Source organism: Brassica napus, chromosome C4 (genome assembly GCF_020379485.1).
Source record: "Brassica napus cultivar Da-Ae chromosome C4, Da-Ae, whole genome shotgun sequence".
Taxonomy (NCBI): Eukaryota; Viridiplantae; Streptophyta; class Magnoliopsida; order Brassicales; family Brassicaceae; genus Brassica; species Brassica napus.
In genome coordinates this window covers 22,299,740-22,443,918 of record NC_063447.1, presented here as the reverse complement: position 1 = coordinate 22,443,918, position 144,179 = coordinate 22,299,740, and the positions used below count along the sequence as shown (strand labels likewise).

General features: G+C 38.7%; 6 protein-coding genes and 1 long non-coding RNA gene across 18 annotated transcripts; 5 read left to right on the top strand and 2 right to left on the bottom strand.

The window, feature by feature from the left end:
• Positions 1-62,775: 62,775 nt before the first annotated feature.
• Positions 62,776-68,127, bottom strand: LOC106355036. The gene is made up of 5 exons (XM_048753306.1): positions 67,564-68,127; positions 64,214-67,378; positions 63,943-64,122; positions 63,761-63,860; positions 62,776-63,686 (listed from the first exon to the last, which is right to left on the bottom strand). Exon 2 carries the CDS (start codon positions 66,071-66,073, stop codon positions 64,622-64,624), a length of 1,452 nt encoding a protein of 483 aa, XP_048609263.1. The 5' UTR covers positions 66,074-67,378; positions 67,564-68,127; the 3' UTR covers positions 62,776-63,686; positions 63,761-63,860; positions 63,943-64,122; positions 64,214-64,621.
• Positions 68,128-72,564: 4,437 nt separating this feature from the next.
• Positions 72,565-77,617, top strand: LOC106396437 (mechanosensitive ion channel protein 3, chloroplastic). 4 transcript variants are annotated; one of them, XM_048753305.1, is made up of 14 exons: positions 72,565-72,809; positions 73,094-73,214; positions 73,301-73,360; positions 73,672-73,829; positions 74,058-74,181; positions 74,278-74,375; positions 74,452-74,565; positions 74,833-74,893; positions 75,325-75,474; positions 75,556-75,666; positions 75,816-75,983; positions 76,076-76,189; positions 76,273-76,329; positions 76,704-77,617. In XM_048753305.1, the coding sequence occupies exons 2-14, from the start codon at positions 73,146-73,148 to the stop codon at positions 77,424-77,426; spliced, it is 2,007 nt and encodes a 668-aa protein (XP_048609262.1). In that variant the 5' UTR covers positions 72,565-72,809; positions 73,094-73,145; the 3' UTR covers positions 77,427-77,617. The 4 variants fall into 4 exon arrangements, with proteins under 4 accessions (XP_048609262.1, XP_048609261.1, XP_013692278.2 ...); XM_048753304.1 differs by having other exon boundaries at positions 74,275-74,375; XM_013836824.3 differs by having other exon boundaries at positions 72,598-72,809; positions 73,122-73,214; positions 74,275-74,375.
• Positions 77,618-77,913: 296 nt separating this feature from the next.
• Positions 77,914-81,064, top strand: LOC125585012. 4 transcript variants are annotated; one of them, XM_048753309.1, is made up of 7 exons: positions 77,920-78,346; positions 78,455-78,568; positions 78,688-78,966; positions 79,031-79,121; positions 79,227-79,312; positions 79,385-79,477; positions 79,573-81,064. In XM_048753309.1, exons 3-7 carry the CDS (start codon positions 78,930-78,932, stop codon positions 79,791-79,793), a joined length of 528 nt encoding a protein of 175 aa, XP_048609266.1. In that variant the 5' UTR covers positions 77,920-78,346; positions 78,455-78,568; positions 78,688-78,929; the 3' UTR covers positions 79,794-81,064. The 4 variants fall into 4 exon arrangements, with proteins under 4 accessions (XP_048609264.1, XP_048609265.1, XP_048609266.1 ...); XM_048753310.1 differs by having other exon boundaries at positions 77,921-78,346; positions 79,230-79,312; XM_048753307.1 differs by having other exon boundaries at positions 77,914-78,346; positions 79,385-81,064.
• Positions 81,065-87,998: 6,934 nt separating this feature from the next.
• LOC106396438 lies at positions 87,999-89,667 on the top strand. The gene is made up of 6 exons (XM_022700738.2): positions 87,999-88,275; positions 88,349-88,452; positions 88,531-88,688; positions 88,797-88,911; positions 88,988-89,175; positions 89,244-89,667. Exons 1-6 carry the CDS (start codon positions 88,209-88,211, stop codon positions 89,365-89,367), a joined length of 756 nt encoding a protein of 251 aa, XP_022556459.2. The 5' UTR covers positions 87,999-88,208; the 3' UTR covers positions 89,368-89,667.
• A 2,502-nt stretch (positions 89,668-92,169) lies between these two features.
• On the top strand, positions 92,170-92,553 carry LOC125585896 (ATP-dependent DNA helicase PIF1-like). The gene has a single exon (XM_048755610.1). It carries the CDS (start codon positions 92,170-92,172, stop codon positions 92,551-92,553), a length of 384 nt encoding a protein of 127 aa, XP_048611567.1.
• A 26,389-nt stretch (positions 92,554-118,942) lies between these two features.
• LOC125585895 (cell wall integrity and stress response component 3-like) lies at positions 118,943-119,569 on the bottom strand. The gene has a single exon (XM_048755609.1). The coding sequence runs from the start codon at positions 119,567-119,569 to the stop codon at positions 118,943-118,945; it is 627 nt and encodes a 208-aa protein (XP_048611566.1).
• A 767-nt stretch (positions 119,570-120,336) lies between these two features.
• Positions 120,337-135,542, top strand: LOC106394577. Of its 6 annotated transcripts, none has more exons than XR_007322718.1 (8): positions 120,337-121,883; positions 122,062-122,345; positions 122,444-122,837; positions 123,188-123,298; positions 123,438-132,156; positions 132,255-132,499; positions 132,583-133,281; positions 133,364-135,538. It is a non-coding gene; the product is annotated as an uncharacterized LOC106394577 (long non-coding RNA). The 6 variants fall into 6 exon arrangements; XR_007322714.1 differs by lacking the exon at positions 120,337-121,883 and having other exon boundaries at positions 121,892-122,345; positions 122,444-122,623; positions 122,700-122,837; positions 133,364-135,542; XR_007322716.1 differs by lacking the exon at positions 120,337-121,883 and having other exon boundaries at positions 121,892-122,345; positions 132,255-132,387; positions 132,457-132,499; positions 133,364-135,542.
• The last annotated feature ends 8,637 nt before the right edge of the window (positions 135,543-144,179 follow it).

Genomic DNA, 144,179 nt, shown 5'->3' with positions numbered 1-144,179 from the left:
AATGGCGGGGAATCGTGAAATGGGTTCGCTACGGTCTTCGGGAGATAGCATCGAAGGGTAGACGAGAACGCATGGACTAATGTCGTATCGACGTTTCAGAAGAGCTCAGTCGCTACGTAGCGACCGAGCTCCTGCTCGAGCTCGGTCGCTACGTAGCGACCGAGCGGAATGGACGTTCGGTCGCTACATAGCGACTGAGCCTTGGCTCGAACTCGATCGCTACGTAGCGACCGAGCGGAGCACGTGTTTGGTCGCTGCGTAACGATCCTTTTCGGGCTCTTGTCCGACGACTCGCGTTTCCTCCGCAAAGCTTTTCGTAAAGAAGAATCTATTTCGAAAAAGTATTTGTCGAAGAAATTTTCTACGTTTTTATTCTTCGGGGATTTGGACGTTAACTTCGTCGTAACCGTTTTCGACCCCAACAATCCTTTTCAGAAATCTTGGATCTTGACCCATCTACTCCTCCACTCGATTCATAAAGCCATGGAATCCTCAAGAAATGCAGGCTGAAAGCATAATTTGAAATAAGGCCGAGTGTAGCTCAAACGCACCAAGGCCAAGACCGAAAAATAAAGTCTTAAACATAGAAAAAAAAAGGGAGAAATATGCAGAGGCCGACATGATCAACTAGATTCAAGAGCAGCAGGGGCTGAAGCATAAGCAGTAAGAACATCAGGGACAAAACCTGTAGCATCATCCTCTATGTACATGCTCCCAACCCCTCCATCAAAATTTTAGCTGGCTCTGACTAATCCTCACCATAGGGGAAACATCTTATCGTTACAAACTAGGAGAAAAAGTCTCACATGCTCAGATCTCACACGACAAAGTAGTCATGCCTTTTGACATTTAGTAGTTCCTGAAAATTGGTTTCCTTGATAATCCACTTCTGCATAATCCCTCAACAAGCAATGGTAGTGGTTCCACCCGCAATCAAGTTTTCCTCATCAGCAAAGAAGGCATCATAAGCCTTCGGACCTAGTACCTCTCATGCTAAGAAAGTGCCTTTCCTACTCCAACATTATGACTCCTATGTGCATGTCATTAAATTATTAAAAATACGGAATCACGAGGAATTATGTCATTGACATGATCACAACCTAGTCCATGTGATCATCATCATTCAGATCAAACACATACCTATTGAAGCATGTATGTGATTCTATGTACATTGGTTCAAGTCACGACATATGATATACCATGGATTTTACCAGTTTTTAGCCATGGTATATAAGTGTTTTAGAAGCTATTTATTATGTTTTGGAGTCTTTTTAAAGAATTTACAGGTTCATGAGTGTTTTGGAGATATGTGGTGATTTTAGAGCATTTTGGAGATAAAGCTAGAACAAATTCGTATATGTCCATCGAACCAGTCCAGAGTCGACATCAGAGTCAAACATCGATCGACGGACACCTCTTGTCGTCGATCGACAGTGAAGCGCGCAAGGCCCGACTTGGTTCCCAACCGACTTATAGCCCAAGTTCCACATCGATTACAGAAATATCTCTGGCCGACTTTAACCTACTATGTATGTGCTTTGCCATTGATTTTGGGCAACACACACTTTCATACTTTCATATTTTTCACAGAAAATATATTTAGGGTTTTTAGTAGTTTGGAGAGAAGATTCAAGACTCCTTCAGAGATTTGTATTGGAACTCCAATTTTTCTACCTTAATCTATATATGCATTCTATTCAGATATTTGCTATGTTCTAATTTGTTATGTTTGAGTAATTTCTATTGTTAGATTTAGGGTTTATTTAAGGTTATGAGGGATTAGCCCAAACTACATAACTGCTAAGGTGATATCCTTCAAGGAATTGTTTGTAATGCTTGTGTTTTAGAGTAGCTAACTAGAACCCTGAACTTAGGATTATTAGGCGCACGCGACGACATGGTCTGTTACCTAAATTAATTCCCTTGAACTAGGATGGCTAGAAATAAGAGACAACTGATTTATTTAAGACGAGTAAACCTATCAATTAACTCGTAAAATCTTGCCTAAGGAAACATCGAATCGACGCTAATCTCATAGCTTCGATCGATGTTCGATCCGTATCAACAAGTGACATCGGAGATATTGGACTTAGTCAATAGGATTGATTCGCATGCATAAGCTGGAATACTTTCTCATTGGAATTTGAGTTCTAGGATTGACAACCTAAGCATTTATATCACTATAATCATGATTACATGAAACCCTAGATCTAACTACTTTCTCATAATTGTTTACAACCTCAACCTATCAATCAATCAACTGAACAACTACCTTATTCACCTCTTTTATTTATTTATTTATTTACTCTGTTTGCCTAGCTTAATCATAATCTGATTTGGATCTATTGGGTGCCTTAGCTCCTTAGATTCGATCACTATGTACTACGACTGAACTTCTTATTTGATAGAATAAAAGTCAGTGCTTGGGATAATTTGAGTGATATCAAATTTGGCGCCGTCGCAGGGTAGCTTCGATCGCCATTAGATCTTATTAGTTAGATTTAGTCTAGGTTTTATTGTTACATATTTTTCTCATAAATTTTTTCTTGATCTCTTTTAGATGCATGCCCAACAGTACCGTAAACAACAAGGAAAAGTCACTGTTATTCTCAAATCCCGCATGATTAGAACGCATGATCCACAAAGAGAGATGCGCCACATTGATCGACAACAACTCATACCCGTCGACCGACACTTTTAAGCTACCGCAGATCGACACTTCTACCCGAACATCGATCGACATCCATCCGAAAAACATGGTTGGGACTCTTGTTCAGATGCGAGACGAGAATGGAAACCTGCATGACCAAGAGGGTCATCTGTGTAATGCAGCAGGTTAGTTGCTAGATGGTTAGAGGGCTGTAATCCGTGATCTTGATGCTGATACCACTGCAGCCAATGCTCAGGCTGTACTTGATTATAACGTACATGCTGCCCAACCCGAACGTTGGTTGACTACAACCGTCCAGACCAATGCTACGCCAACAGATCTGCCATTCACCCTCCAGCTATCTAGAGTGTATATTTCTCATGATTGGTTGAAATTGACATGGCTGAAGGGAAGGAAGGGAGAGTGAATCACATACAGCTTTGCCTTGTCATCTCCACGTGTTCAACCTGGAAGGGAGGTAAAAACAATATAACAACTACGTGGAAAGATTGCAGAAATAGCAATCATTGGAGTTCATCTTAGTCATTATTCTAAGACATGGCTGAAGAAAAGTGTGACATTTGTCACTACTTTATAGGTAATGACTAGCTATATAATGGCTGCACCCTCCACTCTCTTCACTTCAATGACCAAAAGAAAAAGAAAAAAAGAAGAAGAGAAGAAGATAAAAGAAAAGAATAATAAAAAATTTAGAAAGCTGCTTAGAGAAGAACACGAGATTTCAGAATCATCACACGGAACTAAGACGAAGGTTTGGAGTGGATAAAAAAAGTTTGGTCAACTTCCGGAACCAGAAAGTTAAGCCACAACGGTTAATCACTGTGAGTCACGGTTAATTGTTTGTTAACGAATTCTTAATGCATGTTCCTGATATTAGAGAGGGCTCCCGAGCTATGAAAGCCGGATCATTCTAGGTATCTGTTTGTGGATCAAAGGCATGAGACGATGTATGGGCTAAGTGGTTAGCAAGACTAGTCTAAGCACTCAGGTTATTGTGATTGTGTCATTATTGTATGTTGTTATGTTATGTACCTCTTGTTGATACTGTTGTGTGAGAACCTCGTGGTCCTTCTAGTATTAGTTTGCAGGTCATTGCTTCCTCAAATGATACAACTAAGACGGTCATGGTCTGGAAAGTGGTGGGCTCGGTTTAACTTGGCTTGATAACCAAGGCCAAGTGTCACACGTGGATGTGACAGCCCCCAACGAGTCCGATAGAGGACATGGGCATGGCGATTCCGATTGAACACTGTGACCAGGCAATTCCCGAGCGCCTACGCCTGTGTGTTGTAATAGTGAGGGGATTGCTAGTGTCCGTTGTGCGGAGGAAGAATGATTCTGTTTTTCCCTAGGATTATATATATATATATATATATATATAAATATTTGACTGATGTGCTGACAGTCATAAAGTGTTTTGATTTATTATGGTTTAATTGTTTACTGCTTAATCATTTAAGCTTTGAATATGGTTGTTGAACTACCCGTCTTGCTTGTGTTTGGGGTTGGGTTTAGAATGACGAATAGTTGTATATGCTAGATAGGGAACCCTGGCTCACAGAGTGAAACTAGTTCACTCACTCCTCACATCCCTTTGCAGGTGACCAATAAAAAGGACCGTAGCACTCACAGAACTGTAGGAGCTGGTGTAGATTGGACATCTTTTGCTAAAGACTGGTTTTTAAGATATATGAATGTATGTTTTACTTTCGGCTGCGTCCATGGACCTTATGTATAATATTTTGGGATTGTGAACTTCATGTTATATATATGAAATAAAGTATATTTTATATTCATGGTGTATTGAATCTGATATTAGGTTAGTCCAATGATACGGTACGGGTTGCAAAGCCTCAGGCCGAATATTAGAAGAAACGGGTTTTAAATGGATATTCCGAGTTACAGAACTATGTTTTGTGATTTGGAAAGTCTATTCTCAATCCGTTGTAACACCTTTGGACTTGGCAGAGGAAGGTCGTTCGGGCATGTTCTTGTTTGATTGTTGCCCTACTGGCTGACCGATTCTAAAATGGTTCGGGGATGTTACAGAGGTGGTATCAGAGCATGGTTTAGATCATGCGGTCAATCACGTATTTGCCGTGTTTTATCAAGTCAAATGAGGACATGATTGAATGCTGGATACAGACAGAGTGTCGGGAAAAAGAGGATTGGGATATGAGTTTCAAGGAAGGGTGCAAACACTGGCAATCTGTTCGAGCACGACCAATCGAGGCACAAGAAGAGCACCTACCACCGAACCGTAGTGTAAGGGAAAGACCAGAGACAAATGATAGTGAATCAAGTGTTCAGGGACTAAGATCAATAAGGAGGGACAACCCGATTGACCCAGAAACTCATAATCAACCACCACAAGGAGTAAGAATGGAGCACACTCTAAAGATGCTTCATGACGTGATAGTGAAGTCACTGCCACAACCTCAAGTGCAACTTCAGCCACTCATGCCACCACAACCTACAGTGGCTACATCGATGTTACCATTGATTACTGCCATGAAGAATATGGAGAAACCGCATTTTGAAGGAGGATCAGATCCTTTTGAAGCCGATCAATGGCTTCGAACCATGAAGGAAAAACTTTGAGACCCTGACATGTTCTAAAGAGTCTAAGAAGAAGACAGTGGTTTATTATTTAGAAAAAGACGCGGCAGAATGGTGGGAGAGTAGGGATCACCAAGTGGGACATCTGGTCACCACTTGGACATCAATTCAAAAAAGAATTTTAATACAAGTACTTCACCCTTGAATCCAAGCGAAGGCTTCAAGGTCAATTTGCTAACCTGGTTCAAGGAGAGAAGACAGTTGTTGGGGTCAAAATCGGTTACAACGGAATCAATGTCGGTAAGTTCCCGGAAAATGACCTCTTTGATAAAGAGAGATAAAATTCAAAAGAAAAGAGAAGTGGAAGAACCAAAATCGAAGCTCGTAACAATTCCGAAAAGGATTCACACGATAAGTCTTCAAGAAAGGTTACTCGAGGCCTTAGATAACAGATCCCGAACAACGAAACAACCATCGTCCAACTCGCCAAACAGGCGAGTTAGACCGAGCAAGCCGTCTAAGTTGCGAGTTGGACTAGTCCAACTCGTCAAACGGGCGAGTTGGACCGACCACGCCGTCCAAATCGCTCATTTGACGAGTTGGACCAACCACGCCGTCCAGCTCGCCTATTTGGCGAGTTGGACTAGTCCGACTCGTAAAATGAGCGAGTTAGACCGACTAAGCTGCCTTCATCCCATCCTCGTAGCTCCCTCTTCTGTGATCGGATCGAACTGACTCTTGTTTCGTCTCGATCGGGGTCACCATCGGAACTTTACAGTTTGGGAAAACGCAAAGAACTTGTTCTCTCGAAGGAAATTCGGATTGATCGTATAAAATGGCTACGGTTAAACTAAAAACCTCGAACTGCCTACGCTATACGAAGAATTTGGATTTTCTTCGGAATCGATGTCGTTTCGAAAACATTCTTTATATAATATCGTAAAAACGCTTAAGTCGGAAAACGGCCCGAAAGGTCCAGAACGCGGCAAAAAGCCCACTTATGACGGTTTATCTTTTTACTATGCAAGAGAAGATAAATGTCAAGTTTGGAAGATAAATGTGAAGTTTCCGAAGATAAACATGAAGATCGAGGGAAAATGGAATATTTCCGCAAAGCGATAAACTCGACCGAGAGCATAAAGGGAAAGAGCAAACCGCCTTTTGGATAATATATAAGGATGTCGAAGTTGAAGGCACAAGGGGACGCAACTTTTCTACTCAAGACAATTCTTTTTACTCATAGAACTCTCTGCACTTAGAAACTTTTAGGCATTATTCTCGAGATGTTCTGTTTCTATGGCCAACGATTATGTAAATGCCACAGTTCTTGAGAAAATCGAAAACCTAGTCGCGACTTTTCGCCACAGAAAGTGCAACGAAACGAGCTCGTGATTTCTTTGTCTAAATATAAAGGGAAACGATAAATTTTATCAAACCCCAAAACATTTGGCTCATGACCGAGCTAAAGAAGTCTCAACGCGTAAGGGTTTTACCAAAAGATGTTTTCCGTAAACTTTTCAGAAAAATAAAACTTGATCTCCCCAAAACCGCGGAAAAACCCTAGGTTAATCAAGGAAAAAGGAAGCACAGCAAATCGGGTACATAACTCACCGATGTACTTCTTCCAAATAACTTTCGGAGAAACGAAGTTGATTTCTATAGAATCACTCGAAACCTAAAACGACTGACAAATTCCGCCAGTTGTCGATGTTTGTAACCGAAATCTTACTTCGGAAAAACTACTCAATACTCCCTCGGATCGATCCTAGGGAAATGAGAAAATTTCCAATGAAGATTGACCGCAATAATAAATCGTCACAGCCAAAGTTTCCGGTATTTGAAAGGACTCTTCTACAGCCGAACTCGAAAACATGTTTACGAAACAGCTAAAACTAAACTCATGACATTTTGCGAAATAACTTTCATAAAATTAAAGCTCGACAACATTTTCCGAAAACAGCTTTCATAAAATTAATATGGAACATCGTTCGCAAAGTGAAACAAGTCTATATGTTACGATACGACCGCATCAACGGACCATCAAAACTCAAATTGGACCGAGTGAATCATCCAACTCGCCGATCGGCGAGTTGGACCGACTGCACCGTCCAGCTCGCCGAACGGGTGAGTTGGACCGAAAGAGTCGTCTAACTCGCCTTTTCATGAGAATTCTCTCAAAAGCCTTTAAAAAACATTCTGCGACTAGATCGTGGCGAAATAAACTTCGTTAACACTCCATGAGTAACCCCAAGCAACTTTGACTAACGATCGAAATCAAAGCAGAAACGTTTCTCGTAAAAACCCGCAGAAACAGCGCGATTTTGACATGTGTATACATATCACCGATTTACAACCTTCGTAAAACCGGCCGCCCATTACTTACGCGAAAAATCCTTCGTACAATCAGATCAAGTCATACGAAGAAACTTTCAAAAGTAAACATAACAGTTTACGAAAAAGTATTTTTCGTATAGAAAATACAAAGTTGTAAGATCTCACTTTGGATGATCAATCTAAAGAGAGATCTCTTCGCATTACGATCTAATAGATCTCATTTTAGCCCTGCGGCTCGCTGGCTTCTGCTTTTCGTTTCCCTCGGTCACATCCGAGCAGGAAATCATCCCGCAACTGACTCCGCACTGGTTCTGTATCAAACCTCCTAGGCTTCGTCTTCCTCAGACAAAACCGAATCAATTTTCATAAGACTATAGGTAACATTATACGGAACATTCGTCGTATAACTGAAACCTAGAGAGGAGAATCGTTTTCTGCGACTATCGGCCATCTTAACACGGATAACCCGACAAACTTGCCCTATCAATCTCGACAAGCGCTCTTTGGCCCTCGGTCAATTACGCCCTCTAGTAAAAGTCTGAACCAGAATTCGGCATCCCCTTTAAGGACAATCGTAAACTAACATAACCTTCATGTTAACACGAAAGTACCACGGTATAATCCTTGACCTACAACGTCCTTGGCTATCTGAGTGAACATATTCTTCACGCCAATCCAAAGTATTTGAGCAACCATTGCTCCATCACTTAACGGCTAAACGACAATCTGCGATTTATCTAAAAACGTCATGTGACTATTAAGAGAACAATTATCGTATAACCCATAGTAGCAAAGCTCCTAAAGCTATACGAAACATCCTCAAAGCACGAAATAGATCTCAGAAGGCCAACACTTCACAAAGCAGTATGAAGGAAAACTCTTCTTCCCATGAACAAATTTACGCGACCCCTCGGTCCTAATTCCTCGATCCCATATCAAATTATTAGCATCCAAACAGCAACAACAGTTTTGGCTGCGAACATCCGCAGACAAACCAAAAATGTTTCTCCAACGTAGAGTTAAGACTAAACTCTTGCAACACCGTGAAACATCTACAACCCCGCAAACATTTCAACCACGAAACGCTGCATGCAAAAAAAAAACCAATCTTCAGTATTGCGAGACGTCGCAGACGCTTGAAGAATAAGTTTTTTCAACAAACACCTTCTTGGAAGACCAAACAGTCATACGCACTAACATCTTCTCAAACACGTATCCTTCGCGAATAGTCAAAAACGGTAATATCTACCAATAAGTTTGTTGCTGATCACAACAAACTCTTAACATCCTAAACAGACTAAGCCATCTCGTAGAGATAGCGCTCGTACACCCGACACAAGGGTAATAGCACTATATAAAAAAATACAAAATTTTGGTCAGCACTTTCGGGAGACTTAAAAATTGTCCCCGAAGAGATGCTCGATTCCTACCATACAAGTCACGTAAGCCGAGAACATATCACAGACTTTAAAGCGGGACGGAATCAGGTTGAAAGTGATACGGGAAACGTAAGTTGAAGTAGCCATTGCACCCCCTAAAGCCATGATTAGCCTAGGTCTTGCCCTAAACCCAGTACACTGTTCTCTAACATCTCTAGGCATAGTATCAAATATCCTGATATGAGATCCAAAAATTTGTCTCTTGGCTAATATTTAAGCGTCTTCAGAAATCCCGCTAGTTTACGAACTGCGGAAAACTCTAGAAACAGATCACAAATATAGCAGTTCACCCAGAGTTAGATTACGAGATGACAACTCGTAATCTTCCCTCAACACCAATATAAAATGCCATTGGCAGCAACATGCCTGATAGCCTCCACACGACACATAACTAGACCATAAAGGTCTGACTGGAAGCTGGAAGACAGGTTCTAAGAATCTCAACTCCAGGACAAACTACGAAAGGCTTGACCCTTCGACAAGGGTACGTAGGCAACCTTCATAAGGCGCAGCCCTAATCTTATCGCACTCCACTTTTAGTAGAGTGAACAGACCACTTCCAACCATTAATTCCGCCTAACTTACCTGACCTGCCTAACCGTTCGCAAGAACATCGCAAAAATTCTAGCGAGCTGGGGGGCTAACTGTTGGGTTCAAAATCGGTCACAACGGAATCAATGTCGGAAAGTTCCCGGAAAAGGTCCTCTTTGATAAAGAGAGATAAAATTTAAAAGAAAAGAGAAGTGGAAGAACCTAAATCAAAGTTCGTAACAATTCAAAAAAGGATTCGCACGATAAGTCTTCAAGAAAGGTTACTCGAGGCCTCAGATAACGGATCCCGGACAACGAAACACCCATCATAAAACTCGCCAAACTGGCAAGTTGGACCGAGCAAGCCGTCCAACTCGTCAAATGAGAGAGTTGGACCGACCACGCCGTCCAGCTCGCCCATTTGGCGAGTTGGACCGACTAAGCTGCCTTCATCCCATCCTCGTAGCTCCCTCTTATGTGATCAGATCAAACTGACTCTTGTTTCGTCTCGATCGGGGTCACCATCGGAACTTTACAGTTTGGGAAACCGCAAAGAACTCGTTCTCTCGAAGGAAATTCAGATTGATCGTATAAAACGGCAACATTTAAACTAAACACCTCGAACTGCCTACGCTATACGAAGAATTTGGATTTTCTTCGGAATCGACGTCGTTTTGAAAATGCTCTTTCTATAATATTGTAAAAATGCTTAAGTCGGAAAACTGCACAAAAGGGCCCAGAACGCGGCAAAAAGCCCACATATGATTTTATGAGAAATCGGGCCCAAATCGTTATGACGGTTTATCTTTTTAATTTGTAGGAGAAGATAAATGTCAAGTTCGGAAGATAAATGTCAAGTTTCCAAAGATAAACATGAAGATCGAGGGAAAATGAAATATTTCTGCGAAGCGATAAACTCGACCGAGGGCAGAAAGGGAAAAAACAAATTGTTGGGGTCAAAATTGGTCACGACGGAATTAATGTCTGAAAGTCCCCGGAAAATAATTCCCGCAATAAAAACAAAAAAAGAAGTCAAGAAAGAACGGAAAAACTATTTAACATCCAAATATCCGTAAAAATCGGCATGAACGCTTTTACGAAAAGTAATCTCCTTAAAGATATCTTTACGAAGAACTTTGCAGTGAAATATTGCACCAATCTCGGTTCATTCATCGAAACTAAACACTCGTAGCCCAAGAAACACGTTCATGGAACATCAGAAAAGGATCCAAACAAGGTCGCGACGTAGCAACCGACCTGCGAACGAGCCGGTCCCTACGTAAAGACCGGCTCGCGAACGAGTCGGTCTACGTAGCGACTGACCAAGCCACTCGGTCAATCGCTACATAGCGACCAACCCACGAATGAGTCGGTTGCTACGACCAAGCCACTTAGTCGGTCGCTACGTAGCAACCGACCAAGCCTTTCATTCGGTCGCTACGTAGCGACCGATCCATCGCAGACCCTGTTGCTACGTAGCGACCAAACTGTCTCGGACATCGGTCAACGGGGACGACCCAAATCTGTGCATTCTCGTCTGTTCCTCAATGCAAGCTCCCATGTACCACGGCAATTTCATTTCTCACTCCCATCGATTGGAGTTATCACTTAAACTTTATGATAAAAATCGTGGAAAGTTTATTTTTATCGATAAAAATCGTAATAAACGTTTTGAATTGAAAGACGGCCCAAATAGGTCTAAAACATGATTAGAAACCCACTTACAGTTTTTAAGGAAAAGCCCATAAATACTATGGTGGTTTATACTTAGTCCGCAAGAAAAGATAAATGTCAAATTTGCGCAGATAAACTTTAAGTTTCCGCAGATAATGGTGAAGATCGAGAAAAATGGAATATCTCCATTTTCGAGTTATGACGGCTTAAGGGTAGAAGAGGAAAGCTCAAACCGACCTTGGAGGGAGTATATAAGGAGTCCTAGGCGAGAGGCACAAAGGGAGAACTTTTTCAGAGCAAACTTAGCACTTAGAGCATCGAGAACATTTGTGACGAAGAAAACTCGAGAATAAATGTAGCATCGAGCACATTAAAGGGAACACTTTCTTCCCGATCGTTGACCAGTTTGTTCCAGAAACTAATGTGTCATGCGAATCCTCTAAAAAAACCAATGAAAGACGTTCTGCGACTAGATCGTAGTAAAATAAACTTCGGTAACACTCCATGAGTAACTCCAAGCAACTTTCACCTAAGATCGAAATCACAGCAGAAACGTTTCTCGTAAAACCCGCAGAAACAACGCTACTTTGACATGTGTATACATATCACCGATTTACAATCTTCGTAAAACCGGTCCCCATTACTTACACAAAAAATCCTTCGTACAATCAGACCAAGTCTTACGAATAAACTTTTGAAAGTAAACATAACTGGTTTTACGAAGAAGTATATTTTGTATAGCAAACACAAAGCTGTAAAATCTGACTTTGGATGACCAATCTAAAGAGAGATGTCTTCGCATTACGATTTAATAGATCTCATATTTTAGCCATGCGTCTCACTGGCTTCTGCGTTTTGTTCCCCTCGGTCACATCCGAGCAGGCAATCGTCCCGCAACTGACTCCGCACTGGTTATGTATCAAACCTCTTAGGCTACGTCTTCCTCAGACAAAAACGAATCAATTTTCATAAGACTATAGGTAACATTATACGAAACTTTAATCGTATAACTGAAACCTAAAGCATATAATCCTTTTCTATCAGCTATCTTAACACAGATAACTCTAGCAAACTTGGCCTATCAATCTCGACAAGCGCTCTTTGGCCCTCGGTCAATTACGCCTTCCAGTAAAGGTCCAAACCAGAATTTGCCATCCCCTTTAAGGACGATCGTAAACTAACATGACCTTAAATGTTAAAGTACCATGGTCTAATCCTTGACCTACAACATCCTTGGCTATCCGAGTGAACACATCTTTCACGCCAAGCCAAACTATTTGAGAAACCATCACTCCATCACTTAACGGCTAAACGACAATCTACGATTTGTCTAAAAACTTCGTGTGACTATTAAGAGAATAATTATCGTATAGCCCACAGTCGGAAATCATATGATAAATTCTTCGTAACGAAACTCAGTCCTAACAACCAAACGGTGAACGGAAAACCAAAACTTGTCGACAATCGACCAAGTTCGATACATTCCACAATTCACTTTAAGTCTGCTATGTTTTACCCATAATACACGGCATGTAAGGAAAAATTTGTAACAAAGCTTCTAGAGCCACCACTTCACAAAGCACTATGAAGGAAAACACTTCTTCCCATGGACAAATTTACGCGACCCCTCAGTCCTAATTCCTCGATCGCAAATCAAATTATAAGCATCCAAACAGGAACAACAATTTTGGCTGCGAACATCTGTAGACAAACCAGAATGTTTCTCAAACGCAGGGCTAAGACTAAACCCTTGCAATATCGCGAAACATCTTCAAGCCCGCGATCATTTCAACCACGAAATGCGGCATACGAAAGAAAAAAATCAATCTTCAGCATTGCGAGACGTCGCAGACGCCTGAAGAACTACTTTTCGACAAAATTACCTTCCTCGATAAAGGCACCTTCTTGGAAGACCAAACAGTCATACATACTAACATCTTCTCAAACACGTATTCTTCGCGAAGACTCAAAAACGGTAATATCTAACAATAAGTTTGTTGCTGATCACAACAAACTCTTAACGTCCTAAACAGACTTAGCCATCTCGTAGAGATAGCTCTCGTACACCCGACACAAGGGTAATAGCGCTATATAAAAAAAAATCAAAATTTTGGTCAACACTTTCGGGAGACTTATAAATTGTCCTCGAAGAGATGCTCGATTCCTACCTTACAAGTCACGTAAACCGAGAATATATCGCGGACTTTAAAGCTGGATGGAATCAGGTCGAAAATGATACGGAAAATGTAAGTCGAAGTAGTCATTGCACCCCCTAAAGCCGTGATTAGACCTAGGTTTTGCCTTAAACCCAGCACACTGGTCTCTAACATCGCTAGGCATAGTATCAAACACCCTGATACGAGATCCCAAAATTTGTCTCTTGGCCAATATTCGAGCGTCTTCAGAAATCCCACAAGTTTACACACTGCGGAAAACTCTCAAAACAGATCACGGAAATATAGCAGTTCACACAGAGTTAGATTACGAGATGACAACTCGTAGTCTTCCTTCTACACCCATATAAAAGGCCATCGGCAGCAACATGCCTGATAACTTCTACATATCAACTATACCGTAAAGGACTCGCTGGAAAACAGGTCATAAGAACCTTAACTCCAAGACGAACTACGAAAGGCTTGATCCCATCAACAAGGGTACGTAGGCAGCCGTCATAAGGCGCAGCCCCAATCTTATCGAGTTCCACTCTTAGAAGAGCGAGAAGACCACTTACCACAGACCTTTTCAACAATTAATTCCGCCTAACTTTCCTAACTTACCTAACTTGCCAAGCCACTCGCTAGAACCTCACGCTAGAAGCTCATGGTTCTAACGAGCTGGGGGCTAACTGTTGGGGTCAAAATCGGTCACGATGGAATCAATGTCTGAAAGTCCCCGAAAAATAATTCCCGCAATAAAAACAAAAAAGAAGTCAAGAAAGAACGGAAAAACTATTTAACATCCAAATATCCGTAAAAATCAGCATGAACGCATTTACGAAAAGTAATCTCCGTAAAGAAATCTTTACGAAGAACTTTGCAGTGAAATATTGCACCAATCTCGGTTCATTCAGCGAAACTAAACACTCGTAGCCCAAGAAACACTTTCATGGAACATCGGAAAAAGATCCCAACAAGGTCGCCACGTAGCGACGACCCGCGACCGACCAAGCCTTTCATTCGGTCGCTACGTAGCGACCGATCCATCGCAGACCCGGTCGCTACGTAGCGACCGAACTGTCTCGGACATCGGTCAACTGGGACGACCCAAATCTGTGCATTTTCTTCTGTTCCTCAATGCAAGCTCCCATGTTCCACTGCCATTTCATTTCTCACTCCCATCGATTGGAGTTATCACTTAAACTTTACGATAAAAATCGCGGAAAGTTTATTTTTATCGATAAATATCGTAATAAACGTTTCGAATTGAAAGACGGCCCAAATAGGTCTAAAACGTGATTAGAAACCCACTTACGGTTTTTAAGGAAAAGCCCATAAATACTATGGCGATTAATACTTAGTCCGCAAGAAAAGATAAATGTCAAATTTTCAAAGAAAAATGTTAAGTTTCCGCAGATAATGATGAAGATCGAGAAAAATGGAATATCTCCATTTTCAAGTTATGACGTCTTAAGGGTAGAAGAGGAAAACTCAAACCGACCTTTGAGGGAGTATATAAGGAGTCCTAGGCAAGAGGCACAAAGGGAAAATTTTTTCAGAGCAAGCTTTGCACTTAGAGCATTTGGGCAACTTTCCGTTTTTTTTATTTCGAGCTGCGACTCAACTAGGTTATGCAGTCTTAGGTTATTAGAAAAAGGGAACTCGCCGACAGCTCTTGTAGCCAAGGCTCCTACCTTGTTGTAAAAGCTCATACGCAAATTCGGAATAATATCTATTTGCTCTCTTTACGATTTCTTATTTCTTTTCGTCTTTACTTTCGTGTTATGATTGCTTGGCGTGTGGTTTAGCAGATATACGGGACCTTTGGGAAATTATGGTTTTCCTAACTTTCCTTATTTAAACGGATGTCGACAGTGCGAATTTCGGTTCCCACACAAACCGCCTCTTGGAGAGTATATAAGGATGTCGAAGTTGAAGGCACAAGGGGGCGCAACTTTTTACTCTTAGAACTCTCTGCACTTTGAAACTTTTAGGCATTATTCTCGACATGTTCTGTTTCTATGACTGACACTCGATTACAGACGAACTCGCCCAGGCAGTTCGATCTCTTGTTCTACTCTTTCAATCAAAATGCGTTCGTCTTGATTCTCGAAAGGGGTACGTAGGCAGCCTTTCATAAGGTTCAGTCCGAAATCAAATCAAAACCTTTTTTGTAACTTTTTCGTCTTATGTTATCGAGCTGCGACTCAACTAGGTTTAAGATTTTAGGTTGCTAGAACTAGGTAATTCACTGACAGCTCTTGCGGCCGAAACTTTTATAATCTCTTGTAATGATTGCAACACTCTTACGCTGATTCGAAATAAGATCTACCTTTTCTACAAATTCGTTTTGTTGTTTTTTTATATTTTCGCATTTATTTGGTCACTTTTCGTTGGCTCTCGGAGAGAATCCGGGACCTCAGGGAAAGTTAGGGTTTCCTGGCTTTCCTCCGATTACGGAAATCGACGGTGCGAATTTCGGTTCCCACAATAGTTAGAGAATATGAATCTGAGTTCATGCGGCTGCGACGACACGTGCTGTGAGGGCAGGATGATGAAGAAACCATGGTATCCAACTTTCTGTTTGATCTAAAACCAGAGTTAGAAAATAGACTGGCAGTTGGGAACTACGAGAGTCTCACTGATTTAGTGGAAAAAGCTGTGAATGAGGAGATTGGATTAGAAGCCGAGAAGGAGGCAAGTAAGAAATCAAAGTAGCATCATAAAGGGAAACATAGTGGAAACCCATGATCATTCAAGGGTAAAGAAAAGGAAAGAGGATCGGGAGGGGAAAGTCGACGATCTCTATTCACATGAAAATGTTTTAACTGTGGCAAGATAGGCCATAAGTCAAGTGAATGCTGTGGGAAGAAACATGGATCATTTCCGTCAAACTCTTACAATCCTACATGCTATACGTGTGGAAAGAAAGGACACATCTCTACCCAGTGCTGCGTCAATCGTCCTATCCCAGCTACGCCAATCACTGTCCATCCTCCTCCAGCTCCACCTGCAATTGCACCAGCGCCAAAAAGGCAACCTATAAGAGGTAGAGTTTACATATTAGAACTAGATGATCCTAAGCCTCCAGGCCCATCCAACGGTCCCATCACAGGTATTTGGGTTCTTTAACCTTGCTTAATTGATTGTATGTTATGTGATTGCTTGTGATGGAATTAGTTGTCATGGGATAAATTTTTGTGTTGTTAATATATATTGATGTTGTGGCAGGAACTTTACATGTTGCGGGACGTCCCACACATGTATTGTTCGACTCTGAGGCAACACATATTTTTGTGACCCCTGAGGTAGCTTCCGAGTTTGTGGGTTCATTTGTGGTTGTCAGGATGGATGTGGCTGTAATGACTACCGGAGACCAAACCCTCCAAGCAAGATAATGCATCAGAAAGATTCCGTTCGTCATTTGTGAGAAGATGTTCATGGCAGATTTGTTGGTAGTGCCCTTAAAAAGATATGAAGTTATCATGGGCATTGATTTGTTATTTGCCTATCGGGCACAATTAGATTGTGGAAAAGATCATATTTTGTTCAAGGAGAACGGGAAACAGCAAATAGTTTTCTACGGAATCAGTCCAAGCAAGTCTCTGTCTTTAGTAGCTGCCTTGAGAGTGGAAGATTTGCTTAAGGATGGAGAAGCGTGTCTAGTAATAGTAACTGCTAGTAAAGGACCTACTAGCAATGGAGTCGGAGTTAAGGATATTGCGGTAGTACAAGAGCTCGAGGATGTATTTGCAGCGTTAAAAGAGTTACCTCCACCTCGAAGTAACCCTTTAATGGAGAAAGGTTTCATAAGAGTTAGCCCTGGAGCGAAGCCTATAGAAAAGGCTCCTTGCCGCATGGCACCTGCAGAGTTAGCAGAATTGAAGAAACAACTTGAAAATTTAATGGAGAAAGGTTTCATAAGACCTAGCTCGTCACCGTGGGGAGCTCCGGTCTTATTTGTCAAGAAGAAGGATGGTAGCATGCGGCTTTGCATTGATTATCGAGGAATCAACAATATCAGCATCAAAGACAAGTATCCTCTTCCGGAGATAGAAGAATTGTTGGATCGGCTAAGGGGAGCAAGTTAGTTTTCAAAAATCAACTTGGCATCGGACTATCATCAGATTCCTATTGTAGAAGGTGATGTCATGAATACTGCATTTAGAACTCGTTAGGGACAATATGAGTTCGTGGTAATACCTTTTGGCCTTACTAATGCACCGGTGGCCTTCTTGAGATTGATGAATGAAGTCTTCCAGGATTATCTCGACAAGTTTGTGATAATTTTTATCGATGAAATTTTAATATATTCCAAGACAAAGGCAGAGCACAAAGCACACTTGAATCTAGTGTTGGAACGGTTAAGGAACCAGAACATGTATGCAAAGTTCAGTAAGTGTTCTTTTTGGAAAAGAGAGACATGATTCTTGGGGAACCGAGTGTATGGAGAAGGATTTTCCGTAGATTCGGAAAAGGTGAAAGCCATTGAAGAATGGCAAAGGCCATCAACGGTAACCGAGGTAAGAAGTTTCTGCGGGTTAGCCAGGTACCATCGAAAGTTCGTCAAGAACTTTTCATTGATCGCGAAGCCCTTGACGAAGTTGACTGGAAAAGGAGTTCCATTCATCTGGGGAAAAGTAACGGAGGGAGCATTTAAGAGACTGAAGAAAGCTTTGACAACAACACCGGTATTGGCATTACCTGAACAAGGTAAACCTTATACTGTGTACGCAGATGCTTGTAGGGTTGGGTTGGGTTGGGTTGTGTGTTGTTGCAGGAAGGCAAAGTCATTGCTTATGCATCAAGGCAACTCTAGAAGCATGAAAAGAACTACCCAACACACGATTTAGAAATGGCGGCAGTGGTGTTTGCGTTAAGGATTTGGATATCTCACTTATATGGAGAAGTCGTGGAAGTATTTATAGATCATAAGAGTCTCAAGTACTTGTTCACACAGCCTGATTTGAATCTCAGACAAAGGCATTTCACTTGGACTGAGTAGGTCGCTACGTAGCGACCAAGCACGTACATGGCTCGGTCGCTACGTAGCAACCGATCTCGAGCCAAAGCTCGGTCGCTATGTAGCGACCGAGCACGCACACGGCTCGGTCGCTACGTAGCGACCGATCTCGAGCCAAAGCTTGGTCGCTATGTAGCGACCGAGCACATACACGGCTCAGTCGCTACGTAGCGATCAAGCATGTACGTGGCTCGATCACTATGTAGTGACTGAACTCTCCCAGAACGTCGATACGACACAAATCCATGCGTTCTCGTCTACTCTTTAATGCTGCCTCCCGTAAGCCATGGCTAAACCATTCTTTGTTTCTCATCACTCGAAGTCATCAGTCAAACTTTACGATAAAACCCGCAGGAAGTTTGTTTTTATCGAAGAAACCGTAATAAACCTTTCAAGTCAAAGACAGCCCAAAGAGACATAAAACGTAACTCGAAGCCCACTTACGATTTCTTAACCAAAGACCCATAAGCCTTATGACGGTTTATGCTTGGTTCGTAAGGCAAGATAAATGTCAAGTTTCCGCGGATAAATGTAAAGTTTCCGAAGATAATCACGAAGATCGGGAAAATTGGAATATCTCTATTTTTGAGCTATGACGGCTTAAGGGCAGAAGGGGAAAGGCACAATCCGACCTAGGAGCAAATATATAAGGAGTCCTAGGCGAGAGGCAAAGGGGGGGTTCGAGACACATCAAAACTTAGCACTTAGAGCAATTTAGGCAATTTTTCGTTTTTGTTATTCGAGCTGCGACTCAATTATGTTAAGCAGCTTTAGGTTTTTAGAACTAGGAATCTTGCCGACAGCCCTCGTAGCCCAGGCTCTTACCTTGTTGTAACGCTCAAACGCGAATTCGGAATAAGATCTACTTTGCTCTCTTTTCGATTTCTTATCTTTTATCGTCTTTATTTCGTGTTTTGATTGCTTGGCGTGTGGTATTAGCAGATATTCGGGAACTCTGGTAAACTAGGGTTCTCCTACTTTCCTTATTTAAACGGAAATTGTCAGTGCGAATTTCGGTTCCCACATCTGACATTCCCCTCTACCAACCCATTTCTTAACAAAAATAAAAGTGCAGGCTTTACTTTGGGAATATCGATCACATGATGCAAGGATGCTCAAACAAGTATCTGGACCTGCAGGTAAACAATAGTTCATTTCCTCTCTATTTACTAATTTTTCCCCTAGTCAAAGTCTGCTTTATTGCAAGATCATTGACCAAGGTTGGACAGGCTTTCATGAATCAGGCTTTAATGGTTTTAACCACCAAATCATGTTCACTTCTTTTTGACCTATATCCTAGGATTCTTTGTGAATCAAGCCTTAATGGTTGTAGCCACCAAGTCATGTTCGAATCTTTTACCTATAGAATTCTTATGAATCAAGCCTTAATGGTTGTAGCCACCAAGTCCTGTTCGAATTCTTTACCTAAATTATTATCTATAATTATATATATACATATATTATTATTATTATTATTATTTTTTTTTTTTTTTTTTTTTTTTTTATAATCTAAATTTCGAAGTAGAGAGAGAGGGTGACATATCTAGACAAGGCTTTACCTTTCAGACTAGTTTCAAGAATCCGATCTCATGTATATCAAGCCCCAAGACAAACAAAGTTGAGCTCAACTAGGTTGGAGGTCAGCTTTGGTTCCTTCAAACATTCTCAGCAAATGTAACATAGTTGACAGGTTGATCCACTTTAGTATCTTTAGTACTATCTGCAATTAGTAAGTCTAGAATGGTGGTAATGAGTGGTTAGATAACAAGCAAAAATCTAATAAGTTCATTATCCCCTTCTTGACTCAATAAAACTCTTTTGAAAACATTTTGATAATACTCATGAACACACTAATATCAATAATCATCCCCCCAGACTTAAATTACACTTTCCCCAGTGTATATCTAGTCAGAGTTATGGTGAGAAATAATCATAAGTACATAATTTAACAAGTAAGAACGATGACCTGCTCAGTGTCGATCGACACAATAAAGTGACAATCGATCGTTGTTGATGAAGTGCTGTTGACTGATAGCGACTTTGTCTCATCGGTCGATGGCTGGAGCAATCATTCGACACAATGAAAGAAAATCGATCGTTGGATATGAAGTGATGTCGATCGATATCGAGCTGGTCTCGTCGGTCGATATGCGGAGGAATTGTCTAATCGGATCTCTTTTTATATATATATATATATATATATATATATATCTAACTAAAACACAATATCAATAGAACCTCACCAGACTTAAACAACACTGTGACTAGTGTTATACAGTCTAAGATGGGTGAGAAAATAAATAATAAAGACAATATTAACAAGGTTTCGCGAGTATACATGCCATTGATGTGAGTATCGATTAACAAAGTTTAGTGGCGATCAATACTCTTGAAGCTCTGTCGATCGATGCTGCGCAGCCATCGTCGATCCTCGTGCAAACTCGTCTTCCTCGGATCTTTTTCATTTTACCTAATAGTAGGTTGCCTCCCACTCAGCGCTTATTTCAGTCATTAGCTTGACTTTTGGAGATCAGATTAAATCCTGGATGAGAATGAAAGCTTGCTACAAAACAAGTCTCAATGCCTACTCTCTGAAGCTTTATCATTCCTGTGCAAAAGGCTCCTCGATAGACTCTTCTCCTTTGTCTATCATCTCAGCAATAAGGAGTGCTTGAAGCTTTGCAAATGGTTGTGAGAAGCATCTGCTGCGCACTGTGGATTTCCTGACACCATCTGAGAAGTGAGGAATAAATGACAGCTGAGAACCTTCTATTGGTCCTTTTCCTCTTCTTCCAATTCCTCCTCTTCTTTCCCCCAGACTTATCTGATCGCGTGGTGGTTTCTCCATCAATACGATTTCCACACACATCGAACTCCTTCTTCTCGGATATGCGCCCAGTGTCGATCGATGGAGAAGTGGTAGTGTCGATCGATACCGGTTTGTTGATGCCGTTTGATATTGCATCTGTGGCGTCGTTCGATGGTATCTGGTCGGTGTCGATCGATGCTGCTTCTGTTGGGCCCTTATCGACTTCATCTCTAAATCGCAACCCTCTCTGAGAAGCTTATGCATGTAGAGGATCATTAAGTACCCCAATGTAAGGACTTAACTGCATACATCTATCTGGTGAGATAGGAAATTCAACTTCGACCACAGCACATGGAATCACAATCTTCACAGGGTCATGTATCCTCTTCACTCTTTTGTGAAACCCAACAGCTTCTTATGCGCATATAAATGGTCTCAGGTGTTTGGAGTCAGCATTGTGTGAGGCCTCAGACTCGTGCACTCTTTCCTCAACTGGTTCCAGCTCAACTATATATCCTGGTAGTTCTTCCAACGATGGGTGTCGATCAACGATCTCGGGTGTGTGTCGATCGATGATGGAGTGTGGGTGTAGATCGATGCTATCTGCTGGTTGTCGATCGATCTCATCAGGTTGGTGTCGATCGATGCTAGCCTTTGGTGAAGTTTCCAGATCTCCTCTCGAAGTATGCTGATCGTCATCAAGCTTCTTCTTCGAATTCTGATCCATATCATCAAGCCATTCCTCCAGCTCTAAGAAGTCTTCCATAGTGACTTCTTTTTCTACATCGTCGATCGACGTTGAGGTTGTACCGTTAGACGTTGAGGTCGTACTGTCGACCGATGTTGAGGTTGTAATGTTGTTAGACGTAGAAGTCGTGCTGTCGATCGACGTTGAGGTCGTGCTATCGATCGACGTTGAGGTCATACTGTCGATCGACGTTGAGGTCGTGCCGTCGGTCGATGTTGAGGTCATGCCGTCGGTCGACGTTGAGGTCGTGCCATCGGTCGACGTTAAGGTCGTGCCATCGGTCGACGTTGAGGTCTTGCCGTCGGTCGACGTTGAGGTCTTGCCGTCGGTCGACGTTGAGGTCTTGCCGTCGGTCGACGTTGAGGTCGTGTCTTCAGTACCATCTTCCTCTACTCTTCTCAGCTCTCCAGACACATGTTGTTCATCCCTTTTTGCTATAATGTCGTCGAGCAGCTGTATTGGAATCATATACTCCTCATCTAACGATGCCAGAACCTGTTTCATTTATCATTTTTCTCTTTTTCTCGAGTTGCTTCGGCATCATCAAGAAATTAGTAAAGGAAGGCTCTTTCAATGTCATCCCAACTAGTTAGAGATCCTGGTTGCAGTTGACTGAACCATCTGAATGCATCCCCAGAGATAGAATAGGGGAAGATCTTGCAGAGCATGTGGTATTCAGACTCTTCATTCTGCTCACTCCTTGACACGAGATCCTCAAGCTCTTCGATGTGGTTTCTAGGATCTTGGTGAGGAAGACCCTGGAAGGGGTCTTGACCTACCTAATCATACCACTGTCGGCTCAGGTCAAAGTCATTCATCTCAGCAACAACAATCACATCAGGGATCACAGCACCCTGAGCATTAATCAATTGTCCTGCGCTGTTGCGAGTGCGACCTTCTTCGTCTCTTAACATCCCATTCTCATCGACCTTAAGTATGAGCATTTCGATCCTCTCTGTCTCCCCGCAAGTGGTGTCATTTTTTCACCGGATGAACAATGTCGGGATGAATAGTATTCAGATGAACAGTGCCCGGATGAACAGTGTCACGGTGAACAGTGTCGATCGACGGAGGATGAACAGTGTCAATCGACGCGGGATGAATAGTGTCCGGATGAACAGTACTGTGGTGAACAGTGTTGTCTGACACAAGCTGAATAGTGTTGGTTCACGCTGTCGATCGATGTTGCTTGGAGGGTGTCGATCGATGCTTCCCTCGTAGACTTACAGATCGTGCGTGAATCAGCAGGCTCCTTCTTTGAAGGACCTAGAAATCCTCTCTCCATTGTTGTTCCCGGTACTAAGATGTATGTACCTGAAACAGAAGAAAATTTTTTTATCAGTTTTTCGAACAATAGTAAAACCTAGACTAAATCTAACCAAACAATATCTAATGGCGATCAAAGCTCCCTGGCAACGGCGCCAAATTTGATATCACTCAAATTTCCAAGGAGTGATTTATACTCTCTCAAATAAGAGGTCGAGTTGTAGTATTTAGGGATTGAATTCACACCGAGCTAGGGAACCAATTAGATCTAACAGTTATATGATTAAGCTAGGCTAATAGTTTTAAAGCAGTAAATAAATATAGCAAAGCAGTAAATAAAGCAGTAAACAAGTTGAACAAGACAATTCTTCAGCTTGGCAAAGAGTTGTTTGATGGAAGGATGGTTGCTAGATCTAGGGTTTCTATTCAGGTAATCAGAATTATAATGATATAGAGGCTAATTGTTGCTTGCAAGATATTACAGAACTCAACTGGGAGTATAAATCTAACAACTTCCGTTGTATAGACAGTCTAATATTCAGATCTTGGATTTCAACTCTCGTTTAGTGATCACAAGAAAGTGTCGATCGATTAAGCTATAAGAATATCGATCGATACACCTTTCACAATATCGATCGATTAATATATTAGATCATCGATCGATATCGCTTCTAGCAAGCTTTACGATCGGGTTGAATATGTGTTCACTGGGGTTCCTAAATCAACTCTCGTATGTTTCTAGCAATCCTAGCTCAATAGAATTCAGTTCAGAGAAAAGACCAAGCGTTCGCAATTGTGCCTAATGATTCTAAGATCAGGGTTCTAGTTCATGACTCTAGAACACAAGCAGTAAGAAAAATCCCATGATGAATATCACAACTTAGCAATTCTATATTTGGGCTAATCTTTCGTAACCTATCTGAACCCTAAACCTAACAGGTGGATCTATTCAGACATGAAGTTTGTCACAGAAAACATAGATAAATATATGAAAAGCATAAATAATATAAAACCAAAACCAATGGAGTTCCAGGAGGATTCTTATGGAGTTCCAGGAGGACTCTTATGGAGTTCTTCACTTCTCTCCTCACTAAGAGAAACAATAGAATAATTCTTAGATAGCGTCTAGACGTCAACAATGGTTTATAAATAACATAAATAGGGTTTCTGGTCGTCCAAGGGCATTGTTGTAATTTGTGGTTACTTTTGGGCTTCAGTCGGTCATAAAATATTCTCAGCCGATATTCTGGCATCACTGTCGACCGATAACAATGCTGTAACGTCGATTGACAGTCCTTCATCTCCTTGACAGCTTTCTCTCGCGAGGCAGACTGACCACTCTTCAGTGAAACGAGCATAACTTCTGCTATAGGATGCTGATTTACCTAAAACCGGTGGCATTGGAAAGCTAAATCAAAGCTATATCGTGTCTAAGAATATGGGCCCAATCTAACTGTGGGAAGGTCTCCATCCATAACTAAACATCTGACGCGTCTGTGCAGCTATGCACATCAAAAGGCTCCAAAAGACACCAAAATCACCACATTCCTCCAAATCGTCCCTAAACCAGTAAATACTCTAAATATACTCTATATAGTAGTAAATATATATTAAAACACTTATAGACCATGACTAAAAGTGGGTAAAATCCATGGTCTATCACATACCACCAGTTATCCGTTTTCAACCATTGGAAGGGCGTTCTAACTTGATTTTCGACCTGATTTCAGATTTGGAGTCCATTTGAGTAGCTGAGGTTCATAAAAACCATTTTTACATATTTCTAAGGTGAGGGCTATTATGTAACATCATGCACTAGTGTAGAACTACTACTATGGTAGCTTAGTTTTGAAATGAATGGAGTCTGTTTGAGTCTTGCGTGATAGTTAGATTATTCATTGTAAACAATAATTAGGGGTCTAGAGGATTCCATCGTTGTTTAGATTCCTTTATGCTAAGTGATGATAGATGATATACATATATATATATATATATGTAGTTATAGTTATAAGTTATGGACTATGTGGTGATTGCGGGGGCTAGAGACGTTTGAGCTAGCGACACAGATGTGATGATTGCGGAGGTCCTGAGACGTGTGAGCTACCGGCACAGTTGTGTGGTGATTACGGGTGAAAAGATGTTTCCATATCGGCGCATGGTGGATGAGTGCGGTGGTCTAGAGACGTCCGTAATATCGACGCATAGCATGATATCATATATTTGTATGAGGAGAATGTGGGATGTATGAGTTAGCTACGTACTATCAGCGTATTTTTGTTTTTTGTGATGCACTAAGCATTTTGTTTGTTCATGTTAGAGCTAAACTTCTATAGTGTAAGTTCTGTTTACTTAGTTAAAAGTTTGCGTGTCTAACGTTACATACCCCAATGAGTGACTCCTCTGTCACCTACCTATCCTTTATTTACTCATTTCAGGTGAGACTAACACATGAATGATTCTTATCACCTCGTGCTTTTGGGTTGTTTTCTTTTTCTTTATTTTCAGACTTTCGGGTTTACTTTATTTATTGAATTTCTGGTGTAAAAATGATTTCTAAGTATCAATAAATATTAGATTTTAGAGATTTTGTTTATTAAATTTTATTATGAAAATATGGGTGTTACAACTAATTTATAAATCAACTATATTAGTGATCAATATAAGTTACAGGCATATCAAAAAGAAAATCACTGGAATCATCTATCTAAATATCGCGGGATATTGCTTTTCTTATAGAAAATCAACTTTTTTTGCAAAGAGTATTTGAAGAGAATCACTACTCTAAAATTCTACTAAAGAAGACAACTAAAGGAAATTGAATTTCAAAAGTTATTATATACTCCCAAGAGACTTCTCATTTTTTTCATATACCTCTAACACCTTTGAAGAGAAAAGTTGTTCCAATTCTTTAACGAAACTCTTTCAACGAATGGACAATATGTCTTTGAAATCGTATAACTTGATCAACGAAAGACAGGGTCCGAAAGGTGACGGCAGATTGCGTAATATAAGCGGGGCCGATTTGAAGTGCGGTACGGTCCAACAGCGATTCATGCGGTTTGCGGAATTAATGCGGTTTTGATTAAAAAGTTGTGCGGTTTTGAAAGAAAAAATATAATTAAATATATTGATATAAATAAAACATTTTTTGTTTAGTGATTATGTTAAAGTATTTTAAAAAATTCAAATATCAAAATTTATTTGAAATAAAATAAAAAATTATATATATATTTTATTTATTTTATAATTTTAAATACTATTTTTGAAATAAAAATTAAAATTTAAATAAATATATCTCAAGTAAAGTATTAAGTAACAAGAAATACAATACAAGAGAAAAGACTATCAAGAACTCTAGTTTTCCCATAAAATATATCTATATTACTTTTTATCAATTTTATAAAATATGTTACTATTAAAATACTTTGGTATAGATATATTGATATAAATTTTGGTTAATTTTACAAATTAGAGTAAATTAATGTAATTTTTTTTATAAAATGTTATATTGAAATAAAAAAGATTAAATATTTAAGTAAATACATTTAATTGATTTAAGTACAATATATGTAATTTTTAAAAGTAATAGTAATAATAATCAGTCACAAAATTCAATAACGCACACAAAACCACACCATATTGGATGCGGGATGCAAGAAGTGTGGTTTTGTTGATAATACGGAACAAACAAAAAACTTTTTTTTTTAGTTTTGGTCAAGTGCGTTATTGACACAAAACCGTCCCGCTAATAAAATTATTTATGTATTAGGTGTACTCCCGGTGTACTTATATAATTACATATGAAATTTTGGCTTCTTAGTCTCCTGCTCTATGTATTAGGTGTACTCCTGGTGTACTTATATAATCACATGAGTTTTCTTTCTAATCCAAAATTGCTAGAAAGATTCAAGACCTAATTATCAGACAGAGGTCATTTCAGTAACGTCTCAAAATCTGGGGTTATTTGCTATATAAATTAAACTTGTGGTGGTGAATCTTCAGTTAACTAGTGAACCAATAGTTGCGCGGCAAGTGTGTTTATGCAAGATAATTGATCATAATCATGATATTTAGGCTGGATATCGATTTTTTTTTAAAAAATATTACTTGCAAAACTAACGGTTCAGAAGAATGATACATGTGATGTCACCAACATCCTCGTATTCAAAATCCCCTTCATTTGAGATATGTTTTCCCCGAAAAGGATATTATGTGCCCGTTATTTGTATAGAATGGACAGAATCAACTGTAAAAGTTGTCCAGTAAATTAAACTTACATAAAAATCCCTAATTAAAACAGTTTTTGAACTAATGTTTTCTTTTTTTTTTTCCCTAGTTCTCACAGTTCTTTTTTATTTTATTTTTGTGAAAAAACACTTAGAATATTTGAAAAAGTAATCTTAAAACCTTAAAGGTTATATATAATCCAAAACTAACAGCAAAACATCACACATCGTAGGTTTTGAAAATTGAAACCGTATATTTGAAGCTTTACCGTTTAAAACTTTATATTTGAAGTTTTGTAATTTTAAATTCTTTACTACTTATCTTTTTTTTTTTGATGACAAAAGCCTATTCTATTACTTAAACTTGAGGTGGTCTGGGTAACTAAACCGGAATATAACAACCAACAAAATGAAGCTTTCTATGGAAAGATCTTGCCGTCTTAGCTAAAGAATCAGAAATCTGATTTTGCTCTCGTGGGATATGAGTAATCTTGAAGTCCAGGAAGCATATCTGCAGAGTCTCTATCCTCTCCAATTCAGTCGCAAAACTTGGCCAAGTTCGTGGCTCCTTAATCATGGCATATAACTAATATTGTTAAATAATCTTGTTAACTTTTATATCTACAATTTTAGACCATGTAATTTTACATCTAAATAATATTTCATATGTAAAAAATACTGATTTCGTTCGTCAATGACATATAACTAACAAATAGATTAATACATTATTTTAAAATTCATTTATGAACCATGTATAGAAAAACAACAATAAATAATTTTATTCAGTAATTTAGTATTTATTTATAGTTTTTCATTTAGTTTAAGTTTTCTAGTTATCATTGATTATAACATAGAGTTTTATTAATCAATTTTGTATCTAATTCTTTTGATGTATTGTTTAGTATTTGTAAAAGTTTTACAGTTTTAATCAATTTTATCAGTATGAGGACTAAATCAGAAAAAATGAATAGTTTTAAGGTCAGATTTAATTTTATAATTGGAGAGGTAAACCTTTAAACCTCAAATTTGAGGTTTATCCAACTTTAAAATAAAATTTTAAGAGTATCTCCATTCCATTCCATAATTTCTTCCGAAAATGGAGTAGGAAATAGAATATGAACAAATAGAATAAGAGTATCTCCATTTTTACATTTTTTTTTCGTTCTTACTCCATTTTCTATTCTATTCTTGGAGTAAATTACGGAGTGAGAATAGAAATTGCGACAATAGCTTCTCTTCCCAGATGTAATGGTTAAAAGATTTAAATTGGGTTACCAATTCATATTATACATTCTTTTAATTATATGGGAAGTTGACAAAAAAGTCATTATGCATTCTTTACTTGCATATTAGTTTGAGTTGAGGGAATATAAGACCTCACACTAAGGAAAGTTTCCCGTGGCCATATAGAAATCAACAAAAACTCAAAAAATGTCAGAAATCAATTGAGGATGGGTATATGAAAGCAACAAAGACCCTAGTCAGCTGGTATAACTCGGAAGGCTTAAACGATGATTATAGGCGAAGAACATATCAATGCTGCAGCTGTCGCTTCAATATCCAACATGAAACAGTCCTTACAGAAATGGTGTCAGCGTCCGTCATCAGATTACGATGTGATGTTGCTCTGTTAGTATGTATGTTATACATGAAAATCTTCATAAGTGATTTATTCTTTAAGTTGATCGATTTCTAGCCATCTTTTTTGTTTATTATAGTAAGAAGTTTTGAGCCGAGTCTTGTAATTGTTTTAGACGAGGGACAAGAGTCGATTGCTAAATTTCTTCCCCCTAGCTGTTGACACTCGAACATAGCACCTCTATCTTCAGAAAACACGTTTTACCTGTAGAACTGCCAGCTCCAGTATCCGTTTCATCTTTTCTCGTCATTTCAGGTTTGATGGTTTTAACTTTTTTTTTTAATCTACAGAGATCAAAGTCACACTGTTTTTTTTTTTGGATTCTTAAATGAAATTTTAAGATTGTTCCTAAGTTATATGATTGCAAGATGACTTATTACTCTAGGTTCACTAACCAACAGGATTGTGTTATTTCATATTCGATATCTTTTAGAAAATGAAACAAAATATTGTCAAATTATATATCTTTTTAAAATTAAAAGGTAAAAAGAAATAAATAAAAAATAATAGTAATTACAAAAAAAAATATTTTTAACGTCATCAGCAAAACATTAAACCCTAAATCCTAATCCCTAAACCCTAAATCCTAAACCCTAAACCCTTGGGTAAATCCTAAACTCTAGGATAAATCTTAAACTCTAGGATAAATCTTAAACTCTAAGTCAAAATCAATAAACAATAAAACACTCAAGGGTTTAGGGTTTAGATTTTTAGAGTTTAGTGTTTTTATTTAGAGTTTAGAATTTACCCAAGGGTTTAGGGTTTACCCAAGGGTTTAGGGTTTAGGATTTAGGATTTAGGGATTAGGATTTAGGGTTTAGTGTTTTGCTGACGACGTTAAAAAGATTTTTTTAATTCTTTTTTTCTATAGCTGATATTTTTTTTTTTTTTTTAAACATAATATAACTTGATAATATTTTATTTCCTTTTTTAAAAGATATCGAATTTGAAATAATGAAATCCTATTGGCTAGTGAACCTTCACCCTAACCCAAGAATAACTCTTGCAACATTAGCAAAATAGATATTTAGTATTCGTCAACTGGAATAACTCTTGTCCCCACGTATTCCATATACTTTGAGTACCTAAAAGTTGTGCTGATTATTTTTTTGCAACGTGGTTGTGCTTATTTTGAAGACAAGATGACAAGACCATTAATTTTAAAATATCTTCTGAATCGAAAACACAATCCGAGAACTTTCAGGTGTGGGATATCGATCTCACGTCAGAATATATTTACCAGAAAGAGATTTGGTGATGTCGGTAAAGCAAAATATAAAGTAGCTTTGGCAATGCAATACATGGTATAGTAGTAATTGACCAAACGATTTTTCCTCTTACTTTATTTAGTGCCATGTCTACTTCACTAGCCTTATAATATACGTGGAAGGTTCATATTATTTACAAACTATAGGATATGATATAGTTTATCAAATTCAAAGACACGTGAAAGAATTTGGCCAATAAAGTCGACCCCGCAAATCATTTTTCCAATTTATCAACTTACAAAAATTTCGAGTAGGAAAAAAAGAACTTTGATTGTAAATTTCTTTTCTTTTCATGTAAATTTTCTCTGGGAAAACCAAGTTCTTGTTTCAGCAAAGACAAAGTTTTCATTGTCAAAATCCAAAAAAAATCTATAAGTGTAACTGATAAAAAAATAACTACAATAAAATATAAATATACAAAAAACGCTGCAATAAAAGCAGCAAAAATCGGATTTGATTGATGAAATATGCTTAGCAAAATGGACGGTGTTGGTTAAAAAACTTTAGCGCCGGCTTCTTGGAAAGTGAAAGAAAAGGTAAAATAACACTCATAAAAGAACAAACAAACCAAATTTCACTAAAGAAGTTCTAGGATTCCGATCCCAAGTCATATCACCACATTTCGGAATAATCAGTCAGAGACCCTATCGACTGGAGTCGCTTAAACGAGACTCAAATGAAACCTTAGTTTGTTGATATATATTGATTTAAGGGTTAATTTATGAAATACAAAAGAAAGGGAAACTAGTTCTGTACAGAGAAGGTAGAGAGAGATTGAAAGAGAAAAATAAGAGAAATGTATGATTTTAGTTAGTTAATGAATTATTGTTTTATAGTTATCTCACCTAATTTTCCTTGATTTAATGTTTATTGTACTTGTTTTTATATAAAATTGATATATACAAAGTAAATATATAGTTGATCTTTTTTGAAAAAGCCTTTAGATTAAAGAAACATAAACATACATAGTATGGTTTATAGCTTGGATTAAAGCCTTTCTGATTCTTTGTGATGTAGTCCTAAGCTGTCAAAGGATTACAAGCACCTTGGATCAAAGTGATGATTGATCCAATAAGAGGGGTGGTTCTTCTAATCGATCTAATCGACTATAAAACAGGCTGGATGGGAGTGATGATGATGATCTCGAACAGAACAGGGTGTTGACTGATTCCACAATCAACCACGAAGAAGAACAGCCTGATTCCACAAGCAGTCTCAATCGTCAATCACTAAGACAAGTGAATCCAGACAAGGCTTGATGATCAAAATAACTCAAAGACACAAAGACTATGGAGAAAAAGAAACTAAGAAGTTTATTATTTCTTGGGTAAAAGATTCTTGCCTTACAATGATATAACTAATGAGCTTATCTAGGCTCAGTACAATGATTTAGAAAGCTAAAGAAAAATGAGAAAACATACTGAAATTAAGAAATCTAGCCGTTAGGCCTTAATGAGAGAATCTGAGCCAAAATGGGAAATGTGTGAAGCTGCTTGAATCTTGACAACTTTGGGAAGATCCTAGGAGCCTTGGGGAGCTTCTGGTTGATGAAACAAATCGCCAAATCACAGCCAAGAGTGTAGAAAACTAGCCGTTGGGATTTAAAGCAAATTGGCTCCAAAAATGGCAAGTTGAGATGGTGAAGAATCTGGTTGATCCAGTGAGGTTTAGTGCATGGTATGAACTCTCCAAGTGGTCTTAGATGTAATGACTGATCTCCTGGCTTCCACACGTGAGTTTGAGTTGCACATTCCTTAAGCAAAGAATTACTTTCCTTAAATAGAACCAGTTCGGATGCAGTGTAGGTCGCCTGACTTGTAAATGGTATATCTCTTAAAGAATTACTCCTTTTGGTATGAAACCAATTCTCCGCGTGCTCTGGTTGAGTTGAGAATCTATAGCAAGTTGTTTCACGGTCAAATTCCTCATGGTTGCAAGGATATCCTTCTTTGAATGCACCTATGTCCTGGTTGGCTTCTTTAGTTTTCCTCATCTTCATGTTCTTCACTGATTTACTCCTGGTTCCTTTCTCCTTTTCTGATGATGACTTGAGGTCCTCATCATTCCCTCCCTCTCCAAAAGGTTTTGTCCTCAAAACCAATTTACCTTGGTATATGGACGGTTTTATAATGCATTGTTCATCTGGTACCTTGCATTACTTGAGCTTTAGTATTTGTCATCCTTTAAAGCATGATCAGCTGGTAATTAAGCCTCTGGACGTGGCTCCTCCTTAACTAGACCTTCATCAACTTTCTTATCAAGTGTTGGACTTGCTTTCGCAGCAAGGTCGAGTTCTTGTTCCTTGATTTCCATGTTAGTACCTGAAATATTTTCAACCTTTTGGGCACTAGACAAGTGTGTTAAAACATTCATGGAATTACTAGAAACAGTATGAGATCTTTCTAATTGATCATCTAAATTTTCAGAAGGTGAAACAATTTTTTGTTTCGTACTTACATGAAGTTTAGAATTAGAGGTTTGCTCTTTAGCATCTAAAAGTTCTTTTTCTTTCATGGATCCGGCCCTAAGCATGTTGATAAGATCATCACAAAGTTTATCCATTCTAGTAAAGGAATCTTCCATTTTAGTAAAGGAATCACTTACCTCATATTTTGGTTCAAGATGTGCGAACTTCAAAAATCTTTTTGTAGGGCAATCTTTTGCTATATGACCAGGGGATTGACACCTATAACAGATGACCTCAGGTGGTTTAGAAGTACTAGAGTACTCACCTTGTGTTCCCTTGACTTGAGGTTTATGCACTGGCCTTGAACTTTGTCTTTGGGGAACAACCTCTCTTTAAGTTGCTGGTTGCAAGACTTGTGGTTTTACTAATCTCCTGGTGGACACCTTTTGAGTGTGTTGTGCTCTTTTCACAAACTCAGTATACATGACCATCTTCACCTCTTTCCAAGTATAGGCTGGGTCATTGAAATAGATCCGATCAGCATCTAGCTGGCTCCACCAAATGTATGCTTCGCCGGTTAAGGTATCCTTGGCATAAGTTGGCTTTAGCTTCTATGGAATTCTCCAAGTCTGAAACCATTGTTCCATGTCGCCCTCCCACCTTAGATATGCACTTGGTCCGTCCTTATGACCAGAAAAATGTATAGATAGTGTATCCAAGGGATTCTGATAAAACTGATCTCCATTGTAGTTCCATGGCTTGCTGTGAACATGTCTTGATAGATTCCCATGATAGGATCTTGCTGGTGCAGCCAGGGTGGTCTTTACTCTCCTTGGACACGTTTGAACATAATATTCCCCATCAGAACTGATGTGCCCCAGTCCGAGGATCAGTCCATGGAATCAGATCAGAACGAGGTTCAGAACGTCCGGAAGAATGCAACTGAGGTTCAGTCCATCGATCGGACAGGAAAGACTGATCGGGCCGTGTACCGACTCGACCCGCACACGTCTGGATTGGAGCTTCAGCATAACCCGCGACCAGATGACCAAATCAACCGTACTGAAGCTCGCCTTTCCCGTCCTGTTCGCCATGCTAAGTCCATCGGTCAAGCCAAAGCTGAAGTTGGTAGAGTAGAATCTGAATCCGACCATGGCCTCTCTCTCTTGAGTCGTTTAGGCCGAGCCGACGATCGTTCTGATGAACTGATCTGACACTTCGATCAGTTCATGAACTTTGAGCAGCCAAATCTTTCTAAGGCAAGACTCTTAAGGCTATCTGATGACATAGCCTCTAATTGGCCCGGAACAGTCCATGAGAATCACCCGTCCGAACATGAAGACCGTACCGGCTGTGTACTGCTCCTTACCGCGGGACGTGCTGTCGGATGCACTGAATCTGGACAAGGGTAGCCGAAGGGTTCAAATCGACCAGTCAACATTATTTTATGTGCTTTGACTAGATCTGGTCTTCTATCTATTTTCTATGTCTCTTTTTCATAAATTTCTCTTTACTATCTTTGACTGCAAGTTGTATAAGTATGAGAACACATCCATGAAATAAAGCAATCGATTTTCCTTATTCCTTTTTGAGTTTTCTCTCTTTGTTATTTGCTTAGAACATCCTTGTTCTCTTGGTGAGGTTATCTCCGAGTGAATCCCTTTCTTTGAGCCGGACTTGTGTGTCAAATCAAGCGGCCATTGAAACTTATGGTAGTATCATCGGGTCTTCCGCAGCCCTTTGTGTCACTAAACAATCCATCAGTTCTCTATCTGTTCAGATCGAGTTCATATCATCAGATCCAGTTGAGTGTTCGTTCCTTAGGGTTCTTCAAGTGGTATCAGAGCCACTCTTCCGGTATCTCTTTTCATTCTATCTTTCTCATCTACCATTTTCTTCATAAAAATTCTTCTTCTATCTATCTTAAATCCGGGCCCCTCTTTACCGTCCATAATTTTATAAAAAAAAAGAAAAAGAAAAGAAAGATCTAATAATAAAAAAAAATATATATATATATATAAAAAAAAAAGATTTTGATTGTGGTTTGGTGGTGGAAGAGTAAGCCTGCTGGCCGAGGAGAAATCCGGCCTTGGAGGTGGTTAATACGGATTTCCCTTGTTAAATCTCTTATCTCTCTATCTTGTTCTTTGGGTGGTTCACTTGGGATTCTCATTTTTGGGTTATCTAGTTTGTTTTCTTAGAACTTTGAGGGAAACTCTTTTGTGTGATTACCAAATTGAGTGAAACACGTGTGCGGGCAAAGGTTAAACACCTGAGAGTGTGAGGTTTTATCTAACTCTCCGTGTTTAAGATTTTCAGGAAAACCATGAGTAGTGGAGAAGAAAAGAACCGTCCCGGAAACTCTATGGCCGGCTTGTCTAACTTGCAAATGAGAGCTTTGAATGATTCTATGACTAACTTGTTGAATACATGTTTGGAACAGATCCATCAGAGACTTGATGAGCTTCAAATCAACCGGTCAACTCGATCTCAAACCAGACCCAGACGCGATCGACCAAGGAGACGCAGCCGATCCGACCATGACATCCAAGAGGAGGAGTCCGAAGATGAGGACGACCGATCCATCAACCGGCCTAGGAGAGGACCTAGAAACCAAAACCAAGGTGATGTCAATCCAATTGCTAGAAATGATCGAGCTGATAATGGTTTGGGTGGATTGAAATTGAAAATTCCAAGTTTTGAGGGCAAGAATGACCCGGATGCTTTTCTAGAATGGGAAAGAAAAATTGAACTTGTTTTCGATTGTCAAAATTTTAATGATCTTAGAAAAGTTAGGCTTGCGGCTTCTGAATTCTCTGGCTATGCTATTAATTGGTATGATCAAGTTGTGACTCACAGGAGGAGAGCAGGTGAAAGACCAGTTGATACTTGGGCCGAGCTCACCATGATCATGAGGAGACGCTTTGTTCCTGATCACTATCACCGCGATCTCCAACACAAATTGAGACGTTTGCTGCAAGGAACCAAGTCAGTTGAGGACTATCACCTAGAGATGGAGATCCTCATGATCAAGGCAGATGCGAATGAACCCCTAGACGCCACCATGGCTAGGTTTCTCACCGGTCTCAACCGTGACATCCAAGATCGTATGGAGCTTCAAGAGTACGACAACATGGAGCAGATGTTACACAAGGCTATTCTGATCGAACAAGAAATGGCATCTCTAAACCGTCCTTTGCTCCCAAACCCTCTTTTACATCCAAAACCAACTATCAAGACAAGGGTAAGTCTTCGACCACAACAAATAATGCTTTTAAGACTAATGTCCCTGCTCATGTTGATAGAGAAAAGAATGAGTAAACTTCAAAACGAACATGAGACATTCAGTGCTTCAGATGTCATGGCCTTGGCCACTATGCTAATCGGTGTCCAAACCAAAAGGTGATGGTTCTTTTGGAGAACGGAGAAGTAGAATCCAAAGATGACAAGGAGGATCTTGGACCAGTCTTTGATAAAGATGAGACACTTGATTACCCAGCTCATGGCCCTCTCCTTGTTGCTAGAAAACCATTGGACGATGCCTATGGCCCCATTTTCGACAAAGAGGTCGATGGCGTGATTGACAAGTTCTGCTCGACCTTTATAGAAGATTCTGGTCCGATCTTTGATGAGGACAGCCTTGAATGTCCGGCTCATGGTCCACTGTTGGTTACTAGAAGATCCTCGAGTGTGCAACCAAAGATCAACGACAAAGAACAAAGAGAGAATCTCTTTCATTCTAGATGTCTCATTTCAGAAAAAGTTTGTTCTTTGATCATAGATGGAGGTAGTTGCACTAATGTGGCTAGTGACACCCTTGTAAAGAAACTTGGGCTTGTTACTCGGCCTCTTTCTCGTCCTTTCAGGTTGGAGTGGCTCAATGAATCTGGAGAAGAGTACGTAAAGGAACAAGTGACCGTCCTCCTTACCATTGGCCGATATGATGACGAGGTCATTTGTAACGTTCTGCCCATGGACGCATGCCACATTCTTTTGGGCCGGCCTTGGCAATTTGATAAGAAGGCTGTGCATGATGGTTTTACAAACCGACACTGTTTTGATCACAAGGGAAAGAAAATCACTTTGGTTCCCTTAACTCCTTTGGAGGTTCATCAAGATCAAGTCCAACTTAAGAATGGTCGAGACCAGGAACCTAAGAAGGACAAGCCTGAAACGTCTACCAGAAACTCTAACTTCTTTATCAAAGAAGGTCAGGTCAGGAAGTCTCTTTGCTCTCAAAAGCCATTTATTTTACTTGTGTATAAAGAATCTCTTATGGTTTCTTCTTCCTCTGACTTTGCACCGGAGATTCCGAGTGAACTTCTAGATGTTTTGCAGGAGTATTCTGATGTGTTTCCAGATGAGAATCCTAAAGGATTGCCACCAGTAAGAGGCATTGAGCATCAGATCGACTTCGTCCCGGGCGCGTCTCTACCTAACCGACCAGCATACCGCACCAATCCGGTCGAGACCAAGGAGCTGCAGAAACAAATTGGTGAACTACTTGGGAAAGGTTATATCAGAGAAAGCCTTAGCCCTTGTGTCATGCCTGTCCTGCTCGTACCAAAGAAGGACGGCTCATGGAGGATGTGTGTGGACTGTCGGGCCATTAATAACATCACGGTAAAGTATCAACATCCTATCCCTCGTCTTGACGATATGCTTGATGAGCTTCATGGTTCTAGAGTCTTTTCTAAAATTGATTTGAAAAGTGGCTACCATCAGATTAGGATGAAAGAAGGTGATGAATGGAAAACCGCTTTTAAAACAAAACTAGGTTTGTATGAGTGGCTTGTTATGCCCTTTGGTCTCACAAATGCACCTAGTACTTTTATGCGTCTAATGAATCATGTCTTAAGGTCGTTCATTGGTCACTTTGTTGTTGTTTACTTTGATGATATTCTTGTTTACAGCAAAAACCTTGATGAACATCAAATGCATCTAAAATCCGTTCTTGAGGTCCTTAGGAAGGAACGCCTATTTGCTAACCCTGGAAAGTGTTCTTTTGGCACAGATCATGTGGTATTTCTAGGTTTTGTTGTAGGTGCAGATGGACTTCGAGTGGACGAGGAAAAGATCAAGGCCATTCGAGACTGGCCGAGTCCAACTACCGTGGGCGAGGTGGGAAGCTTCCATGGCCTGGCCGGGTTTTATAGACGTTTTGTTCCGAACTTCAGTACCATAGCAGCCCCACTCACGGAGGTGATCAAGAAGAACGTTGGCTTCAAATGGGAACAAGTTCAAGAAGAAGCATTTCAGATTCTCAAAGGGAAGTTGACTCAAGCTCCTTTACTTGTACTTCCTGATTTTTCTAAAGCTTTTGAAATTGAATGTGATGCCTCCGGAGTTGGTATTGGTGCTGTGTTGATGCAGGATCAAAGACCCATTACCTATTTCAGTGAAAATCTTGGAGGAGCTACGCTCAACTATCCCACCTATGACCAAGAGCTTTACGCATTGGTGAGGGCTCTTCAAACATGGCAGCACTATCTTTGGCCGAAGGAGTTCATCATCCATACCAACCACCAATCCCTGAAACACCTTAAGGGCCAGCAAAAGCTAAACAAGAGGCATGCTCGTTGGGTGGAGTTCATTGAGGCGTTCCCTTATGTGATCAAATACAAGCAAGGTAAGGAGAATGTCGTGGCTGATGCCTTGTCTAGAAGGTATACTCTTCTCTCGGCCCTTGAAACAAAATTACTTGGTTTTGAGTTTATCAAGGATTTCTATGCATCTGATCAAGATTTCAAAGAGGTTTTTCGAAAATGTTCCAAGGTTGCTTATGGAAAGTATTTTCAAAACTCGGGATTCCTATTCTTTGATAACCGCTGGTGTGTGCCCAAATGTTCTTTGAGGGAATTGTTTCTCAGGGAAGCTCATGGAGGAGGTCTTATGGGACACTTTGGTGTTAAGAAAACTTACAAGGCGGTTCATGATCACTTCTATTGGCCAAGCTTGATGAAAGATATGGAACGGATCTGTGGCCGATGTGTGGTGTGCAAGAAGTCTAAATCCAAAGCTTCAAATCACGGTTTGTATTCTGCACTTCCTATTCCTTCTCATCCTTGGGTAGACATTTCTATGGATTTCGTGTTGGGATTGCCAAGGTCTAAGTCTGGATGAGATTCAATCTTTGTTGTTGTTGACAGATTTTCGAAAATGGCTCATTTTATTCCTTGCCATAAAACTGATGATGCCATACAAGTTGCTGATCTGTTCTTTAGAGAAATTGTTAGATCGCATGGAATGCCTAAGACCATTGTATCTGATCGTGATGCTAAGTTCCTTAGTTATTTCTGGAAAACTTTATGGTCTAAGCTAGGAACGAGATTGATGTTTTCTACAACTTGTCATCCACAAACTGATGGTCAAACTGAAGTTGTTAATCGAACCTTGTCTGCTCTGCTTAGATCTTTGGTTAAAAAGAATCTTAGACTTTGGGAAGAATGCTTACCACATGTTGAATTTGCTTATAATCATGCAATGCATTCTGCTACTAAGTTTTTTTCCTTTTGAAGTTGTTTATGGGTTTAATCCTTTGTGCCCACTTGATCTTTTACCTTTGCCTTTGAGTGAAAGAGTTTGTACAGATGGCGAAAGGAAGGCGGCCACTATCAAGAAACTACATGAACAAGTTCGTGCAAACATTGAGGCCAAGACCGAGATCTATAAAAGATATGCCAATCAGAAAAGAAAGGAGGTTATTTTCAAAGAAGGTGATCTTGTTTGGGTTCACTTGAGAAAGGAGCGATTCCCGGAAGAAAGAAAGTCCAAACTTATGCCTCGGGTCGATGGTCCATTCCAGATCCTTAAAAAGATCAATGACAATGCTTATCAACTTGATCTTCAAGGTAAGTATGACATTTCTTCGAGCTTTAACGTTTCTGATCTTTCCCTGTTTCTTGTAGATGATCCAGATTTATGGTCAAATCCTTTTGAAGAAGGAGAGAATGATGTGCCCCAGTCCGAGGATCAGTCCATGGAATCAGATCAGAACGAGGTTCAGAACGTCCGGAACAATGCAACTGAGGTTCAGTCCATCGATCGGATAGGACAGACTGATCGGGCCATGTACCGACTCGACCCGCACACGTCCGGATTGGAGCTTCAGCATAACCCGCGACCAGATGACCAAATCAACCGTACTGAAGCTTTCCTTTCCCGTCCTGTTCGCCATGCTAAGTCAATCGGTCAAGCCAAAACTGAAGTTGGTAGAGTAGAATCCGAATCCGACCGTGGCCTCTCTCTCTTAAGTCATTTAGGCCGAGCCGGCGATCGTTCTGATGAACTGATCCGGCACTTCGATCAGTTCATGAACTTTGAGCAGCCAAATCTTTCTAAGGCAAGACTCTTAAGGCTATCTGATGACATAGCCTCCAATTGGCGCGGAACAGTCCATGAGAATCACCCGTCTGAACATGAAGACCGTACCGGCTGTGTACTGCTCCTTACCGCGGGACGTGCTGTCGGATGCACTGAATCTGGACAAGGGTAGCCGAAGGGTTCAAATCGACCAGTCAACATTATTTTATGTGCTTTGACTAGATCTGGTCTTCTATCTATTTTCTATGTCTCTTTTTCATACATTTCTATTTAGTATCTTTGACTACAAGTTGTATAAGTATGAGAACACTTCCATGAAATAAAGCAATCGATTTTCCTTATTCTTTTTTGAGTTTTCTCTCTTTGTTCTTTGCTTAGAACATCCTTGTTCTCTTGGTATGGTTATCTCCGAGTGAATCCCTTTCTTTGAGCCGGACTTGTGTGTCAAATCAAGCGGCCATTGAAACTTCTGGTAGTATCATCGGGTCTTCCGCAGCCCTTTGTCTCACTAAACAATCCATCAGTTCTCTATCTATTCAGATCGAGTTCATATCATTAGATCCGGTTGAGTGTTCTTTCCTTAAGGTTCTTCAAGAACTATCCTCATAGATGAGTTGGGATTTGGGACCATAGCAAGTTGAATACCGGTCCATTGATTCTGGTTCCACCTCCTGGTATTCTTGTTCATCGTTTGGGACATACTCCGGAACAGAGTCTACGCACCAATGACCTTCAGTGTGGTCATCTCCATCGTCCCAACAATCCTGGTCAGCTTCTTCTCCCCAATCTACCTCAGACGTGTTGTATTCTTCAGCCTCTTCTTCACTCTCCATGGTTGCAAAGCTTTAGGACAATGCCTCGCAAGAAGAAAATAAATTAATCTGAATCAAAGAATCGTGGTATAAGCAAAGCAAGGAAAGATGAAATAGAAGACTATAAAATTATGAAAGTTTTTTTTCTGATTTTTTTTTAAAGAAAACTAAAGAACTATAACCTTTTTTATTTTAAAACTTTAAAATAATAATTACTGAAACAATTAAAAAAATCTTTTTTTTTTCTTGTGGGGTTTATGAAAATGAAATAACAAAGAAAAGGGAAAGAAAGTTTGCAAGCAAAGTTTTAGGAAAGGAATAAGTTTGGATCGACCAGAATTGGGAAGCTTTTAAAAACTTGACCAAAAAATGGAAATCTCGGATTGCAACTTTACTAACAAGTTTTTATGACTTTTTGAATGAGAATAATGATCGAGAAACAGCTAAACTCGACATGAATAAATCAAAGAACATAATAAAAAACTGTTATGAACCAGATTGCGGATGGCTCATAACCGAGAGATTATTATTTGTAATCTTTCCGTTTATCTATGACGGTGTAATCTGCTATATAAGGAACCTCTATGTTATGAATAAAGATAGACTTTTCCATTACTTTTATAACACGTTATCAACACGAAACTCTAAATCCCTAAGCTAATACCCGAATCGAAAAACCCTAAAACCCTAACCCTAGCCGGCGAACCGATTAACCCTAATCCGATCGCGCCTCTTGATTTCGTGTCTGTTCCAGCTCGCGTCCCCGTCTCAGCTTCAGACGATCTCAATCCGATCTCAGCCTCAGCCCGCATCCCGGACAGCTCGCGTTCCTGACAGACGTCCGCAAGCCGATTGCGATTGGTGCGCAAGCATACCGTTCGCGTTCCCGACGATCAAGGTGTACCCGATCAGCTCGTGTCTAGCTCGCGGATAGCTCGCGTTCATTCCCGTTTGTGTTGCAGCTCGCGGTTCATAATCTTTGGTGGTCCGGTTTCAACAATCATCTAAGTTAAAGGTAATTCAAAACCTAAGAACCTATAATCGAATTTGGATTGATTGATAAAGAATGAAACCCTAAAATCCTAATCTTTATGAAAACCATAGGTTAATAGATCAAAACCCTATTGAGTAAATCGAAGCCCAGAAGTTCGATACACCAAACCCTAAATCGAGATTGATCTATTGATCAATTAAAATCAAAATCATTAATGGTATCAAATTCGAAACCCTAAACCCTAATTTGAAAATCGATTTTGATTGTTTGAATTTGAATCTTCATTGGTTGTTTTGATCACCTAGAACTGTTGCTAAGATTGATTAAACTCGAATCTGAATGAATTGAAATTGCTTTGCTTGTTTTAAAATCTGTAAACCCTACATTACGTGTGCATGGATTGTTTTATTTTATTGATTGAATGTTTCTTTGATGTTTAAATCCGTGTGAGTTAGGATTGATATTTTTTATATCCTGATTGAATGATTTGTAGTTTAATATTGCATGTTAGAATCTGTTATACTATAAAACCCTAATTTCAAATTGAAACCCTAAACCCTAATTTGTGTATCCCTAAAATCAGATTGCTTGATTCCATCTTGCTAATACCAGCCTTGAAACTGATTAATAAAATTGATAGAATCAGCCTTGAAACTGATTGTTTTGGTTTTTCATGATTGAAACCCTATTTTTAGATCGAAACCCTAAATTGTGTAATGCTTGAATCCGTTTGATTATTTTTGATTATTGATCCAATTGCTAGTCTTGATAAAACCTAATTGAATCTGATTGTTAGTCTAGCTAAATCTCATATCTGAAACTGATTGATTAATTGCTAAACCTTGATTGAATGTTTTAATATTACCATTACACATATAGAATCTGATTGCTAAGATTGAGTGCATCATATCTACTTGGCCGTGTGGCCAGTTTGCATCATATATCATCCTGACCAACATGTTTATGTTATGCGCATGATCAGATTAATTGCTGAACCTTGATTGAATGTTTTAATATTACCATTGCACATATAGAATCTGATTGCTAAGATTGAGTGCATCATATCTACTTGGCCGTGTGGCCAGTTTGCATCATATATCATCCTGACCAACATGTTTATGTTATGCGCATAATCTGATTATTATCACCTTTGCACGATTTGATTGTTTTAAATTGAGGTTCCATAATTCCGCTCCTGTACATATAGAATCAGTATGCTAGGTTTGCATTATAACCATATGGCCGCATGAAAACATATAGAAATTGCTTGTTTGGTCGATACCCTTGCTTGATAAATCTGTGTGACTTATTATACATCATATATCGGTTTGTCCGTGTGGCCTTATTGCAATATATCACCTTTGGCCGTGTGGCTTGTTTGCTTATTAGAAATGTATTGACTTGATATCATGTTTTGTTTATGGCCGTATGTTAAATATTTTATGAGATCTAAAATTGATTGATATATGATTTGAGATGTCAAAAATCAACTTGGATTTTGCTGCCCTAAATCTCTCTGGAGATAATTATTTATGATGGGCATTGGATACAAAGATTGTCCTAAAGTCAAAAAGACTTGGTGAATGTATCATAGAAGGCAATAATGCCAATGAGAAGGATTGATACAGGGCAATATTAATTATTAGCCATCATCTTATTAAGAGTCTCAAAGATCAGTATCTGACTATAGACCTTTGGACAAAGTTAAAATTAAGATATGATCACCAAAGAACGGTGCTATTAACAAAGGCCATAATTGATTGGAGGAATCCCAGAATCCAGGACTATAAGTCTGTGGATGAGTATATTGCTAGCTGGGCAAAAATAATGGATTACTGATGAGAAACAGTGAATTGAGACCTCATGGATTAACCCCATTACTTGATACCAATAAGGCCGCAGAAGAAAAAAAAAGAGAGAGGGTAACCACGTCCAGAATGATAGACCACACGGCCATGACCGTGGAGGGTGGAAAGGACGTGGCCATGGGGACTATAACACATTTGGCCATGAGAATCACTATGGCAGAGGCCGTGGGTATCAACCCAATTTGAGCCATGGTCAAGGCAGTGGCCGTGGTATATCCTTTAAACCACAAAGCTCGACCAAATCAGTGTGCCATAGATGTGGAATGGGGAACCATTGGGCTAAGATATGAAGGACTCCCAAACATTTTTGTGACCTCTATCAAAGAGAGTCTGAAAGGGAAGAATCCTGAAACCCACTTGGTCTATAAAGATGGTGAAAATAATCTCGAACATGATCAAGATGATCTTATGGAATATGAGACTTATTATTGCCTAAAAGAATCAAGTTGATAATCTGATTTCGACATCAAACTTGTGTGATTGCTTTGCTTGTATGCTTTCTCTGATTTTTATCTCTTTGAATTTATTTATATTACATTGTCTGCTTAGATTAAATGAATGAATGATTTTTCTATATGAGTACATTGAAAAACACCAATATATGTACTAAAGCAGGTATCGCCAGTTTGAAAGAAGACTATGGCTAGGCTAATATATTATTGCCTAAGGGTATGCATCTAGAAATCAATGATGCCTTATATTCACCCAGCTCTAAGAGCAAGAGCAGCCTATTGAGTTTTAAAGATATAACACTACAAGAAAACACATGCTTAACGACGAAATTTAACGAGGAAAAACAATCCTCGTAAATTTACGTTGAGTTTACGAGGAATTTAAGTGAAAAACTAAAGTCATCGTTATTTCCTCGTAACGTAACGACAAAAGTGTTTCGTCGTAAAGTGGATGTAATTTTACGAGTATTTTACGAGGAAAAACTATTTCCTCGTAAATACGACGTAAACTTTGCGTGTTATTTACGAGGAAATAGTTTACGTGTATTTAGCGAGGAAATTTTTGAACCCACCAACTTTGTAGGTGTTACACGTTTTTTTTGGCCACCTAATTAATTTTCGTCGTAAATTCATAGGAAACTTGCAACTACCAGATTCGAAATTTCCAATAAATATGGATGTTTGAACATCATTTTAAACACACCAACAACAAAAAACGTGAAAGAAAAAAAAAATGGCTGGCTCCGGGACTATTTACGAGTTGCGGAAGTGAATGTATATGCATAGAGATGCTAACGGGAGAGTGACGAAAGAATACCTTGCGGGTCTGGAGACATTTATGCATCAAGCAGATTCAACACCGCTCGCCCAAGAAAGTGGTAAGATGTTCTGTCCTTGTCGGAAATGCAACAATTCGAAACTGGCAAACCGTGAAAATGTTTGGAAGCATTTAATAAATAGAGGTTTCACGCCAAATTACTATATCTGGTTTCAACATGGAGAAGGTTTTAATTATGATCAGAACGAAGCTAGTAGTAGTAATAGCAATTTTCAGGAAAAAGAACCGGTTGATCATCATTTGCTCAATGAACATAGTTACCATCAGGAGGAGATGGTAGATTATGATAGGGTTCATGATATGGTAGTTGATGCATTCGTAGCTCATGATGAAGATGAAGAACCTAATATAGATGCAAAAAAGTTTTACGAAATGTTAAACGCGGCGAATCAACCACTTTACAGTGGTTGTAGAGAAGGTCTCTCTAAATTGTCGTTAGCTGCTAGAATGATGAATATTAAAACTGATCACAATCTACCTGAAAGTTTCATGAACGAATGGGCGGACTTGTTTAAAGAGTTTGTTTTATGAATAAGCAAATGTGGGAATTGTGGTTTGGAATGGAAATAAAGATGGAGTTTGGAATATATGAAGTAGAAAATAAGGAATATGGGGTTTGGGGTTTGGGGTTTCGGATTCTTGGATTTAAACATAACACTCGTTAATTCCACGTAAGCACAAATCGTCGTAAAGTCCTCGTAGGTCAACGAGGACATAACGACGAAATATAAAAATAAAGAACGCGAGACTCGTTAATTCCACGTAGGATGAAATCGTCGTAAATACCACGTAGGATGAAATCGTCGTAAATACCACGTAGGATGAAATCGTCGTAAATACCACGTAGGGTGAAATCGTCGTAAATACCACGTAGGATGAAATCGTCGTACATATCACGTAAGACAACGAGGAAATAACGACGAAACTTAAAAATAAAGATGGGGTTTGGAATATATGAAATAGAAAATAAGGAATATGGGGTTTCGGGTTTGGGGTTTCAGGTTTCGGGTTTCGGGTTTCGGGTTTGGGGTTTCGGGTTTCGGGTTTCGGGTTTCGGGTTTGGGGTTCTAGGGATTTAAACATAACACTCGTTAAAAATAACGACGAAACTTAAAAATAAAGATGGGGGTTGGAATATATGAAGTAGAAAATAAGGAATATGGGGTTTTGGGTTTGGGGTTTCGGGTTTCGGGTTTCGAGTTTGAGGTTTCGGGTTTCGGGTTTCGGGTTTCGGGTTTCGGGTTTTAGGGATTTAAACATAACACTCGTTAAAAATAATGACGAAACTTAAAAATAAAGATGGGGTTTGGAATATATGAAGTAGAAAATAAGGAATATGGGGTTTCAGATTTGGGGTTTCGGGTTTCGGGTTTGGGGTTTGGGGTTTCGGGTTTGGGGTTTCGGGGTTGGGGTTTAGGGGTTTGGGGTTTAGGGTTTCGGGTTGCGGGTTTCGGATTCTAGGGATTTAAACATAACACTCGTTAATTCCACGTAAGCACAAATCATCATAAAGTCCTCGTATGATGAAATCGTCGTAAATACCACGTAGGATGAAATCGTCGTACATACCACGTAAAAGGATTTAAACAAAACACTCGTTAATTCCACGTAAGCAGAAATCATCGTAAACACCACGTAAAAGGATTTAAACATAAAACCCGTTAATTCCACGTAAGTACAAATCGTCGTAAATATCTCGTAGTGTAAAAACAAGAAAAAAAAGGAAAAGGAGAGAAATACCAGATTAACATGTGGCAAGACTTCCAGCAATTATAATACGTAAGTCTCGCCCACATTAATTCTAATATCTTCTCATTTTCCTATTTTTTTCAAATATTTATAATTTGAATAGGATTTTGCTGACGAATGTGATTTGAGATAAGGTGTGATTTGGGAGTTTGTGTGTGGTTTGAGAATGAGAGTTGTGGGTATATTTATAGGAAAGCAAGCCTCGTTAACTCCTCGTAAGCTAAATCGTCGTTAATACCTCGTATAAAAAAACACGGGCCTTTGTGATTCCTCGCAATTTCCTCGTAAAAAAAAACACGGGCCTTTGTAACTGCTCGCGATTTCATCGTAAACTTACGAGGAATTTGCGACGATATGTAATCTTATATATACACCCGAGCGCTCACTCTTTCTTTCCTCTCTACTTCCTCTCTACTTCCTCTCCATTTCGTAGCAATGGTAAGCCTCTCTGATTCCTCTCTAATTTGGTTAGTTTAGGATAGATTAGGTGGTTAGTATAGGGAATTTAGATAGGTTTGCGGATTTTATGTTATTTAGTGTTGATTAGGTGGATAATGTTGGGAAATATATTGTTGATGTTAATTTTAAAAATTTAATTTTTTTTCCCAGGTTCAAAAAGGAAGACTTACTGCCCATTACAGAGAGATCTTCGGTGAGCCGGGTAGTCGTTTAGACCCGGCCTCTTCTTCCGCTCCCGGTTCTTCGGGTCAGGAGACTGTCCCCGAGACTCAGTACACTCAGAGAGTCTCTGGGTCTACTTCTTCTAGTGCACCATCGGCTCCTCATGTGCCTTCCTCGATGGCTCATCCGACGATGCCTCCTCCTGTGCCTCCTCCGATGGCACCTCCGATGGCCGCCGATATTCATCCTGATTTGATGGTGCCTCCGAGTGCTCCTTACTCGTAGTACACTGTAGAGGACATTCTCAGTCTGCCAGGCAGAGAAGGTTTACCAGTCATCGACCCAGACCGACCGGACGGAACTTTGTGGTATGTTGCATTAATTTTTTTTTAATTCGTTTAAATTTCTTTTATAACATTAAAAAATAATTTATATTTTAAATTTGTATTTTCCAAGTGGGGGGTTGACGGATGTCTTGCATCGGACGTAACCGACACGATCAAGGGTTACTTCTCCATGTCACATCCAAACTGGAGTAAGACGCCTCACTACGTCAGAAAGACGTGGTTCAAAATTTACGCTGTAAGTTTCTATTAATTAATTATATATACTTTAATTTTTTCATGATTTATATATATACTTTCTAAAAAACTAATTGTTAATTTATTTTTCCAACAGCAAAAATATAATTGGGCCTTGGGGATCACTGAGAGGGTGAGGAAGAAGTTTAACGCGAAGGCGAAAGCTCGCTTGTTGGACACGGTCTCCAACTGAAAGGGTGACTGGATCGTGAATGGGTATGAGCGTGGCAAACCCGCTGAGCTCACCACGGATGTGTGGGATGGCCTCATCCGTTATTGGCGCCTTCCTGATTCCATTAGAATCGCCCAGGCTTGCTCTAACTCCCGTAACACGGTCGATGAGCACGGAAACGGGCCGATGCTTCACACTACGGGCCAAAAACCCCACGCCAGTGTCCGTTTGGAAATGGTAATTAAATATTTTATTAAATAATTTTTTTAATATATATATTTTATTCTAACTTTCTTAAATGTTTTTTAGGCCAAAGAGACGGGACATCTCCCGTCTCTTATGGAACTTTACGAGAGGACCCACAAGAACAAGGCGGGCGTATTTGTAGATGGCAAGTCCGAGCAAATCTACAACGACGTAGTTGCTCGGGTTGAAGACCGCCAGACTCAGCTGACCCAGCAGTCTACCGACGGATTACCCGTCACCTTATCCACACTTGAAGTGGATAAGATTTACGAGGAGGTAAATTTTCAAAAAATTTAATTTTTATTATTCATTTAATATAACTTTAAATTTTTACTTACAATATTTATTTTTTGTTTTTAAGGTTGTCCCTAAAAAAAAGGGACGGACGTTGGGGATTGGTTCCGTCAACGATGTTCCGAGAGCGACATCGTCTTATGGTCAGCGACGGGATGATGAAGTCACTGAGCTGCGTAGAGAGTCCGTTCAGCTGCGTAACGAGTTGACCGCGACAAAATCTCGTATGGGTGGAGTCGAGGGCTTCTTGGACGTTATTGCGGCCACAAATCCGGAATGGGAGTCCATGTTGAGGAACATGCGACAACAACATCCCATTCAAGGCGAGTCATCCGACGTACATAACAAGGCGGATGTTACGAGGAGGAGTGATGAATTCTACCAGGCGATGAACAACCCTTAGTTTTTTTTTTCGGTTGTTGTATTATATAAATTCAAAACTTATTTATCTATAAAATATTTTCATATTGATTTATTTTTATTTTAAATTTTAATTTATTATTAAATTAAATAATTTTAATTATTTTTTAATTATATTTTTAAATTCTGTAAAATAATAAAAACGAAGTAAATTCGTAGCTAATGTACGACCTCTTTACGTGGAAACCTTACGAAGAAATGACGAGAAATAGTAAACGAGTATTTTACGAGGAAACATTTACGAGAAAATAACGAGGAAAGATAAACGAGTATTGTACGAGGAAATCCTTTCGTGGTTGTTACGTGTATTTTGCGAGGAAACGCTTTCAAGGTATTTACGTGTAGATTACGAGGAACTCGTTTCGACGTATTTACGAGGAAATATAGCGACGTCCTTACGTGGAATATTGACGTGGTCTTTACGACGAAAAGCTCTACTTCGTCTTTACGACGAAATATATTCCTCGCTAAGTTACGACGAATTAGCGAGGAAATATGTGTTACGACAGATGAGTAACGAGCAAACGCGCTTCCTCGCTAATTCGTCGTAAAGCCTCTTTTACGACAAACTAACGAGGAAAACCGCCCTCGTTAAGATTATGTTTTCTTGTAGTGTAAGAATGAATGGTTTCCACATTGAATCAATTGGCGAAGGAAACAAAGAGTTCCTTCAGATATATGTATAAAATCTTCCAAGGCCATAATAAGTCCTAAAGACTATACATGCATTCTCTACTGACCTAGACTATGCATAGATTAGTATGATAGAGGATAAAAGCCTGCGAAAATATACACTTTATGGCACGACCGGATTGGCCATCCTGGTCCAAACATGATGCGAAAATTGATATTCAAAAGACACACATTAAAAGATAAGAAGAGTTATCCCAAAGAATCTCACGTGTGTAGCATGTACACAAGGGAAACTCATTAGGCCATCACCAGTAAAACGGCTACGAGCCCCTTTTTCATAATAAAGACTATATGTCTAGATAATACTGGTGAATACATGTCCCAAGCGTTTAAATGATTATGGTATGTCCATGGGTGTAAGTGTGGACAATTCTGTGATACATGTCCATACCAAGAACGGCTTGGCCGAAATCTTTTAAAACGCAAATAGCTGATTGATAGACCATAACTTATGAGGTCAAAACTCCCATTCACAGCTTGGGCCACACAAAATTTACATGCACCTAAGTTAATACGCATCAGGCCATTTAGTGAGCATATATATCCCCTATCACAATTATTAACGAGTCAAGAGCCAGACATACCCCATCATAAGACATTTAGATGTGCTGTCTATGTACTAATTGCTCCACCTCAGAGAACTAAGATGGGACCTCAAAAGAAGGATGGGGATATATGTTGGATATGATTCTCCCACAATAATAAAGTACCTTGAGCCAACTATGGGTGATTATATTTGAGGCAGGTACACAGATTATTTTAAGACCAGGAGGAGAAAAATAATAAAGCTGGTAAAAGAATGGTAAAAGAAATAGAATGGAATCAACCATCAATGTCTTGGCAAGATTCGCGGACTAAAGAATGTGAAATAGACGTCCAAAGATTATACATTTACAAAGCTAGCTAATCAAATGCCAGACACATTTGCTGACCCGAAAAAGAATGACTAAGTCATATATAAACCAGCTTGTAAAGCACCAACGAATTTGATGTCCAAGATGAGACACAGTCAAGTTGCTCCAGAGTCTAGACAACGTATGAAACGTGGTAGACCAATAGGTTTCAAAAGATAAGAATCCTCAGAAACAAAAGAAATGTGCAGAGAATGATAATCAAAATCCAAATCCAAGGTTACTAAGGAAACCATCCCAAACATGGAGATAAGGCCGGCTGGCTCTAAGGTACAGGTACCAAACAATGTAGCTTGGGACGCCAAGCTGCAAAGTATTAAAGGTCCTGATAATAATGAATCTCAATTGATTATATCATGTCTGGAACATAATGGAACCAATAAGGAATGTTGACATAAGATGATTTATTTGCATACAAGGTAGCACTTGAATTTATGAATATAAGCGAGGATCATGAACCCACGTCATTATAAGAGTGCGCACTCGTAGAACAGATTAGATTGAATGGAAACGTGGGGTTAAATAGTTTAAAGAAGAAATGCGTATTTGGCCATATGATTAAGACGCCTTATGATGTTAAAACTAGTGGATATAAATGGGTCTTGTGAGGAATAGAAATCGTGAGATATAAAGCTGATGTTGCACAAGGATTCTCACAAAGACCAGTAGTATATTATGAAGAGACATACTCCCATGTGATGGATGCAACTACTTTTAGATTTCTCATAAGTCTGGCTATATAAGAGAGAAAATTAGACTTGCAACAAGTTGATGTAGTGACTGCATATTTATATGGTCCACTGGATAATGAAAGTACTAGAGGGTATTGAGCTGAAATTACAGCAAGTTCTCGAGAACAATATTGAAAATCATCAAAGTATATGATCTGAATATCCTAGAAACCTCTGGATACAATTTCCCAAACAGTTGAATATCTCAAGAAAGAGTTTGAGATGAAAAATCTTGGAAAAAAAAGGTTTTGTTTGGGATTACATCTTGAGTACATTAACAATGAAATCCTTGTGTATCAAATAGTATATACAGAAAAGGGTACTCAAGAGATTTAATATGGACCAGTCTCACCCATTATCTAGTACATGAGCGTGAGATCACTTGTTTTGGACACTGATCCATTCAGTCCAAAGGTGGACGATAAAGAAGTCCATTTAGTCCTGAGATAGACGATGCCTAAGTCTTGTTTTAGACACTGATCTGATTGGTCCATAAGAAGGATGATGAAGAAGCCTATGATTTTGGTTTATCTTATACTAACCAGCCCAAAGAGGGGTTATTTGGTTTTGTTGATTTGTTTTCAAACAGGTTATGTTTTACACATGGTGGTACACGCATATCACAGCAACATCATCCAATATTTCGTGTGTGTGTATTTGAGGTCGATGACTCAATATGTTTGATCAAATTGTGGCATGGCCGATGGTAAAGAAGAACCAACTATCATGTTCGAGGACGAAACATATTCTGCCCAAGATCTTCATCACCCACGGATTGCAGAAAATTGGAGAGGTCCAAGGGACCTTCATTAATGTTCAAATCAGGGGGAGTAATGTGTGTTGTACTCTTTTTCCTTCACCATGGTTTTGTCCCAATTAGGTTTTCTCGGTAAGGTTTTAATGAGGCAACATTAAAGCACATTACAAGCTCTAAATGGTTATGGCATCCAAGGGGGAGTGTTATGAACCAGATTGTGGATGGCTCATAACCAAGAGATTATGATTTGTAATCTTTCCATTTATCTATGACGGTGTAATCTCCTATATAAGGAACCTCTATGTTATGAATAAAGATAGACTTTTCCATTACTTTTATAACAAAAACAGACTTTTATGGGTTTTATGATTTATAAAAAAGGACAACTAAATGCAGCAAACGATTTCTTCTTTTGTTTTTATGAAATAGAAACAATATAAACTAGATGCAACAGAAACAAATATGATTTTTATGGGTTATTAAGATTATGCAAACAGAACTAAATGAACAAGATGAACATACGATTTTTATAGGTTTTTGATTTATGAATGCAAAAAAAAAATGAAACTAAAAACGAATGCAAATGAAAAGATACAAGGATAGATAAGACCTGATGCTGAAGGAACTTCAGCTCTGATACCAGAAATGATGTAGTCCTAAGCTGTCAAAGGATTACAAGCACCTTGGATCAAAGTGATGATTGATCCAACAAGAGGGGTGGTCCTTCTAATCAATCTAATCGACTATAAAAACCGGCTGGATGGGAGTGATGATGATGATCTCGAACAGAACAGGGTGTTGACTGATTTCACAATCAACCACGAAGAAGAACAGCCTGATTCCACAAGCAGTCTCAATCGCCAATCACTAAGACAAGTGAATCCACACAAGGCTTGATGATCAAAATAACTCAAAGACACAAAGACTTTGGAGAAAAAGACACTAGAAGTTTATTATTTCTTGGGTAAAAGATTTGTGCCTTACAATGATATAACTAATGAGCTTATCTAGGCTCAGTACAATGGTTTAGAAAGCTAAAGTAAATTGAGAAAACATGCTGAAATTAAGAAATCTAGCCATTAGGCCTTAATGAGAGAATCTGAGCCAAAATGGGAAATGTGTGGAGCTGCTTGTATGACAACTTTGGGAAGATCCTATGAGCCTTGGGGAGCTTCTTTTTGATGAAAAAAAATCACCAAATCACAGCCAAGAGTGTAGAAAACTAGCCGTTGGGATTTAAAGAAAATTGGCTCAAAAAATGGCAAGTTGAGATGGTGAAGAATCTGGCTGGTCCAGTGAGGTTTAGTCAATTGGTGACAGCTTGCACTGTGGGAATGCTGTTAAAGAGTGAGATCTTTGGTTCGAGTAACGCCAAGTGCACCAACAACCTAATTATGGAGTCAAAGAGAACTCATAATGGAGGGGTTGGGGTCGGTGCCCTGTAGGGCTGTGAACCTGGGGCTCACTGGGCGAGTAGTTCCCACGGGCGGGTTGTCATAAAAAAATTCGACTTTTTATGTGACAACTTGTCCCGTGGACCACCCGTCCCGTAGACCCCAGGCTCACAGCGCTGCAGCGCATCGACCCCAACCCCTCCCTTATGAGTTCTCACTAACTCCATAATTAGGTTGTTGGTGCACCTTGAACCCATGACCTCACCCTTTAACAAATCTCCCACAGGACAAGCTGTCACCAATTGACTGTGACACTCGTCACCTCCTTTAAGGAGAACAGCGTGCCACCAACAATATCTCATAACACAATAGCCCATATACACAACTCCACTCACCCCAAGCCCAAATAAAAATATGAATAAAATGCGCAGTAGCACCAATCCGTCCAGATATCATATACTTGTCAGTCTCACCTGAAATGGTGAAGAGGGGTGAGTAACGGGGAAGTCACTCAGTGAGGTATGGGATACTAAAGCCGAAGTCCATGGACCCAGACGGAGCACTCCGAATAAATATAATTTAATCATAACATGTTGCAAACACGATACCTAAAGTACCCATAGATCAAACAATAGTCCTAGCGAGGTGCACACTCGCTGCCCACTAATAGGCCAAAAACACCACCAAATACATTCTCGGTTCATACACACACTGAACATGTGTTGGGTAACACACGCCCGTAGACGATTTATCGACCTCCCTGGGTTACGTGTCAACCGGTCGACTATAGCTGACCGTAACCTCCATACAATCTGGCATACAGGAGTCCGTCTCTGTATCCGTCTCAAAAAATCACATAACTCTTAACAAACAACTATTTTTATTTACCAATTTTAAATGAAACAATCATTGTTGAATCCTCTAACACCATAGTTCTGGTTTAAGCAAAAAACCTAGAAAACTAAACAAGCAATGACATACTCGATTTCACGCAGACGAAACATATTAGAAATAAATTATACTTATTCGAAATCCTAAGCCGTGTAAGCAAAGTTCGGGAAAAGACCCTCACCTTAGCCAAGCTCGGAGATAAAGAAATCAACCAAGAAGCAAAACAGGTTGACTTGTGGAACAAGGAAACGTCTTAGTATAATAATGCCTTCCGTCTTGGCTTGAGAAAGTGGCACCTCCGGACCAATTGGAACATAAAACATTATTATACAAAGGAAAAAGGTGATAAGATTATGGTGTATACATTATAGAACTTGACGTAAGAATCAAGTACTTTGGTACACAACCCTAACCTTTGTTTAGCTTGACCAAAGAGCACGTGTTGAGATCTTTACGTAACGTTAACGTCACATGGTCTTACGTACATCACATGATCATATATACGAGTTGCAACACGAGATGAAACGGACACAGACATGAAGCGCTTGATGGCATTGATGACATGGCTATGACGACGTCAACGGGAAGACCAGACCGGAGCTGATGACTAGAGATCAATCAAAGGTGGAGGAGAATAAGCTTGGTACACAAGAAAGAGTGGGACCATGATCTCACTTGCTCGGATCTCGACAATGATGGCTTGCGATAACTCCATTGACGAGGACATGGCTCTCAGGTGGTGGCTCGTGGCTCATAGCTCATGACGGCACATATCAGTGGTAGACAGTGTTACGGCGGTGGCTCCGGCTAACGACAGTGGCATGGATGGCGAAAGGATCCAGCTCCTAATGATGGCGCAACCCTCTCCGACACCAACGCTAGCATGTGCGTGAAGGAGCACAAATGGAGATGGAGGACGTGCACCAAAGAATAGTGGCGAAGACTAATGACGGCTCATGATTTAGGTATTGGGAACTGCGAGATGATTACGGTTAAAATATATATAAGCCCACGGTTTGGTTAAACCAAATAGAGAAATTGAGATTAGTTGGTTTGATTGATTTCGGTCGACTTACAAACCAAACCGGTATTAGAAATCCAGGTCGTTACAATTCTCCCCCACTAATAAAGAATTTGTCCCGAATTCAAATTCTAAGTCGGTTGTCCATTACCATACTAAAAGAGCTCTCAATCGTCCAACAAACTTCGACCAACAAATTTTGACCATCATGGTCATCATTCCCTGAACCTTTTTTTAGGTGCATAGATTTTTTTTTTATCGAGATCACTTGGTGGATGATGCAAAATGAGCTCTGGCCATCTCACGATATCTCTCAAAACTCACACATGGAATATGTCATGAAAGTCTGACAGCTCTGCTGGTAACTGCAATCTAAAAGCTACTGCTCAAATCCGCTCCACAAAAGGGTAGGGTCCCGTATATCTCGGTTTAAGCTTTTTTAGCTTATGAGTCTTAGATACTTCCTGAAATGCCCTCATTTGAAGTACACTAAATTATCCAATTTAACTTCCAAATCTCTCCAGCATTAACTGTGTGTTTTTTTTTCTAAGGTTGTTCTTGAGAATTTATATTTGCTTCAACGTCCCTTAAACCATTGGTTGCCATACATCAGAGTGCTTCCCCACTTCGGTCCATCATAGCATGTGCGAATGATCTTCCATAAAGAGCTTCATAAAGTGATATCTAAATGTTCGAGTAATAATTGTTATTGTACACGAACTATTTCAGCGGTAGATACTTCTTCAAATTTATTTTTTTCCTCGTGAGCTAAGCACAAGTCCTGGGCATAATTAACCTCCAATGTCTAAATAGTTCTCTCTCACTACCCATATGTTTGCAGATGATAAGTTGTCCTCATGTGAATCTCTGTCCCAAGCGCCTTCTGAAAGGCTCTCCAAAATGAAGACTTGAATTTTGCATCCTGATTCGATACAATGCTGACAGGGACTCCATGCAACCTCACAATCTCTCTGATGTAAATAAGCGCCAATCAGCTCTATTTGTTTCTTAATCGCTAGGAAATGAACAGACTGAGTATATCCAAAATTATTCAAATGACATTATTCCCACCTGAAGTCGTCGGTAATCCAGTCACAACATCCATAATCACCATGTCCCATTTTTACTCTCGCAATGAAAAGTTCTACAATAATTCGCTAGGTATATGATGTTCAACCTTAACCATCTAACATGTCTGACACTGCGATACAAATGTCATCAGATCTTTCTTCATACCAACCAAGGATAACAATGCTTCAAATCTTTGTACTTCTTAGGTGTCGGCCACTCTGAAAATGTATTAATCTTCTCCAGATCTACTGCAATTCCTGCCTCTGAAACCATGTGACCCAAAAATCCAATATTCCTCTGCCAAAACTATACTTACTCAGCTTAGCAACATCCGATGCTCTCCAAGCTTTCCTAACACAATCCGCAAATGATCAGCATGCTCCTCTTTACTCTGAGAATAAATCAGGATGTTGTCGATGAAGACAATCTCGCACTTATCCAACTCATAATATCCATAATATGGAAGGTTGTCTTCTATCGCAATTTGGTGGTTTCGTGATGCCAAGTCGACCTTCAAGAACCATGAACCTCCTGTAGGTAATCCAACAACTCATCAATACACGGATACCATGTTCAAGTCTATGTAGTCGATAGGAAGACTGAAATTTTCATCTATACTTACTCAACTTAGCAACATCCGATGCTCTCCAAGCTTTCCTAACACAATCCGCAAATGATCAGCATGCTCCTCTCTACTCTGAGAATAAATCAGGATGTGGTCGATGAAGACAATCTCGCACTTATCCAAGTGCTCACGAATGACATCATTCATAAGTTTCATGAATGCTACTGGTGTGCTTGTCAACCCAAATTATATCATCACAAACTCATAATATCCATAATATGGAAGGTTGTCTTCTATCGCAATCTGGTGGTATCGTGATGCCAAGTCGACCTTCAAGAACCATGAACCTCCTGTAGGTAATCCAACAACTCATCAATACACGGATACCATGTTCAAGTCTATGTAGTCGATACGAAGATTGAAATTTTCATCTTCCTTCTTTACAAAAATAATGATGCTCCCCACGGCGAAGTACTCAGTCTGATAAAACCCATGTCTGATGAATCTTCCATATGCTCTTTCAGCTCGGTCATCTCTGCTGCCGCTAATTGGTATAGAACTCGTGAAACCAGTGTTGTCCTTGGTTCCAACTCAATCGTAAGAATGTCTCTTGTGTCTGGTGGTGGTCATTCCAAAGACCACAATTACATCATCATACTCTGCAATAACTGGAAGATCCTACAACTCATACTGCCCAACATTCTTAACCATCGAAATGGTCGCCAAAAATCCCCCTACTCCTCTATCCAATAACTCCTTAGCATGTAGCATACATGCAATAAAAACTCGCATCTGCTCTTATATCCAATAACTCCTCAGCATGTAGCATGCATGCAATAAAAACTCTCATCAGCTCCAGCAATATCAACTCTTGCCCTCAGGCAATCCAACACTACTCGATGTCGTGACATCCAATCCATCCCAAGGATGACATCGTAAAAACGTAGCTCCATCTCTGACGAGGCCCCAAACAAATCAGTCCTCCGAGCCTAAATTGTACACTGCGATGAATATAAATAGCTCCCACGTCTCATGCTAGTTGTTTGAACTGACACATCTCTGAAACGATCAACAATGCCAAAAACTAGCAAACAAGACCAAGCGTAACTCCAATATCAATACAACGCAAGCTGCCGAACTCCCAATCCAAAAGTGATCCCCACGAGTTTACTAACTGAACATACTTCCAAAATAGTCAACATACTCGTACACAAAAACAACACATGCCAACCAATGGTTCACACCTCATCACGTAATCTCCAGTAACAAAAACTCGTGGAACGATTGCTTGAAGTAGGGTGGAAGCAGAAACGTCACATAACCACTCCTGGATAATCTCGGAATCATGACCGAAGAAACTAATAACTCCTGAGAAAACTGACGAATTGAGATATCACACATCTGCTGCTGAACATCTGGCTAGAACCCTGTTAGTCAAAGGATGAATGACGATGATTTTACTTATCGTCATATAATGAGACAATTGAGTTAGTAATTACTAGACAAAATGGTACTAAAAGAACTTCGCAAACATTTTTTAATTATATATATATATATATATATATATATAAATCATTTTATACTTTTTTTTTAAACTTAGAAAACCGAATCCCCTAATCGCCATCCCAGGTCGAGGCCTGGACGGAACCCCGCTCGGATACCAAATTGTGACACCCCTCACCTCCTATCTGGAGAACAGCGTGCCACCAACAGTATCTCATAACACAATAGCCCATATACACAACTCCACTCACCCTAAGCCCAAATAAAAATACGAATAAAAAGCCCAGTAGCACAAATCCGTCCAAATATCATATACTCGTCAGTTTCACCTGAAATGGTGAAGAAAGAGAGGTGAGTAATGGGGAAATCACTCAGTGAGGTATGTGATACTAAACCTGAAGTCCATGGACCCGGACGGAGCACTCCGAATAAATATAATTTAATCCTAACACGTTGCAAACACAGTACCTAAAGTACCCAGAGATCAAACAATAGTCCTATCGAGGTGCACACTCGCTGCCCACTAACAGGCCAAAAACACCACCGAATACGTGCTCGGTTCATACACACACCAAACATGTGCTCGGTAACACACGCCCGTAGACGATTTATCAACCTCTCTGGGTTACGCGTCAACCGGTCGACTATAGCTGACGTAACCTCCATACAATCCCGCATACAGAAGTTCGTCTCTGTATCCGTCTTAAACAATCACATAACTCTTAATAAAACAACTATTTTTATTTACCAATTTTAAATGAAACAATCATTGTTGAATCCTCTAACACCCTAATTCCGGTTTAAGCAAAGAACCCAAAAAACTAAACAAGCAATGATAGACTCGATTTCACGCAGACGGAACATATTAGAAATAAATTATACTTATTCGAAGTCCTAAGCCGTGTAAGCGAAGTTCGGGAAAAGACCCTCACCTTAGCCAAGCTCGGAGATAAAGAAATCAACCAAGAAGCAAAACAGGTTGACTTGTGGAACAAGGAAACGTCTTAGTATAATAATGTCTTCCGTCTTGGCTTGAGAAAGTGGCACCTCCGGACCAATTGGAACATAAAACATTATTATACAAAGGAAAAAGGTGATTAGATTATGGTTTATACTTTGTAGAACTTGACGTAAGAATCAAGTACTTACACAACCCTAACCTTGGTTTAGCTTGACCAAAGAGCATGCGTTGAGATCTTTTTGCGTAACGTGAACGTCACATGGTCTTACGTACATCACATGATCATATATACGAGTTGCAACACGAGATGAAACGGACACAGACATGAAGCGCTTGATGGCATTGATGACATGGCTATGACGACGTCAACGGGAAGACCAGACCGGAGCTGATGACTAGAGATCAATCAAGGGTGGAGGAGAATAAGCTTGGTACACAAGAAAGAGTGGGACCATGATCTCACTTGCTCGGATCTCGGCAATGATGGCTTGCGATAACTCTATTGACGAGGACATGGCTCTCAGGTGGTGGCTCGTGGCTCATGGTTCATGACGGCACATATCAGTGGTAGACAGTGTTGCGGCAATGTGATATCAATTCCAGTATAAAGGCCTCGTAACACCTGATCTCTACAGATTTAATTAATGACAATAAAAACGTACATAGTTAGAAAGGAACGATATTTTCATGTCATAATTAAGTATTCAAATGCAGCACAAGTGAAGATATAGTGAGGTATACAAAATCTACAATACCCAAGTGAGGATTCAGATACTTTTAGAGTGCATAAAGGAAACCCAAATCCTACACATCTCGGTTAATAGATGAGAAACTGATTAAACTTCGTCTGAGAAGAAAGCGGTTTCCCACGCCCCATTGTGTACACTCGCGTCCCATCAGGCTTTCTCGGGACGGACAATATCTTTTAGACCTCCACCGGATGTTGATGGAGATTATATTTGATGGAAAAGTGATGAGCTTGATGGTAAGTTTCCACGTCCTGTGGAAAAGATATGAGAAAAAGAATGGGCCTCAAAATTTCATTACCACTCACTACAAGAAAACAAGTAGATACCGACTGAAGAATCGGTAGGGAAACAGTCGCAAATTACGTATTACCACTGAATAGCGACTAAACGTTATGGTCGTCAATCATCGTGTCGGTAATTAGAGCGGTCGGGAATCGGTCGCTAAATTACGACTACCTTACGACTAAATTACAACTAATTAAATCAGTCGGCAACTAGTCGGGCAACAGTCATACTATATTACAACTACACTACGTCTAATCTACAACTACTTTCTTGGCAAGTATTTCGTTTAAATGCAGTAGTTAATCAGTCGGATATTTGAAGTCGTTAATCAATCAGGTTCTTGTAGTCGTTAATCGGTCAGTTATGTGCAGTCGTAAGTTAGTCGGTATTTTTTAGTCATAAATCAGTCGGTAATCTTAGTCGTAAATTAGTCAATATATTTCTGACTGATTAGCGACTACAGTTATTTTATGAGTCGCTATTTAGTCGTAAAATATTTCTATTTTGCTGACTGTTTTACGACTACGTTCAGACTTCTTTTTTGTTATTTTAATTCTTAATTTTATTATTTGTGCTTTCTTGTTTGTGATGCTATTATATAACAAAACAATATTTATTAAACAAATTGTGAATTTGAAAACACTAGTTAATTTTAAACCTGAAAATGTGAACCACCGAGAGTTTACAAAAAATGTTACCTACCACCGAGAGTTTACAAAAGATGTTGACAAACAACTAAACAAAAGTCAAGTTTCATGTCCAAGAGACATAAACAAGAAAGCATGATCAGGTGGTGGAATTAGTAGATACGAACTAATCAAATCTATGATCAGTTGCAGACAGAAACTTCTTCACTACAGCAAACTCATTGATCTGCTTTGCTTGCTCTGCAATAGTAGCACCCTGCTCTGCAATAGTAGCACCTTGCTCTGCAATAGTAGAGCCCTGCTCAGCAATAGTAGTAGCCTGTGCTGCATTAGAAGCAGCCTGCTCTTCTATTTTGCGGTGAGCTTCTTCAAGCTGCTTATTCATGTCAAGGAATGCAGAAGAAGAGACCTCACTGTACTTCCGTTTACCATTGACGAGAGTTTGCTGGAGGCTTCCAATGCCATAGTAATGTCCTCTTTCATCTGTGAAAGTAGACTACAACAAAAAAATAAAATTGTTACTATAAAGCAGAAGAAAAGAGTATGAAGTATAAAGAGAAATTTTTTTTTGAAAGAAACAGCTTACCAAAAGGAATATCTCGGTATCCTCCTCTATGGAGAGCTGTCGATCATTGGAAGCACCATCTGAACTCTGTGAGTTTTCAGCCTCAAGGGCAGTCAACTTGGCTTCTTTGTTCTTCTTATTTATCTCTGCAACCTGCTCAGCTTTCAAATCAACATAGGTCCCATCCTTTTTTGTATGTGTCTTGATGTAAACTTCACCAAGAGAAACTGGTCTGCCCAATTCCTCAACCAAAAATGGTAAAAAAAAAAGCAAAGGTTAATGATACAGATTGTTTAACTTTTATGAAAGGAGCAAAAACAGCTTACCATTTCATATTCGATTTGTTGGAAAGACTTTTGGCCAGTGTTGTGCTTGTGTGGACCAAGTCCGTTCCGTTCAGACAAACGAGCCACTGATGCAGTTTCACTTTTTTTTTTTGCTGCAGGAGTGTCCCAATACGCTGTCATTTATTCCCACAGAGTATCATGGATCCAGATTGGTTGCTTTCGTTTCCTCCTACAAATGCTAACCATGTCTTTCATACGTAGCTGACATATGCTCTCAAATTTTTCCTGGATAAGACCAGTGTGTATTTGACTCCAAGTGTGAGTTTTCTACAAAAAAAACACAGAGAAAGTTGATGTTAAAAGTCAAATTAAACAAAAGTTGAGATTTAATATAGAAGATAAAAGACTTAACTGCAAATTCTATAACTATTGTCTCTTGTTTGTCCTGAGGCACAACAGTCCAACTGTAATAAGCAGCATCAAACTTTTTTCTGAAAGTCTTTGAGATCCTCCGGGTCAGTTTCCCTTTGTCACGACCAAACCTCAAAACACAGAAACAAAATAATGAATTTATTAGATCGGAACAGAAGTAATAAACCAGTGACTAAGCCAACCAAAGCAAGCCACTTAACAATATCAAAACACGTTATTAAAAAGCAGCTAACATAACATTATTTTCACATTATAGAAAAAAAATAACATAAGTTTAGGGATATGAATTACAATTTATTGTAAAATATTTTAGTATGGTGTTTTTCCATCTTCACCATCATCATCATCATCATCAGAAGATTTATTACATTGGAATTCATCTTCCGATTCTTCATCTTCGACATCAATATCGAGATTTATCGGTTCTCTTCGAACATGCGACAAATGGTCGACTGCTAGATCTTCAATTGTAGTCATCAATACAGCATCATCATTGTCTTGTTGTAACAGTGTCGATTCTTTGTCTTCGTATTCTCCTGAAATAATTCCCCTCGGGTTCACTTTTAAGACATTGTACCACGACTGTTTTGGTTTTTTTACATACGGATACGGGATGTAACAAACTTGATGTGCTTGAGATGCTGTTATCAAATAATAAAAAGTTAATAATATATTTATGGACATTAATTAATATGTATAAATAATAAATACCTAGAATAAATGGTTCGTATTTATAGTATTTCCTCGATGAAAGAATGTCTACGATGCCACCGTTGCTCCGCCGAGTGCCTCTGCCAATTTTAGGGTCATACCATTTACACTTGAAAAGTGTGATTTTCAAATCCACCGCCCCCTCGTACTCAATTTGAATGATATCAGTTAAGATTCCGTAGTAATCAGCTTCATCTGATGCATTTGTATAACTCTCTCCTTTAACACATATCCCATAGTTACAAGTCTTTCGTCCCTCACCATGTTTCTGCGTATGAAAATAAGAAACCTCTGCTGAAGTAGATGGGCCAGCTTTTGGCCTTATTCACAGGTCCACTCGCGATATCTTTGACCCACACAGGAAACTTATGTGTATTACTACAGTAACTAACCTGCATATATATAAAATATTAATATATATAATTATAGACACAATAATTCCACTAATATTATTGCTGAAACATACATAATCTTTCACCCATATATGATATTCGTCAGCTCTCTTTGCGGAGAGTTCTTTCTCGGAGAGGTCTAGATATTTTGTAGATAGATAATCTTCAAACATCCTATATGAGTTCACCACCACAAATTAGTATAGTTAATTATTGTGATATATTGTAATAGAAGAGGATAATTACCAAATAATACCTCTCAAATGGCTGAAAATAATCACAATTTCGCAATACATATGAATGTGCGCAATTATAATCTTTCTCGGAAAGCCATATTTCTTGCATTTCCCCACTTGGACGACCAACATGCGTAAATATATCAGGTACTCCGGAAACATGATATACATGAACTTCACCTTCATCAAATCTTGTTAACCTGCACAAATTAACGATCCACATTACATAAAAATATGAGTACACAATAAAAAAAAAAGTGAATCGATCTCTAGAATAATGAAAGTGTTTACCTTGATTTTGTTTGTATATGATCAGCAAAGTAGTGCTCAGTAAAGTAAGCTATCTCCTCATTGATATATGATTCAACAATCGATCCAGCAGCAAATCTTTTGTTCTTTGCTTTTGCTTTCAACTTTTTGAAATTCCTTTCAAAGACATACATCCACCTATAATTGACAGGTCCTCCTAGTTCAGCTTCGTATGGGAGGTGTACAGGGAGATGCTGCATTACATCAAAAAATGATGGTGGAAAGATCTTCTCTAAATTGCAGATGATCAAAACAATGTTTTGCTTTAGAATTTGGAGACGATTTTTCTGCAAAGTTCTCGAGCAAAGGTCACGGAAAAATAATCCAACACCTACAAAATTTAAAATATTATTGATAATTATAGATTAAGTTGTATCATTTAATATAAAATCAAAACAAAAAATTAGAACCTGATAACGCACGATGGACGTTTTTGTCAAGAAGCTCAGAAAAGATAAATGGAAGTAGCCGCTCCATAAAAACATGGCAGTCATGACTCTTCATGCCAGAGAACTTGTTGTTCTCTATATCAACACAATTAGCTAAGTCTGAAGCATAACCGTCGGGGAATTTAACTTCACGTTTCACACATTCCAATAAACTTTTTTTCCCGGCTTCGTCTAATGTGTAGGGAGGAAATGGAGCTTGACCATCATCATCAACATGTAAGTGTGACCGATCACAAATCTCTGATATATCCAATCGTGACTGGATTGTGTCTTTCGATTTACCCTTCACATTCATAAGAGTATTCATGATGTTGTCAAAGAAATTCTTCTCAATATGCATCACATCAAGATTATGTCGAAGAATTAGATCCCTCCAGTATGGCAACTCCCAAAATATGCTTTCCTTGTGCCAATTATGGTACTTTCCATATCCAGGCTTCTTCGTTTCATGACCGTTTCCACCGCAAGAAGACGTTTTTGGTGGTTCAACACCTTTTAAATGTTCAGAATAAACTTGCTCACCAGTTAAAGAAACAGGTGGAAATTCATTTAAGGCGTGTTTTCCCTTCAAGAAATCCTTTTTATTCTTCCTTAGTGGATGATTACAAGGAAGAAATCTTCTGTGACAATCAAACCAACACGTCTTCCTTCCATTAGACAGATAAAAAGCCTTTGTATCTTCCATGCAAATTGGACATGCCAATTTACCATGGGTCGTCCATCCAGAAAGCATGCCGTACGCCGGAAAGTCGCTTATCGTCCACAAAAGCACGACTTTTAGGTTAAAATTTTGATTCAAGGACACATCGTATGCTTCAACTCCAGTTGACCACAATTCTTTGAGCTCCGCGATCAGAGGTTTGAGGAAGATATCAAGACTAGCTCGCGGATGCTTTGGCCCAGAATTTAGAATTGTAAGAAACAAGTACTCCGTTTTCATGCACATACCCGGGGGCAGATTGTACGGAGTCAAGATCACAGGCCACAGCGAATGATTATGAGACATCCCAAATGGATTGAATCCATCTGTACATAATCCAAGATAATCGTTACGCGGTTCTTCGGCAAACTGGGGATGTATTCCTTGGAAGTTTTTCCACTCGGCCGCATCAGATGGATGACACATTTCTCCGTCTTTTGCTTGGTGTTCAGCATGCCACCTCATTGCCGCTGCAGTCTTCTTGCTCTGATACATTCTTTTCAACCTATCAGCTATAGGTAGATACCACATACGACTATATGGTACTTTCGTTCTACGTCGTTTGTCTCTCGGCTTCCATCTTTCTGCACCACAAAACTGGCACGTATCCCACCTTTCATCTTCTTCCCAAAATATCATACAATTGTTGATACAAACATCAATTGTATAATATGGGAGCCCTAAATTGCGCATCAACTTTTCTGTCTCATAGTTTTAGTCGGCTGCCATGTTTCCATCAGGTAAATAGTCATTCAGCATTTGGCACACCGAATCCACACATTTTCACTCATATTATAATCTGCCTTAGTTTGCAAGACTCGAGCAGCTAAGGATAACTGCGAGTGACCTTCACGACAACCATCATACAAGGGATTATTTGCTCCTTCTAACAAATCATAAAACTTTTTTGAATGGTTGCATGCATCGTCTACTACATTCTGGTAACTACCATCCGGGTAACTACCACCCTGGTGATAATTGTCAGAACTCACATTATCACGAAAAGCATCATTACCATATCAACATATATATCTTCAGTACCAACTTCTTCATTACCACTTAAATGTGTCGGGTCAACATGACTCGTTCCTAATGCCATATCAATTTCTTCTCCATGATTATACCAAACATAATAATCTTGCATGAATCATCTACTATATATATGTTTCCAAATTTTTGACCCCAGAAGAAATTTATCGTTTTTGCAAACACTACATGGACAGAAAAATTTACCCCCGTTGCTTTGCGTGAGAGGCTGACTATTGGCAAATGTCATGAATTGATCCACCCCTGCTACGAATTCTTCCGAGAAATTTCCCGTCCGTTCATCGATCCTCTTGTACATCCAATCTCGAAAATTAGCATTGTTGTTATTTCCCGACATTGTAACACTTCAAACAATCTTTCTTTTTTTTTGTCTTTCACGATTTTGTTTTTTTGAAATTTGTTTCTACGGTTTATCAGCAGAAATGTGGGGAGACACCGTCTGTATTATATTGTAAATTGTCTGACTTATTAGCGACTAAAGACTGACTAACCAAAAATATTAGGTACAACGACCAAAAATGTAAAAAACGTGCTATGTACCGGTTTTAACCAACTGATTAGCGACGAAAGAATGACCACATACGCATAGTCGTTAATCAGTCGCTATTTACCGACTATAATGCGACTGAAAATTTCCGACATGGTATTAGTCGCCAGACAGTCGTTATTTAGCGACTAAACTACGACTGGTTGTTGTAGTCGTTAATTTGCGGCTGTTCTGCGACCGTTTTTCTGCGTCGCCAATTAGTCGCCTAACAGTCGTGTCATAGTCGTTATATTTTGCGACTACCTCTTCAGTCGTAACCCGTGGTCGGGAATCACGTGTTTTCTTGTAGTGACTTTCCATTGTGGTGCTTAGATGGAAAGTATTAATACCGTTGCTGCCGTGATGATTTTTTCACATTCCCTGTCCTGACTTCTGGTTGTGTTCTCATTTTTATCATCCCCATCCTGAAAATGGTAATCTTTCAGTAAAAAACAGTTGTTTGGTATTATAGCTTAGCCAACTCATAACTACACAATTTATTAAAGTCGATTTATTCAACTGCTAAATACTTCAGACTGTAATGTTGATTACATCACTTTCAATAGAATGCGTTGACTAATCTATGAAAGAAGAGACATGAGGATCTAACCTTGTTGCTTTCAGGTTCAGAGAGATGGATTTGCTTGCCCAAAACTTTAAAATTTGAATGAATCCCCATTTCACAATGCATCCACATAAAGAGATATAGCCCAGCGAAACCAAAACCGGATTCCTAAAAACAGAACGTAGCTGAGGGCTCTTGATAAAAAGAAATTGCCTGATTTTTTTCTATGGAGATTGTAGAGTTTGCTTGGATGGAAAATTCGATGAGGTAATTTTATGAAGGAGGAGAAACAGAGGAAGTTGAAACGAAACCATCAAGGAATGAGTTAAGAACATAATTGAATGAGGGAGTGTGGGTTGTGCGTGATAACGGTGAATTGCGGTGATTCCAAACGACGAAGAAGAAAAGTTGACAGATAATTATTGTTGTCATCAGAGTTTAGGTTTTTATGAGATGGGGTTCAAGTGGGCCACTGAAAATTATTATTGGCCGAGAGGTATTATCAGATTTTCATACTTGTCGACTTGAGACTGTTATGACGTGGCAGAATAAAACGTTTTTATTGGCTTGCTGACGTGGACCTTTTCTTTGTCGAGCATATTTGTCTTTTAGTACGGTATATGATATGTAATAATAATGTTGATGTGGTTAAAAAGAGGGCTTTTTGCAGAATTGACCTATAACTTAAAGTCAAACACAAAACTAACCTCCTTTTTTTTTGAAAATTGGTTTTGACCTATTCACCCCACAAGTTCATATAATTTACGAAAATGCCATCAAATTTTTTTTCTTTTTTTCTTTTCGAAAATGACATTTTTACTCTCTCACCCTCATCATTTTCAAGTAATTACAAGATTGCCATTGTCATCAATACCACAACCACCATGAACAACCAACTTGAAGCTCTTAATGCTCCCAAAATTGATTTACCCTTCTTCTTTTTCCATTCTTGTGAACTAAACACAACATATCTCTCACTTTCTCTCCACAATGAGCTAAAAAAACCCAAGATTTTGATTCTAAATTTTTTATGGTTCATAGAGTCATAGAAGCTAACGATTCTGGGTGGGTTACTTTCGTTTGTGATTCTGTGTGCTTGGAGAAGCCTTATGTATGCTAAGGAACTTATCTCACCAATTTAAGGTATGACATCGAGTTTTTTTCCAGATCTGTTCGTCGGACGACTTACTTGGGAAGTCGTCTGGCTGTAGACAACTTACCTGGAAGTCGTCTGGTCTAACGCAGAGGTTATTTTTGCAATTGACTTTGAAATATGTAACCTGAGACGACTGAAAGTTAAGTCGTCTGTTTTTGTTTGGTTTAAAAAAAAATTCCAAAGAACCTAGACGACTTACATTTCAGTCGTCATAGGTTAGTTTTGCATTTGACTGGAAAATTTCAGAAGTTTGACTTGCCCAGACGACTTACATTTCAGTCGTCTGGCGAAAATTAAAATAATAATATTTTTTTAAAAGTAGACGACTTACAGCTAAGTCGTCATAGGTTAGTTTTGCAATTTAAAAAAAAAAATTCAAAATTTAATTATACACAGACGACTTATAATTCAGTCGTCCACGAGACGACTTACTTGTAAGTCGTCCAGGATTTTTTTCCGAGATTCTGGTCAAACCTCGTTAATCCTGGACGGCTTACATTTCAGTCGTCTCGTGGACGACTGAATTATAAGTCGTCTGTATATAATTAAATCTTGAAGTTTTTTTTTTCAATTGCAAAACTAACCTATGACGACTTAACTGTAAGTCGTCTACTTTTTAAAAAATATTATTATTTTAATTTTCACTAGATGACTGAAATGTCAGTCGTCCAGAAAAGTCAAACTTCTGAAATAATCCAGTCAAATGCAAAACTAACCTATGATGACTGAAATGTAAGTCGTCTAGCTTTTTTGGAGTTTTTTTTTTAGCCAAACAATAGTAGACGACTTATTTTTCAGTCGTCCGAAATAACAGATTTCAAAGTCAATTGCAAAAATAACCTCTGCGTTGACCAGACGACGTATAGTTTAGTCGTCTGGACAACTTAGATTGAAGTCGTCCGCGTCTTCTCCGCTAGTTTTTAAGTCTTCTACGTTAGTTTTTGAATAACTTGTATTTTTAAGAGTGATAAGTAACTTCAAGATATGTAAAACTCATATTTACAAAATATGTTCTCTCCCTTAGTTTTACTAAATTTGACTAAGTTTTTCAACGTAAACTTATAATAAAATATGATATGCTTTGACTAGTTACTATTGTTTGTTTCCATCTCTTAAGTATTATTGTTATAGACAATAATGATGACTATTGTTATGCGTTGGAAGAAGGGTTAAAATGCTTCTTAAAATGTTGTATCAATATAAAGCTACCAACATTCTTGTTTATTAAGATGAGAAAAAGGCCATTGGAGTTTATTATTGCATATGAGAGATCCAAAGATAAGAAAAAGGCTACTGAAGTCTATTATTTCATTGATTTGTAAATGTGTAAACACATTGTTAGCACATTTAATACATCTTGGAAAACATTATTATTGATTTTACAAAAAATTCACAACTAAAAGAGTAGACATGCAATTCATAAAACAGACCACAAACAAAACTATTATAGATCATTCCTCTACAAAGACAAGCTTGGATTCCACTTGAGTAGACAAGACCACATGACTTTTAAGAAGTCCAGACGACTTCTAAGAAGTCCAGACGACTTCCAGGAAGTTCAGACGACTTTTTCAGAAGATTTTTAGGAAGTTCAGACAACTTTCAGACGACTTTACAGGAAGTCCAGACGACTTTACAGGAAGTCCAGACGACTTTACAGGAAGTCCAGACGACTTTGTCAGAAGACTTCCAAGAAGTCCAGACGACTTCCAGACGACTTCCAGACGACTTCCAGACGACTAACAGGTAAGTCGTCCCAAAAGTCTTCCAGATCTGAAAAACCTGCATATTAAATCCAAATCTGAAAAACCTGCATATCCAAAAACGTTCAAATGGCTTAAAAACAGAAAAAATGAGTGAAAGATTAGATAAATCTACATTTACAGAACACACAAAAATACATATCTAAAAATAATAGATCTACCTTTAAATTAGTGGAAGATGAGTATCATCTAATTAAAAACCTGCAAAAAAGATAGATTAGTAAGAAAGACATGAGACAAAACTGGAAAATTCATATAAAGTTTGGTGTTTTCAAGTCAAAGAGATTAGAGTGGGTTTGGAGAGTTTTAGTTTGGGAAAAAAGTAAGAACTTTATACAACAAGAAGTTACCAAATAAAGAAAAATCAAACATAAGAACTTACCAAAACGCTCAGATCTATTATGAAAGGGAGACTTCGTCAGAAGACTTCCATGAAGTCCAGACGACTTCCTGGAAGTCCAGACGACTTCCTGGAAGTCCAGACGACTTTCTGGAAGTCCAGACGACTTTGTCAGAAGACTTCCAAGAAGTCCAGACGACTTCCAGACGACTTCCAGACGACTAACAGGTAAGTCGTCCAAGAAGTCTTCCAGATCTGAAAAACCTGCATATCAAATCCAGATCTGAAAAACCTGCATATCCAAAAACGTTCAAATGACTTAAAAATAGAGAAAATGAGTGGAAGATTAGATAAATCTACATTTATAGAACACACAAAAATACATATCTAAAATTAATAGATTTACCTTTAAATTAGTGGAAGATGAGTACCATTTGATTAAAAACCTGCAAAAGAGATAGATTACTAAGAAATACATGAGACAAAACTGAAAAATTCATATAAAGTTTGGTGTTTTCAAGTCAAAGAGATTAGAGAGAGGTTGGAGAGTTTTAGAATGCTGAACATTACATTTTTGTTGCAGCCATTTGAGAGGAGGAGAGAGAATGTGTAAATTTTTCTTTATATAGGGAGACAAAAAATCCAATTAGGTTAAATATTTTTGACTCAGACGACTTCCTGGACGACTTACATTTCAGTCGTCTAGTCAAGAAATTAAAACAGACGACTTACATGTAAGTCGTCCAGAAGAGTTTAATATTTTTAGCGGGAAATTAAATATTTTTAGCGGGAAACTAAAATAGAAGACTTTCCAGACGACTTACAAGTAAGTCGTCTGGTTTAAATTATTTAAGCGGGAAAATATTTTTTTAAAAAAATTTTAGGCGGGAATATTTGGACGACTTACATGTAAGTCATCTGTTTTAATTTCTTCACCAGACGACTGAAATGTAAGTCGTCCGAGTAAATTATTCAACAGACGACTGAAATATACGTCGTCCGAGTAAATTATTCAACAGACGACTGAAATATAAGTCGTCCACACCCTAAACATAACCCCTAAACTTAATTATCTAATTAAAGACTTCATAAAATCAAATCAAACTTGAAAAGTGTTTACTATACACATAAATAAACACATATAGGTGAAAACTAATTTTTGAAAAAAACATTTTAGTTTTCCAAAATCTAACCCTAACAATACATACAATACTACAACATATGTTTGCCAAACTCCTAAACCAAAGTATTTCATGATTCACTACTTCCACTCATCTATCTTCAAAACAAATCAATTTTATCATATCTTAATTTATATCACTTAAAACTGTTTATAATTACTTGATTTTTATTTTTCACGCATCAAAATATTTTTTTACAAGATTTATAAATTATTTTTAAAATAAACCGGTACCAGACGACTTACACTTCAGTCGTCAAGACGACTTCCAACATCTCAGACGACTCAGACGATTTACTAGGGCTATATTCGTAAAAATGCCTTCTGTTTTTTTGTTTGGTCACAAGGGGATGAGCTGTAATTTCACTAGGCTTTTAGGTTAGTTTTGCATTTGATTCAAGTTTGGGTATAGGTTTGGAATTAAAATCAAGTTGTGGGTTAGTTTTGGCAAAAACGCCCCTTAAAAAAGACATGTTATTTTGTCTGGATCCAATACATACATCCAACGGATCAGTTTTGATAATTAGTTCACGTGGGAAGCATGCGGAGGAAAAGCGTTGTGCATTTGGAGGATAAGAGTGAAAATTGTAATTTTGCGGGACCACAGAAAAATCGAAATATCTTCTTTCTTCATCATTCCTTTTCCTCTCTATCCAAAAACTTTCATTTGTTTTTGAATTTTAGAGAAAGAGAGAGAGAGAAGGAGACGTCATCTCATAGCACACGTTAGCTAGAAGCATGTCTTGTTGTTTTGTTTTCAGAAGAAGAAAAAAAAGCTAACCGTTTATCTCTGATTCTAACCACTCGTCTTATCAGATCTCATCGTTTGCTCTCGATTTCTCATCTCCTTAGGTAACGATATTTGTGTTCCGTGGCTACGATTAGGCCATAAACTAGAAGGATTCGAAGGAGTAATGTGAAATTGGCTTTAGATTACAATGATCGGCTTGATTATTGCGTTTTTTTCAATCATTCGTAGGGATTGTATGAGTTTCGTCTTCCAAGGAAACCTGAAGTTATTATTGTGCAAACTGTTTCATAATTTTGAAAATCTTCGGCGGTTTTGACTTTTGAGTATAGAGATCGTATTTTCACGGTTCAAGATTCTTCTGAAGCTGATTCTTTATTTTGTGCAGGTTGCTCCGCTAATTGATTTGTACATAGGAAGCTTAGTTATCTACAATTGAGATGATGATGCGTTCTGTCTCACTACCACTCTCTCATCACAAGATCCATGAGGCTTCTGGATACCATAATGTGCCTACTCGTGTCATTTTCCAATTTTAGATTTTTTTTTTCCTTAATTCCTCCGTGTTTACTTATAATTTATCTGTTTCCTGCAGAATTCTGCTTGCAAAAATCGTGTGTACCTGACGCGGACAGGTCTTTCATCATGTTCCACGGTATCATCTGTGCTGTTATCATAGTTTTTATGGCTTATGATTCTTGAATCGTCAATCTATTTGGGTTTTTATATGATTTTCTTCAACCAATGCTGTTATTGTCTCTTCCTTTGAACTTATAACTTTTTTGTCAGTAGCATCCTTATTTATGCTTGTGTGACTGCTTCTATTGTATTTCAGTCTCCTTTAAACTATGTGTTTTCTATCTATCTCCACCCTCTTGAACAGAGATTCATGTTTCAAGTAAAATTATGGATTCTAACTTGTATGGGCTTTTTTTTAATTCTATGTTTCCTCTCCTTTTGTCTTAGAGACAAGACGTTTGGAGTCTTCAGCTTCTCGAGAGCTTGAGTGGTTCAAAATCCCCTGTATCATCTAGGTGTAATGCATTGGTTTGCCGAGCAGCTCTCTTTCCATGGGTTGGAAGTGAAGGCCCCATTGTTAAATCAACTTCAGTAATACTCGCACGGTTATATGCTCGAACCCTTATTCACTTCTAGTATCAAAAGAGTGACGTAGGTTTAATTGACAAAGTGTCACACACATCACATGTTTTTGCTTACAACTGAGACCCAAAAGAGATCATATTTGAATATGGAGAGTAGGATATACATTCCATTTTTGGTCTGTCTTTCAAATAATTTTTCAAGTTTTCAGTTATGCCATTTTTATCTGAAATGTTGGTCATTAATATCAGGGCATATGATGCTTTACGTGGAAATCCTCATTTAATGAAACTAATTCCAGCAGTTGGGATTCTTGCATTTGCTACATGGGGGCTTAGACCTCTTCTGCACCTTACCAGAACTACTTTCTTTGAGGTGAGATGTGATTCTTCCTTATATATTCCTTCACTTCCGGTTCCTAGAGTACTTGGTATAGTTTATTCTTAGTTGATGCAACTTTGATTCCAGAAGGGAAATGATGCAAACTCGCAAAAGAGCAGCACGCAACACTTAGTTGTGTCATATCTTCAGCCTTTACTGCTTTGGAGTGGAGCACTCCTGTTATGCAGGTGGACAAGATTTTTGTTTCTTAACTAGTTTAACAATTTATGTCTTCACTAAAACTATTATGGAATTGTCTCTCAGAACATTGGACCCGATAGTATTGTCTTCAAGTGCGAGCCAGGCTATTAAAACGCGCCTTCTTAGCTTTGCTCGCTCCATGTCAACGGTGTTGGCGTTTGCCTGCTGCTTGTCAAGGTGGGCAAGAGTTTCTGTATACTGCTAGTGTGCTTCTGTTAGAACACTACTACGTTGAGCTTCACTATTGAAGTACTTGTCTAAGAATAAAAGTCTTCAAAATACCTAAATTACCTTTCTGTCGGCGCAGCACTAGGTTCTTTCAATCAGTTAGAAATAGAGCATGCTATTATTGTTTTAATCCTTGTATATCTGCAAAATATTTACCTTATTGAGTTCTAAATGTGTTTCAGTTACTGAGCATGTTATACGATGTCTTTTCTGCAGTCTACTTCAGCAGGCGCAGAAATTTTTTATGGAGACAAATAATCCTGCCGACACCAGAAATGTATGTCTCCCTATCCTTAAATCGGACTTGGGCACACTTTTTTTGTTAATGGTTATTTTTCTTCCTAATAGACCATATGATGTCTCAGCTGGAGGGCTGATTTTTCTTTAGCAGTTACCTCGTAGGAAAAGTTAACTAAGCTTTGTTTCACGTCTAATCTTTCAATCAAAGAAGGGGATATACTCTATGTGAACTGTACTTCAGATTGCTACTCTCATGAACAAATAAGCATTCTACCCCTCCAAACTTGTATTCTTTTGTGAATTTGCAGTCGTTTATTTTAGTTGTTCTGAAGGAATAAACTCCTTCAACATATATAGACAAGATCTCAGTTAGTTGATCACAAGTTGTATTTTAGTTGTTCTGGAGGAATATATTTTAGCTACTGTGGTTTATTCAGAAGTATGCTAATCTGTTTGTCGTTATGCCAGATGGGTTTCAGTTTTGCTGGAAAAGCTGTTTACACTGCTGCGTGGGTCGCTGCTGCTTCATTGTTTATGGAGCTTTTGGGTTTCTCTACCCAGAAGTGGCTAACTGCTGGAGGTCTGGGGACAGTACTGCTGACTCTCGCTGGTCGTGAGGTGAGATACATTCTTTATGAATTTTTTTTGGCTATTAAATCTTTTTACAGTGGGAAACAAAAACTTTTGTGGATGGTGCAGATACTTACTAACTTTCTTTCAAGCATTATGATTCATGCTACACGGCCCTTTGTTTTGAATGAGTGGATACAGACCAAGATAGGAGGCTATGAAGTATCTGGCACTGTAGAGGTCCGTTAACTTGTCAAAATATATTTCTACTATCACAGGCTGCCTCTTAGACTGATTTTCTTAATTCATATCATGTCACGTGCTTCAGACGGTAGTCTGTCTTATAATATAATTTTGTTCCATGAAATTTGACTCTGCTTCTTTTTCAGCACGTTGGGTGGTGGTCACCGACAATTATCAGAGGTGATGACCGTGAAGCAGTTCATATTCCTAACCACCAATTCAGTGTAAATATTGTGAGGAATCTAACTCAAAAGACACATTGGCGGATCAAAACACATCTTGCCATCAGTCATCTTGATGTCAGCAAAATTAATGTGAGAAAATATTCTTGTGTTACGCGTGCTTTTATACCCGAACTTTTAAACTCTGCTGATGTGACAAGTTGTATTATTTTTCAACTTCACAGAATATTGTTGCTGATATGCGCAAGGTGTTGTCTAAAAACCCTCAAATCGAGCAGCAAAAAATACACAGGAGAGTCTTTTTGGAGGAAATAGATCCAGAGAACCAAGCCCTTAGGGTGAGAAGATGCAGTTTTGTCAATATATAATATGTTTGTTTCGCGCTAATCAGTTTAACATCTGTATCTGATTTTTTTTGCAGATCCTAATATCTTGTTTTGTAAAGACTTCACGTTTTGAAGAATACCTCTGTGTTAAGGTATGTAAAAGTTAACTAAATAGACACTTTCTTCACCTAAATGTATATCTTTTTGATACTGATTTATATCGTTCAGACTGTTTCAGACTGTGCACTTCACCTTAGAATTCTTTACAATCTTTGTAATAACACGCATGCGTGCACAACAATACATCAGTTTGATCAGCTCGTTTCACGTTTTTTATTTTATTTCGTCACGCTTCCGAGAAATTGTTTTGTAGTCAGTCAATACTTGTGTGTATCTGAGCATATGTGCCTGTCACATGTGTTTGTGTCTGTTGGTTAAATTCGCATGTCATGTGGTTCTGTACTAATGTGTCAATGCTGAAATCTCATGAACTTACTATGTCATAAAAAATGTATTCTTTTAACAGGAAGCAGTGATCCTGGATCTTCTTAGAGTTATTAGGCATCACGGAGCACGTCTAGCAACTCCGCTTCGCACAGTTCAGAGGATGCGTAATGAGGCTGAGGTGGACAGTGCAGCATTTTCAGATATCGTTTTTAATCAAGCAGCTATGAACCGTCGATACATGCTGATTGAGCCATCCTACAAAATCAACAGCGATGATAACGCAAAGTCCTCCTTGCCTAACTCAGTGCAAAAAAGTGAAGAAAAGGATCCTGAAGGAGAACCATCGGAATCCAATACTGAAGCAAAAGACTACGGATCAGTGCTGGTTTCAGAAGCCAAAAAGGAGAAACCGAAAGCAGGTCTTGATTCCAACTCCAGTACAGGCACTAAAGGTACCAGAGCTTCATCTTCGGAACAGCCAGCAGAACAGAAGTCAGAAGAAAAGAAGAAAGAGAGTGCCTCCGGAGAGTTGAATAAAGCAGAGAAGGAAGACGTTTCTGATGGGGAAGCTGCAACAGAGCAGACACTGAAACCAAAATCAAGACAAGGAACCGAAAAGAGCAACGGAGATCAGAAAGCTCGAGATGGTGGTGGAGGATCTGGTGCCAGTTCTTCTTTAGAGGAGAATATTGTTCTCGGTGTTGCTTTGGATGGCTCAAAACGTACACTCCCGATTGACGAAGAACTCGAGGCATCTGGCGTGTTAACGGAGTCTGAAGAACTTGGTGTTGGATCGGAGTGAGACAAGGAGATGTATAAACTTTGTGTTCCAAGCAGTTTAGTACATTTGTAGAAAGTAAGAAAGAAACTGAAATGGAGAAATGAGCGCGACTCTGTTAATTTTTTTATAAGCCTAGAGGTTTGCGCCATTTTTTCAGTGTAAATAATCACAAGTGACCCTAAAACTTTAAGGTTGTTTGTTTCGAGTTGTTAGTTTGAAGTTCTTTTGTGTTTGAAAAATTCATTATGATAAAATTGATTCATTAGCAAAAACTGTTTAAATCCAAGGGGGCTCTAGGCAAGAAGATATACAACAGTGTGCATTAGAAACTTTAATATTTGAAGAGCTTACAAAATGAAACAACATGATCTAGCTCGCTAACAATCTAGATCACCCGAGATCAGCAAACTCAAAAATCAGGGGACTCTTTGCAAGAAGATATATAAAGGAATATTGGTAACGTTAGAATCTGAGTATACATGGAACATGAGCTCTAAAACTGTTTTAAAATCTAATAACATAAAGTAAAAGGGAATTCTCTTCTCCTCGCGCCAGCACAACAAATAGAGGAAGGAGGCTTCGACACCTGTCCAAATAGAGAAACGCAGCCCATCATTTATACATTCTGCTCTTTGTGTGTGGCCTTATAAAGCCCATACCAATATCTATTGCAAAACGATACGTTTTGATTTTCACCGTAAGAACAAAACAAGATATTTCCAAAATGCTGTGTCTCTTACATTTTTTGTTTCAGCGCTCTCTCTTCTCAGCCGTAGCAGTTCTAGGGTTTTGCTCTGTTTGTTCATCTTCTTCCTATCGATCCAGAGCTCAATCGGTTACGGATTCAATCATCTTAAATACCTTCTTAAATCCATCGCACACAATCTATCTTCAATGACGCTTTTGCTCTTCAGGGGCGGTGGATGTTCGAGTATAAAAAGGTAAGCATCCCTACGCTCTGAGTCATCCTATCAATCATTTAGAACATATAAATCTACTTATTCACTGAAAAAATGGCTAACTCTTGAGTTTTCTTTTCCGATTTGAAGTTCGGCAGAAGTTCTTCCACGGTTGAGGTGAGACTACTGCGTTTCTAGGAGGCGAGGAATATCAGACGCGCTGGTGAGCTCATGTCCGTTGATATGCTTTTGGTTGATACAAATGTGAGTTTCGTTTTAGGGTTTCTTCGGGATTCTTGAAGTTTATTTACGCGTTTATAAGAATTTGCATTGAACATTAATGATCTGTTTAATGAATATGACAATTTCCATAAACGTTTCAGGCGACTCTTATGCCAGCCACCGTTGCTGCTAGCCGTGTTCTAACCTTTGCTCCCCATCTCACGGCAGGGTCGATGTATTCCATCACCGGTTTTGATGTGGCTTGGTGTAATCCAAACTTCAGCCTGTCTGGCTCCTCTTTGTTGATCCAGTTCAGTGATGCAACCTCCTTGAACGTGTTAACTGAACCGAACCGAGTTCTCCACACTCTGAAAAATGCTTCCTATTCCGTAGGCAAAGTGAGATGTTTGCTCTAGCAAACACTAGCAGTCAGCTCCCGGGTAATCCTTTTACGTTTGTCATCGTTCTAACCGGAAAATAAATTAAATTTTCATTCATTCGTAGATATCATTGGGGAGATCACGGCTGTTAAAAGTTCTGCCAGTGACCCTCCAGCTGACAAGAATCACTTGATGGTGACCACCAAACTGGGGAAGTAAGTAGTTAATAATTTTTAGAGCCTCTCCAAAAAAAACATATCTCATGCATCATGTTTACTACAAACACCGTAATGATCACATACATATCTGTTATGTATTAGCAGCGATGCTTGTGTGACTTTGAGTTTGTGTAACGACCCAATTCCGCAGGCCCAACAAAGCCCAATCAATTTGCAGGAAACCCTAGGTGAGTTCCTATTTAAACAGAGTTAGCCTATTAGTTTATTCAGAAAAAGTATAAGGCGTCGAACCTCTGCAGATTTTGAGCCGTCAGAGAGAGATATTGGTGAACTGTCTCAGCCACCGTCGACTGAGATCAGATCCGTCACGCCGCCGCCGTCTCACGCCCTAGGTAATCCGCGAACCGCCTTTTCCGATTGGTTAAGTGTTGGCCATTTAGTAAATCGTCGATATCTCTCTAACCATTGGGTTTCTTGCGATTTCAAGGCCACCAGTGTGTTCGTGACGTCGAGACGAGTCCGGAGCAGGAGTTTCATCCGGAGAGCCGCCGCGACGCGCCCACACGCGCAGGAGGAAGATTCGCGCGTGAATCTCACGTGCCACCGTCTCCGCCGGACGTTCGCCAGAGCCACCGCAGCCGGCCACCGTCCGTTCGCCGCCGGGAAGCCGCCGCCGCATCACCGCCGCGCCTCCGCCGCCGCCGGTGATTTTCCGGTAAGCCACCACCGTTGCTGGCCGCCGCCGGCGACTGGTCTCCGGCGACTCGCCGGTCGACTCGCCGGTAACTCGGTGACTCGGCCGAGTCGACTCAGCGAGTCAAGCCGTTGACCAGTCAAGCCGGTTTGGTTTGGTTGGTTTGTTAAATTGATTTCCGGTTTGGATTGAACCGATTTGAAATCGATTTGAATCTGGTCCAATTGAAATCGAACTCGGTTAAGGAAAACCGGGTGGTTCAATTCGATTTCAATTTGGTCAAGGGTTGACCGGCTTGGGTCAGAGTGGACCGGGTTGACCTTTGACCAGCGGGTTGACCTTTTGACCAGATCGCCGGTTATCCATTTTGGACCGTTCGAAGGGCGTTCTGACTCGATTTTTCGTCCTGATTTCAGATTTGGAGTTTGTTTGAGCAGCTGGAGTTTATAGCTATCACTTTTACACATTCCTAAGGTGAGGGTCTATTCCGTAAATCCCGTACCAGTGTAGAATTCTCTCTATCGTAGTTTAGATTTTGAATCATGATCCGTCTGTTTGAATTGAGTCTGTTTGAGTCTTGATTGTTAGTTAGTTCATTCATTGTAAACTGGAACTAGGGGTCTAGAGGATTCAACCGTTGATTTGATTGTGTGATGTTAAGATATGCGATTTATACATGTAAGTATACATAGTTATGAGTAGGGACTATGTGAGTGGGCGGGGGTCTAGAGATGTCTGGACTAGCGACAAAGCTTTGGTGGGCGGGGGCTCAGAGACGTCTGGGCTAGCGACGCAGATTGTGTGGGGCGTGGGTGCAGAGACGTTTGCATTCGACGCAGCTTTGGAGGGCGGGGGTATAGAGACAGACTGTACTAGCGACGCATCGTATGTATATATATATATATATATCCGTATGAGGAGATGCGGGATATGTGGACTAGCTATATGCTATCATCGCATTGTTTGTGTTGTGTGATGCTTTAGGCATCTTGTTTGTTCATGTTAGAGCTAAACTTCCATAGTGGGAGTTCTATTTACTCAAGTCAGTGGTTTGCGTGTTTAGCATCACATACCTCACGGAGTAACTCCCCTGTTAGTCACCCCTCCTTTCCTTCCCCTTTCAGGTGAAACTGACGTGCATGAGTGATTGCTATCGGACTGGTGCTTTGGGAGTTTTATTTCTTTCTTTTTCAGACTTGCGGATTTTATGCTTTTATCGATATTTTCGGGATTTATTATGTTATTTGGATTTATGGTTATTTATTGGATTTACGACTTTGGAGTTTACTTTTGAGAAGTAATAAATGGATATTTCAAACTTTTTATTTATTTAAGTTATTTTGGAAAATACGGGTGTTACAATTTGGTATCGTAGCGGGGTTCCGTCCCGGCTTTGACCCGGGATGGCGATTTGTGGGACTCGGTTTTATCCGATTTTAGATGATTTTTAAAATTTTTATGGGAATATGGGGATTTAAAAAAAAAAATAATAAAGTAAATAGCACCTTTCTGTTTGGCATTATGTCTTTAATCGTTGGTGTTCGGTTTCGGCATAAGTTAATTGAGTTGCTATTTCTTTCAGATGCCACCGCGTAAGAGAGTTGTTAGCACTCAGGCCGCTAGTGCTTCTCGAGAGGGTGGAGATGAGCATGTGCCGCCACCAGTTCCACCGATTGATCAGGATGCCCTTAGGCAGATGGTGCAGGATGCTGCCAGACAGGCCGCACAGGAGGCAGTTCAGCAAGCCGTCCAGGAGGCTGCTAGAGTAGCTGCACAGGAAGTGGTTAGGCAGATGGCTGCAGCTCAGCAGGGTCGGTCAGCAGGTTCCACCAGTTCAGGCTCAGGGACATCAGCAGCCCCCTATTCAGCAAGTTCCAGGGGTTTTCCAGGTTCCACCACCAGTGCCACCCGTTCTTCCAGGGCAGGTACCTGAAGTTGATGAGACGCTTATGCGGGTGATGAGACAGATGAAAACTGTGGATTTGGAAACTTTTGGGGGAACAATAGACCCTGGAGCGGCCTATAATTGGAAGCATAGGCTGGCTTCGTGTCTGCAGACTATCAATTGTCCGTTGCGCCTTTGCCTTAACATCGCAGAGTTGTATCTGCGTGGAGATGCACTAGTATGGTGGGATGGAGTGCGATCGATGTGTGATGGTGACATGACTTATGAGGAATTCCTCATTGCGTTCGACAAGAAGTACTTTCCCAAAGAAGCGTTGCACCAGAAGAGGAATGCTTTTGAGCACCTGAGGCAGGGTACTAGGAGTGTCAGGGAGTACCAGCAGGAGTTTTGCAAACTCCGCTTGTTTGCTGGTAATAATTTCGATCAGGAAGACTTGATCAGGAGGTTCTTAGATGGTATGCGAGTCGATCTCCGCGGCAGGTGCAGTATGGTTACTTATACCAGTTTAGAGGATCTGGTAGAGAAGGCTGCGGTGCAGGAGGCATGTATTGCAGAGGAGCAGAAGTACTCTAAGGCTCCGCCTAGGACTGGAAGAACTACAGAGCCACAGAAGAGGACTTGGGACCCGTCGAACATCCAGTGCTTCTATTGTGGAAAGATGGGGCATTTGAGTAGGAATTGTCGGAGTAATCCAATGGGTGCACGGGCAGGACCAGCAGGATCAGCAGCACCAGCAGCACAGGCAGCACCAGCAGCACAGACATCACCAGTAGCACGGGGAGCGCAGGCAGCACCAGCTACAGCATACGCACCAGGAGCTTGCTTCACTTGTGGCCAGTTTGGCCATATCTCTAGGTTTTGCCCGACTAAAGGGCCTGGGGCCAAGCGTCAAGCCATCACTCCGCGTGTTTATGCTCTAGGAAAGGCCAATGGAGCTGAGCCGATAGCCGGTATGTATCTTTATTATGCTCGTATGTTTTTTTTTGAGTATTTGTGTTTTGGTGGTTATCATGTGTAGTTAGAAAGAAAATTGTGTGTAGGATCGGTTTCTGTTGGAGGTGAGGTAGCTCACACTCTATTTGACACGGGAGCTTCTCACAGCTTCGTGAGTTCGCGTTTGGCTAAGTCTTGGCCTTTTCGAGGTGTCTTCGAGCCGAAGGTTAAGCAGATTCTGACAGCCGGTACTGAGAGATTGGGAACCACTGGCGTTCACCGAGATGTACCAGTCCTACTGGGAGGAGCCGATTTCATAGGAGACCTAGCAGAGATGGAGATGGATTACTATGATGTTATACTTGGGATGGATTGGCTGTCACGGCAGCGAGTGGTGCTAGATTGCATGCGGGCGAAAGTTATTATTTCTAAAGGAGATGGGAAGATCACATTCCAGTGCCTCCAAGCTTACCGGGGAATTTCTGTTATTTCCATGTTGCATGCTGAGGACTTATTGGAGAGAGGGGCAGAAGGATTTCTGGCGACTATTTCGATGGTTAAGGATGATGGACATCCTGAGTTGCATGATATTCCAGTGGCTGCAGAATTTCAAGATGTATTTAAAGCCTTAAAGGGGCCACCACCAGCCAGGGGAGATGTTCTCAATATTGAGTTGGAACCAGGGACGTCACCGGTTTCGCGGGCTCCATACCGTTTAGCACCAGCAGAGATGGCTGAACTGAAGATGCAGTTGGAGGAGTTATTGAGTAAGGGTTTCATCAGACATAGTATTTCACCGTGGGGAGCGCCAGTATTGTTTGTGAAGAAGAAAGATGGGAGTTTCAGACTTTGTATCGACTACAGAGGTTTGAATAAGGTGACCATCAAGTATAAGTATCCGCTTCCCCGTATCGATGAGTTATTGGACCAGTTGCAGGGAGCTTCATGGTTTTCAAAAATTGACTTGGCATCGGGTTACCACCAGATTACGAAAGCTGATGAGGATGTGCGGAAGACGTTATGGACACTATGAGTTTGTGGTGATGCCATTTGGGTTGACGAATGCACCTGCAGCATTCATGAAGCTTATGAACGATGTGTTTCGCGAGCACTTGGATAAGTGTGTGATTGTTTTCATCGATGATATCTTGATCTATTCTCGGAGCAGAGAGGAGCATGCAGAGCATCTGCAGATTGTGTTTGATAAGCTTAGGGAGCATCAGCTATTTGCCAAGCTGAGTAAGTGTAGCTTCTGGCAGAGGAAGATTGGATTTTTGGGTCACGTGATTTCAGAGGCAGAAGTTGCAGTAGATCCGGAGAAGATTACTGCAATATCAGAGTGGCCTACACCTAAGTGCGCCACCGAGATTCATAGCTTTCTGGGTTTAGCTGGATACTACAGAAAGTTTGTGAAGGATTCTGCCAGTATCGCGAAACCGATGACACGATTAACAGGCAAAGACACCAAGTTTGATTGGACAGATGCTTGTATGGAGTGTTTTACTGAGCTAAAACGAAAGTTGACATATACGCCAGTGTTGGTACTACCGAGACCGGGGGTACCTTATGAGGTTTATACAGATGCGCCAGGTACTGGTTTGGGTTGTGTATTGATGCAGGATGGTCATGTTATTGCTTATGCATCACGTCAGTTGAGGCCTCACGAGGTCAGCTACCCTACTCATGATTTGGAGTTAGCAGCAGTTGTTTTTGCGCTAAAGATTTGGAGGTCCTATTTGTATGGAGAGAAAGTTCAGATCCTAACGGACCACCTGAGTCTGAAGTACATATTTACTCAGGCGGACCTAAATCTGAGACAGCGCAGATGGATGGAGTTGTTAGCATACTACAACCTGAATATCACGTATCATCCAGGTAAGGCCAATCAGGTGGCAGATGCGTTGAGTAGACGCAGGAACGATGTTTCAGGAACCAAGGAGGTTCAGAAGCTGACTGGGACACTTGCTAGTCTCAGATTGTGTGCATTTACCGCAGAGGGAGAGACTGTCGGTCTTGAAGCATTGGAGCAGGCAGATTTATTATGGAGGATACGTAGAGCTCACGATAGTGATGATGCTTTGGTTAAACAGATTGAGATCGAGAGTATTGGATATCATACAGCTTTGAGCGGGATGTACATGTACCGGAACCGAGTCTGCGTGCTAGATGATAAGCTGTTAAGGAAGGAGATTTTACAGCAAGCACATAATTCGCGTTTTTCAATCCACCCAGGAAATACCAAGATGTATAGGGATTTGAAGCGCTACTACCACTGGCCTGGTATGAAGAAAGATGTGGCTACATTTGTATCGCAGTGTCAGACATGTCAGATGGTTAAGGCTGAGCATCAAGTGCCTAGCGGGTTATTGCAGAACCTGCCGCTGCCAGAGTGGAAATGGGATATGGTGACTATGGATTTTGTGTGGACTTCCGGTAACCTTTGGTGGGAGGAATGCTATTTGGGTGATCGTGGATAGACTTACCAAATCTGCTCATTTCATAGCGATCAAGAAAACAGACGGAGCTGATCAGTTGGCACATATTTACCTTACAGATATTGTGAGGTTGCATGGAGTTCCTGTCAGTATTGTATCAGATAGGGATACCAAGTTCACATCTACATTTTGGAGAGCATTTCAGAAGGCGCTTGGGACAAAAGTTCATATGAGTACAGCCTATCATCCGCAGACAGATGGACAGTCAGAGAGGACTATTCAGACATTAGAGGATATGCTTAGGGCTTGCGTCCTGGATTGGGAAGGAAGCTAGGGAAAGTATTTACCTCTAGCAGAGTTTGCCTACAACAACAGCTATCATTCGAGTATTGGGATGGCACCGTATGAGGTGCTTTATGGTAGGTCTTGTCGTACACCACTTTGTTGGACAGAAGTGGGAGAGCGGCGAGATTCAGAACCAGCAATGGTTCAGGAGACAGTAGAGCACATAGAGATGCTTAAGACTCGGCTTAAGGAAGCCCATGACCGCCAGAAGAGCTATGCAGATAAGTGTCGTAAGGACTTGGAGTTTCAGGTAGGAGACTTAGTGTACCTGAAAATGAGGACATTCCAAGGAGTATCTAAGACTCGGAAGCTAAAGAAGCTTAAACTGAGATATATGGGACCATACCCTATTGTGGAGCGGATTGGAGCAGTGGCTTACAGATTGCGGTTATCAGCAGAGTTGTCAGATTTTCACGATGTGTTCCATGTGTCAGTTTTGAGGAAAGTTGTGAGAGAACCAGAGCTCATTTTACAGCAGCCACCCAGTGATCTTGAGAAAAATTTGTATACACCTTGTCAGCCAGTTAAGATTTTAGATCGGCAAGTGAAAGCTGTTCAAGGGATGATGACCAGTTTAGTTAAAGTTCGTTGGGAGAGAGACGAGATCCAGGAGGAAACCTGGGAGGACGAGACTCAGATGAGGATTGATTATCCAAAGCTTTTTCAGGACAGTATTGGACAAGCGGTTCAGGAGCCTAATTCGGGGACGAATTCTCTATTGGTAGGAGAGAATTGTAACGACCCAATTCCGCAGGCCCAGCAAAGCCCAATCAATTTGCAGGAAACCCTAGGTGAGTTCCTATTTAAATAGAGCTAGCCTATTAGTTTATTCAGAAAAAGTATAAGGCGTCGAACCTCTGCAGATTTTGAGCCGTCAGAGAGAGATATTGGTGAACTGTCTCAGCCACCGTCGACTGAGATCAGATTCGTCACGCCGCCGCCGTCTCACGCCCTAGGTAATCCGCGAACCGCCTTTTCCGATTGGTTAAGTGTTGGCTGTTTAGTAAATCGTCGACATCTCTCTAACCATTTGGTTTCTCGCGATTTCAAGGCCACCAATGTGTTCGTGACGTCGAGACGAGTCCGGAGCAGGAGTTTCATCCGAAGAGCCGCCGCGACGCGCCCACACGCGCAGGAGGAAGATTCGCGCGTGAATCTCACGCGCCACTGTCTCCGCCGGACGTTCGCCGGAGCCACCGCAGCCGGCCACCATCCGTTCGCCGCCGGGAAGCCGCCGCCGCATCACCACCGCGCCTCCGCCGCCGCCGGTGATTTTCCGGTAAGCCACCACCGTTGCTGGCCGCCGCCGGCGACTTGCCGGTAACTCGGTGACTCGGCCGAGTCGACTCAGCGAGTCAAGCCGTTGACCAGTCAAGCCGGTTTGGTTTGGTTGGTTTGTTTAATTGATTCCGGTTTGGATTGAACCGATTTGAAATCGATTTGAATCTGGTCCAATTGAAATCAAACTCGGTTAAGGAAAACCGGGTGGTTCAATTCGATTTCAATTTGGTCAAGGGTTGACCGGCTTGGGTCAGAGTTGACCGGGTTGACCTTTGACCAGCGGGTTGACTTTTTGACCAGATCGCCGGTTATCCGTTTTGGACCGTTCGAAGGGCGTTCTGACTCGATTTTTCTCCCTGATTTCAGATTTGGAGTTTGTTTGAGCAGCTGGAGTTCATAGCTATCACTTTTCCACATTGCTAAGGTGAGGGTATATTCTGTAAATCCCGTACCAGTGTAGAATTCTCTCTATCGTAGTTTAGATTTCGAATCATGATCCGTCTGTTTGAATTGAGTCTGTTTGAGTCTTGATTGTTAGTTAGTTCATTCATTGTAAACTGGAACTAGGGGTCTAGAGGATTCAACCGTTGATTTGATTGTGTGATGTTAAGATATGCGATATATATATGTAAGTATACATAGTTATGAGTAGGGACTATGTGAGTGGGCGGGGGTCCAGAGATGTCTGGACTAGCGACACAGCTTTGGTGGGCGGGGGCTCAGAGACGTCTGGGCTAGCGACGCAGATTGTGTGGGGCGTGGGTGCAGAGATGTTTGTATTCGACGCAGCTTTGGAGGGCGGGGGTACAGAGACAGACTGTACTAGCGACGCAGCATATGTATATATATATATATATATATCCGTATGAGGAGATGCGGGATATGTGGACTAGCTATATGCTATCATCGCATTGTTTGTGTTGTGTGATGCTTTCGGCATCTTGTTTGTTCATGTTAGAGCTAAACTTCCATAGTGGGAGTTCTATTTACTCAAGTCAGTGGTTTGCGTGTTTAGCATCTCATACCTCACGGAGTAACTCCCCTGTTACTCACCCCTCCTTTCCTTCCCCTTTCAGGTGAAACTGACGAGCATGAGTGATTGCTATCGGACTGGTGCTTTGGGAGTTTTATTTTTTTATTTTTCACACTTGCGGATTTTATGCTTTTATCGATATTTTCGGGATTTATTATTTTATTTGGATTTATGGTTATTTATTGGATTTACGATTTTGGAGTTGACTTTTGAGAAGTAATAAATGGAGATTTCAGACTTTTTATTTATTTAAGTTATTTTGAAAAATACGGGTGTTACAGTTTGGTTGACGCCCATGCTGTTTCGTTTCACAACATGCTGGAAGCCATACGAGGTGAACCAAGAGTTGTTGTTGCGACAAGCTTAAATCCTAAAATAGTTGGAGGTATGTAGTTATTATTTAGATTTTAGGGAATCTCTAATCTGATTCGACTAAGAGCTACAGGGTTTATTAATATCTCCATCGAACTTTATCGTGCAGGCCATTTGTTCCTTAATGCAACCTCAAGAACACACATTTATTTCGATAAGGAGACTAATGTCAAAGAGGTCCTCTTTTACAAGTAAGTGGCATGGTGATTCTATATGTATTCATTCATATACTAGCTAATGTGTCAAAGATATTGGTCTCCACAGACACTGGGCTCCAGTCAGCAGCTCCGCTTCTGAAAGGATATGCCAAGGTTGAGAGTCTGATCATATCAGAGCTTAATGAGTTTGTCATAACTGCTCCACCTCAGGTAGTACTTCTAACATTAGGAGTTTTCTTTTCTTACATGGTTAATACCGTTGACATGGTTTTGTATTCCAACATGTAGGACATTGGCTTCATGTGTAGTGGAAGGGTTACTGGCATCAAGATGGACAAAGGGTGGTGTTATGCTGCTTGCTCTAAGTGCACCAAAAAACTTCAACGCACAGACTCAGCATTCACATGTGTGCACTGCGACAATACACATGATGTTGGTGCACTCCGGTATGTAGTGCATATTACTATATTTTTCCCTGTTCGTTTCCGTATGTTTCCGTATGTGTCCACCACCATGTTACAGACTAACCTTAGCATTTGATTATTGGTTTCTAGATATCGAGTGGAGTTGGGCATAGCTGACGATACTGCTGAGGGCGTTTTCGTTTGCTTTGATGGGGTGATGAGGAAACTTCACAACCTCAAAGCAAATGAGGCTGGTCATATGTTGGTACGTTACGTTCTAGCTCTCATAATCGTCTCCCCCGTGTGAGTTCTAACCTGTGCGATCTTAATCTAATAACTAGGCTGGAGAAGGTGTTAACCCTGAGGATACTCAGATCCCCGCCTTTTATTTTGGATATGGGAGGAAAGACATTTCACTTTCCAAGTCAGACTTACTGCATACAACTTCACAGCAAGTCATCAGACTTACACCATCACACGGATTCTTAACGGACGTGAACGTGCACCACTCCCTGAATTCGTTGATAATGTGAGTGTTGTGATTGTTTCGTTATTCCATTCACGTACCAATTAATATATATTAATGGACATGACCTGGGAGACAACGTGGACAAGGGTGACGACATACTATGTGACAGCACCGTTCTTGCTAAGGTTGAAACTGGGGGTAGCAGTGCATGACCAGATGCTGGAGCAGCCCCTAATGGTGGAGATCCACTGAAGCCTTCAGCCAGAGCAACTTCAAAGATGGTGAAGAAGCCCGTCTCGCTTAATTCTTTATCATCTGAGATACTTTTACTCCATAATGCTACGGCATCAATGTTGGTTTTTTTATTAAGGGTGTGGTGTCTGCTTCTGTTTTTTTTTTTAACTTTCTGAACAATCTGCATTTTCTGAAATTTCTATAAAATCATGTTTTGGTTTAAAGATTTGTACTATTGGTATAAATTTATGCAAACCTTAATGTTTTCCCCCAAAGTTATTTCCATATTATAATACATTGTTAGGTCCGTTTCAATCATTATTTTGGCCCAGAACTACATTTAGGTAAATCGTAAGTGATTTTAAAAGCCATGAAAATGGGTCGCAAGGTCTTAGTGCTGAAAAGAAGCTAATTATGTAAATATTATCCACACGAGCTTTTGATGCAACACCCTACCAATTCAAACAATTTGTGTAAATAAATTAGTGTTTTTACAATTACGAGATCACCAACAATGCTCAGTACAAAATCTGGGATTTCCAACTTTCACCTTTTATCTTAAGATCTTATTTTAAACAGTTATTAAGTAGATATTTGCCACAACAGATTTTACTACATTAACCTAACATTGTATAGAATTCGTGAGAAAACCGTTTTTATAATTTTAAACAATTATGAACTTGCGCCTAGGTGGTTTGGATATTATATACCACAATTTTATAAAGAAAAAGTTTAGTAACCTATTGTGTTATTTAAAGAAAAAGGTAGGACTGGGCAAAAAATCCGAATCCGAAGAACCGAACCGAACCCGATCCGAAAAAGTAGTACCGAACCCAAACCGAAATTGATTAAATATCCGAACGGATTCAAAATTTTGGTATCTAAAGAACCGGAACCAAACCCGACCCGAACCGAAGTATTCCGGATACCCGAATGTATCCGAAATTGATTTCTATACCCCCTTATATAAATATATTTTAGATTTAATGTCTATTAAAAACTTCCAAAATATATGAGATATTTTTAAATTATCCAAAATACTTGAAAATATATACTAATAGTCAAAATGAAATGTCTAAAATAGCTAAAATATATTCAAAACACCAAAAATATTTTAAATATCTATTGATTATCTATCCAAATATTCAAACAAAATCAAATTATAGGTTAAGTTTAGGTATCTTGACATATGTTATTCAAATTTGTATGTAATATAATATTTTATTTATAGTTTTGGAGAAATTTAAAGTATATAATATATTTTAAAATTTTAAAAATAATTTAATGGGTTATCCGAACCCGAACCGAACTCGCAAAGATCTGAACCAAACCCGAACCAAAACTTAGAAATATCCGAATGGGGCTGAAATCTTTGACCCCGAAAATCCAAAACCCCAATAGATCCGAACCGAACCCGAATGGATACCCGAATGCCCACCCCTAAAAAAAAGGAGGTAACTTTTGAAAAAACAAGTTGCTGAAGACGTGGTATTTTAATAGGACAATAATAAATTAATAAGTATAATGGACCAACAAAAGATAGCAATCCTTCTGCAAGCATAGCTACAAAATTTTTTTGAAAAAAAACAAAGGAACATAATCATTCACAGAAACAAAACTTTGTTATATAAATTGAATAGGTGTACACTTATCTGATTATTTTAAAATATAAAAAGCGTTACTGACCACGACAATATATAATTAACCACCAATCAGCTAGCAATTATGTGTCCGAATGGAGGAGCGGGACAAATGCAGTTCTCCTGCACATGCAGTTCTCCTGCACATGCAGTTCTCCTGCACATGCAGTTTTCCCGCACTGCATTTACCATTCACTCTTTTCTGTTTGTAAAAGCAGTTCAAGCGGGAGATCTGCATGCAGTTCAATATTTTTTGTCTTTTTGTGGAAAAAGCAGGAGATTTGCATGCAGATCTCACCCGCCAACATTTGGTAGTGTTGATCTGCTTTTTTTTTTGGGTCAATAAATAACTTTGTTACAACACATAACTTTAAAAATATATTTATCTAATTTTATGAATATAATATTTTTATTTTATTTACAACTTTAACAATACAAAATTATTATTTTCTACTTATTATTTTTTGTCATATAATTTTTAATTTTTAAATAAGAAAATAAAAGCAGTATAGGCATATTATAAAACATTTACAGGTATTTCGGGCGATACTATAACATCTAAGATATTTGTTTAGATATCTAGGTGTCATTTTTATTGTTTTAATATATGATATATAGTTTTTAAATGATTTTGTCATTCATAAGTTATAATAAATTATTTGATCGGTTTGATCTGGTTCTCTTCTGCATGATCCACTTGATCTTCACTTGTCCTGCTTGATCTGCACTTGTCCTGCTTGATCTGCATGATCTGCTTGATCTGCATGATCTGCTTGATCTGCATGATCTGCTTGATCTGTCCCGCTTGAACTGCTTTTACCATTCGAAGCCTATATATAACAAAGTCAGTCTGGTGGAAAAAGGACAAAAAGTCATAATCAATCTTGAAAATAAAAAAAGTACGGGCATCGAGGATGAACTGGATTTTTAACAAAAAAAATGGGAGTTATTTGGATGGTAAAAATCTTTTTCTCACTAAATACGGTAATAGATATATAAGCACATTAATAATTTTACCATACCGATTTTTTTTTCAAAAAGGATTATTTACGGCAAGGATAGTAGGATAGAAAAAACCCCAAATCCGTCACTTGAGTTTTAACTATATTTTCATTGGGCTCTTAATTTGATTTACTACATTATTCACTTATCTGCGCAATCTCAACCAAACAGATGGGTTATGCAATGGTACAAGGATGATGGTAACACGATTGTTGAGGTGGAGATCATGACCGGAAAAGATGTTGGGGTATGGGTTCTAATCCCTAGGATTCAGCTCACCTCCATAGATACCATGTATCCTTTCACAATTCTTCGACCCCAGTATCCACTACGCCTTTTCTACGCCATGACAATTTATAAGAGTCAAGGACAAAGCCTCAATCAGGTCGCTCTATATCTGCCAAAACTAGTTTTTACTAACGGTCATCTGTATGTCGCCCTCTCTCGAGTAACGACCCCAGAGGGTCTAAAGATATTGGATGAAACCTCAGATTTAGATGGTGCTGAAGGAGTAACAAACATTGTCTATAAAGAGATGTTTAAGGATCTCAAGGCCAAATAGGTTAGCATTATACTATTCTTATCTGAATCATGTCCAATCTGTCTATGTTCACACTTACTGACGGAGAACCTATTGATCACAGTGATTGCATGCAGCATAGATTTTAAAAAATCTTTAAGCTACAGAGGAATTCTTCATACACCCACCAGCCATCCTCCAATATATTTGGCTTCCTAATTCCATGTAACATTTACGTACATTCGCATCTGTGAAAACATAGTATATCTTTCATACATGCATAGTCATCCTCCGGTTTATTAGCTTCCTAATTCCCTGAAACATTTAAGTACTCTGGATTTTCTAATCTTTGTAACAATCGCATTTTTATTAGTCAGGTTCATTTGATATACTATGTGATGTGCCCTTAGGTAGCGCACCAGGCAAAACAAACATGCATTTCTTGATCATGGGAAGCAGTAAAGATAAATGTTCATTGTTTGACGCATATCTTCCAAACCACGAGTCTTATACGCATAAACTCACTTGGATAATGTTTTCAACTCAATTACGAAGCTCCTCAAAGAAGAATCAGATCAAACAGAGTTCATATGTGACAGTTATGCCATTTACAAATCAGGAGATCTTCAGTTCTGGCGAATTCAGACCACCCGAGAAGCTGGAAATGACTAACCTTCTTTCTGATGAACCAACGACCAATTAAATCATGCCAAAGGTGATTATTCATGTTATAAATGTCCAAGAAAGTCTTGGGCTTGATGGTTTACAAAAAAGAATAAAAAACAGACTTGTTTGGACCAATTGGAGAAACCGATAAAAATTGGCTAAGGAAAAAAAATGGATTTCGACAAGGCCTTAAAGAGACATGTCTTGGCCCATATCAGGAGCATATTCTTCACTTTTCAAAGTCCTGGTCGTGGCTATATCAAGAGGCAGTCCAAGTTTCAGTCAAAGACTTTATTTAGTCAAGTCTTTGTTTCTATTTTCAATGCCTTGTTTTTTAGCACATTCTTCTTTGGATTTCTACAACTTGTAATCCTATAAATAGGGCCTATGGAGCCACGAAATAAAGCATTCATTTTTCCTTTTTATTTGAGTTTATCTCTTTGTTATTTGTAGAACACTTTTCGTTTCTTGGTGAGGTTATCTCCGAGTAAACAAATCTCTATTTCGTTGGACCTGTGCGTCATATCAGGCAACATTTAGAAATCTTTCTTTTGGTGAACTTGTGAATCATATTAAGTACCAACTGAAGTCTGGTAGTATCATTGGGCCATCCGCAACCCATTGTGTCACCGTTCAATCCATCAGTTCTCCCTTTTGGCGAGTTCATATCCCTTTAGTCCGATTGAGTGATCATTCCCTAATTTAGGGCGTATCAAGTGGTATCAGAGCCACTTAACTGGTACTATCTATCCATCTTCTCATCTTTCATTTTCCAAATACTTCTTCTTCTTTCTATCTTAAATCTGGGCCACTACCTTACCTATCGCCTTTCTTCTATAAAAAACAAAAAAAAGAAAAGAAAAAGATCTATCAAAAAAAAAAAAAAAACAAAAACAAAAGTTTGATTTGTTGGCTAGGTGGTAGAAGAGAAATCATGCTGGCTGAGGAGAAATCCAGCCTTGGAGTGGTTAATACAGATTTCACAAATCACATCTCTTATCTCTCTATCTCTTTTCATCCCTTGTTTGCTTGGAAAAACCATCAGGTTACTTGATTTGTTCTCTTAGAACTTTGAGAGGAAACTCTTGTGTGACCACTTAAATCTGAGAGAAACACGTGTGTGGGTGAGGATAAACACTTGAGAGTGTGAGGATTATTTTTATCTGTAACCTTTTGTGTTAAGAATTTTCAGGTTAAGATGTTTGAAGCTGACCAAAGAAGGCTTTTCAGTCAGTTTGAAGTCCGAGAGTTTTGTGACAACCTTGTGGAGGGTGTGGTGAAAGCCCTCAAAGACGTCAGTAAGATCCAAAAGAAGAGCACAACCGCACGTGCACCTGTAGCTAAGCCATCCTTATTCATCAATGAAAAGCCCAAAGGTAAATCTGAAAACAACCTTGAAGATCTAAAAGATTTTTCAGATTCTTTACCAATTTTTGATGAGTATGATGAAGAGCTGATTGAAAGTTTGATGATTTGTGAGGATAATTGTGATCTTCCTTTTCCAGAACCTGATTTTATGTTTGATAAAGAACAGACTATTGCAAAACTAACCTTTTTGCAACTGGAGCATCCGAGTAGTCTTGTTCTATTTTCACAGGATTTTGAGGAAAAGCCATTCGACTACCCACATCAAGGACCGCTTCTTGATACTAGGATACCCTTGGATGATTGCGTAGGTCCCATCTTTGATGAGGAAGACGAACTTGGTCCTACCTTTGATGAGAAAGCACCAAGCATGACATCCATCAACATGGAGAATCATCTTTGCTTTGATCCAGGCACAACTCCTACGCCTTTGACCACATACATTCAAGAGCACTGTGCGAAACTTGATTTGATTAATTTTCTGTCTGAAATGTGTGTTAAGATCAGTTCTCAAGATGTGAAACGTTTTGGTTTTGACAAGGTTAAAGAATTTCGTGTCTCAGATTCTGTTTTTGAAAACATGTTTAATTCTTTTAAAGTGTTTGAACCTGATGAACTTCTTGATCAAAAACGTTTTCAACATGACAATGGCATCAATTCTGGATTTGTTTTGAGTTTTGATCAGTTCTTGAAACATAGCAAAGGTTTTGATCATTTTGAAGAGTCTCTTGAGCTTGATTTGCAACTGCCTGATTTTTGTGCTAGAAATTCGTTTGATTCATTTGTCTTCAAAGAAAATAGTTTTAATCTGAGTTGTTATAGATATGCACTGATCACTGGTAACTTTTTTGCATCCACTTGTGCCTTGGACGAATCTATGGTTAAGACTTTGCTGGAACAGAAATCACTTAGAGCTAAAACCGATTTTTGTTATGATTCTATTTTGAAATCTGATCTTGAACTTTTGTATTCTAATTCTGATCATGTTAGGCACGTTTTGAAAATGTCCTATGATATTTCATGCCTTGAAAGCATTCTGATTTACAACACATTCTTTGATAAAAGTGCTGATCCTAGGATAAGTAATTCTCGGTTTGAAATTGATCTTTTGTGTTCTAAATCTGAGAAACTTGCGCATGTTTTGAATTTGTTCTTTAGTAATTGTGCTATCACGTGCCCTAACACCATTCTGGTGTAGAACACTTACTTTGATAGGCTTCATGATGATCTGAAACGTGTGCTACATGTTCTAGGGAAAGAAACTTTGGTTTCTGATCTGAACAAGTACTTGTCTTGCACATATGATTCTGGTATTTTAATGTTTGTTTTGAGTGTCCTGGATAAACAGGATCAGTCTTCAAGAGGTGTCAGGAACAGAAGCAGAGATCGTGCTTATAAGTTTGAGATTTGGAGATGGAAGTACTTGAGGAAAACAATTTCAAACCTCCAAGGAAGTTTCTTTCCAAAATTTTCCTTCACTAAATTTACATGTTCTTTAGGTTCTTTTTTTCCTGATTCATTTCCTTTTGATACAAGTAAAATGGATTTGAGGTCAAATCCTTTCCAAAAGGGAGGGAATGATGTGCCCTTGGGTAGCGCACCGAGCAAAACAGACATGCATTGCTTGATCATGGGAAGCAGTAAAGATATATGTTCATTGTTTGATTCGTATCTTCCAAACCACAAGGCTTCTACGCATGAAATCACTTTGAGAATGTTCTCAACTCAATTACGAAGCTCCTCAAAGAAGAATCAGATCAAACAGAGTTCATATGTGACAGTTATGCCATTTACAAATCAGGAGATCTTCAGTTCTGGCGAATTTAGACCACCCGAGAAGCTGGAAATGACTAACCTTCTTTCTGATGAACCAACGACCAATTAAATCATGCCAAAGATGATTATTCATGTTCTAAATGTCCAAGAATGTCTTGGGCTTGATGGTTTACAAAAAAGAATAAAAAAACAGACTTGTTTGGCCCAATTGGAGAAACCGATAAAAATTGGCTAAGGAAAAAAGATGGATTTCGACCAGGCCTAAAAGAGACATGTCTTGGCCAATATTAGGAGCATATTCTTCACTTTTGAAAGTCCTGGTCGTGGCTATATCAAGAGGCAGTCCAAGTTTCAGTCAAAGATTTTATTTAGTCAAGTCTTTGTTTCTATTTTCAATGCCTTGTTTTTAGCACATTCTTCTTTGGATTTCTACAACTTGTAATCCTATAAATAGGGCCTATGGAGCCACGAAATAAATCCTTCATTTTTCCTTTTTATTAGAGTTTATCTCTTTGTTCTTTGTAGAACACTTTTCGTTTCTTGGTGAGGTTATCTCCGAGTAAACAAATCTCTATTTCGTTGGACCTGTGCGTCATATCAGACAACGTTTAGAAATCCTTCTTTTGGTGGACGTGTGAGTCATATCAAGCACCAACTGAAGTCTGGTAGTATCACTGGGCCATCCGCAACCCATTGTATTACCGTTCAATACTTCAATCCATCAGTTCTCCTTTTTGACGAGTTCAAATCCCTTTAGTCCGGTTGAGTGATCCTTCCCTAATTTAGGGCGTATCACTATGTCCCTCCTGATGTTTACAACTAAGAAAAGAAATTTTAATGTATAGATATACTACCAAAAAGGATATGGTAATCAAATACCCAGCATAAAAAAATATGAATATTACAATCTACACGTTTTGAAAGAAGTAACACATGATTCTAAAACAAATAAATGGCAACTAAGACTGATTCTTTACATCTTCGTTATGACTTCACGTCCACAGCCATTTCAGATTACAATAGCTTAAACATTCAACCGTACAGTGAAAACACACTCAAGCTTTACCTTTGTACGCTATGTATTAGTCGAACATAACTTACTTGCCGTCTAAGACACCTTCCGTACTTTTTTTTGAACACATACACCCTCCGTACTTATGTAATGGTTATCTGGTTCTGAGATAATTTGCTTCTCCCCCTTTATACAACCATACGGTTTGTGGATACTATAAAAGGATCATATTATAATATCAAAAAAGCTTAGCCTCCATTCTGCTATTACATTGAAAAACCTCCCAAAAAACCAACTTAGATTGTATAATATAAGATCCAAGGATAACTTATAAACTTAGATTGTACATACATGTCATGTCTTCTCTTAATTAGAAGGACATACTACTACTGAAAATACAATTGTCTAATTTTATAACTCCATGGTGAACTAATTTATATAAAGCTTTAGTTATTAATAACATCTAACCTCAATATCAAAAATATGTACTCGACAAATCTGTTTCACCTTACCAGAATACACATAACTTTAATATAAAATATATTGTTTAAATTTTTTTGTTGTCTAAATAAAAACGGCCCATACAACATCACGCTAATAGTAAACTATAGATGGTCCTAATACGAGATAAGCACTGACCAATAACAAAAAAGCAATATCCATCAATAACCACTAATTTCGATCCAAATTATCGCACAAAACAAATGAACCTTAGAACCAAACGTTAAAGAAAGTAGATTAAATCAAAATGAAAGATTACATATAGGAATGTAATATATAATTAAACCAATAATATTATGCTGAAGGACGGAAAAATATTAAAATCCAGAATTTTATGGGACAACACCAAAATTTATCACATGATAAAGGCTTGGTTAGTAATACATTTTTGTTAGAAATATGAGAGAAGTGTTGTTGTGAAAGTTGTGTCTTTCTCATTAGCTCTCACTATCAATATATAGTGGAGGTTCCAAGGGTTTACAACAAAGGAGAGTATCTACACATTTATTACATATTGACCACAAATATCTAGACTTGGTCAAAGCTCATAAATGCTCCGGTTGAATGAGTCTTCATCTTGACTAGTCTTGGACGGATGAGACGAACCGGAGACGGGTGTAGACGGACCGGATAGTCGGGTCAGATGTAAACCTCCTTGATGGTTAATGGCAATCCACATATCCATATCATGGATTTATAACACTCCCCCTTGGATGCCATAACCATATCGGGCTTGTAATGTGCTAATGTTGCCTCATTAAAACCTCTCCCGGAAAACCCAAAACCCAATGTGGTAAAAAGGGAAACCAAGGACAGGAAAAAGAGTACAACACACATTACTCCCCCTGATTTGGACATCACTGAAGGTCCTTGAGTCTTCGCATGCCAATCTGCTGCGTAAGCTTCCTGAATGTGCTGGTGGGAAGTGACTTGGTGAAGAGGTCGGCTGAGTTCTCACTTGACCGGATTTGAGTGACGCTGACCTCCTTGGCTTTCTGCAACTCATGTGTGAAGAAGAACTTGGGTAGTATATGTTTGGTTCGGTCACCTTTGATATACCCATCTTTGAGTTGAGCAATGCAGGCTGCATTATCCTCATATATGATGGTCGGACCATTGTCCTCGACCATTCCACTATCTGATCGGATGTGTTGAGTCATAGACCTCAACCATACACACTCACGACTTGCCTCATGCATGGCTAAGATTTCTGAGTGATTTGATGATGTGGCTGCTATAGTTTGTTTCATGGAACGCCATGATATTGCAGTACCACCATGAGTGAACACATATCCGGTTTGGGACCGAGCATGGTGTGGATCAGATAAGTAGCCTGCATCAGCAAAGCCTACTAAACCATCTTTGGTTTCATTGGTATAAAATAGACCCAAATCCTTAGTTCCTTGAAGGTAACGTAGGATATGTTTAATTCCATTCCAGTGCCTTTGGGTCGGACATGAACTAAAACGGGCTAGGAGACTCACGGCAAAACATATATCTGGTCTAGTGTGGCTAGCCAAATACAGTAACGCTCCTATGGCACTGAGGTAAGGCACTTCTGGACCCAGGACATTCTCATTCTCGTCCTTAGGACGAAATGGGTCAGTGTCCACTCCAAGGGACCTCACGACCATTGGGCTGGTCAATGGGTGAGCCTGGTCCATGTTAAATCTCTTGAGTACTTTTTCTGTATATGCCTTTTGATGCACAAGGATTCCTCCTTTTATGTACTCAAGTTGTAACCCCAAACAGACTTTAGTTTTACCTAGGTCTTTCATTTCAAACTCTTTCTTGAGATATTCAACTGTTTGGGCGATTTCCCCAGGGGTTCCAATGATGTTCAAATCATCAACATACACTGCTATGATAACAAATCCTTTGTTTGCAAACTTCTTTATAAAGATACATGGACTGATAGGGTCGTTCTTATAGCCAACTTTGGCAAGGTATTCGCTTAAGCGATTATACCACATTCGACCACTTTGCTTAAGTCCATATAAGGATTTGTTCAGCCTTATGCAGTGTTCTTCTCGAGAACCTTTATTAGCTTTGAGCTCAACACCCTCTGGTAATCTCATATATATTTCGTTATCCAGTGGACCATAAAGGTATGCGGTTACAACATCCATTAACCGCATATCCAAATTTTCTTTGATGGCCAGACTTATTAAAAATCGAAATGTAGTTGCATCCACCACAGGGGAGTATGTCTCCTCATAATCGATGCCTGGTATTTGTGAGAATCCTTGTGCAACAAGCCGTGCTTTGTATCTTACAATTTCACCATGTTCATTTCTTTTCCTCACAAATACCCACTTATATCCCACTGGTTTAACATTATAAGGTGTCCGGATAATCGATCCAAAGACATTCCTTTTCTTAAATGATTCTAACTCCACGTTTATGGCTTCTTTCCATTTGAGCCAATCTGATCTTTGAGTGCACTCTAGTATAGACGTGGGTTCATGATCCTCATCTAAGTCCATAACATCAAGGGCTACTTGGTATGCAAATATATCATTGATGTCGACATCTTTCCGGTTCCATCTTGTCCCAGACATTAAATAATTAATTGAGATCTCATCATTAGCACCTTCAGTACCATGAGGCTCGGCGTCCCGAGTCTCATTGGTTGGTACCTTAGGCATGGCCATTTCGGCCTTGTCTGGACAATCTATGACCTCGGTTTCTTTTGCACCTTTCTTTAGTTTCCGAGGTCTTTTATCTTTGGAACCAATTGGTCTACCACGCTTAAGACGTGCTTTAGACTCTGTAGCCACTTGATTGTGTCCATCTTGGACATCAATACTTATTGGTGCATTACAAGCTGGTATATAGGACTTAGTCACTCTTTTCGGGTCAGCAAAGGAATCAGGCAATTGATTAGCTAGCTTTTGCATATGAATTATTTTCTGGACCTCTAAATCACATGATTGAGTCCGAGGATCTTGCCATGATAAGGATGTTTGATTCCATACAATTTCTTTGCCCAGCTTGTTATTTTCTCCCCCTAATGTTGGGTACTCTGATTCATCAAAATGACAATCAGCATATCTGGCCTTAAATAAATCTCCAGTAGTAGGCTCAAGATATTTAATAATGGTTGGAGAATCAAAACCAACATATATTCCCATCCTCCTTTGAGGTCCCATTTTTGTTCTCTGTGGTGGTGCAATAGGGACGTACACAGAACATCCAAATGTTTTGATATGGGATACGTCTGGCTCATGACCCGAGAGTAATTGGGATGGAGAATATTTATGTTCACTGGATGGCCTTATGCGTATTAATTCAGCAGCATGTAATACCGCATGTCCCCAAGCTGATACTGGTAGCTTCGACCTCATGAGTAATGGTCGAGCAATCAACTGGATTCTTTTAATGAAGGATTCGGCCAATCCATTCTGTGTATGTACATGTGCCACGGAGTGTTCCACACTTACCCCCATGGACATACAGTAATCATTAAAAGCTTGGGAACTGAATTCACTTGCATTGTCAAGACGTATAGTCTTTAGTGGAAAATCTGGAAAATGGGCTCGCAGTCTTATGATCTGTGCCAATAGTCTTGCCAATGCTAAGTTTCTAGATGATAATAGACAAACATGCGACCATCTGGTCGATGCGTCAATGAGGACCATAAAATATCGAAATGTCCCACAAGGTGGGTGTATTGGTCCACATATATCACCATGTATTCTTTCCAGAAAGTTTAATGTTTCCTTACTCACCTTTCCAGGTGATGGCCTTATTATTAATTTTCCTTGTGAGCATGGAATACATGTAATGCTCATAGGGATAGTTATCCTATCTTTCAAGGAATGGCCAGTTGAGCTCGAGATTATTTTGCGCATCATGGATCTGCCAGGATGGCCAAGCCTTTCATGCCATTGTTTAAAGGCTTCTCTGAACTCATTAGGAATTGAAGTGTTAGCCTCACTCGATTTTATATTGGCACAATAGAGGCCTATTGATATAGCAGGGATAGTCTCTAGGACTTTCTTATGGCCTTGGGCATTTTCATAAATCAAGAGGAATTCTTTCTTTCCCTCGCCCCTAGTTTCAACATGTAGATCATTCATGCGAATGTCTTTGAAACTTAACAGATTTCTCTTTGATTTAGGAGAATATAATGCATTAGAAATTTCTAAATGCGTGCCTTTAGGCATCACTAAGTGAGCCGGGCCATGGCCTTCAATAAGGCTGGCCGTGCCTGCTATAGTATTGATATTGGCACTCTTTAAAATGAGGTTAACAAAATATCTTTTGTCTTTTAATATAGTGTGACTTGATCCACTATCCACTACTAGCTGGTTCTTGTCTTCTTTCATTTCTGAAAAATAGACAAGAGTCAACACCTTAGATATTACATAAGGTTTAAAGTATGTTTTAATGGCTTTGTTTTATGTTCTTAATAATTTCGACTTTGTATAAGGCATATATATAAAGTAAAAACTTTATTTCATAAATAGAATTGCCAAAGTCATAGAACATAAAGCCAAATCAAGAATTCAAAATGCAAAGACAAAAGCAATATGATATCGAAATCTTCATATTCAGCCACTTGTAAGGAGGTCTGAAGTCTCAAAATCCTCATGACCATCTCTGCCATGGGCTTGATCATCCTCATGGTCCAGATCATTCTCATTATCATAATGGACGAAATTTGCCTCAGAGTTCTTGCCCTTTATGCTCTCCTGGTAGAGCTTAACAAGGTGTTGGGGAGTTTTGCATTTATTAGCCCAATGATTGGTCATCCCACAACGATAGCAAGCAGATTTGGTCGAGCTCGAGCCATGGGTTTTGAAGTCGGACTTATACCCACGGTTAGCTTGATGACCTCGGCTGTAGCCTCGGCCTCGGCTGCGACCAAGATGGTCTCGTGGTTGAAATCCACGGCCACGTGGTTGAAATCCACGGTTACGACCTTGCCATCTACCACGGCCTCTCATGCGACCATGGTATGACTCTCTTGGAGTCTCATCCTTTGGCTCTACGGCCGCATGTGCCTCAGGCAATGCTTTAGCACCAGGAGGCCTTAGCTCACTGTTCATCATGAGCAACTCATTGTTTTGCTCAGCTAGCAACAAACAAGAGATTAAGGCAGCATAAGTGGAGAAACCCTTCTCTCGGTACTGTTGCTGAAGCACAACATTGCTGGTGTGGAATGTGGAGAATGTTTTCTCCAACATATCAGCATCAGTAATAGTCTCACCACAAAGTTTCAACTTTGAGACTATTTTGAACAAAGCCGAGTTATACTCTTCCACAGACTTATAGTCTTGGATTCTCAGGTTTCTCCAATCATAAAGGGCTTTTGGCAATATCACAGTTTTCTGATGATTAAATCTGGTTTTCAACTCTGTCCAAAGTTCCAGAGGATTCTCAATTGTGAGATACTGGTCCTTGAGACCTTCAGCAAGGTGATGGCGAATGACAACAAGTGCCTTGTAATTATCCTTGTCTGATGGCTCAGTGCCTTCAGTGATAGTATCACCAAGGTTTCTGGACCTTAAGAGGATTTTGGTATCAAGCTCCCATTGGAGGTAATTATCTCCGGAGAGATTGAGGGAAGCATATTCAAGGTTGTTGATTTTCGACATCTGAATCAAATATCCATAAAGGAGTAAGGATTCATAATATAATTCAGGATTTGAATTTATATGCCAAGGAGATTGATGATTTATTATGCATTTTATTTTCAGAAAATATTTTATATGCATTAAGATAAAATTTTGTCAATCAATATGGATGGATTAAAATGCATCATGGACAAGACAAATAACTTTTATAATGTTCAAGATATTTGTAAACCAAAGTAGATTTTCAAAATCGGTTAAAACTTGGTTTATAATTTTGAATAAAGCAAATGTACTAAATTTTAAATGGAAACCGATTTTGTCTAACTATATGCAAACAGTGTGAATCATTTAGATGCAAACAACATGAACCACTTCAGACGCACTAGTATCATCATTGCTAAAGCTATGCGAACATGTATGTTTGGTTTCAATTATGTGATACCTATGTCCAGTTTTAACAATATGATAGTTGGATGCATGCAAAGGTCAGTTCATGGATGATTCAAGTTCGATCTAATGATTTACTAAATGATACTATCAGGTATACAAATGATCAGTTCATAATTTAATCATAGAATCAGGTTCAAGGATGAAACTAGATCAAGTTTTATTTTAACTAGCAAACTTATGTGATCAAAATTCAGTATGATATAAAATCTGTTCATGGTTGGTTTAATTAACAATATGATCAAATGATTTCAACCAGATTTTATTCTACCTTATGACATATCAATTTTAAAACAAGACTATGGCTTATAAAACTTTAGACATAATTTTCAGTCAAAGATATGCACTTAATAAATTCAAACAAGCATTTATAAAATCGATTATGCATTTATAAAAATCATAAAAGGTTTTTAAAACTTTGATAGTTACAAAATAAATATTAATAGTCAAGGATATGCAATGAATGATTTTAATTTCGATTTTATTGATGGGTTGACTGATTTTAGGAGATCTGGCCGAAAATGGCACAACAAGGGATTGATGGAATTTTGTTTTGGCCAGATTATACACTTATGTTTATCACATCTGGTAAAATGGCCAAACAAAAGGATTGAATCAAAAAGGTTTAAGCTTTCTCTAATAATTTTATGATTCATAAGTTTTTATAAACAAGATTCATGTAGATCTTTAGGTATTTTGATAAGTTTATAAGTTTTTTAGAGAAACATAGAACCTTTAGAGAATTTTAAGTTTTATGGATTCAAGATACTTTTAGAATCAAGTTTCATATGGATCATATGGATCATAGAAACAAGATCAATATTTTAAATCCATAGATTGTTTATAAGTTATGGATTCATATAGATCCTAGATTTGTTTCAGACATAATGGTGTTCTATAGATTTCAAGGTTTTGATTTGTTTACCTTTTTCACCACAAGAATCTGAGAGGACCACCGTGAGAGTTGGCCGGAATTTGAGAGAGAGAGGAGTTTTCCGGCGGAGAGAGAGAGGTGGCCTGGTGGAGAGGAGGCTGAGCGCCGGTGGAGCAAAGGCTGAGCACCGGAGGAGCTGGCCGGAAAGAGGATCGCCGGCTGAGAGAGATTTCTCAGGTGGAGAGCACAATCGTGCTGATAACGTGTTAGAAATATGAGAGAAGTGTTGTTGTGAAAGTTGTGTCTTTCTCATTAGCTCTCACTATCAATATATAGTGGAGGTTCCAAGGGTTTACAACAAAGGAGAGTATCTACACATTTATTACATATTGACCACAAATATCTAGACTTGGTCAAAGCTCATAAATGCTCCGGTTGAATGAGTCTTCATCTTGACTAGTCTTGGACGGATGAGACGAACCGGAGACGGGTGTAGACGGACCGGATAGTCGGGTCAGATGTAAACCTCCTTGATGGTTAATGGCAATCCACATATCCATATCATGGATTTATAACAATTTTATAATTGTGTTTGTTTGGATTAAAGGTTAAAATCATTAGTTACCAAAAAAACCAATCAACCATCATACTTATTTCTAATCTTAATATTACTTTTATTTTTGAAAATTTGTTCATAATTTATTTACCACCGGTAAAAAACCTTTACAATAAATGCAACTAATATTTCTAGAATACGTTAATTTACATAAAAAAAAATCATCAAAGCCCATTAGATTAATAAAAAAATAAATGTACAAAATAGTTAGTACTTACGAATATAACTCATAGGCAAAAAAATGTAATAAAACTAAAATACCACTATATAATACATACTTATACACCTTCAATTACAGTTCAACCTACAACTCTACGTTAAAACATATAATACAAAAAATGAATAACCAACCACTGCTATCATCATCTCTCACACCACACACTAACGTCGGTAGAAATTCATTGCGAACACTCCAATATTTGATGTTGACATTATTATAACCGATCTTTAGAGAACTATTAGGCAACCTACATCCTACATGCACTATATGTTTCAGTAGTTACATATAAGAAAACAACCTATGCTTTCTTACTTTTGCGGCCATCATTTTCATTTTCAATCCGTCTGTCGATGGCTGCGTAAACAAGAAACTCATCGATTGTATTACACTGCCAACCAAATGATCATACAAAAATGGTTAAATTTTTTTTAATTTTCGCAAAAAATAATACATCAAATCCTGCGCGTAGCGCGGGCCGACCCTAGTTTTGTAGAATGAAGAATACAAAAGAATGTAGAAGAATGAAGAAAATATCTATACTAATAAAATAGACTTTTTTGAGGTTCCATGGAACGTACATATCAGCGAAAAAAACTTATTCCGAAAGAAGACACGTGACATTGCTAAAGTTATTCACCAGACGACTTCCATGGAAATCGTCTAGACCCTAAACATAACCCATAAACTTAATTAACTAACTAAACACTTCATAAAATCAAGTTAAACTTCAAAAGTGTTTACTATACACAAAAATAAACACTTATAGGTAAAAATTTAATTTTTCAAAAAAACATTCAAGCTTTCCAAAATCTAACCCTAAGAATACATACAATACTACAACATATGTTGTCAAACCCTAGACCAAAGAATACCATGATTCACTACCTATACTCATCTATGTTGAAAACAATTCAGTTTTGTTATATTTTAATTTATAACACTTAAAGCTGTTTATAGTTACATGATTTTAATTTTTCGCTTATCAAAATATTTTTTTAAAAATTTAAAAATTATTTTTAAGATCAGCCACATCAGAAGACTTACTTGGAAGTCGTCTAGAAGACTTCTAGCATCTCAGACGACTCAGACGATTTACTGGGGCTATATTCGTAAAATGACTTCTGTTTTTTTGTTTGGTCACAAGAGGCTGACTGTAATTTCACAAGGCTTTTAGGTTAGTTTTGCATTTGATTCAAGTTTGGGTATAAGTTTGTATTTAAAATCAAGTTGTGAGTCATATTTGGCAAATCCCCCATATAAGAAATAGAAATATTATATTAAAAATCTATCGCAATATTAGAATGAGTAAATATAAAATATAAGGAAACAATACACAATAAGTAAATATACAATATGAGAACTGAAAAAAAAAACTAAATTTGACATCTATCTAAAAATTGTATACTAGAATAAATACTAAGTAAATATAGAGTATAAGAAACAAAAATATTACATTAAACATCTATCATAATATTAGAATAAAAATAAATAATAATTAAATATACAATATAAGAAATATAAAAACTACATTAAACATCTGAAAAACGTAAGGTAAAGTAAATAATAAATAAATATACAATATAAGAAATAAGTATTACATTAAACATATATTAATAATATTACCATTTGATATAAAAGCAAAAAATAGAATAAGTAAATATACAATATAAGAAAAAATAAAAAATAAATAAATATACAATATAAGAAATAGAAAAACTACATTAAACATCTATCTGAAAATGGTATTGTTTTACATTTTTATTATTTACAAATATTTTTATAAGTAAATATATATATACAATATAGGAAAAAATAAATAATAAGTAAATATATAATATAAGATATAGAAATGTTACATATTATAATAAGTAAATATAAAATATAAGAAAAACAAATAATAAGTAATAAAAATATTACATTTAATATATATAATGATATTATAATTCATATAGCAAGAAAATTAGAATAAGTAAACAAACAAAATAAGAAAAGATAAGCAGTAAGTAAATATACAATAGAATACGAATATATATAAAATATATGCGAAAAGACATCTATGGCGTCAATCACGGGCGACATCAAGGGCGACTTCACGGGCGATCCAACGACGACTCCGGGAGATCCAATCGCGTCTGAGCTTGGAGATCCTAGCGAGACGACAGAAGATCCAGGCGTAACATCGAGCGATGCTAAAGCTCCGACAGAGGTGTCACTGCAGGAAACAGACGATCTTCAGGAAACAGACGATCTTCTAAGATCGACGACGGGAGATGATGTTCAGGCGACCGAGACGACGCTCTCTTTACCAGTTCCAGCTGCGCAGAGTGTCGGAGCTTCAGAGACTCAACACGAGAGTGGCGTATCATCTCTTGCTCTGTCGACTCAGTCAACTGACGGAGGTGCAGCTTCGGAGGGACGCGATGGTGGGGAGAACCTGGAGAAATCTCTGATCGGGAACCATGGAGAAAAAGCTGAAGGGAGGAACGGAGGTAAACAGGGAGAGCGGGCCCGATCAGCCCCATGGTCGAAGGACCTGGCCGGCAGAGGAGAAGCGGAACCGGTTATTGACATTGTCGATGGTATTGCAACACTGCAAATTCCAGATGCGATCTTTGATGAGGCAGAGCTTCTTTGGAAAAGTTTCGTAGTGGGCTACTTCATTGGAGATGCTCCCCACGTGGGCTCAATTCACGCAACCGTCAATCGTATTTGGACTGGTCCCAAGGCGGGTACCAAGATTGATGTCCAGTTTATTGCGAAGAATACTGTGTTGTTCCGAATTGAAAATGATCAGATGAGAAACAGGGTGATTCAGAGGAAGTATTGGCATATAGCGGATATTCCGTTGGTGGTTAATGTCTGGTCCCCAGAGTCTGCTCAGCATCCCCCAGACTTGTCAGCCATGCCACTCTGGGTTGACCTCAGAGGAGTACCAAACACCCTTTATTCCCATAAAGGACTGAAGTGCCTTGTTCGGGCAGTGGGACATTTTGTGAAACTGCATCTGAACACGGAGAAATGTGTGAGGCTGGACATGGCCCGAATCCTAGTGGAAGTCGATCTACGTAAGACTCTGGTGGAAAAGATCACTTTCACGGACAAAGCTGGAGCTTCTCACGAAGTCGAAGTCAATTATCCTTGGCTCCCTCCCCGCTGCAATGTCTGCTGCAGGTGGGGACATAAGGGACAGGACTGTTCGAGTAAGGAGATTAAAATCCTGAGTAAGAGGACAGGGGAAACTACCTATGCCTCCATGCCGCGTGAAGGGATATCTGTCGGAGGCAAAGGCAAAGAAGTGGAGGGTAGCAAGGAAATTGGTGTGAAGGATGATAAGATAAGTGGAGGGGAAGAGACTGGGATTGTGGAAGTAGTGGAGACAATTCCTAAGGAGGGAAACGCTATGGAGCATCTAATTAAGGACCTGGAAGAGCTTACACCTGTCGCATCTTCAGACGAGAAAGAAGCGATCAAGATATCTGAATCATCTAAGGAGCTTTCTAAGACCAATACAATTGACGTGTGGGTAAACAGAAAAGGAGTGAAGGCATCAAGCGATGGGAAAGGAGAAAAGGAGTTTATGATATCCCCGTCAAGATTTAGTCCTTTACAGGACATCGATGAAGAGGAGGAGACATGCTTAGAAGAAAGTGGAACGGAATTTGAAGAGGGCGAGTTTCGGGGAAATATAGTGGATGGCAAAAAAGAGAAGGAATTGCAGGTTGCATCGAGAAGTAGGCAACATGGATCGGTGCCAAGGCAACTTCGGGGGAGAGTAACTAGTTCTAAAGACATGAGCAACGGTGGCAGGCACGGAACGTCAAAAAAAACTTCCAGTAGGAAGTTATGACTTCTTTCTTTGCATGGAACATGCGTGGATTCAATCTACCACGCAAGCATCGAGCCCTCAGATCATGGTTACAGGAGGAAAAGCTTTCTTATGGCTGCCTAGTTGAGACACGAGTCCAGGAATCAAACCATCAGTGGTGTATGAATGCTGCTATGCCGGGATGGAACTCTCTTACAAACTACGCATATCATCCTTTGGGGAGAATCTGGTTTTGCTGGACGGATGAAGTTGTAGTCACACAACTGCACACGAGTGCACAGGTGATCACTTGTGCTATTCAGAATCCATCCACCGGAGAACAATATATTTGTTCAGCCATAAATGCGTATAACACTGCAGTGGAAAGAACCAGATTATGGGAGGAACTCAGAGGCACAAAAGATGCTTATGGTCACCTGAAGCTTCCTTGGATCTTGATTGGCGATTTTAATGAAACACTAGCTTCAAGTGAGCACTCCAGAGCTTTGGAGTATCGTAGAGACTTGACGGGTATGTATCAATTTCAGGAGTTAGTGGCGGACTGCTCAGTTACTGATCTTCCCTATACGGGAGCTTTATTTACTTGGTGGAACAATCGAGAGGAGGACCCCATCGGAAAGAAACTGGACAGAGCATTAGTTAACCAAAGCTGGATGAGTCAATACCCAAGCTCCTCTGCGCACTTTGATGCTGGTGGAATCTCAGATCATGCAAGGTGTTTGATCCGTACGACAGGAGTTGTTAATGATGCTAGAAAACCATTTCGTTTTTTCAACTACCTGACTGAGCACAACGAGTTCCTGCCAACAGTTCAGCGAATCTGGGATACAACGGAACCGATGTTCCCTTCTAGAGCAGCTCTTTCACGTTTTCACAGGAAACTTAAGCTCCTGAAACAGCCTCTGCGGGAGCTGAACAAAACGCACTATGGTGATCTACCAGCTCGTACAAAGAATGCTTATGACAGGCTGTGTGAATGTCAAAACATAGCACTATTAGACCCAACCCCTGGAAACTTTGCAAGGGCGGCGGAAGCAGCTGACAGATGGAACGCCTTAGCTCGAGTGGATGAAAAATTCTACAAGCAGAAGTCTTGTGTTCGCTGGCTATCGGTTGGAGATCAAAATACCAAGGTGTTCCACAATATGGTTCAAACGAGGATTGCAAAGAACACAATCAGAAGACTTGTTACGACTGACGGAGAAGTTCTCACTTCGTTACCTGATATAAAAAAAGAGGCAGTCTCATATTTCCAATCCTTCTTACAAGGACAGGATCCGAATAGCGAGGTAATTTCTGTAGCTGCTCTGCAAGATTTACTGACCTATAGGTGTCCTGGTGATCATTCAGCTGCACTGGTTCGACCTATCACACCAATGGAAATCAAACAGGCGCTTCATTCACTTCCAAATGGGAAAGTTTCAGGTCCAGATGGGTTCACAAAAGAATTTTTTATCGCAGCATGGCCAATCATCGGAAGGGACTTCATTGTGGCAGTTCAATCATTCTTCATATTTGGATTCATGCCTGCTGGTGTGAATGCAACCATACTCTCCCTGATACCTAAGACAACTACTGCACAGACTCTAAAGGATTATCGCCCAATCGCTTGCTGTAATCTGCTTTACAAGGTCATCTCCAAAGTTCTAGCCAATAGGCTAAAGATCATTTTTCCGGATGCGGTAGAAGCAAACCAGTGTGCATTCATAACAGATCGTCTACTTTTAGAAAACGTCCTACTCGCCTCTGAGCTGGTCACTGGATACCACAGGAGCACGAACAAGGAAAATTGTGCTATCAAGTTTGACATATCTAAGGCGTTTGACACGGTCAAGTGGTCTTTCATTACTTCCGTGCTCCAAGCAATGAGAATGCCTCTTCAGTTTGTCCACTGGATGAGGTTATGCATCTCCACAGCCGCATTTTCTATCAATGTGAATGGAAGTTTGGAGGATTTTTTTCAGAGTGCCAGGGGTATCCGTCAATGCTGTTCTCTCTCGCCTTACTTGTATGTCATCCTAAATAATGTATTATCAAAAATGCTCAACAAAGCTGCAGATGCAGGTGAATTTGGTTATCATCAGCAGTTTCAAGATGTCAAACTCACTCACTTGTGCTTTGCGGACGACATACTTGTCTTCACCAACGGCACATCGGACTCGCTCTTGGGTATTCTGGGTGTAATGCGCCGGTTTGCATCAGTTTCTGGGTTACACATAAATGTAGCTAAGTCGTCCATCTATGTTACAGGAAGAAACATCTCTGCTCTCCTTACTACTGCGGTTTCTATGGGTATCAGTGTCGGTACCTTACCCATCCGGTACCTAGGAATGCCGTTAACAACGAAGACACTTTCCAGCCATGACTATGAACCGCTTATAGAAAAGATTCGTGGAAAGATGCTGTGTTGGTCCAACAGATTTCTATCCTTTGCATGAAGACTACAACTGATCCGGTCGGTCATTACAAGCATGGTTAACTTCTGGAGCTCGGCTTTTATCCTACCAGCCAAGTGTTATGACACCATCGAAAGCATGTGCAGCGCGTTTCTCTGGTCGGGCTCACCTACACAAACTCACAAAGCTAAGGTCAGTTGGGAGGATCTCTGTTTGCCTAAGGACGAAGGTGGTCTGGGTGTGAGGAAGTTCAAGGACACAGCTAGAGCCTTTGCTCTAAAACTCATTTGGAGACTTTTCACAAAACCAGCTTCTCTATGGGTAAGTTGGGTTACACATTACTTGCTCAGGTATAATTCCTTTTGGGATGTGAGGGGAGAACAAAATGGATCTTGGATATGGAGGAAGCTCCTGAAACTAAGAGATTTGGCCTATGAGTTTGTTAGAATTGATATCAGGGATGGTAGGACTACTTACTTCTGGTTTGACAATTGGCTTGGAATTGGGAAATTGATTAATATTACAGGAGCGGTTGGCGCCACATATCTGGGTATATCACGCCATGCCAAAGTCAGTGATGCAGCGACGGGCAATACGTGGAACATTCGAGGACGTAGGAGTCGGCGGTACCGGGAGCGTTATGACCAGATCTTAGCTGCGGCTCCTCCCTCCCCTGGGACAGGTAGCGATATTATATTATGGAAGCATGGGGTTGATGATTACATGACCACGTATTCAGCAACCAGGACTTGGGATCAACTACGAGAGAGGAGAAGTAACGTTGAGTGGTGTAAAGTGGTATGGTTCGCACAGGGGGTTCCTAGATTCTCCTTCATAACATGGCTGTCAATAAGGAACAGGTTATCAACGGGAGATCGTATGCGAACATGGGGTATTATTCAGGTTTGTGGCTTTTGTGGAGAGAGAAATGAAACAAGAGATCACATGTTCTTCGCCTGCCCATACTCTTACACGATATGGGAATCTCTGGCTAGACCACTTGTTGGACGGAACATCAACCCAGATTGGGAATGGACTGTCAATCGGCTACGTACTATGGGAGGAAAAAGCCTCGACTCAATCCTCGCAAGGATGCTTTTCCAAACAACCGTGTACTACATCTGGAAGGAAAGAAATTCAAGGCATCATCAGCAACGAGGGATCCAGACTGAACAATTAAGAAGATTCATAGACAAGGCAGTTCGAAACCGCATCTGCTCTTTGCGATACACTCATGGCCACAAATTGGAAGGGTTGCTAAGAAGATGGTTTCAAGTTACTCTTTAGTATTCGATTTGTTTTTCGTATGCACCTTAGACATTTAACAACTTTTAATCGTTTGTAAAAATTTCAAATTGTTGATCAATAAATTTCAAATTTCATCAAAAAAAAATATACACTAAAAAAATAGAAAAACTAAATTAAACATCTATCTGAAAAATGTATAGTTAAATAAATAATAACCAGATATGCAATATAAGAAATAGAAATATTACACTAAAAATCAATAGTAATATTACCATTTGATATAAAAGCAAGAAAATTAGAATAAATAAATATAAAATATAGAGAAATTTCTTAGGATTGCCATTTTTAAGTTTTTATCACAAAATAGCTCTCAATTAGAAAAATGACTAAATGAAGTTTTATTAAACAGTAAAAATACATTTGTACCATACGATTAATTAATCTAGACTTAGGGTTTAGAGTTAAGGGGTGGGGTTTTGAGGATAGAGTTTCAAATTTTTAAAAATAAAAAATAAATATTAAATTAAAAGGGGCTATTTTGGTCATTTTTCTTATTGAAAGCTATTTTGTGACAAAAACTTAAAAATATCTATTTGAAAGAATTTCCCTATAATATAAGAAAAATTAAATAATATGGAAATATACAATATAAGAAATGAAAAACTATATCAAACATTTATTTGAAAAATGTATACTTTTTTTTTTGTTTTTTCTAAAGAAATATGTATTCATACAAACATACAATTCATAATTTTGTTGTTGTTCAGAATACAACGTCCAAAAGAATAGCTATATCGAATACTATAAAGAAAAGTGTGACTCTCTTCTCCTTCATCTACGTAAGTAAATAGATTACTGAGAGCCTGACACGTGTCTATCTCTCTAATGGACTTCAATATTGCTTTTGTTTGTTATGTTAATAGGCTCGAACGTTTGGGCTTTGAAAAATTCACAAACAAGGTCACGACGTTCTCCTTCTTCGATGATGTCGACTTTAGATTAGGATCTCCTTTAGATTAGGGCTCTTCGTTTTCTCAAGCACGGAAAAGGGAAACAATGGGGATTCTGGAATCTATGTGTCGATCTACGATCCTGGCGTTTCGTCTGTGGTTCATCTTCCCCATTCGTTATGATATCACTCAAATTACTCTAAGGAGTGATTTATACACTCTGAAATAAGAGGTCGAGTTGTGGTACTTAGGAAATCCATAGGGAGCTAGGGCACACAAAAGATCTAATAGTTATATGATTAAGCTAGGCTAATAGGTTTAAAGCGGTAAAGAAAGATAGCAAAACAGTAAATAAAGCAGTAAACAAGTTGAACCTAGGGTTTGATGGAAGGTTGGTTTGCTAGATCTAGGGTTTCTATTCAGGAAATCAGGATTATAATGATATAGAGACTAAAGCTTGATATTATAGAACTCAACGATTAGAATAACCGATCATCTCTTAATTTGTACATTATCTATTAGTAGATCCAAGACCTTCAACTCTCGATGTCGAATCTTAGAAAGCGTCGATCGATGTCTCTATAGGAGCATCGACCGATACGCCTTTCGTCATGTCGATCGATATCTCATTAGGAGAATCGATCGACACGCTTCTAGTAAGCGTTTAGCGCGGGTTGATTAAATGTTCACTAGGGTTTCTAGATCAATTCTCGTTTGTTTCTATCAATCCTACTAGGGTGGGCAAAAAAACCGAACCGAACCGAGTCAAACCGAACCGAAACCGATTCAAATCGAACCAAAACCTATTTCAAACCGAACCGAAACCGATTCAAATCGAACCAAAACCTATTTCAAACCATTCGGTTGAATATTTCCCCAACCCGAATGGTTCGGTTTTAAACCGAACCGAACCGAACCGAGAAACCGATGATTATTTAAATTAAAAATATTAGTAATACCAATATACTAAAATTCTAATACCATATCACGTATTTTCCATTTTTCATTTATTAACATATATTCTTCTAACTAACTATGTAATCATTATAATATTTGATTTAAAAAATAGAAAAGTGTTTATCTTTATATTCTTATATATGTAAACATTGATGTTAAATATAAACCTAAAGCCTAAAACCTAAAGAAAATGTTATTAAAAACAAAAGTTCATCTCCACAGCGTCACATGGAAGATGATTCATTGCAAGCTTTTTAATAATGATATAAAATACATTACTAATGATGTTGGGTTTTTTTTTTTTAGTTAACTTTCATTTGTTTTAATTCTTATATATTTTTATGTGACATTTTAAAGGTTTTTGTTTCAGTTTTATATTGAATTTAGTTCACATAGTTTATGTTTACGTAATTTATGCCTAACTAAGAAGAATCTAAATAAACTGATCCAAAAAATAAATCCAACAGAACTGAATACAAACCGAACCGAATATAATCCGAACCGAACACAAACCAAACCGAACCAACCAAACTAACTATGGTTTATTTCAATTGGAAAAATACTAGAACCGAACTAACCAAACCGAACCGAGAAAATAACCGAAGTGCCCACCCCTAAATCCTAGCTCAGAGAAGACAACTCAGATAAAAACCCAAGCTTTCGCTTGTGCTTAATAAATCTATGATCAAGTTCAGGTTAATTACTCAAGAACAAGCAATAAGAACAGACTCAATGATGAACACAACTTGGCAATTTTATATTTGGGGCTAATCTCACATAACCTATCTGAACCCTAAACCTAACAGGTAGATCTATTCAGACATGAAGTTGTCACAGAAAATCATAGATGAATAGAAATAAATCTGCAATAGAATAGATAATAAAAACCAAAAGAGTTCCATGAGGACTCTGAAGGAGTTCCTCCTTTCTCTCCTAACCTAAGAGAACTAATAGAATAGAAAGCTTAGCCGTCAACAATGGTTTATAAAACACATAAATAGGGTTTTAGGTCATCCAAGTGTATTCTGGTAATTTGTGGTTGCTTCTGGGCTTCAGTCGGTCATAAAATATGCTCAGACCATATTCTGGCATCACTGTCGACCGACATCAATGTTGTTTCATCGATCGACAGTCCTTCATCTCCTCGACAGCTTCCTCTCGTGAGGCAGGCTGACCACTCTTCAGTAAAACGGGCATAACCTCTGCTACAGGATGCTGATTGACCTCAAACTGGTGGCATTGGAAAGCTAACTCATAGCTCTATCCTGTGTAAAACGATGGGAAGGTCTCCATACATAGCTAGACATCTGATGCGTCTGTGCAGTTTTAAAATCACTTATATACCATGGCTGAAAGTGGGTAAAATCCATGGTATATCAACTCCCCCAGACTTACCCTTTTGCTTGTCCTCAAGCAAAACAGACGGGCAGTGCCTCTGAAAGAGGTTTGAAAACGGTAGGGACTCACATGATTTAAAACTTATAATCATCACCTCTGCAATATTGCAATCCACATCTAAGAAGTCCTAATCGCACATTATACCATATCCTAGTTTAGCAACCAAATTCACTTAGCCAACAACTTAGCAAATCATGTCTGACATTCCCCTCTACCAACTTCATTTCTTAACATAAATAAAAGTGCAGGCTTTACCTTGGGAGTATTGATCACATGATGCAAGGATGCTCAAACAAGTATCTGGACCTGTAGGTAAATAAGAATTTCTTTCCTCTCTCTCTACTAATTTCTCTCTCAGTCAAAGTCTGCTTATATTGCAAGATCATTGACCAAGATTGGACAGGCTTCCATGAATCAAGCTTTAATGGTTTTGGCCACCAAATCCTGTTCACTTCCTTTTGACATATATCCTAGGATTATTTGTGAATCAAGCCTTAATGTTTATAGCCACCAAGTCCTGTTCTAATCCTTTACCTATAGAATTCTTATGAATTAAGCCTTAATGGTTGTAGCCACCAAGTCTTGTTTGAATCCTTTACCTATATTATTATCTATAACTATATATATATATATATTTTATATTTTATTTTTTTGCTTTCTTTTTTATTTTTTTTTATTTTTTTTAATAATCTAAATTTCGAAATAGAGAGAGAGAGAGAGAGCGATAAATCTGCATAAGGATTTACCTCCCAGACTTGTTTGAAGAATCTGATCCCATGTATACCAAGCCCCAAGACAAGCAATTGAGTCAGGTTTAGTGTTGGAGGTCAGCTTTGCTTCCTTCAAACATTCTCAGCAAGTGTGGATAGTTGAGAGGTTGATCCACTTTAGTATCTTTAGTACTATCTGCAATCAGTAAGTCTAGAATGGTGCTAAAGAGTAGTTAGATAACAAGCAAAAATCTAATAACTTCATTATCCCTTTTTTGACTCAATAAAACTCTTTTGAAAACATTTTGATAAGACTCATGAACACACTGATATCAGTAAACATCCCCCCAGACTTAAATTACACTATCCCCAGTGTATATCTAGTCAGAGTTATTGTGAGAAATAATCATAAGTACATAATTTAACAAGTAAGAACGATATACCAGACCGGAATGGATGTCGACCGATGTAAAGGTGTTGATATCGGTCGCGGCAGGTGATGTTTTGTCGATCGATGTTGGCAGTGTTTCGTCGGTCGATACGGAGATCGTCTACTTGGTTCTCTTCTTTTTTTTATTTTTTTTAAATAGCTAACTAAAACACAATATTAGTAGAACCTCTCCCAGACTTAAACAACACTATCTCTAGTGTTATACAGTCTAAGATTGGTGGGGAAATAAATCATAAGAACAATATTTAACAAGAAAAAATGGTATACTGACTTTGATATGAGTGTCGACCAACACAGTTAAGTGGCGATCAATACTCTTGAAGCTCTATCGATCGATGTTGCGCAACCATCGTCGATCCTCGTGCCAACTCGTCTTCCTCGGATCTTTTTTTTTTCCTTTTGACCTGAAATAAATAAAAACTTTAATCAGTAACGATCTAAACTAAACTGAAAGAAATTACCTAATAGTGGGTTGCCTCCGACTCAACGCTTTGTTATAGTCATTTAGCTTGACTTTGGAGATCTGATTTAGTCCGAATGAGAAAGAGAACATGCTCCAAAACACGTCTCAATGTCTGCTCTCTGAAGACTTATCATTCTTGTGTGAAAACCTCCTCCATAGACTCTGCTCTTTTGTCTATCATCTCAGCAATAAGGAGCGCTCGAGGCTTTGCAAATGGTTGTGAGAAGCATCTGCTGCGCACTCTGGATTTCCTGACACCATCTGAGAAGCGAAGAATCAATGATAACTGAGAATCACCCATGATCCTTTTTCTCTTCTTCCAATTCCTCATCTTCTTTCCCATAGACTTGTCTGATCGCGTAGTGGTATCTCCATCCCTAAGATTTCCACACACATCGAACTCTTTCTGCTCTGATATGCGTCCAGTGTCGATTGATGGATAAGTGGTAGCGTCGATCGATGCCGGCTTGTTGATGTCGTTCGATGGTATCCGGTCGGTGTTGATCGATATTGCTTCTGCTGTGCCCTTATCGACTTCATCTCTTAATCGCAATCCTCTCTGAGAAGCTTCTGCATGTAGAGGATCATCATGTACCCCATTGTAAGGATTTAACTGCATACTTCTATCTGGTGGGATAGAAAATTCAACTTCAACCACAGCGCATGGAACCACAATCTTCACAGGATCATGTATCCTCTTCACTCTTTTGTGAAGCCCAGCAGCTTCTTCTGTGCATATAAGTGGTCTCTGATGTTTGGAGTCAGCATTGTGTGAGGCTTCAGACTCTTGCATTCTTTCCTCAATTGGTTCCATCTCAACTATGAAACCGTGCGGTTCGTCCAACAACGGGTGTCGATCGATGCTCTCGGGTGGGTGTAGGTCGATGCTATCTGGTAGATGGTGAACGATGATAGAGGGTGGGTGTTGGTCGATGATGCAGGGTGTGTGTCGATCGATCTCATCAGGTTGGTGTCAACCGATGCTAGCCTTTGTTGAAGTTTCCAGATCTCCTCTCGAAGTATTCTGATCGTCATCAAGCTTCTTCTTCGAATTCTGATCCATATCTTCAAGCAATTCCTCCAGCTCCAAGAATTCTTCTAACTCCAACTCCAAGAACTCTTCTAGGTCCAAGAAATCTTCCATGGTCATCTCTTTTTCTATATCGTCGATCGACATAGAGGTTGTACCTTTGGTAAATGTTGAGGTCGTGCCGTCGGTCGCCGTTGAGGTCGTGCCGTCGGTCGACGTTGAGGTCTTGCCGTCGGTCGATGTTGAGGTCGTGCCGTCGGTCGACGTTGAGGTCGTGCCGTCGGTCGACGTTGAGGTCTTGCCGTCGGTCGATGTTGAGGTCGTGCCGTAGGTAGACGTTGAAGTCCTGCTGTCGGTAGACGTTGAGGTCGTACCGTTGATAGACGTGGAGGTCTTGTCACTAATGTCAGCTTCTTCTCTTCGCGCGAACTCATCTGTCCATTGAACCTCAATGTCTGGCTTTTCGATCTGATCGTTCATGGTCTCAGATTCCTCATTCGGCTCAGTGTAGACTATACCCAACGTCTGACTGAAACTAGACATCAATTCCTTCTCCTGGCCTTTAATCATCTTGTCCAATATATCATCAAACTCCTTCTGTCGAGTTGCTGTAGAGAAATTTGTTGAGGAAGGCGGTCTTAATGTCCTCCCAGCAGGTTAAAGATCTTGGCTGTAGCTGACTAAACCAGATAAATGCATCTCCAGATAGAGAATAGGGGAAGATCTTGCAGATAATGTGGTATACATATACTTCATTATGCTCGCTTGCAGAGGCTAGCTCCTCACGTTCTTTGATAAGGTCTTTGGGATCTTCATAAGGAAGACCTCGGAAAGGGTCCACACTTTCCTGTTCATACCATTCACGGTTCAGATCAAAGTCGTTTGTCTCAGCAACATCAATCACATCAAGGATTACAGCACCCTCTGCATTAATCAATTGTTCTGTGCTGTTGCGAGTGCGACCTTCTTCGTCTCTTAGCATCCCATTCTCGTCAACTTTAAGTATGAGAACTTCCACCTTCTCTGCCTCCAAACAAGTGGTGTCAGACGACAGATGAACAGTGTCAGTCGACGGCAGATGAACAGTGTCTGTCGATGGTGGATTAACAGTGTCGATCGACAGTTGATGAACAGTGTCGATCGACGGTTGATGAACAGTTTCGATCGACGGTTGATGAACAGTGTCGATCGACGTCGGGTGAACAGTGTCGATCGACGTCGGATGAACAGTTTCTGTCGACGATGGATGAACAGTGTCGATCGACGGTGATGAGCAGTGTCGATCGACGTCGGGTGAACAGTGTCGATCGACGTCGGGTGAACACTGTCGATCGACACTTGGATTTCTATGCTACCAATCGCTGCTTGGAGGGTGTTGACTGCGTTCCAAATCCAGTGGCTCTACTAGTAAGAGCCTTATCCCCTTGTTGCTTCTGGAGTGATTTATACTCTCTCAAATAAGAGGTCGAGTTGTAGTACTTAGGGATCGAATCCACAGGAAGCTAGGGTACACAAAAGATCTAATAGTTATATGATTAAGCTAGGCTAATAGGTTCAAAGCAGTAAATAAAGATAGCAAAGCAGTAAATGAAGCAGTCAATGAAGCAGTAAACAAGTTGAACAAGACAATTGTTCAGCTTGACAGAGAGTTGTTTGATGGAAGGATGGTTTCGTAGAGACTAAAGCATGATATTATAGAACTCAACGATTAGAATAACCGATCATCTCTCGATTTGTAGATTATCAATTACTAGATCCAAGACCTTCAACTCTCGATGTCGAATCTTAGAAAGCGTCGATCGATGTCTATATAGGAGCATCGACCGATACACCTTTCGTCGTGTCGATCGACATCTCATTAGGAGAATCGATCGACATGCTTCTAGTAAGCGTTTAGCGCGGGTTGATTAAATGTTCACTAGGGGTTCTAAATCAACTCTCGTTTGTTTCTATCAATCCTAGCTCAGAGAAGACAAGTCAGATAAAAACCCAAGCTTTCGCTTGTGCTTAATAAATCTATGATAAAGTTCAGGTTAATTATTCAAGAACAAGCAATAAGAACAGACTCAATGATGAACACAACTTAGCAATTCTATATTTGGGGCTAATCACACATAACCTATCTAAACCCTAAACCTAACAGGTGGATCTATTCAGACACGAAGTTGTCATAAAAAATCATAGATGAATAGATATAAAAAACAAAGGAGTTCCGGGAGGAATCTGAAGGATTTCCTCCTTTCTCTCCTAACCTAAGAGAAACAATAGAATAGAAAGCTTAGCCGTCAACAATGACTTAGAAAACACATAAATATGGTTTTAGGTCGTCCAAGGGTATTCTGGTAATTTGTGGTTGCTTATGGGCTTCAGTCGGTCATAAAATATACTCAGCCCATATTCTGGCATCACTTTCGACCGACACCAATGCTGTTTCATCGATCGACAGTCCTTCATCTCTTCGATAGCTTTCTCTCGCGAGGCAGACTGACCACTCTTCAGTAAAACGGGGATAACTTCTGCTACAGGATGCCGATTGACCTCAAACCGGTGGCATTGGAAAGCTAACTCAAATCTATATCTTGTGTAAAATGATGGGCTCAATCTTATGGTGGGAAAGTCTCTATCCATAGCTAGACATCTGACGCGTTTGTGCAGTTCTACATCTTAAAAAGCTCCAAAATCACCATATTTCTCCAGAACGTACCTGAACCTGTAAATACTCTAAAAAGACTCTAAAACATAATAATTATATCTTAAAACACTTATATACCATGGCTGAAACTGGGTAAAATCCGTGGTATATCACGTTACAAGATGAATCACGATTCGTCATTCAATGCTCCTTATCTCCCCTTCCTGGCGGTGGAACTCAATCTATAAAAAGGTCCATCTCCATCCCATAAATATCATCCTCACCATCTTACTTATCTCACGAGAGAAACTTCGTTTCTTTTTTTGACATCGAGCTAAACTTCTTTCAGTATTATACGTAACTCATTTGTCATACTCTCTGATTTGAAAACGGATCGTTGTTCTTCCACCTTGGATGTCCGACTTTTCAGGCTTATGGGTTTCATGGCCGAGAGTTTCAGTCCTTAACAAAAGAAGCTTTCATCATCATCCTAGATTCTTATTAATGTCAATCAGTAAGTAAACTTTTCCTTTTTCGTTCTTCCCGTCCACATGGAATTTACATTCGCTCAATTTTTAAAATTTTGCATCTGTGTTTGACGATTGAAAATCAGAATTCGATTTCAATTTATGGATCTGAAATCAAGCGCTGGCGATTGAAAAATGTTTTAACATAAATTCACAAGTGAAGGCTTGGTGACATTTACGTCCGCAGGTTAGCGTTTTGCATATCATCCTTCTAAAAGTTTTATTGTTTCCCCATACGTTTTTATCGTTCACTGATTTTGGATTGGGTTGGTGATTTACTTTAAGTTGTGCCTGATGCTGACAAGTCAAAAACTGGAAGAAGCAGTCTAATTCTCCTTTTACGAAGCTTCTTTCCGGTATCCACATGTGTGTCACTGGTTTCACATGTTGTTTGCAATCACAAAGGGTGTGGCTTGGTGTCCTTTAAATTGAGCTTCTATGGAGCGAAACATTGAATCCTTGAAGGTAAACTGGAACATCTCTCTCTCTGGCTCTTGCAAGGTGATGTTAGACTAATTTGTGTTGTATGGTAAAACTCCAGATTATTTTATGTATAGAAGATAATGATCCCACGTTCTTTATGGACGTGTGTCAAATACGCAATTCTTCATCATAACAATACGCCGAGAAAGAAGACTTGGGAAGGATCCAAAGAAAACATGTTACGTAAGAATCAGCGGTATCAGCTTCTAAATCTTTTCGCTCTCTTATTTATATTATGGGATTATATTGACACACAGAAACAAAAAAAGAGTCGATAGACAGAGGAAAGAAAAACGGAACAGAGCCGAGGATTTTACATAGATCCACTTCTTGCTCTGTTCTTCTTATTCTTCTCTTGGTCTGTCCACAAATTTAAAAATGATTGGCTTATCTTCGTAATGGGGGTTGAAGTATATTCACAGGCCACAGCTTTGATAAGAAATGATCCAAGTTTTTATTTTATTCAAGATTTCTGGTCTTTCACGTTTACCAAATTTTTTTTTAAGAATCTACAACCAATTAAGTTTCTTCATCTCTTTTATTAAGGTCTTGAAGATATACATAGATGAACATCCCATTTTTATGAATGTTGATATACTCTCTTATGTGTACATAAGCTCTAACAGATGACTTCTCCGAAACATTTTTTTAAAAAGGGTAAAAGATTCAATCTCTTGCTTTTTATTTATGATTTCAGACAAGATCGTATATATATTTGGTGTGATAGTCTTATCGTTGTTCTTTATATTGTTTCAACATAATCCTCATAAATATTTTTATTTCTTTGAATTATTAGCTGGTGTATGTAGTAGAAACCCTCCCAAAAGCAAAACAAGTGGTTGAGTTCACGGATAAAATTCAGCAACAAGCTTCATCAAATTTGGCAGACCTGGAAAATGCCGGTCCAAACTCTCGGCTACGATGCCAGATAAATAATTTAATGTAGGAAACTTCAACAGAAAAATAAGGGCAATGTGCAAGAGATAAAAGAAGGGTAAAGTCTCATAAAAAAGATCGAACGGGTTAGTAAGGAATACGCGTGTATATTATAATAAGCAAAAGGGGCTGTTAACTATAACCTACGTGCCAAGAACACAGAATGCAATTGCTGATTCTTAGCTTAACACAGAATGAAATTGCTGATTCTTTAGCTAAGAATGCTCGATCTTTTCATAGATCTTTTTATTTTATTGGATGTTCTATTCCGATCTAGTTATCCAGACCACCTCATGTTTGAGTAATAGAATAACCGTTTGTTGAAAAAAAAAAAAACTATAATTCGTTTGGGTTTATAAATAAACAAAAAAGTTTAACTATGGTTAGTTTGAGTTTATAAATAAAGAAAGGAAGTCTTGGTTTTCGCTGTTGAAAAAATCTCAAAATCCACCGACTAATATAAAAGACCACAAGTTGTGATTAAGCACCTTGATTAACACATTAACTAGGAAATGAACAAAACCATATTATTGATGTAATAGATGATAACAAATTGTTAATAAAAAAGAAGAAGATGATAACCAAAATGCTGTGGAGTTGAACAAACAAAAAAGAGAACTCCAAGAAGAAAAAGCTTGAAAGCATTTGAAGAAAATGATGTATTGTCCTTAATATCATAATTATCCATGGTTAAATTAATAGGTGATTACCATCTCCAAATAGATGAGCATTTAGTGGTGACAAAAAAATATGATAATAAAGTAATATACACAAAAGAGATACACTAGAACATCCATCAAGGACTTGCATACTCTGAATTCTAAAGTGTCTATAAGCCAGGTGGTCAAGAAGTTAACCAAAGACGGTTATGGTCTAAGGAATGTAGAGAACAATTTTTAATTAAATTTATATTATCAGTTTATTTATTCTCCCGCCCGTATGACGGGTTTACCCTAGTAGTTAATATTTAAAAATAAAAATAGTTTTGCGCGTAGCGCCGGTTAACTTCTAATATATATATATATATATATATATATTATAATGGGAAAATTTACACTCTCCTGAGAGTATCCACATTAGCATTTGTGGGTCCCACCTGAAAAAATATTTTTGTGTTTTAAATGACAAATTTTGTTGTTTATGATAATTGATTTATTTGTGATTTTTATTTTAATATATAGAAGTTTAAAAAAATCCGTAGCCCAATATGCTAAATCCCGAAAATGGCCCAAATAAGCCTTTTAGGTCTATAATCTTCCTCTTCAATGGAGATCTAGAGCTTCCATCGGGTAATAATCTCAGATGCTCTTAATGAGGCAAAAAATATTCTGGCATACTCTTACGAATTATGGCGTACTCTTGTCTATTCTGATACTCTTTAGGAGTGTGGTTAATGTCGAAAGTGCCCCTGACCGATTAAAAAATAAATTCAATTAATTAATAATTCTTCTTCTCTCTCTATTCTCTCGAGGCTCCACTGCCCTCGAACCCGCCCTCAATCCTCTCTCGTCCTCGTCGTGGTGTTCTTCCGAGTTCCTCGCTATCATCGAATTGCTAACTCGGTTTCGTCGCTTGGATGCTGAATCATTGACCTATTGATTCTGTTTTGCAGGGTATGTCTCAAATCCCATCGTTTTAGAAGCGTCATCCACCACTCATAGACGATTAACTCAATTCACAGGGATTCCGATTTGGATATAAGATTTCATATTTGTGTATGAACTAGTCGAGGATCTGAAAGTTTGGATGGTCTGTTTATTAGGAAATTCGATAATCAACAACTGTATAATTGCATGTCGGGAATCAAAGCTGATTACAATTTGGAATTGAAGACTCGATTCGTAGTAATGAAAAATTTCTTATTCATTTGTGTATAAGGATCGGAAAGTGTGGATGGTCTGTTTATTAGGAAATTCGATAATCAACAACTGTATGATTGAATGTCAAAATTGAAAGGACGATTGAATCAAAGAAAGCTGATTACTATTTGGTTTTCAGAGAAACATCTAGAACTCTGAAACTTGGGGAAACTTGGTTAGATTATACGTGCTGATTACTGAAAAAACTATGCAACATGGTATAACGAAGTATAACTTTAATGGTATAACTGTATAACCATGTATAACTTTAATGGTTTAATTTTTTTATATTGCAGACAATGTGTCTTTTTTCGACGAGCGTACACTTTGATTATGATGGACATTATTCAAAGGCTGGAGATGATTATGAATGGATTCCAACCGATACTTGTTTCTATGCTATATCCTTTAAGACATCATCATTGAAGGAGATCACTTATTAATTGTTGAAGGAGAGGATATGCAAGAAGATGGGAATAGATCCGTTAACGAAGAAGCACAATTTGGGTTACATTCCATTGGTAGTGGAACCTAAGAGGCAATCATATATTTTGGATGATGAAGATGTGTTTGTTTATCTAACATCAGTGGATAGAGAGCAAAGAAGAAGTATTTTGCATGTGGAAGACATCCAAGAATTGCAAATAGTTCAAATAACCGAGCAATTATCAAGAGTTGGAGAAAGCTCTTGTAGTAGGGATTATAGCGAGCGTGAGAGTGGATATGGAGAAGAAGAGAATGTGGGCACTTGTTTGGAACACGATGAACACCCCCAGAAGAAACAGAAGAGGAGTAGGTTGTAAACCTTTTGCTTTCAGTTTTGATGTGAAGTAGGTTGTAAGCCTTTCGCTTTCAGTTTTGATGTGAAGTAGGTTGTAAGCCTTTCGCTGCCAGTTTTGATGTTTTTATCGTATGGGAACGCTGTGAGGTGAAATTTGTATTTGTGTGTTGTACAACCAAGTGAATTTTTTTGTTTTTACTGGTATAGCTACGATAGGTAAACTGAGTAATATGATTGTAAATTATAAACTTGTTAATAAGTCATGGAAGTAATAAGATAAAGTAATAAGATAAGATGGTGATTTATTATTAAAATTATGATTTAATCAGAATTATAAAAATTTCATTTCATTGCTTGTTAGCAATCATTTAGGAAATACACTGAGTTCTCATACCTTTTTCGTTAATACTCACCTCGTTACATTTTAAAATTTGCTAATGGTAGGAAGTCAAGTTTATGTGTACATGATCGTATGAGAAAATAACCAAGGAAACATAATATAATTGGTATAACTATAAAATCAGTCATTCAAGTAGAGTATAACTAATATAAATGGAAATAATTAAAAAGTACAACTTTGATGTTTTCTGTAAAACTAAAAACTTGGTGAAACTTCGACCACGAAAATCCTTGGATAAAATTTCCCGCCCAGCTTTTCGAATTTTGAATTTTGAATTTCCCTCTTCCCAATTTGATAAAACCCCAAAATCGTTTAATCGAAGTATTAAAGACCTCTTTTTGGGTTTTCCCCATTCTCTATCTTCTCCTTTCTATCTCTTCCCTAATTTATCTCTCTCCCATTCGAACTCCCCCCAACCCCGAGAGAGAAATAGTGGAGATGTCCGCTTCATCTTCCACGACCAGTGGTCGGAGACGAGTACGAACTCCGGGAATACCTAGTAAGTGTTGGTGCGGGGTGGGCATCACCGAGCTCATCTCCAAAACCAATCAAAACCCATATCGCCGATATTATCGGTGTATCTATGCGACGTCACTAAGGGTACATCCGTTTAGCTTTTGTTATTGAAGGCTTACTCGTTCTTGTTTTAATGGTACGTTTAATCCATTGTAGCTTGAGAACGACAATCACGTCTTCAAATGGGTTGACGAAGCTTTCACCGATGAGATACAACAGTTGAACAACCAAGTTCGAATGCTAGAAGAAGAAGTTCAATTTCTCAAAGCAACAAAAAGGAGTGAAAGTGAACTCAGTGAAGGTCCCAAAATAATGGAGCCTAAGATAAAGATATCAGGAGGTTGTGTTATTCTTGCTGTCGTTTTAGTTCTAGGAATTATGATGTACAAGAAGTAATTCCTAAGAGACTTCCAACTACTTTCTATTTTTTCTAAGTTTTTTGTAAGTTTCTCCTAAGTTTTGCGAAGTTGGATAACTATGTAGTTTGGACTATCGAAAAAGTTTCTATAATTTTTACGATGTTAGACAATTGAGAAAGTGAAAGTAACACAAAGTCTGACCTATTTATACGAAAACGAATTTCAACTTTGTCTAAGTTTTACAAAGTTGGACAATTGATCAAGTGAAAACACAAATTTTTACCAGTTTATACGAGCACGAACTTGTAGTTCATCTAATTTTTTCGAAGTTGGAAATTTGAAAAAGGTAAAACCACGATGTTTCACCAACATTTGACATAGTTTCACCAACATTTAAACAAAGTTTCACCAAGTTTAAGACAAGTACGAAGATGGAGAACATTGAGAACAACAAGATTTACAAAAGACCTACAGCCCCATATCGCTGAACATAAGGGTCACTGCTTAGTAGCGACTGACTGAACTCCTCAACCTCCGGCAAACGCAGATTGAACCTGAAGTCAGACAATTCACCCTCGGTCTCAAGCCATAGATCTGGAGGACCAAAATAACCTATGTAAATGAGTTTAGTAAACGTTTTACTCAACTATCACTTACTCAAAAATTTTGCTGAGATCACATACTCATAAACTACACTTACTCAAAAATTTCCAGACCCTCCACATCTTAAGGACCACAATCACCTGTCCACGACCCTTCATGTTTTCAAGACCATCCCGGAAGGCATAAGCATGAGTGCCAATTGCCACACATTTTATCTGACTGTTACTATTCAGATAAATTACAGTATAGATAAATTTTGCAGTATAGATAAATTTTGCTTTGATCATATGTTACTTTCTACTTACATGTTGTCCCTTATGTAAAACACCATCCTTGGATTTGCAGGGTCATCGAAATGGGCTTCCGTGTTGAAGACCACTCCCATTGTATCTACCAGATAAGTGTTACGTTTTCCTTAGTTTCATAAATTTAGACAATCTAAATCACTTAGTTTCACTTACTTATACATAGTTATATTTTTAATACATTAAAGCTATACAAAGTTCCGAATCCAAGACATGTGAATATATTTTAATTCTAGTAGCATTCATACCTATGGGATAGTTTCGGTCCATGTGGTCCATGTGAGGGATTGCATGGATGTTCTTGAAATCCATGAAAAGCCGATTGTTCAGAGGATCGATGATTTGGACTTGCGTATTGCGCATAGCAGATAGATTGAACCGAGAGTTAGTTTCCTGGAAACCTGGATAGGAACAGTTAACTTCTACTCGAAAGATTTCCACCCACTTTCCCTCTTGTTTCTCTAGGCCTCGAAACCTATCAGAATTCCCATAAATGGTCATCTCCATCTTAGTTCCCTACATAAATAAAGTACAAGGATCAAGTTTTTATTTTTCACGGTTACATGCTATTAGAAACTCGAGAGATGATGATTTCACACGTACCTCTTCATCTGCTAGGACATATTTATAGAAAGGCCCACTGCTGGTAACATAGGAATAGAAAGGGTAGATCCTGTGTATTTTGACTCTGAATCGCCAAGACGTGATCTTAGGGTTATGAGAAACTTCAGAAAGTTTATTGTAGTGTGTCATCTTGTTTGTTGAGAGAGGAGATGATGAATCCTTTCTTTGCTTTTCTTTTTGGTGAATTTTGCAGAGAAATGTTATATTCGGACTGAAGAAGAAGATTTAACTTACTTTCACTTATATTGCAGACTGTGGTGGAGTTATATCCCGACTGTGGTGGAGTTTAAATGCAATGGTAATGATGATTGTAGACGGTGTAGTGTTGTGGCGTTTAAATGCAAGTGTAATTATTATTATAAGAGACTTTTTCATTCGAGACATGCAGTTATTTCGAGGAGTCCATCATTATCATTTATTACAGGTTTTCCCCAAACTAAATACTAACATTTACAGTTATTATCTCCTATACTGCTTGTTTCTGTCATTAAATATATCCACTACGTATAATAAGTTTTGAACACTGATCATTTCTATCAAAATATAACAAGACACTATCTAAATTTTGTTAGGTTTTACATAGTTTCAAATATATATACAATCTAAATTGTTACGTTTTTCTTAGTTTCATTAATTTAGACATAGTTATACATAGTTATAAATCTTATAAATTCCAAGAGATGCGACTATAGGAGACAGAAGTCGTGTCTTCTGAACTCGTGTCTCGTCGCGCCGTCTCCCCTTAAATGGAAGAGTTACAACTTGTAGAATAGTTGGGGTAATAAATTGAGAATTAAATAACATGAAATAAAGTTACAAAATATTAGTATTTTTATTTATTAAATAACATGAAATAAAGTTACAAAATATCTCATTTTCTTAACGTTTTACATAGTTTCATATATTGAGACAATCTAAATTTTTAAAATTGTGCTTAGTTTCATGAATTTAGATAATCTAAATCAGTTACTTTCACTTACTTATACACAGTTATATATCTTTATCGATTAGAGTTTTTCAAAGTTTCAAATCCAACCCATGCGCACTGAGAAGTCATGTCTTCTGAACTCGTGTCTTCTCGAGGCGTCTATCAAATAACCCTTAAGTGGGGTAATAAATACTCAGTTTATATTTTTCTCTACACGTCAGTTGAACTTCCATACTACGTGTATTTCGGTTAGAGGATCATCCCCATTATAAAAGGGTTTATCACCTTCTCCAAATAAGTAAAACGAAGATCTCTCCATTTACTTGATTAAACAAATATCTCTCCATGTCGAACAGTAACTTGGCTTCTCTCCCTCCTTCCATGCTTCATAAAATTCTCTCAAAGGTAGCAACAAGCCATCTTTGGGACTTCGGCAGTCCAAGAATTGCTTTCTCCGAGTTCAATGAAATTGGCAGAGAAGAATACTTCTACCGATCTGCAGATCTCTTTAACTTGAATGACTGGATTGATGAGGCTAATGCTTTAAGGACATTCAGGCTTAGGTGCTACCAAGCCGGTAATCTAGAGGCTATCTACATGCGAGGTATGTATGAGTTCTTCGTCCTCCATTTACTTGATGAAGGAAGGAGAAAAATCCGTCTTGCTGGTGAGAGAGGATTGTTGTGGGCCAAGTATGTAGATGGAATGCTGAACATAGCGTTTAGTGTTGATGCTAGAGGATTTGTTCACAACTATCCTAGCTTTAGTCATGAATTTGTTGATCGGATGAATTATATGATCACGACTTCGTTATCCTCAGGCCATTGGGGTTACGAAAAACCTGAAGTGTTTATGTCTCTACTGGAAAGAATAAATCCCAAAGTCTCACATGATTGTTGGTGCTCCGCAGTAATAGAACCGGTGTTTGTAGTCTCCTTAGATGGATCTAGAACACGGTGAACATGCAATCGTTGTTTCTGGCAATGTGCAGCTTGGGACTTCTGCAATGAAATTCACTTGACCGCTGGTCACTGGCCAATTGAAGATTAGTTGTGTGTTTATGAGTTATGGCATGTACTTTTTATCTACTTTTACTAGGTTTATGTAAAATACATTTCATATAATATAATGTCTATAGTTTTTCTCTATAAAGTAATCTTTATTTATTATTAACAACACTGTTTCCATAAAAGAATATAATGCAAATGTAAAAGATACAATCAAAACTAGTTGAACTTTGCAAATCAAAAAGTGCGACTTAATTCAATTTAGAATAACTTTGTAATTGATACAATTTATATTAGTTGTAGTCTTATACGCTGCACAGTTACACCAAAATTTACAATTACACCAACTCGTACAAAGTTGTCGAAAGTTATGAAGAAAGAGATCCGAATTTTATGGATCGGGTCTGGATGGTCCGCGAAATGGTCCTGGTTGGGTTGTAAATATGCAAAATTCTGTTGGTTCCGTGGTCTTTTAATAATTTTTCGGATTTAATTAAAGATTTATCTATTTTCTAGTCCGGGCAGCTTCGGGCAGGAGTATATGAGAATTTTTTTTCCGGGCAGGAGTACTGGAGCAATTGATTCGCTTCCATCGCCTCAGACTCCTCTTAGATATACAAGTGACCCTTTCGTTTCCATAAAGCAGTGAATCTTTTTTTACCTCTACATCTCCCCATCTTTATTCGGTTCATCATTAATGGCTCTGACTCATCTTATATGTGGGATCATGACGCATCGTTTTCTTGGAAGAAAAAAGAATCATCGTGACTCATAGCTTTATGTCATCAATATCAGTTAGAAACATGATTTTGGGATTCTAATCATCTGTCAAACCATCCGAGCATTTAAAATCCAATACAAGGTTTTGGGCAATCATCTCTGTTCTTCTCGATGTAGCTTCAATGGTGATCTACCCGGCACAAACAATATTTATCTCTATAGTCGGATGGTGAATCGGAGGAGAAACTCAAGTATTGCTATTGGAGCTACGCTTTCTGCTGATGATACTCAAGTGGTTTAGTCGGAGATGCATTGGCTCAAACCGTAAAGAATCTTGCGTATGTCACAGCTGTTATGGTCATCCCGTTAGGGTTTAGGGATCAATTGGCTTTCATTGGTCTCGCGATGCTTCTGCTGATCTGGCTTAATGGTTATATCTACATGAAGTTCATGGGCGTCTTGAGCGCATATGCAAAGGTAACAGTATCAAATATCCTACTTATGTGCACTTTTGGAGTTAGTATCTACAAAGTTCTCTCTTTTCTTTTTCTGATGAAAATAATGACAATTGTTAGGTGAGAATGTATAAGAAATCGAGCCAAGTGGCTAACGAGGCGGTCAGGAGTATAAGAACGAGAAAGTGATGAAAGTATATAAGAAGAAATCTGAAGGTCCTAATAGAATAAGGAATCGTCAAGGCATAGCATAGTTAGTGGTACCGTTTTGTAGTTGCTTTCTTCATCCTCTTCGCATCTTACACCGACAGTTTATATGCAGATGCAATGCTAATGGCAAAGCAACGCTCGATTATCCTTTCCGGGTAACACACCAAATTTAATTTTAGAAAATTAAAACAATATTGTCTTAACCCCCTCAAAGAAAATTATGTTTTGTTTCAAACAGGTTTTCCTTGCCTTCACCATGGAAGCTATAGCTCTTTCTCATTCAAATTCACTATCTCCCTGATTCAAGCAAAGCTACCAATGCAGCTGCATCCATCGTCACAGTTATAAAGAAAATCTAACATTGTTTCAAGTGATGCATGTGAGAGAGTGCTCGATAATCTTAACGGAGATTTGAACTTTGTCATATCAGTTTATCCTTCAGATCCAGATGTCTAGATCTTCTGGGATCTTTGTTTGTCTATTTGTGCCAGAAAGGTTATACCTTGATCTTAAACACGTTTTCAGTTTGGTCGAATGAAAACCAAATATTTCAGTAAGATACATGCAAATTAGTTCAGATCAAATATGATTTAATATTTTCACTATTGCATCAAATACTGTCTTGATCTGCCCCTTTGTTTTACTCTCTGTTTCAAACAATAACTTTGGTTAGAAAGAGCCCAGGCGGGAAATCTACTGTAATTGCACTGCTGCAGAAGTCTTTCGATCCTGATCATGTCAGATCAGTCTTGCGGAGTAGAGAGTAAGACCTCCAGCCGAAATGGGTAAGGCAGAAAACCTGGCTGGTCAGCGAAGAATCGGTTTTGTTTTATATCCGATCAGTGCAAACATTTCTTATGGAAAAGGAGACGCTTCTGAAACCAATATCGCAGATAAGCTATCTAACGCTCATGGATTCATCCGTGGACATCAACAGGTATTTTTAATGGCACCTGATAGAATGTGCAGATCTAATTTCCAAATACATACTAAACTGAAAAATGCATTCCCTGTTGCAGGGATATTATACAGTTGGTGGGTGTAAGAGTTCAATTATCAGGTGGGCTAAAGAAGAGTAGCCAGAGAAATTGTTAAAGACCCAATGGTGTTGCTCTGATGAAGCAACAAGTGCTCTAGATGCCGAGTCATAGCCATAGCCAGAACAATTTTTAAAGATGGTGTTGTTGCTGAATGTTTCAGAATAGGTGGGAGCTTGTGCTGGCGGTGCTACTTATTTTGGTTCCAACCGCTGCATGAAAATGGAACCATGGACCAAGGTTAATCTAGCATTCGAGATATTTTTAGCTGTCTTTTACAAGATTCATGGATTCACAAAAAACTAATTTGCAAACTACACAACTGTTTTTATCTTCATGTGTTAATTGCCGTTCTTATTTCCCTATTTGACTATAAAACATTGAAACTGGAGGCCGATAGTCAACATTCTTCTTTCACTATTAAACTTCAACTGCTTATACCTATCAACTCATCAATGATTTACAAATTACAATTGTCATGTTCAGGACTGGTCATGGTATATGCAGGCCCTTATTGCCATAGATTGATTGCTCACCATTTCAGGTTACAAGGAACTCAGTATCATCTTCATTCAGAGCTTTGGGTGGTCCTAGAAATCCAATTCAAAGAAGGGTTGAAGAAACAATATAACAAAAAGTACAAAACAAATTTTCTCACTCAAGAAAAAAAATCAAAGTTGTTGCAAACTATCGATTACAGCTTGAGAAATAACTAAAAAGGTAACCAGTTCTCACCAATATAGCTAAACCCAAATTTAATATATCTATTACTCCATATAAAAAACACAATCAAATTTAATATATCTTCCCGCTACAAGAAACCGGCAAGATCACCACCAACTGTTCAGTTACGTTCTTTATTGAGGCAGTCCCGGTGAAGATCTAAACCGTACAATTTTTTTTTTCCGGGAAAAACATTTACCACTACATTTTTCGGCCGTACAGGCCCAACAAACAATTAAATCAAACGTATTGATTTTCATTACAATTTTTCTTTTAAAAAAAACTATTTCCAAGACCGGGAAAAAAATCTTATATATTAAAATAGAAGTTATGAGTTCTCATTTATGTGTGATTTAAAAAAAAAAATAGACTATCTACTAGAGTTGGTCACATTACATTTTCAATCATTAGTAATCTTTATATTAAATAAAAGACATTAATAAAAAATATTTTCTAGAGACATATAAATCTATAAATCTCTATGCGCTTAGATATAACTCTCTATAACTCACGAGAGTTTGTGGTTTTCATGTAAAGTTTGAAATGAACAGACGTCTTCCCAGATTATTTGTTTAATCATTGTGTTTTTGTAGTGTTGTGTTTGCAGACAATATTTACTAAAGATTATTTGATTGTAAGCTCTGAACATATGTTAATAATTTACTGAACACATTGATTAGTGTGGAGAAGATGAAGTTGGTCCATTGTTAACGTCCATTTATGTTTTTGAAGTCAATGAAAGCAGAAGACAATATTAAAATAATGGTCGCTTGATACAATTACGTTCATTTAGTTGTCTTACCATTTACTAAAGATTATTGGATTGTAAGCTCTGAAACTATGTTAATAATTTACTGAAGACATTGATGCATTTGGAGAAGATGAAGTTGGTCCATTGTTAACGTCTATAAGAAATTTAGAATATCTACATTCAGTTGCAACAATAGATATCTACATCTATTCTGTTAACAATTCAAATTATATAAAGATTAATTCCTATTCTGATTATAACTAATCAAAGCAATATCTACTTTCAAAGAATATATAATTTTCGTGAGTGTACTAACATATAGGATATTCTAAGCATTTATTTTAAAGCTTGGAGATCAAGCTCACATATTTATTGTTGCCCTGACCTTCTCAATTTGTTTCCTATATTTTCGAAACAGAATCACGTAAATTTTTTTTATTTTCCATAACAACCTAAACAATATCATCGATCTAATATACTTGATACCAGATTTACAATGAATATATCAATATCTACAATATAGGTAACTATAACAACCGATTCTTAATATCCTATATCTTATATATTAAAACAGAAATCACAAACTTGATTCATGTGTGATTTTTAAAAAAATGAACCTAATAAATCTATTTCTAGAAAGTCATGTTACATTTAATATCTAATCTTATCATTTAAATTTTGGGCCTACCATAAATTTTTATTGGGCTATCAATAATTGGATTTACACAATAGATGATCAATTGGATTTATAGATAGTATAAATTAAATAGATATAATTTAATGTTGTAATACTATCCTTCTATATGCTAAATATTTAAATATTTGTCGATGTTAACTTTTAAAATTATAAAGATTTTTTTTAAATAACAAAAATCATATTATCTAACAATGATTAATCTTTACTACCTTAAACCAATGAAAACAAATTTTAAACTATATAGTTTATTTTAAAAATTAAACAAAAACTAAATGTTTGATTATTTACTTGATAATATAAATCTATGAAGCGAAAAGTTTAATTTTTTAAAAACTTTCTAAATTTGTGAAATGTTACAATATCTTTGAATATTACAATAAAACAATATTTAATAATCTTTGTATATGTAGTTACGATTTAAATAATAAATTAATAATCCAAAATATATATATAGAAGAAGATACAAATACATGTGAAAGTTTAAAACAATCTATTCAATGAAAAAAATATACAGTAAACTTATTATGTTTTAAAAATTGATACACACATATATATTATAATATATCCCAATTTAGAATTGAAAACAATATATTTATATAAAAATAAGTGAAAACAAAAACCCGCGCGGTTGCGCGGATCGTGATCTAGTCATTAACTAAAAAAGTACCACATCAAATAAACCATTGAGATAGAGCAATAATAACGTCCACAACCCCGCGCTTGCGCAGGGGCTCCAGTGTAGAGAATGAGTGAGAGCTTAGAGAGGATTTAATAGGTTTTCACGAGGGAAAAATAGTAAATTTGAATTTTTAACTAAAGTGAACGGTACACACAAATTTGTTTTTGTTTCCTATAACATTAAAGTGCCTATTTGATGTTCTAGGTAAATTTAGGTTTTCCAAATAATACATTACTTTGTTTCTCTCTAACACTCCTCTTCAAACTTGACTGTATGAGATCTGGAAGTCAAGTTTGAAACTATGAAAATTTACCTCATTAGAAACCTAAATGTATAAAATCTTTTTAGGATAAAACCAACACTTAAAAAAGAGAGTGTAACCTCCATAGTCTAAGGATTGGCTGAGTAGGTCTATGAGTTTTAGGATTGTCTAGATGGATTCATAGACTTTGGATCATGGTCGTGTGTAGCAAGGTAGAACCCTCCCTGCCCTGCCATTTCCTTGAGTTAAAGTTGCTTGACTAGTGTTCCAAGCTCCTCTTGTCTCAAACAACACCAAACAAACAGAAGGTGCATAAGTTAACAAGGTAAAGATCTATCCAAAAAAAAATTCAAACAGATTACTTCCCTTCCATACCTTGGAATGATGATAAGAAGGGACTGTTTGGCCAAGTCTTCTTGGTTTAGCCTTTCCACTTGCATCTCCTTAATCCCTGCTTCCTTCCTTATGTATTATTTTCCATCAGCCTATATGTCCATTTAATCTTCTACCATGGTTTTTGACCAACAACATCTGGTCTGCCTTTTTTTTTTAATTATGCTTCTCACTGAAGCATTTTTCTTGGTTCAGCCTTGTCCTTGTTAGTTTTGATCAACTAGGTTGGTCTCAATCAATGTAGTATTTCTCTTTGCCTGATAATTAGATGTTGATTTCTCATTTGACATCCCTCCTCAAGGTTTCTCAAAAATGAAGTGTCGGGTCAAACTTGAAAATTGAGCATCAATACATCCCTAATCCCTTGGACCACAACCTTGGCCTTCCAACTTGATCTTCCACCATTGCTCTTCTTCCAGCTGCATGGTTAATCCTATCAACTAGTTGGTTCCATTTGTTGGTCATGTTGTTGATTGATCTCTCCTCTCCACATCCTGGAATATACTTTCTTAATGCAGGTTCTGATATGTAGGTAGTGGGAATGAACATCCACGGTGAGCTTATCTTCTCATCTTCAGTGTACAAGCTCCTTCTCCACCTTCAAGGTATGATTAGGGCATGGACATCCACTGTGAGCAGCCACCGACTTTCTTATCTTTAATGTGTGACCTCTAATCTCTACATTTCAGGAATATATCTTGCTAAGTAGGCACTGATGTGTAGACTATGGGCAGAACTTACATGATAACACACCATTAAGTATATTCTCTTCAGTGTATCAACTCTCTCTCTACCATAATGACAGGCTGTGGACAACACATTCAAAGAGAATTGTGCATTGAGAGATCATCCCCTATCCCTCTTGTTGAGTCTAGTCCTTGGTCACATCATGTATTACCTGTTTAATCTGAATTCGGCGTGTATGGTGTAATCATGAATTCGTTGGTGAGTTATGTGGAACACGTTTATTGAGAAATCAAAGGTTGATTACATGAGAGAAGACAGTGAAATCGTAAAGAGATATGAACTCGGCAAAAACAAGTAAAGCTAGTAAACCCTAGTTCTTGTGGCGACTTATGTGTTATATTGTCAATAATACCTTTTCAAGATATGCCTACTTTATTTATACCCGAATTGTTTCTTTTTCTTTCTAATTCGGCTTATCTCCTTTTTCCGCCTCTTAGTCAAGTGGGCTGAATTAAATTTACTTGACAGATCTTGTTGAGATATGTAATTTATCTCCAACAATAATTCCACTAGTTCATTGTAAGAGATGATGTTGGTTTCAGTGAAGTGCTAAAAATTTCCTAGAAGTAAAGAACACGGCTCTTGTTTTTAAACACTATTGAGTTTCCACCTCAGCGCTTGCAAAGGTCCTCATTGGTTTACTACAAACCACTTATCATGATTCTCGGTTATTGCCGATTGTAGCATACACTTTTAAACCATTAAACTGGACATCCGGTTTACTTCGAGAAGTGGAATCGTCGTCCCTAGAAAAGCGAGAATCGTAGCGCCGCTGGGGTTGTACACCTAATGATGATTTTAGCTAATCTTCCATGACATTTTCCCTATAAATTGAAAACTTATCTCTCACATTATTACTTATTCTTCATGATTAAGGTTGCTTTCTCTCAAACTCTCTCTCTTTTGTCATCGTCGCTTTGTTTTATTTACCGAATGACCATGAATATTTGCCAAATTAAGGGAATCAGCACATTCAGAATATACCAAATTTATTGCAAAAAAGTCAAAATATTATATTCATAAGATATACATAATATAACATTGTAAAAATGAGGAAATATTTTTATGTGTTGTATCTACTGTAATATTACTGAAACCAAACTTAATAAATGAAAGCTTATATCAGTCTACTTGCTGACGAAGCCTTTTTGTCAACCGAAAACTTTTACCTATACAATTTCATCGGTTTGGAAAATTGTTTGTTTATTGAAAACATCAACTGATATAATAATTAGTGTATGCTTAAACATGTAAATTTTCTTCTGCTGAATTTTCTTTTCGTTTCACTTTGTTCATCTCTGTAATTATTATGACTACTTATAGGTGGATAGATATACCAAATGTTACATATGAAACTTCTTTTTGCAAAATTTATTAGTAATCCGTCTTTATAACATATAAAACTATTTAAATATATGTTTATAATGTTTGTAATTTTACCAATAAAATTTGAGTCGACATAAATGATAAATTTAAATATCATAATATATGTTTGAACCGAGGGCTGCCGGAAACTAGTAAGAAGGACGAGAACTCGTCGGTGGGTCGAGAGACAAAGACGTTTTATTAGATCGGGGAACATTTAGTCGATTTACAAATAAGGAAATATGCGGTAGAAAGCAAGTCGGCGAAAGCTAGTTCGCCGGGAAATACAAGTCGGCGAGAAAGAGAAATGAAACCCTAGTTCTAGCCGCCGAAAGTATGTGTAGTCGATTTCAGATCCTTTCCTTGGTGCTTCTCGCTCTCTTTATATAGTCGATTTGACCTTCTTGACCTAGCTCGCCTTATCTCCTTGGGCCTTGGCTCGTCGGGCTCTCAGAATAGAGATCTTCAGTGTGAGATCGATGAAAAGATCAAACACTTGTTTTGATGTGCCAAAGATCGTGAGTATCACGCCCACAAACTATGATCAGAGGCAAAGAGCCTTGCAAAGAATCAACTCCTAGGCAAACAGTGTCCAGAAACTGAACAAAGGATTCACAAGACAAAGAGAAGTTTTTTTATTGAAAAGTGAATGAAAAGCCTTAAAGAAATCATCAAAGGTATAAGTAAAAGACAAGTCTTTACACCCCCAAAGACTTGTGGAAACTTGCAACAACTAATTGTGTAAAAAGATTGGAAAACTAGGCGGCCTTGGAGACTGAATAATTAAACATCTGATTGACTTGGTTTTCAATCGAAATTGGCTCTGGGTTGGAGTAAACCAATGTCGAAATTGCCTTCTTTAGATTCCTGGTTTGTGATCTTGTAACTGGGCCTTTGGAAAAGAAGAATGGGTCTTGAATCTGTTCAGAATGGTTTGAAGAAGAAACTATCTCGGTTGGTCGATCCAAAGTATGTTTGGGTCTGGCTTCTCCATCATCCTTCTTACTTCCGTCCAACTCCTCTAGCTCATCCTCTGGTTCAGTATCATCCATCTCATCCAAGTCAGCTACTAGTTCAGTCTCAAGTATGGTTGCATCATCCCCTCCTCCTTTAAAAGGATTTGACCTCAAATCCAAATGATCTACATGAAATGGGATCAAGTCAGCAACATTGAAAGTAGAACTGATTGGGTACTTACATTGAAGATCAATCTTCTAAGCATTGTTGTTAATCCTTTCCAAGACTTAGAAGGGTCCATCCGATCTTGGTAACAACTTAGACTTTCTTTCCTCAGGAAATCTTTCTTTTCTAATGTGTATTGTCACCAAGTCTCCTGGTTCAAGTATCAACTCACGCCTGCCCTTGTTTACATGTTTAGCATACTCTTTAGTCCTTTCCTCAATGTTCTTCTTAACCTGCTCATGTAAAGACACAACAAACTCGGCCTTGGCCTTACCATCAAGGTTAATCTGCTCAGGAAAAGGTAAAGGTAACAAATCATGAGGAGTCAAAGGATTAAACCCATAAACTATCTGAAAAGGTGAGAACTTAGTAGCACGGTGCACAGAGTGATTATAAGCAAATTCCACATGAGGTAGGCAATCTTCCCAAGTTTTAATGTTCTTCTTAATCACAGCACGCAAAAGAGTTGATAAAGTCCTATTAACTACTTCAGTTTGCCCATCAGTTTGTGGGTGACAAGTAGTAGAAAACATCAGCTTAGTTCCTAGTTTAGACCAAAGAGTTTTCCAGAAATGACTCAAAAACTTGGTATCTCTATCTGAAACAATAGTTCTAGGCATGCCATGAAGCCTAACCACATCTTTAAAGAACAATTCAGCAATGAGGGGAGCATTATCAGTTTTATGGCAAGCAATGAAGTGAGCCATTTTAGAAAATCTTTCTACTACAACAAAAATTGAATCTCTTCCCCTCTTAGTCCTAGGCAGTCCTAGCACAAAGTCCATACAAATATCAACCCAAGGTGCAATAGGAACAGGTAATGAAGTGTACAAACCTTGGGGACGAGCCTTAGCTTTGGCCTGGGTACAAGTAACACAGCGGCTGCATACTCTTTCGACATCTCTCTTCATGTTTGGCCAGTAGAAGTGTTCCTTTAGAATAGCATAAGTCTTGGCCACACCAAAATGCCCCATCAATCCTCCTCCATGAGATTCCCTGACATAAAGCTTTCTCAAAGAACAGTTAGGCAGACACAATCGATTTTCAAAGAATAAAAACCCATCAGCTTGATAAAACTTGCCACTAAGCATGCTTCTCACTATTTTTAAAACGTTCTTGAAAATCAGGATCATCAGCATAGTAAGATTTTACTTGTTCAAAGCCTAGCAACTTAGTTTCCATGGAAGTACTTCTTGAAAGTGCATCAGCAACAATATTTTCCTTACCTTGCTTGTAGTGGATAACATATGGAAAAGTCTCAAGAAACTCTACCCACTTAGCGTGCCTCTTGTTCAGTTTGTGCTGTCCCTTTAGGTGCTTTAGTGACTCATGATCAGTGTGAATCACAAACTCTTTTGGCCAGAGATAGTGTTGCCAAGTTTCTAGGGCTTTAATCAAAGCATAGAGCGCTTTGTCGTAAGTAGGATAATTCAGCATGGATCCTCCAAGTTTCTCACTAAAGTAGGCGATTGGTCTCTTCTCCTTCATCAACACTGCCCCAATTCCTAAACCAGAAGCATCACACTCAATTTCAAAAGTTTTAGAAAAATCAGGAAGTGAAAGTAAGGGTGCTTCAGTCAACTTCCCTTTCAAGTTCTGGAAAGCTTCTTCTTGTGCTTTCTCCCACTTCAATCCCACATTCTTCTTGATAACTTCAGTGAGAGGTGCTGCAATGGTGCTGAAGTCCTTGAAAAATCTCCTATAAAACCCAGCCAGTCCATGAAAGCTCTGGACCTCACTCACGCTCTTAGGACTTGGCCAATCTCGAATTGCCTTGATCTTCTCCTCATCCACTTTGATGCCTTGAGCTGTAACAACAAAGCCTAAAAACACAAGGTGATCTGCTCCAAAAGTACACTTTTTTAAATTAGCAAAGATAGATTCCTTTCTAAGCACTTCTAGAACATATTTCAAATGCTCTACATGATCTATCAAACTCTTGCTATAGATCAGGATATCATAAAAATATACTACCACAAAGTGACCTATGAAAGCTCTCAAAACATGATTCATCAGTCTCATAAAGGTACTAGGTGCATTGGTTAATCCAAAGGGCATAACCAGCCACTCATACAAGCCATGTTTTGTTTTAAAAGCAGTCTTCCACTCATCACCTTCTTTCATCCTAATCTGATGATATCCACTCTTCAAATCTATCTTAGAAAATATGCAAGAACCATGCAATTCATCAAGCATATCATCAAGTCTAGGGATAGGATGTCTGTACTTTACAGTGATATTGTTGATGGCCGTACAATCAACACACATGCGCCAGCTTCCATCCTTCTTAGGAACCAAGAGCACAGGTACAGCACAAGAACTTATGCTTTCTCTGATATGTCCCTTCTCCATTAGTTCATCAACCTGTCTTTGAAGCTCCTTGGTCTCTTCTTGATTGGTTCTATAGGCTGGTCAGTTAGGAAGGGAGGCGCCTGGTACATGATCTATCTGGTGCTCAATCCCACGGAAAGGAGGTAGACCTGCAGGACTCTCTTCTGGAAAAACATCACCATATTCCTGCAAGATAAACTCAAAACCACTCGGTAGCTCCGGTGCAATGTTAGAGGAAGTTAGTAAAGCACCTTTAAAAATAAACAAGAGTAAAGGTTGCTGGAGATACATGGCTTTCTTAATCTCATTGTTTTTGGCTAGAAAATGAACACCTTTCGTTTGTGTTTCAGATGAACTCTCCTTGGTTTCTTGCCGTCTCAGTCTGAGTTGAAGTTGATCCTAATGTACTTCTTGAGGAGACAAAGGTGCAAGCACAATCTTCTTATCTCTGTGAATGAAGGAATGGCGGTTGGTGAATCCATCATGAACAGCTCTTTTATCATACTGCCAAGGTCTCCCTAACAGAATGTGACTGGAATCCATGGGTAGAACATAACATACAATCTCATCTTGGTATCTCCCAATGGTTATAGGGACCATCACTTGCTCATTGACCTTCAGCTCGCCTTTCTCACTCAACCACTTAAGTAGATATGGCCTAGGATGTTTTCCAGTCTTCAACCCAAGCTTTTCTACAAGAGATTCACTTGCAACATTGGTACAGCTTCCCCCATCAATAACCAAACTACAAACCTTATCATAAACTGTGCAGCGAGTATGGAAGAGGTTCTCTCTTTGATCAGTGTCTTCCGGTTTGGTTTGAACTTGAAGAGACCTTCTTGTAACCAGAAGCTGTCCACGGACTGGGTAGTCTATCTGTTCTTCCTCAGAAACTTCAACTTTCTCTTCTTCTGATACGATTTCACCATTATCCAAGAGAATCATCACTTTCTTGTTGGTGCACTCGTTGGCATAATGACCAATGCCATGACACTTAAAGCACTTCACATCTCTGGACCTGGTGGTGGTTGCTTTGCCTTTATCATCATGCTGGTATCCCTTGGGTTCCTCCTTTGTTTTCCTAAGGGACTTATCCTCATTAGTGGTGATTGGTTTGTAGTAGTTTCCATAAGATCCCTTGGTTGAAGACTTTCTCTTTAGTTGTTGCTCAATGAGGATGGCTTTGTGGAGTAGCTCATAGATGTCCTCGTACTTCTGCAACTCTAAGTGGTCTTGGATATCTCTATTAAGCCCCGCCTGGAAACGAGCCGTTGTAGCTTCAGATGCTTCTTCCACAGCAGCCTTAATCATGAGACTTTCCATCTCGTGGTAGTAGTCTTCCACACCCCTGGTTCCTTGGGTAAGTCTCCTGAGTTTTTGATGAACATCTCTTCCATAGTAACTTGGAACAAAGCGTTTCTTCATGAGTGTCTTAAGCTCAAACCAAGATACAACTTGTGGTTCACCAGTCCTTCTCCTAGTAGTGAGAATTTGATCCCACCAATGCAAAGCATAGCCATTGAACTCGGTTACAACAAGCCTCACCTTTTTTAGTTCTGAATAGTCTTGGCAATCAAATACTAGCTCAATTTTCTTCTCCCAATCAAGGTAATCATCTGGTTTGTTGGTACCACTGAATACAGGTATCCGAAGCTTGAGGTTTCCAAG

Coding starts and splice junctions, on each gene's coding strand:
- LOC106355036 (XM_048753306.1), bottom strand. CDS start 66,073: ATGCGCAATTTAGGGCTCCCATATTATACAATTGATGTTTGTATCAAC.
- LOC106396437 (XM_048753304.1), top strand. CDS start 73,146: ATGATGATGCGTTCTGTCTCACTACCACTCTCTCATCACAAGATCCAT. Junction 73,215..73,300: donor AGGCTTCTGGATACCATAAT/GTGCCTACTCGT, acceptor TGTTTCCTGCAG/AATTCTGCTTGCAAAAATCG. Junction 76,330..76,703: donor AAGAATACCTCTGTGTTAAG/GTATGTAAAAGT, acceptor TTCTTTTAACAG/GAAGCAGTGATCCTGGATCT.
- LOC125585012 (XM_048753307.1), top strand. CDS start 78,930: ATGTTTGCTCTAGCAAACACTAGCAGTCAGCTCCCGG. Junction 78,967..79,030: donor CACTAGCAGTCAGCTCCCGG/GTAATCCTTTTA, acceptor ATTCATTCGTAG/ATATCATTGGGGAGATCACG. Junction 79,122..79,226: donor GTGACCACCAAACTGGGGAA/GTAAGTAGTTAA, acceptor GTTATGTATTAG/CAGCGATGCTTGTGTGACTT.
- LOC106396438 (XM_022700738.2), top strand. CDS start 88,209: ATGCAACCTCAAGAACACACATTTATTTCGATAAGGAGACTAATGTCA. Junction 88,689..88,796: donor CATGATGTTGGTGCACTCCG/GTATGTAGTGCA, acceptor ATTGGTTTCTAG/ATATCGAGTGGAGTTGGGCA. Junction 89,176..89,243: donor TCCCTGAATTCGTTGATAAT/GTGAGTGTTGTG, acceptor GGACATGACCTG/GGAGACAACGTGGACAAGGG.
- LOC125585896 (XM_048755610.1), top strand. CDS start 92,170: ATGCAATGGTACAAGGATGATGGTAACACGATTGTTGAGGTGGAGATC.
- LOC125585895 (XM_048755609.1), bottom strand. CDS start 119,569: ATGATTAAAGGCCAGGAGAAGGAATTGATGTCTAGTTTCAGTCAGACG.